This window comes from Pan paniscus, chromosome 1, assembly GCF_029289425.2.
Source record: "Pan paniscus chromosome 1, NHGRI_mPanPan1-v2.0_pri, whole genome shotgun sequence".
Classification (NCBI taxonomy): Eukaryota; Metazoa; Chordata; class Mammalia; order Primates; family Hominidae; genus Pan; species Pan paniscus.
The window spans coordinates 50,287,320-50,431,498 of NC_073249.2; the positions used below are offsets into that span (position 1 = coordinate 50,287,320).

Genomic DNA, 144,179 nt, shown 5'->3' on the forward strand with positions numbered 1-144,179 from the left:
TTTTGATCTTTTTCCTTATGTTAATCAAATAACACCTGTCACTGCAGGCTTCATGAGAGTCGGTCTGTTTCTACAAATTATTTTTTATATCTTTTCAATATGTACTTCTTTGTTTTCCCACCATGATAGCACACTGCTGATGTTAAAATTATCACTGAGAACCAATTGATAAATATCAGAGCATTACCTCCCCGCAAAAGGGTAATTCAGAGTTTGTAAACGATGACATTAATGGAAAATGCCACTTCAATTACAATTTTTTCTTTTCTGCTTTTTTTTTTGGAGGGACTTGTTAAGAAAAATTATTCTAAGTTTTAATATTTCAAATTATATAGGATATTACATAGTTTAATCAAATTACATCTTTGCACATCTTGATTGATTCATTCATTTTGAAATATTACTTTAAAATCATGAAAATACAATAATAATTCTCATTCCAGTTTCTTTGATATTTTATCAAAATCAATATCCGTCATCAGTTTGTGGCAATATTTGATTTTTTTATCATGATTTAGTTCTTCTATTTTTAAGAATACATTTATTCTATCATCACATCACATTGTCAGAAGTCTCATAAGAAACATTGTTGAGAACTGTGTGACCAAGTACTTCTTTTAGGATGTAATTCTTTCAAAGCAAGCTCTAGATTTTAACATAGTTGAATTAGTAGTATTTTTTGGCACTTTAATATGGAGGTATAAGATATTTGCACAAACTTACATATTTCTTAGAGGCTCCCTTCAACGAATGTTTTGAAACCAAACACGTGTATAACATCACCTAAACCAAGAAAGAGGATGTGGCCAGTATGTTGGAAAACCCCACTTATGCCAACTCCAGTTACTATTCTCCACCCCACAGCTGACACCCACTTCTAAAACCAGAGATGTTGCATATCTCTCACCTTTATCAAAATAAAATTTATCATTGACTAATTTTATTAATTTTAATTGATTTCATTAAAACAAAATGATACTGTATCTATTTAGTTGTGTGTGACTTCTTGTTCAACATCATGCTTGGCAAATTTAGAACTGTTTTTGCACACAGTTGTAATCAGTTCCTTCTTACTGACATATGGTATTTCACTAGAATTATGAACATACCAGTACAGGAGTTTTGGTAAACATGTGTATGCATTTCTGTTGGGTATATCCTTAGAATTTGAATTGCTAGGCTGTAAGGTATGCATACATTTAGCTTTAGAGGACACTGCCAAAGAGCTTTCTATGAGGTTGTACTAACTATACTAAACTATGTCTCACACCAACAGTATATGAAACTTGCAGTTGCTACAGATCCTCACCAAAACCTGGTATTGTCTGTCTGTCTTCTCATGTTAACAATTCCAGTGAGGAAGTAGAGGTATCACATTGTGGTTTTAACTTGCATTTTGTCAATGAGTAATAAATATGAGTAACTTTTTCTATATTTATTGACCATTTTAATGTATTTTATGTGAATTGTTTAAGTATTTTGTGCATTTTACCATTCGATTTTCTATCCTTTCCTTATTAGTTTGCAGCTGTTCTTTACAGAGTCTAGATATGATTTTTTGTGTGGGGGGTAAATTTTTTGTAGATATACTCCTCTTTTATTTATTTAATGTTATCATTTGATGAACAGAGCTATTGATTTATCTTTTCGCTTTAGTTTAAAACTATTTGTGTTCTGTTTCTGAAATCTTGGACTACTCTAAAATCATGAAGATGATTGCCCATGTTTTCATCTAAAGCCATTATTGTTTTACCTTAACCACATAGACCACAGTCAATTTTAATTGATTTTTGTGACTTGGGTGAGCAGAGATTAAGGTACTTATTTTTCTCAAATAAGTAATTCACTGATGCAGCACCTTTATTGAAAAAACTACATGTTGCCCACTGCACAGCAGTGTTGCTTTTGTGATAAATTAGGTTGGCGTATATATGGGTAAAACTATTTCTTAGTGAGTATATCAAGCACATATAGAAAATTAAAGAGAATAGTATAATAATCCCATACTATCCATCACACGGCTTCAATAATTATCAGTTCATGGACACTTTTCATATACTAGCACTCACTTCTTTCCGCAATTCCAAAGATTATATTATTTATCCATTAGTATTTCAGTAAATCTTTCTGAAAGATAAGGTCTTTTTTTATAACATTCTGAAATATTATATTATCACACCTAAAAACTAACGTTCACTTAATATCACCAAATGTCCACTTATTGTTCAATTTCTGATTGTCCCATACATTTTTAAGGAGGTGTTCATCCAAATTACATTTTTAAGGAGGTGTTCATCTAAATTAGAATTAAAAAATGTTTATGACCCTGAGCAACATAGTGAGAGACCCCATCTCTTAAAAAAAAAAAAATTGGCCGGTCATGGTGGCATGCGCCTGTGTTCCCTGCTACTCCAGGAGCTGAGGCAGGAGGATCTCTGGAGCCCAGGATTTTGAGGCTGCAGTGAGGTACGATTACATCACTGCACCCCAGCCTGGGTTGTTGACAGAGTGAGATCCCAGCTCTTAAAAAGAAAATGTTTATACATTGTAATTGGTTGATAGGTCTCTTCAGTCTCTTCTAAAAACTACATTTTTTCCTCTCTCTCTTGTGTGTGTATGTGTGTGTGTGTTCTTTGCGATGAATTTTTAAGAAGCTGGTTCAATAGTTCAGTAGAGTGGTCCACATTTTGGATTTTGTTATCTTAGTCAATGATTAGTTCCTATTGGAACAAGACTTTTTTTTAAAAAAGTATTGATTTCTAGGTACTGAAACAAAGCAACAGTTACTTCAATATCACCACAGTGGAGTACCAGCTGAAGTTCGTGCTAATACCTAATGCTTATGTAAGAAATACACCTATTTTTATAACAGGTTTCAATATGCACTGTCCAAGGGCATCTTAACTGTAGCACTATTGACATTTTGTTTGGGCTGGTGAATTCTTTGTTGTAAGGGGATGTCCTACACTTTGTAGGATGTTTAACAGTATCACTGGCCTCTTTACTTTAGATGCCAGTAGCAGGCCCCAGTTGTGAACATATAAAACACTTATTGTCATTCACCCACTGCTTGCCATTTTTCATCCCTATTCTTTATATTTTCTCACCTTGATCTGTTATAAGTTCCTTGAGAATAGGAGCAATGTCTTAATGAATGAATTGGGGTTATTGATCATTTTTATGCCCTCGTGATATTGCTTCTGAGGACCAAATGAGATAATCCACAAAAGACTCCCTTCGAACACTTTGCAGGGCCCTGGTAAAAGTGTTGGACATTTTTAGATCCTGTTACTGGTTTTGCCTCACCATTTCCTGCTGCATTGTACTCAGTCCACTGCGATTGACTCCTCCATTTCAAACCAAGCATTTTTGTGTAGTCAGCAATGTTTTTCCATTAATTCTTCTTTCCTTCTTCACACAAATCAACCAACTTTTTCCTCTTGACTTAATTCCCACAGTTTCAAGTTACAGCTTTCCCAGCCTCGTCTCTCAGCTTCTCATACACTAATCTTTCTGTGTTTCCCACAGTCAACCTCCCTATTTCTACTCCATTTACCTACACTCCCACCATTCTCTCCCCGAATACACTCCCACGCCATTTCTTCTAATTTATGTCTTCCTCTTCTTCTCTATCTTAATAACATTTTCTCTGCTAATTCCTAAAAATCTGTTGATGTATTCCCCTTTGTATTTCCTAACCTTCTACAATAATTTTTTACTACATTATTATTTTTAAAATTATTGAGTGTCAAACCACAACAAATAAGTTTTAAAAAGTTAAATAAGGCATAGGTCCTGCTCCAGAGGATCTTGGAGAAGAGATAACAGATAAAATAATTTCTGTGCCAAGAGGTCCTGTTATAATGATGCCTCTAATGGTGTTGTGAGACTCACAGATGAAGCAAAAAATTTTGCTTTGAAGAAGGTAAATTATATTTAAAAAGTGGCACTTCTATTTTGTCTTAAAGGGTGTTAACTGAGAAAGAAGTAGGGAAAAGGATTCCAGGCCCAGAAAAGATCACAATTCTTTCTTGGTATGAAGAGTATTCCTTAAGATGGATGCATAGAGTCTCTGAAGTTGAGTGCCTAGAATTTTGTTCTATGTGTGCTACTTCATTGGTCTATTTTAGTCAAAAATCTTATACACTCTTCCATTTGGATTGAAATCTCCAAGGGAGGTTGGAATATAAATGGCATCAAATACCAGACTAATCCACTCACTGATGTTTTGAATAAGCATGGCACTGATAACATGCCTCAAGTTCTGAAAGTCATACAGGGCAGCACATCACCCTTTTCAGTTGTCTCTAGACAAAAACAATCATCATGCTCTCTTGGGCAACTGATTTTAATTTCAAAATAAAAGATAACGGCCGAGCATGGTGGTACACACCTGTAATCCTCCTTTGGGAGGCCAAGGTGGGTGGATCACAAGGTCAGGAGATCAAGGCCATCCTGGCCAACATGGTGAAACCCTGTCTCTACTAAAATACAAAAAAAATAGCCAGGGGTGGTGGCACGTGCCTATAATCCCAGCTACTCTGGAGGCTGAGGCAGGGAATCGCTTGAACCCAGGAGGCAGAGGTTGCAGTCAACCAAGATCACGCCACTGCACTACAGCCTGGTGACAGAGCGAGACTGCATCTCAAAATAAATAAATAAATAAATAAATAAATAAATAAATAAATAAATAAATAAAAAACTGCATAGAATTCTCTTTCATACTGACCATTTTCAATGAAGAAGAGATTTCAATTCAATGAAGATATAAGATAGTCTAATTGCCTTTTCCTCCATGGTTGTGGTCAGCACAAGAGAGAAAATGTCTCAATTTCCTCTATTTCTTACTACTCTTTCCCTTTCTCTCCCACTCCTACTCTTCTTCCTCTCTGTTCTTTCTTCTTTTCTTCCTCTCTTTTTCTTTCTTCTTTCCTTCTTCAATTTTCCTTTCAAATCAGAGATACTATCTAGATGACAGTTGAGATCCTCCTGGCTGGATTGGGTTTGTGTGTGTGTTGGATTTGACTTCTGTGTGAGTGTGTTGGATTTGATTTCTGTGTGTGTGTGTGTGTGTGTGTGTGTGTGTGTGTGTTGCCTACCATGGTTTGGGAGGAAATGCTGAGAAAACATACTCGAGCTTGTCAGAAAGGCCTGAGTATGCCCTAAGTCTTCTAATTTTTCCATTAATTTTATAATAAACAGTAGACAGCCTTTTATTTATAAGCTAATATGCAAAGGGAGGCACAGTTCATTCCCATCCATTTGCTCTTCTCTGTGCAGTTAGTAGGGTTGATGTGCCTATTCCCACTGCAGAGATGCTTGCTCGATAGCTCCTGAGTGGCTTGACTGATTTTCAGGAGTTTCAGTGATACTCTTATTCTACCACGAATTTATATTGCTAGTTAATCTGAGAAACATGTATCACGTTTAAGGGGAGAATAAAACTTTCTCTTTTGTCAAGTTATAAAAGCAGCAAATCCTTACTAGCTGTACTGTTCTTTAGGGAGCCAATGCCAGGAAAACTTATTCTATTAGTTGTGGTAAGTAAATCTATGCAGTGAAATGTCCCCAGGAAGATCCCCCCATATTGCACATATTGTTTTATTGTCTTCTTTGTCATTCTTTCTTGTTCCCACTTCTCACCTTCATCTTAGCATTAAGGTTTTCTAGCTAATGTCTCTCTGACTTGGTGATGAGGTTCATTGCTAACAGAGGGTCATGATCCCCATCCCAAATTTGTTTATCACCATAAGACTTGAAAAAAAACACCACTGATAAATGTACTCACAGCATTATATTCCTTTACAAAATACTCACCATAAAAGTATTTAAACGTTGGATAAAATGTTGAAAGATCATTTCGTGTGCTTTCACTAGCTGACTGAGAGACAAAAGTCACTGAAGGAGGAAATTCCAAGTCTTGCTAAAGATCACTCTGTAAATAATAAATCTTTTCTTCAGTCAGAATACAGCATTCTATCCTTCATGAAAAACTCTTACCAAGTTAAAATTTGAAATTCATTTTGTGTGTAGCTTGACCTTCCTTGTTAATGTCATGACAGGCATCTATTACACTAAATTGATAGCTTGAAAAGTTCTGGATCAACATCAGGCAAACAAGAACAGGAATAGACTTTATGTAAGGGCTTGAAGGAGAGACCATCACAGTCTGGCCTACCCTTTCTCTCCCCAGCAGTTTTAATCACATAGTATAAATACATGACCACAGAATCTAAATACATGACCTGGTAGGAGCATTTCTGTGTAAAGTCTGTGGTCACAGGGACAGATGGCAAAGCTTCCAATTGCATCAGCTGTCTCCCTACTACTCAAGAAAAGGCGCATGTTTCTTGTAAAACAACATGCTTTCATCCTGCTGGGGCAGGGACTGAGGAATGAGTGGAAATCACTTTCCCTAGTTGTCACAGAGCCCCAAGAGTGATATAGGTAGACTTTTCACCCTCTTGTGCTTATTCTTAGCACCCCACAAGAATCAAAGTTTGACAACTTGGCAGCTTTGAAAAATGTCATAAGTTGCTTTTCAACTATATTTTCTTTTTCTATGTCTGAAGTGGAAGGAAAGTAGCTGGAAGTAAAATACTGCATTAAAATTTTTTATACCTTAGTAAATTAATATATTCTACTTATATGGACATTTTAAAAATGAAATGATTACTAGGGAAAATATATGCTGAATCATCTTCAAAACATTTGCACTTGTATTTTTTCACATAGATACAAAACTGAAATAATTTAATATGGATTTTTTTAATACAATCTAAGAGCTGATGTGTTCCGAGATAACACTTGAAACAATGTCAAGGTTAGAGGACATAATCCAGATGTATGTCATCATTTACAAAACCAAAGCCAAAATTATCTTGAAAATTACAAATTCGGTGGGTTATTTTTAGTGTCAGCCAAGAGGAAAACCCAGGGTTTGTACCATAACAGCAGTGCTTAGTTTTCATGAGTCTGGAATGTAGTCATCAACCCAGCTGAAAATAGGCAACAGCATCAGTGTGTGCTAGAACAGAGACTGCATTGCAGTCGGTGTGTGTGGACAAAGACTAATTCTTAGTATTGTTGGAAAGAGTGACTGCCACATCACAAACTGCTACTGTTCAAACTTCTCAGAAGCTGCATGCAAAATAAAATAAATAAAACAACTATCCAGCACAAACTTTACACAATACCACTTCAATTTCAATGGCATCCCATCATTTGACCAGGATAAATAGGTTTCATATTTGTAAGTATCCATATTTTTAGATTCAATCTATGAAACCAAATATTCTTTAACTAATGGGATAAGATGATGTCTTCTTAGAGAGGGAAAAAAAAAACACTTGAGCTCTTCTTCTTACCTGAAAGAGAGCTTTGGAAACTCTGGGACTAAACAAATGAAGACAGTACATTGATTTGTTTCTCGTGAAAGAAAAAGCCAGGGGAACTGCACAGCCACAGCATGGCTCATGAAAACCTTTAATCTATTATGGAACTAAGATGTGGTCATGTTTTCTCCTCAAGCAGCTACAGTCAGTGAAGCTGGGACTCTATTTGCTAAGACAGGAGGAGATAATCTTGAGGGACTGAGTTGGCAATGATCAGAATTCTGTAGGACTCAAGGCCAGGTGTGAACAGTGGAAACTGAAAATGCCTTTGACCATGATGCCACGTATACATTGAAGACCTCCTTACATTCTCCTTTCCCCTGGGAAGAGGGGAGGTCAGCCACACTCAGCTCTAACAAAGTCCTTTTGAAGCAGTTGGAGCTGAGGCTGTGGCCACTGACCAGCCCTGGCTATGATGATCAAGCCTGTTTTAAATACGCTAGTCTCTTGGAATTCCTGGTTGTTGGAGGTAAAACAATGATGTCATAGACATATAAAGAAATATGATAAATATAAAACAGGAAATGATTTGATTCTGTTTTGTATAAGTAAAAAAATAAATTTAAATTATGCATAGCAAAAGAGAATATTCTAATTAAGAAAAAATAAAAGAAAATGAGAAAAGAAGAAACTCAGAAACTATAGATTGGCTTGCAATATACATATCCAAGTTTCTGCTTAGTGCTTTTCAGTACATTATGTCATTTAGCCTCTTAATTGTTGTCATACCTTTAATCTAATTACTAAGCTGATTTTCAGCAAATAAAAAACTCAGAAAGGTTAAAAAAATTGCCCAAAGTAATAGACACATAGATAAATATCATATGAGAAACATAAAACAAAAGCTATGAGTATCAGAAATGAAAGAGGAAAGTTGACTTCAAATGTCAAAAAAAAAGAGATACTAGAATTATTATGAATCAAAGATACTCCCAAGACATAGGGTAAGGAAAGAGTGACTATGTAAATTTACAAAGAGAGATTGAATTTAAAATTGGAAAACAGTTGGCAGAATGAATGTTGAGGGAAAAACATGAAAATTCAAGATATGACTTTCTAGAACACATAAACAAGGACTTTTCAGAAAACATAACTATTGGTGTCATCCTCAGAAAAGCACCAGTCCTCAGGCCCAAGACATAGATGCTACATATGGTATCCCTTAAAATGAGAGAATCCTAAAAGTGGTAGTTATCTCCTAGTTAAATTCTCCAGTGCTTTTATTGAAGATCTACCTGAAATCTTACCCATTTAACAACATTGCTATATTATTATCTCTTAATACTTATTTGTAAATGGAAATTGAAACATTTAGTCCTGAGTTTTGTCAAGTGTGGTGAAACTGGGAGTCTTATTACTTGTAAACATTTTAAAAATAGCTTGGGAATGGGTTTGAAATTGTTAGGTATGCTTTGCTGACTCTTTTCTGGTTATTCCTCCTACTAATTTGGTGCCACTAATTGCTGTAGGCTTCTATTATTAAAATGTGGTTAGTGAAAAGGGTTATGAGTTACGTCCACATTTTGCCTTTGAGATTGTAGACAGTGAATCTCAGTAGATTATAAAGGGTAGTTTTAGTCATCTGGCGGCTGTCATAGTGAAGCTGTTTCTCATGACTTGCCTACACACGTGGATAGACTTTTTTAAAGAATAAACTAAAATCCTGAAACAAAGTCATTTTCAAGGGTTTCAGAAAGGTTGGTAAAATGACAAGAGGGATAAGAATTTGGTAGCTAAACTCTTTCTCTGGTCTGAATTTTACTACTTTTTTACTACTACTAACAAATTCTCCCTTACTTCCTGGTTCTTTATTTTTATTTGTCCATTATCTTATTTTCTAACTAGTCTGAAACCATTTAAAATGTTTTGTGGGCTGCATCATGCTTTCTACATAAGTATGTCATCAAATATGAGAAAAAGAATTCTGGAGATTAACAATAGAGTGGCAATGGCTTATTCTCTGAATCTATTTAAAAGGGAATGTTATGATCTATTTCAATGTACAAAATAACAAACAAAAATTGGAGCTTGTTTCAAAATCAGATTATAAAATTTAAAGATTGTGGAAGAAATGTCAAATGCATACAAGTTTTAAAATTCACAGCAAATTTATAGCTTCATTTTGAAAAGTGCAATGAATTGAGAATCTATACATGTTAAAATAATGAACAAATAACTTTTTCCAGGAGATGTCTAGAAAAATGTCCACTAAGTACAAGCTCAAAGTAACTACGTGAAAAAAAAAAAGGAAAAGAAATACAATATAGTAGTTGGAAGAAATGAAAACCACCAATACTTTGGATGCCTTGGGTTCACTTCCTTTTCATATATTTGTTTTAAAATCAATCTGAGAGTATGGAAAAGTGTGCAAAGGCTTGATTTGGTGTGCAGAAGACAAAATCTCAGTGACATCAGAGACTACCACACACTTAGAGTGAGAATGATGAAGGGGCAGGAGGGAAAAATTCGGCTGCAATCAAAATGAACCAGCCACAGAGGCTGTACGTGTTTCTCAGATTTCAAGTAGTTCTAATCCTGAGGAGTAATACAAGTAGATGCCTAGACTAGTTGTATTGGTAAGTTCAGAATCACTCTACATTTATCATCCACACACCTGTACTTGCACAAGAAGAGTTCAAAGCTAAAAATTCTAGAGAACAGAAAATAATGAATGTTATGAAGAGGCAGGAAAATACCATGTTTTCTGCCACTATGTAAAGAATGGCTTAATTAATAACAGAAATTATCTTTAATTAATCATCTATTTCCTGTATTGCAGATTTCAGTTCTGTTTAAGTCTTCATGATATAGTGGCTGAGGTTAATGCAAGAAGGTTGCTTATGCTCAACTCCTTTCTTGCAGTAAAGTGATGAAAGGAGACGTGAGTCAATCACTGAGAATTTTTAAATGTTGATAAAATGGTTATTTGCATGTGATATTGAAATGCAGCAGTTTAACCATAAACTGAATATTCAAAACAAGGAGTCAATTGATCTGAGAACTCAGCAACATGCGTTGGTTATTTTCAGATTTCTACAATGTAATAGGGAAAATGTGTGACTGGTGTTAAAGACAGAATGATGAGGCCTCTGAGCATACAAATAATTGAAATGAGCAAGAGTCTTGTATCAAAAAATAGATGGAAATTTGACAGGTAAACCCTAATGAAAATCTGGTTTATATGAAGACAATGTATTTGAGTTCTGCTGATTTGGCAAATGAGAAAGGTTAAATGGGGATACTTTTAGTTTTAGGCCATCTGATCCAGATAATGATCATTTTAAAAATCACAATGATCAACATTCCATAAACAAAAGGCAGCACTAGATCACTAGGTATATTAAAAAATGTAGAATTAGTTCAACTCAATATCACTACCTAAAAGGTAATCAAATAAAGTTAGAACTAATTTTTTACATTTAAATGAATATGTTATGAGCTAAGAGTGATAGAAAATTGAATAAGAAATAATTTTAAAACTATAAAATGGAATGAATTGTGTAATATTTAAAAGAGGGAGTGGCTTAAGCTGAAATTTAAGTGAGAAGGAGTGAGCTTCATTTTATTAGCAAATATTTTTAAAAGGCTATTACATGTGCTCAAGAAAATTAGTGATACCAAATGTTCAGTATCCCTAAGCATGTTTTTAGGTGAGAAGTCAATCTTTCAAAAACACTAATGATACTGATTTGCTTGTTAGCTTGCAGGAAGAAGATGAATAATATTCTTTTATCATTGTATTCCTAAGGGCTCATCCTCTTCATTGAGAAAATTAATTACCAGCACTCATAATATCCTGATAAAAAACCCATTTTCTTCTTGAATTTCTCCTTTTCTTTTCTTTTTTTTTTTTGTAATAAAATGCAATGGTATTCTTCCAAATTGGGAAGTTGAAATGGGATGGTCATATGTTGAAATCACATTGAAAAATGAGGTGCCAGTAAACCCTACAGATGTCTGATGTCACAAAAATATCATGTTGGAAAGTGGAAATCAAAAGACAAAAGCATAGGTTTTATATGACGCCTTGTCCAATAATAGTAATAATGCTGGCACATGACACTTTCAACAGCACTGCTACCCCTCTTGAGAAAATCTAGGAGAAACAATTTTCTGAACATTTTCATTTCCTGAAACTATAATAAAAGTTGAAAAGAAAAGATCCTGTATTTCTAATACTAGTAAGAAATTTAGACAGAGCAGAGTAATATGTTGATAGGGTCACAGAAATTGACTCAATCTATAAAAGTGGAAAGAAACTTTCTGAATATATTAGAACATCTTAAAAGTGAAGTTTATTCAGATGTAATTCATATGCATCAAAATTTATCTTTTAAAAAATATGCAGTTCAATTAGCTTTGACCAATGTTTATCACAATCAAGATACAGAATATTTCTATTATCCCAAACATTGTATTATCCAATAAATACCCTGTTCTACCCTCACTATGGACAACCGATCTGTTTTCTGTTTGTAGAGTTTCCTACCAATTAGATTTTTCCAGAAGATCATATAAATGAAAGCACACTGCATGTAGCTTTTTATGTTTTTTTTTCTTAGCATAATGCTTTTGAGACACACCCGTGTTGTAACATGTATTAATAGGTTTATATCTCATTGCTGATTAGTATTCCCTTGTGTGGATATGCCAAAATTTGTTTATTTATACCCACGGACAAAACTTGGGGTTACTGTGAGTACAGTTGCTGTGAAGAATTGCTTATAGATCTTTGTCCAGACGCATAGATGTATTTCTCTTTGGTAAATATGTAAGAGTGGAATTGTTGTGGTAAATATCTAGGAGTGAAATTTGTGTGTGTGTTTTTCAGTTTGGGATTATTATGAAAGATGTTGGTCTGAAAATTTGCTTAAATATTTTCGACTGGACATATATTTTTATTTCTATTTGGTAAATATTTAGGATTGGAAATATCTAGATAAGTAAAAGTTTTAATTTATAAGAAACTGTTAAAAAGTTTGCAAAGTGTAGTTGTTCTGTGTTCCCGCCAGCACTTTTTTGTTTTTGTTATTCTAGTAATTGTTCAGCATTTAATACTACGCATTTCCCCAATTTAGCTTTGTCCTAAGAATTGTGATAGGTTGTATTTTCATATTTATTCAGTTCAAAACATTTTCTGATTTCCCTTGTGATTTTTTTGACCAATAAGTTACTTACAAATTTGTTGTTTAATTTCCAAATATGATACCCAAAGAGCATACTTTGTATAATTTCAAATCTTTTAAATTTATTGATGTTTGCTTTATGGTTCAGAATAGGATCTATATTGGTGTTTGATCAACATGTACCTCAAAGAATGTGTGTTCTGCTGTTATTGGGTAGAGTGTTCAACAAATTTCATTCATGTCCAGTTGGTAATAGTGGTATATATCTTTAACTTTACTGCCTTTTCCCCCCATCTTATATCAATTATTCAGAAAAGAGTGTGCCCTACAACCATAATTGTGGATTTGTCTATTTCTCCTTTCAGTTTTTATTTTGTATGTCTTTAAGTTAACAGTTACATACACATTTAGGGTAGTTATATCTGTTTGATGGATTGATGTTTTTATCAGTATGTAATATGCCTGATTGCCATTGGTAGTATGTTTTGCTCTGAAATCTACTTTGTTGGATATTAAAATAGGAATTCCATCTTTCTTGTATTTGGTATTAGCATTGCATAGCTTTTTCGATCCATTTAACCTTTCTATATGTTTATATTAAAATGAATTTCCAACAGGAGATGTGTGTGTATATATATATAATATATAAATATATATACTATATTATATATAATAAATAAATAAATAAATATATGATATATATGAATATATATAATATATACATACATATATATATTACATAATATATATATATTTTTTGAGACGGAGTTTAGCTCTGTCGCCAGGCTGGAGTTCAGTGGCACGATCTTGGCTGACTGCAACCTCCACCTCCCAGGTTCAAGCAATTCTTCTGCCTCAGCCTCCCGAGTAGCTGGGATTACAGGCACGCGCCGCCACGCCCACCTAATTTTTGTATTTTTAGTAGAGACAGGATTTCACCTTGTTGACCAGGATTGTCTCAATCCTGTGATCTGCCCACCTCAGCCTCCCAAAGTGCTGGGATTACAGGTGTGAACCACTGCACCAGGCCTAGATTTTTTAATCCACTATGACAATATCTGTCTTTCAACTGAATGTAAATGCATCTAATGTAATTATTAAAATGTTTGAGTTTAAATCTCTTATCTTCCTGGTTGGTTTCCATTTGTCCCATCTCTCTCTCTCTCTTTTTTTTTTTTTTTTTTTTTTTTGGGTCTCTTGAAGAGAACAATTTGAAATAATTTAATAGTTTTTTTATTATTCAATTTTGTCTCCACTATTTATTTGTCTTACATCATATTTTTGTAATTGCTCTAAGATTTACTCTCTACATCTTTAACTTATCACAGTCTACAATCAAATAATAATACTCTACTTCACATACATTCTAGGAATCTTACAACAGTCTTTTGCTACTCCTTTTCTCCATATTGTAAACTCCTCAATACATTGTTACTAGTTTTGATTTAAAAAGTCAATTATTACTTAAGGTTTTCAAAAATAAGAAAAATAAACTTCTTTTATACTTACCTACCTTTTTATAATATCAAATGTCCTCAATTCCTTTGTGGAAATCCACATTTCCAATTGATACCATATTCCTTCATTTAACCATTTATTGTAGTTTTAATTTGCTACCAACAAAGTCTCTCAGTTTTTTAATATAAAAATATCTTTTGTTTTGTTTTGTTTTGGTGCTCAGTTTTGAAAGATTTTTATTTTGCTGAGTACAAAACTCCATGTTGATAGAAGTGGAGGGAGAAAGATGACCAGAGAAGCCTGCCAGTAATCAACACTGTGGAGAAACAGAAAGGGTGAACAAAGATAACAGGATTTGTCAATTAAAACATCATTCATGCTCCACAGGATATTGGCTCTGTATTCTTCAGAATTAAGGAGAAAATATAGATAGTAGCTGTAGCTTATTTTTGCAAGAAGATTGGTATTAAAATTAGGAGGCAGAATAATAGACTGATAGGATAGGACAGGATAGGATAGGATAGGATAGAATTTAAACATGCACACACAAAACAAGCGCTAGTTGATAGAGAAAGTTTCAGAATCAAGTAGAGAGAATTGAATTTTGCAGTATTAGTTTTTTTTTTGCTGTGGAACAAATTCTCACAGATGTAGCAAGTAAAAAAATCATTCCCCATTTATTAGCACCTTTCTATAGGTCAGAAGTCTGGAATAATGTGGTGGGGCTCCTTGCTCAAAGTATCACAAAGCTGAAATCAAGATTTCAGCTGGACTGACTTCTTATCTTCAGGGTCTTGGGCACAAACAGCCTCCAAGCCCATTCCTGTTCTTGGCTGAATTCAGTTCCTTCCGGGTGATGTCCTCATTTCCTCGTTGGTTATTAGCCAGGGCCTGGTTCAGTTTCCAAGAGGCCACTGCACTTCTGGCCATGTGTCCTCCTCCATCTTTAAGCAAGCAATGGTGCTTTGAATCTCTGAAATGCTCTTTTGCAACTATCTGGAGGAACTTCTCTGCTTTTAAAGTAGCTATGTGATGAGGTCAGGCCCACAAGGATAATCTTAATGTCAATTGATTAAAATCTAAGACTTTTAATTATATCAGCAAAACCCCTTCACAGAGATACCTAGATTAGTGTTTGATTGAATAACTGAGAGAAAATGTGTGTACACCAGGGACCAGGAATCTTGGGATTTCAGGGGATGGTGTATTAGAACTCGGCCTACTACACAGTACAAAAGGACCTGACCTAGTTAAAAATAGAGAAAGGGAGAAAGGTATTTCTTTCTCTACCTTGTATGAGATAAGATATGTGATATTTTATTGCATAAAGAATAATGAAACATTAGGGATACTTTATGAAGAAAAGGAGGAAAGTTGATAAATTTAAACCATATGGAAAAATTAGCTGAATATTAGAAAGACAGGTAAAATTAATACTTTGAGGACTATACAATAGAGTAGGTAATTAACATAAGTTAGCATAGGAGTCCAGACTTCTCTGAAGACCTTTTGGAACCTGACAAGGATGTAGCTATGAAGAAATTAGAGATTTACAATAGAGAACATTCAAGCAATTAAGGGATCCTTAGCTGTTAGAGAAGTTACAGTGAATGGCTGAATATGTAGTTTAGAGTGATACGTTGATCAACAGAAGACAGAAAAGCTCTGAAGTACAGGAAATTGTAGTGTTAAAAATAGGAAATATTATACATCATAATGAAGAGAAAATAGTAAGTTCAGATATTAGAAATTAATACATGACAAAAAGCTAGAATGCTGATCTTGAATTTAGATCTAGAATCAAAACATTAAAAATACATTTATTTTCATCAGATGATACAAGTTGATTGTAATGACAAAACATGACTATATGATGATGTGTGGCTAGAGATAAAGAACATTATAATATAATAATGGACATAATACATAATATAACATAATAATGTACATGACTGAGGAATTCTGAAGCCAGATGTATTAGTCAGGGTTCTCTGGAGGGACAGAACTAATATATCTCCTATTATATATATATAGGAGGAGCTGAGAAGCAAGGACAGCCAGTCTGAGTCCCAAAACTGAAGAACTTGGAGTCCGATGTTTGAAGGCAGGAAACATCCAGCATGGGAGAAAGATGTAGGCTTGTTTTTCTGCCTGTTTTATATTCTAGCTGCACTGGCAGCTAAGTAGATGGTGCCCACCCAGATTAAGGGTGGGTCTGCCTTTCCCAGCCCACTGACTCAAATGTTAATCTCTTTTGGAAATACCCTTACAGACACACCCAGGATCAATACATTGCATCCTTCAATCCAATCAAGTTGACACTCAGTATTAACCATCACACTAGGATAATAGCTTTTATTTTTTATATTTTTAATGTGGTTTTGTTTTAATCTTTATATATGTACTTGCAAAGCTAGAAGAGTCAAGTAGTTTTTTATTCTAACAAAATAGAGAATTCATTGTGCCCTCTCTCTCTAATTTGCCTGTCTATAGAGGCAACTATTTTCAACTTTTTAGCTGATTTTTTTTTGGCATTTACCTCCATACTTCAAATATCAGAATTATATTGTTATGTCTTGACTTTTTGTTCAATTCTTAGGTATTCTCTACTTATTTTCTCCTATAAAGAAATGAGGTTTAGCACTGTTTTACTCTCATACACTCAGCTCTTACCACAAATGTATACCTCTTTTCTTTTTCTCTCTGCATCTCTCTTTCTCTTTTTCTCTCTCTTTCACACACACACACACACACTCACACTCAATCTTCCCCATGTTATCGATATAGTTATAAGTTTGATTACATCCGTGTTTACACAATTATGTGTATGTAAATGCTATTCTAAGCTATTTTGCATACTAAAACTATTTCTCCTTTCTTAATCAAATTTTTCACCCTCTGGAGTTAAAAATTACCTGATTTTTGCATACTTTTTTAATGATGTACTTAACACTAAGTCAAATCTAAGCTCTTCACCGATTGTCTAAATCTCGTTTTAAAATGCAACATTTAATTGATAAAATATATCTTTTGAAGACATCTCTTCTGAGGACTTCTAACCTGCCCCATTCTGGACTGATTTTCCTTTATGCCTGCTATACATCTATCTTTGTGGAATTTTCATGTTGCCGTGACCCAAAAGATGCTCTTTACTTTTTCCTATATTTTCTATAGTCCATGCTTCCATCTTTGTTGGTACATAACCTTATTTTAATGAAGCTCATTTAGGGTAGTTTCTTGATAAAATTACCTAGTAGATTATTTTTACAAACATTGAACATCTCTACCATAGTACTGATTTATGATTTGGCTGAGTATCAAACCCTAGGTTTTAAATAATTTTCCCTTAAAATCTTGTAGACAATGCTTCATTGTCTGTAGTTTCCAGTGTTGTTCATAAACAGCCTGAAGCCTTTCTAACTCCTGAGACTTTTCATGTGATTCATTTTTGTTCCCTCCCTGGAAGTCATAAAATCTTATCTTTGCCCTCAGGGTTCTACAGTTTCATGTTGATGTACCTTGATATGGGTCCATTTTGCTGAGTCTATTTTGCTGAGCGCAGAGTGGGGCTTTTACTCTCACAACCCAAGTCCTTCAATTGTAAGAAATATTCTCAGTTATTTAGTTGATAGTTTTCTCTCTTCAGTTTTTATTATTCTCTCTCTTTCTGGCACTTCTGTTACCTGGATGTTATACTTCCTTTAGTTTTTCTTTCATTTTCTTATATTCCTTTCACTTAATTTTCCTTTCTTCTGTTTTAATTTTATATTTCTGTGCTTTGAAGGAGATTTTCTCACCTTTATATTTGGATATTGCAATAGAATTTTTTAAAATTGTGCTGAATCCTTTTTTAATAAAAATGTCTTATTTCTCTAAGCATATCAATAAAATTCTTTTTTCATGCATAGTCCCAATTTACAAAATTTCTTATTTTTTCTCTGTATATTTTGATCCTTTTTTTTTTTTAACTTGGAAGTTCACAGATGGCTGGTGATCCTTGGGTGTCTGCTAATATTTAAAAGTAGGGTATTTAAAAGTTACCTTGGAATATCGAGTCCCCAAATGAAGCGTGTAACTGTAATCTTCGCTATAGGTTAAGCCACTGTCTTAAAAAAAGTGTATTCATGTTTTTTCGGTTGGCTAAGTAGATTCTCCATATAATGATCTTTCAATAGCCTAGAGGTTATAATCTTGGCTGCTGTCATTCTGGAAGACATGTTGGGGAGAGAGCTAGGGGATCAATATTCAGTATTATAAATGTTAATTTAATTATCCTATGTTCAACAGAATCCTCTACCTTCAAATGTCTCCCAGAGTAGAAACCTTCTATCTTGCCCACCTCCGGTCTTTTTTTGGTACAAAATAAAATAAATCCTTTGGAGGTATGCAATGATTGAGAAGACCTGAGGTTCTAATTGTTTCTTTGTTCTTTTTTAAATTGCTTTTTTACTCATTGATTTTATTGAGGAATAACAGGCATGCAATAAATCCCTTCTATTGAAAGTATACAACCCAATAAATTTTGATAGTATATTTGCTCATGACCACACAACCACAATCAATATACAGAATATATCCATCACCCGCAAAATATTCCTCACATCCCTTGAAGTCAATTCTTACTTTAGTCCTTACCCCAGGCAACTACTATAGACAATTTTGCAATTTATATAAATGTAATACAGCTTGTAATCTTTTGTGTCTTGCTTCTTTCACAATAATGATTTTGAGACTTATCCACGTTGTTGTGTTTACAATGATTTGCTTCTTTTATTACTGAGTATTATTCCATGGTATAAATGTACGTCCTTTATTTTATTCATTTAACTATAAATGGACTCTTGAGGTGTTTCTAATTTTTGACCATTTCAAATGAAGCTGTTGTGAACATTTGTTTATAAATATTTATGTGGACATATGCTTTTGTTTCCATTCCATAAATACTAGATGTGTAAGATTACATTTCTAAGAAACTATCAGTTTTTCAAAGTGATTGGACCATTTTATAGGTACTCCACATCCTTGTCAACACCTGTTATTATCCATGTTTATAATTTTAGCCATCCTAATGGGTGTATGGTTTTAACTGTTGCTTAAAGTTTCCAACTACTCATCCTTGTTTTAATCCACCTTGCCCTCATTTCCATCAGAAAACTGGCACTACAAATTTTTAATTTTTTAACAGTATTCTGTAGTATAGATAAGCTTGTTTCTTGGATTTTTGCCGTGAGTTAAGAGTTCAGTCTTTCCCAGATTGCTAAATCAGTTACTATCTGTTCATATGCTTTCTGTCTTCCAAAGTACAGTTGTGATGGTGTCTACTCTACTTATCTTTGTCCTATATGTGTTCACATTCAAAAATCCCCTTATTTTTATCTTAGTGGGATTCTTGATGGGAATATAAAAACAGGTTGTATTTAATTCATCATCTTCATCCCTCTGGTATTTAACAGGTATATTTAACATTTAAAATTGTTGTCAGAGCACAGACAAGGTTAGAGATAAAACAATTAATTAGATGTTAAGATAAATACTATGCAAATAATTAAAGAAATGATGATGTAATGCAAATAATGAAATGATGGTGTAAGATACATAAGTGTATATTCAAAAAGGTGTACATATTAAAAGGGAGTCCTTTTTAAAAATTATTATTATGTTGGCATGATCGTTTGACAGGGCCTTGAGGAAAAATAAGGGGTTAATATGTCCTATTTTTCAGAGATCTGGGGGAAGTAGTAGGAGAATAAATTTGTTGGAGAGAGATATAGAAAATATAAGGTACCTCACTAAAGTAGGAGAAGGACTACACTTACATTGAGGCATTTTGATTTTGTTTTAAACATTGAGTGCGTTGTTGCAATAACAGCTCCTCAAGGTGTCATATTTGATATGAAATATACATTCAGATATTTCTGGGGGTCTCATTCAAAGTTTTCATGGAATAGAAAAATAAAATTTAAATGATTTGGATGATCTTGTTCACCATTCTATGCTTTCAATGTATTATCTTGAATGAGTGACTTCAAAGATATACATTTTGTTTTCACATTATTCTTTGATGTGTCACATTATTTGTCAGTGTATTGCCACACTGGAATTTAAGTGTTATAGGAACGATGTTTTCTTATACAGTAGAATTATTAATGAAAAAATTCAATTACTTTAACATATGGTTCAATAGGAATATTAATGAGAAAATTCAATTACTTTAACATACTGTTCAATTAAAGGAAGAGTTATATTCCATTGCTAAAGGAAAATAACAAATAATACATTTTTTCTACAACATAATCTCCTCTAAAGCGTTTTGAAACATAATTCTGAACTATCATTTATCTGGAGAAGTATAACCAGAATGAAGATATCCTAGAAAAAAAAATGTAATAGAGAAAAGTTTAAAAGAATCAGAATTGTTGAACCTTGAATAAATATTTAGGATGAGCGTAATAAATCTATTAGATTACTTTACTCCAAAGGTTCTTATGTGAAAGCTGAGATAGATATATTCAGTGTACATACAGATAATAAATAATCTTTTTATAGGATGTAATATTCTGAATTGGGAGGGATGCTGATTATTGGAGCTCTTTCTAACTCTTGAAGAGCTTACTGGTTAAGCTCATAGCATTATAGTCACATTCAGAACAAAGTATCTAGTCTGCAAGCTTAATCATACAGCATAAATGCTGGCCTTTGAAAGGTCAGTTAAGCTACCTGCGTTTGAGAATGGCTCTTTGAAGAAATGTATCAATAAATCAAGGAAGCAGAAATGTAAAATGTATGTTACAATTTTCTGATAGTTAAACTTGCTAGCTGTCAAAGTTTAGTCCTTCATATATTTTTAAATATCTGTGATTAGAAATTAAGCTAAACAAGGCTAAATTACTCATTATATTTTACATTTGATATGTGGAAAAACCCATCACAGTTTTGAAGTAACATTATATAGAAAGGGTTAAATTCTAAGCTATTTATGTACAAGGCTAATTCTTACCAGGTATTTACTGATGTAAAGCTAGAATGATATAGCTTAATCTTACATTCAGTTAAACCATATCACAAACTAGAAAGATTAAAGTGCATTGGGTAGCCACTTCTTATAATGGTCTCCAAAGAAACTACTATAGATAAACAAAGCTAAGATTTTAAAATACGCACTTGATAAACAACCTAGCATTCACTTTTATCTGCTTTATCAAAGTTGCTGTTTTTAAAAAGGGGGGGGAAAACCCTAGTTTCTTTTTTTTAACAAATGTCCAAATGCAACTGAAGAAGTTGGTAGGAACATTTTAAAGTTAATTTTTTTAACCTTTTACAGAAAGTTCTGAGTGGCAAGATGCAGTCAATATATCCAACTAAGGATTTTTAACTACTGTTAAATAATACAGTTTTTGCTTCTGTGTTCTTAATGGCTTTAAATTTATTTTCCAGTGTTTAGGCAATAAATCTATAATTTAAATGATAATTGTATTTCTGTAAAACTAGATAGCAAAAATAAGAGTGGTGAGAAATACAATAAATCAAGCCATCAAATTGACATGGTATAATGTGAAGAGTTGCGTGAGACAAAGCAATATCTTCTTTGGGAGAAATTTTGAATGGAGCAGTTAAGACATGTGGTCTTACCTAGACAATAGGTCAAATAAACTAGCTACAGTCTTCCTTGTTTGTAAAAATAATGACATACATCAGCAGTAGACCAGCAGTAAGAGTTTCCTGTTTTCCTTTCAAACTGTTGACTGTTAAAAACACACCTGTAATATAGCTTGCTATTTCTGCATTCACTTGTTGTCCATTGAACTTAATATATTAAAATTTCCCAGTTATGATTAAAGATAAAACACTCTAACATTTTATTTCAGAAAATGATTCAGGGATTAATACGTATATTTCATTGTTGGTTCTGCCCTTAGTCTATGCAGCTATCAGATTTATGTTGCTTCCATAACGGAGACCATTCTGCAACCCGAAGATCATTTACTTGATAAAATTCACATTGCTACTCACCAAATACTATAACTAGATAAGCATGCACTAAGCCACCCAGCACCAAGATGAATTAAATTTATGTTGCACTATTTGTAAAAATTAAATCACAGCTTTTTAGTAATCTGTGAAATTCTACATTTGAGAGCATTTCTGAAATGCTATACCAAGGCTTGAAATATTTACATACTAAAGAATCTATTTCAAACCCAGAACAAAATGATTAACATGTTACATGGAAATAAAGAGGTAGCAATGGAACTTTATAATACAGACAGTGCCTGAAAATTTATTCCTTTTTAGACCAAATTAAGTGGTGAGTACCTATATAATTTTTTTTCTTGATTGACTGTAAGGCAAAAAAAATCTATCTCAATTTAAAGCTACTTGTTTATAGCAAGTAGCATATCTATTAAAGTACTATTCTGAGTTTCATATAGACCTGTTATCTGTATCCTGTAACATGACAACTCAGTATAAACATACCTTCAAAATGCAGTCCAAGTGTACAAAGATTATTCACCTGATCATGGCTGAAGTAGAGGTGGTTAGGTAATGATTTGGCTGCAAAAGTAGCCAAAAGCATTTTTAAGAACGCAACTAGTCAAATGCTCCTGTAAACTTTTAGAAAGACAAGAATGTTGAAATTATTAATTAAAATGAAAATGTCAAGCTTATGTGTTTATATAAATGTTTGAAATAATTTTATTTTCTTAATAGTTTATGCATCTGTAATGAATTGACTTTCATTTTGTTTAAAATGTTTTTGTTTTATTGAACAAATGTTCAGGGATTTTTTTTTTTAGTTAATGAAACATATAATCTTTTTGGAAATTAATTTTGAGAAATACCCTATGTGTTAACCAGTTTTATGATCTTGAAGCAATCATTTCACCTTAGGATTTGAGGGAAGCTTACTTTTCCCATCCACTAACTGAGGAGATTGGACAGATGATTTCTAAGTCTTTCCAAATATTACATAAGCTTGGATTTGCAAAGTGCATATAACATTTAATTTCAAAAGGTAGCGTTTGTTAGGAAAAACTAGAAACTGAATGATGATTAAGTTTCATTTTATCAAGGACTATTCAAGGAGGCAGAAACATCGAAAAGAGTGGAATGGAGGAGACGCTGATTAAAAAATAAAGACATTACCTCATCACTTTTTCAAAACTGAAACCCTTCACCACCAAAAATATCATGAAGACTGAAATTGAAAATCTAAACATAAACTGAAACAATAGCATAGCAACAGAAGATAATATGCTTTCTATTTCAGAAAAAAATGATTATTTAAAGAAAAATCAAAATACTCTCCAGAATAGATGTATAAATAATTTACCATTCTAAATATAATGGATTATAGTCTCTAGAGTGTTTGTAAATACAGCTATCACTCATTATAAATGAACATAAGCTACAGAAAATTGAAACTTAAAAAACTAAAAAAAGGAACTAATGTGTTTTAAATCATGTGAAATCATGAAATTAAGAAATTTTAAAGATGTAGTACATTATATGCTAGAGCATAGTAGTCCTTAGTGAAATAGTCAAATAGAGAGAGAGAGAGAGCACGAGAGAGAAAACTTCTTAAGATCAAGGAGTATCCAGTGATGGATGGCATGCCTGTGATCCCATGGATGGAAAAGAGACATTTGAAATGCCAGTGTTAGAAAAGATGGTACGTGTTTTCAGAAATGCTTTTAAGTGTGGCAATTTTAGCAAAGAAAAAAATGAGTTATTATTGTAGGATCTACACACAGTAGGATGAGAATTATTATTATCATAAAATATTTAACTTTTTCATTATAGTTTTCAAATAGGCTTTGAGAAAATTATTTTTTCCTGTGTTTGGGTAGTTAGCCTTCTCCATAAAAATAATTATAGCTTTAACAAGTTCGTTGGACTAAACACACAAAAACACTGCAAAATCTGCCCAAAAATAGTCTAAGTCAAATTTCTCTTAGAAATAAATTGGTTGTTTCCATGTGGAGAATTCCAGACAGTGTGCAGCATATGGTGAACAGATTCTAAAATTTGGATTGAAAGACCTTCAGTACAATACATATTAAAAGATCATAGAATTGTAATATGTTCAATTTCATCAGAGTCCTTAATTTTGGTTGATTCTCACCCTCTATACCTCTCTCTCCTACTACTACTGATCACCCAACCAATGGTGGCTATTAGGAGGCCATGACAAGTGATGTAATTTAAAACAGGCCCAAGTGTTTCAGTGTGACCTAACTAAAGCCATTTGCTGATAAACTACTTGGTATTTGGGAAAAGTGACTTGTGAATTACTGTTCAGGGGAAGACTTTCTGTTCACATACATTTAACATAGCCCACTACTATGTTAGCTTTTGCACTATTGTCTCCAAAATATGACAAAAGCATATTTAGAGGACTCCCCATCTTCAACCAATTTTCAGCGTAGCCTCCATTTTCCAAGCTTACATTGACATTACCTATTAAAATAACTTCAAGCACACATATATCTTAAAAAGCCATTTTCCCTGAGGCTGTACTATGATGATCAACAGCAATTGCCTTGTTAGGAAAGACAATTTTATCAGTGTATTTTGAGTCATTCTGCCTAAAGTGAAAATTACATTGAGCAAAAAATCCACTAAAATTGTATATTTTACATTGTTATGACAGGAACTTAAAATATTTCACCTAAAATCTTAGTGAAGTGCTTCAAAACAAATGTCATTAGATATTTTTCTCACTTTCAGTTTTAAATAGACAGATGATTTTCTATGTAATGTTTTAATATTTAAGCTATGGTGTTTACATAGATCACTAATAAAATACCCGTCAAGTACTTACTGGTTCTTTGAAGAGAGAGAGAAAAAAAAAAAGAGGACTTAGTGTTCTTTCTTTTAAGTAGTAAAGTTAAATATAGCCCCAACAGAAAGTCTAGGAACACCTAACATAAGCTAAGGTTTTTATTTACACCCCTTTCCAAAGAACAGCAATATATCAGTCTTTTACAAATAATCTATTTATTCATTTAAAAATATATTCTGAGTACCCGCTATGTGCCAGGGATTTTTTTTCTTATTTCAATTTCAAGCTTCTCATCAACTATTTTAATATTCGTGCCTATTTTACCAGGATTTAAAATTCTACTATCTTAAATATTTTCGTTATTATACTGTTTATAACAAGTATACTTTTATAAGCTAAATGTGTTATCAAAAGAATCAGAAGACTATGCTGTTAAAATTTAATCATTTTTCTTGTTAATCTGTAATATCTCTCATAAAAGATACTTCTTCTGTTCTGAAATCCTCACTACATACAATTCTTATTTTCATTGTAAGAAAAAAAATTCTCAGCTTTTATCTCCAATTAACTGTTAACTTACTACAATCTTACTTTCCCACTTTTCCACTGAAACTCCTCTTAATGTCATCAATAGCTACCATTTTGCCAAATGCTAAGGACTTTACTCTGTCTTTATCTTTAAAGTTTCAGCAGCCTTTAACAAAGGAGATCCCATGTCTTTTCTGAAATACTTCTCTCTGTTGGCTTCCATGATGCCAATATCTTCTGTTTCTTTCTTTCGTCACTAGCTACTCCTGCTCCTCACTTTTGCCTCTCTTCTTCTACCCACAACCTACATGTTAGAGTAACTTAGAGCCAAGTGCCAGGCCCCCTCCTCCTTTCTGGCTATGCCATTTCCTGGATGATCTCATCTAGTTGGCTGGCTAAAATAATACTTATATCAGTGGATCTCATTCCTATTGGATCTAAGGCCTTCTGTTATATAAAATATTTTATTACACTGCCATCTTTACTATCCCCACATAAAATTTACAAATACTGTAAATTACTTAGAGACATGATTAGAAAAAAAGTCAATATAGCAGCCTAACTCAAAGAAAAAATAAAAGGAAATTAATTTACAATAAAATAATATGATTTAACATGTAAATTTTTAGAAATGTCTTTATTAGTAGACATACCCATAGGTAATGTTTGTACCTATTTATAATGAATTTATAAGTGAGACAATCAAAAGCCATTATATACAAGAAGCAAACAAATATAAAAAAAGGTGCAGAGAGGTAGAAATGGGCTTGAGAATAAAATCTAGTTTAGAATGTTATAATAAATACAATTCAATTGTATATGGGAAGAAAATAACTATAATGGGAATAAGAAAAGTGGCCAAGATAAATTTCAGACTGTTGAAGTGGAACCAATAAGAAAGTTTGATATTCTATTAAGGAACTTTTTTCTTAGTACCAAAATAATTCCTATGTTATTACATGGTATGAAGTAGTGATAAAGTATCTCAAAATTTCAAACATACTTTCTCTCTTAAAATTCTACCACAAATGGAAGTCTACATTTAGTCTCTGGTACTTAAGGAGACACAGGACTCTACTTCAATGGGCAACAGGGACTAGAGTATAGATAGAAAGAGAAGCAGAAATATAAGAGGATATAGAGAAGTTGTGTTACACCTCTGGGGACAGAACGTCTGAGAAACAATAGGCAGCCCCAAAACAAATATAACATTTCCATGTTATTTTCACTTTAGTCATTTCTTATCTTGGCAGTGATATATCTTTTTAAAGTTTTATTAATGACATTCCTTAATACATCTGCACTATTTTAATTAACATTTGGTTCTGAGTCTGTTGCAAGGGGTTTCATCTGTTACATCAGGGCTACATTACAGCACTAAAACTACTGATTTTTAATAGCTGCATTACAGCACTGAAATGTGTTACCACTAAATATATGGTTGGAAATGCAAGAATACATCAAGAACGAGACAGATAAACAGAGTAGACAAATTTATTTCATGATTTTAAGACAATATATTTGCTTTCCTTCTCCTTAACTATCTTTTTTATAAGTTATTGGGCTTCTTATGTAACTGCTTGCTGAATAAAAAAGAATTATCATGCAATTAACTACTACCAATTTATCTTTACAAGGTATTCAGTTGGAGAGAACATTGAAATATCGTGTAGGACATGGGCCGATACTTTGTTTTTCCAAATTTTTGTACACCACGGCTGGTCATCTAGCATTCTCAGCCACTGACAGCCAAATGTCAATAGAACCCCCCAAATCATTGTGACGTCTAAGTAATGCCCACATACAATTTCCAGACATTCCAGGATGGCAATGCAATGTTCACTATGAACCACAGATCTCTATGTGGACAACCTTGTGCCCAAACCAGACTCATGTCCAACTGCCTACTTGACAAATACCTAGTTGTTTTATTTGATAATTTCCTTTCCATACCCCCAACATCTAATCTGCAACACATCCTATTCAGTTTATTTCCAACAGATATTTAAAATACATTCAATTCTTTCTATTTCCACTATCACTTCTCTAGTCCAAGTCTTGACTAGTTCTCCCTTCGACCGATGTGGTAGTCTACTAATTGTTTTTTAGTAGTCCATTGTTTATCCTTATTTCAAATACAACCACCAGTATAAACATTTTAAGACATACATCAGATCATACTACTCCTTCATGTAAAATCCTTCAATGAATGCCTAATGTGCTAGATTAAATCTTAAGTTTTCCTATGGTTTGTAAGGTTTTTGATGACTCCATTCTATTTCCTTGATTTCACTACATGAATTCTTCCTTTGCTCATTCTGTTTCAGGTACACTGGCCCACTTTGTGTTTTTTCATGCAAACTGTTTTTGTACCAGGGTATCATTTTTCTTTTCCAAGAATGCCCATTACCACAGTTTCTATTTGGTGTGCTCATTTTAATTCTACTGGTCTCAGTCCAAATGTTACCTTCTCTAACATGTTTTCCCTAATCATACCATCTAATTGGATTCTCTTGATTATTTGATATCTTTCTTTCCAAGTGTTCATTATATTGTCATTATTTGTGTACTCTTGTGTTTCCATGCTTTTTATCTTTCTTTCATACCAGAAAACATGTTCCACAAAAGCAGGAAACTTGTCTCTCTTGTGCTTCACCATATCCCCAGATTTTAGCAAATGGCAGAGCACCAATAAAAATGTGTTAAATTAATAAAACATTTAAAAACTCCATCTATAAATCATATAGCAAAAAGTATTCTAAATTCTCCAAAATATGGTGTCTTTTAAATTTGTTTGATTAAAGCTTTAAAAGAGAAAACCATTTCTTTCTTCTAATATTGATACTGAGAAGAAAACTAAAGTTGGCAAATACTTTTTCGATTGACATTATGATCTTTTAGTGATGTATAAATCAGGCAGTAAGTTGGCTCAGAGATAACTCAAGGGTTCTACCTGTACATTGTCTCCTAATAATATAACTTCCATTTTGCCTACTGGGAATTATAATTCTATAAAAGACTGATTGATAATTTATCAAACAAGGCCTTGAAATGGGGAAAGAAGAATGGAAGTAAGTACTTTCCAATGAAATCCAGTACCTTTCCTAACTTGAACCACAGACTACAACTCTACATATGCCTCAGGCATCATGAAGTAGATGAGAGAAGAACAGTGTAAGAAATGTATAGGGGGAGTGTGGCAAATCAGAAAGGAAAGGCAATGATATGTGAATTTATACACTGAGCAGACATGGGGGAAAAGATTTAATATAACCAACAAATTTAAAACACTTAAAAATGACTTCAATCATATTGTCAACACTTTTTAAAAATTTTATTTTATTTTAATTTTTAAATGGATTTTATTTTTCAAAACAGTTTTAGAATTACAGCAAACTTTTGCAGAAAATGCACAGTTCCTGTATACCCTCAGCACATATGCACGGCCCCTCCCACTATTAACATCTTGCACCAGAGCAGTATATTTGTTACCATCAATGAGCCTACATTCACACATCATTATTACCCAATGTCATTATGTTAGGGTTCACTGTCGGTATTGTACATTCTATTGGTTTTAACATATATATATATAACAGTATGTATGCATCCACCATTATAGTATTATACGGAATAGTTTCACTGACCTAAAAATCCTTTGTACTCCACCTATTCATCCTTCCCTCTACCCTAATTTCTGACTACTGTTGATCTTTTCACTGTTTACATAACTTTGCCTTTTTCAGAATGTCATATAGCTGGAATTATATAGTACACAGCCTTTTCAGATTAGCTTCTTTATCTTGGTAATATGCATTTAATGTTCCTCTGTGTCTTTTTCGATGGCTTCATATGTCATTTCATTTTAGCACTGAACAATATTCCACTGTCTGAATCATAGGATATGTATCCATTGACCTCCTGAAGGGCATCTTGCTTCCTTCCAACTTTTGGCAATTATGAATAAAGCTGCTATAAGCATCCATATACAGGTTTTTATGTGGACATACATTTTCAGTTCATTTGGGTAAATACCAAGGAGCATGATTGCTGGGTCATATGGTAAGAGTGTGTTGAGTTTTGTAAGAAACTCCCAAACTGTCTTCTAAAGTGACTGTACCATTTTGCACTCTCACCAGAAATCAATGCCTGTTGCTTCATGTCCTCACCAATATTTGGTGTTATCAGTGTTTAGGATTTTTGCCATTCCAGTTCTATTAGATGTGTATAATATCTCATTGTTGTTTTAATTTGAAAATTACTGATGATATATGATGTTGAGCATCTTTTCATATGCTTATTTTCCATGTGTATATTTTCTTTGGTGAGGTGTCTGTTCAGGTTTTTTTTGCCCATTTTTTAATCTAGCTGTTCATTTTTGATTGTTGCATTTTGAGATTTATTTGTATATTTTAGATAACCATCTTTTATTAGGAAAAAAAGTCAATGTTTCTTTTGGATATGTCTTTTGCAAATATTTTCTCCCAAACTGTAAGAAATCTTCTCATTCTCTTGACAGTGTCTTCTGGAGAACAGAAAATTTTAATTTCAGTGGAGTCCAACTTATCAATTATTTCTTTCATGGATTCTGCTTTTGATATTGTATCTGTAAAGTCATTGCTATACCCAACATCATGTAGATTTTCTCCTGTTATATTCTAAAAGCTTCATAGTTTTGAATTTTACATTTAGGTGTATGATCCACTTTGAGTTAATTTTTATGAAGGGTGTAAGGTCTGTGTCTAGATTTAATCATTTCTGTGTAGATGTCCAATTGTTGGACACCATTTGTTGAACAGGTTATTTTTTCTCCATTATGTTGCTTTTGCTCCTTTGTTGAAGGTCAGTTGACTATATAAATATGAGTCTGTTTCTGGGCTTTTTATTCTGTTCCATTGATCTATTTGTCTATTTTTCCATCAATATCACACTGCTTTGATTATAATGGCTTTATAGTAAGTCTTGGAGTTGGGTAGTGTCAGTCCTCCAACTTTGTTCTTCTCCTTCAATATTGTGTTGGCTGTTCTGGGTCTTTTCTGTCTCCATATCAACTTTAGTAACCAATGTTTTATTTTAAAACTACACCTTCAGATCTCGTAACACTAGATGTATGTATGTCAACATACATTACATATGTATATGATAGACATACTCTCAAAATTACTGTGAAATAGGTTTTAATCAATGGTATTTATTTTAAACATCAAGACAAATGACTTCTGAGTGGAAGTGCTCAATAAATACAAAACTATCATAATCATTGCCATCATCATTATTATTAAGAGCAACAATCTTTTCCACAGAGGTTGGAAACTCTGGTTAGGTGACTTGCCCAGTATCAGAGCTGGCAAGTGTTTAAGAGGATTCAAATCCAAGTCGATTGACTTCAAGCTTAGTGTTATTTCCACTCCTGCGTGCTATGAATGTTGAGGCAGTAAATGCACTCTTAAATCATTTTTCCCATTTTTTTAACCAGATAAAACTTCTATGACACCATGTAGAAAACAGTAGAAAATAGACTTTGCAATTAACTGAAACCTAGCTCCTAAGGGTGATATTATGTAGCCCTATCCTTTCCCAAGTGTATAGACCTTTTTATCCTGCAGAAAAGTTAAAGAGAGTATGGCCTAAATAATATTATCATCTAGTTGGGATATTATTTCCATGGGATTTTCTCAACATTTGGGGGTTTTCAATAGAGAGTTAGACTGACGTACTAGAGGAAAGGATCATAGATTTTGGTTCCAGACTTTTTTTTTTTTTTTTGAAATTCACTTGGTTATTCTGAGACTCCAGTAAAATACTGGAGGTGAAAGTTCTCTCAAAACTGTAAAGTACAAGTGTACAAGTATACTACGTTATAATTATCAACGTGTCATTTTCTAAATTATAACTGTATAATACTTGAAACCAAATAGCCTATCAATAGTTGATTAATGAATGAATGTGATAAATTCTTAATAATTCATAACTTTTTACATAGTTATTATTTTTAATGTTATGTAAATAGATGAGCCATTTAAACTGTTAAAGTACAAAGTGATAAAATGGTTTTTCTGTAGGGAAATTAATAACTAATTTGTAATTGTTTTATATTAAGTAAACTATAAATTTATTTTATATTATGTAATAGAAGCTATTTTCATTTCATTGATTATATTAATAAAAGGTTACTATTTTAAGTATTTATAATATGCTTAATGTGTATATCTAATGCATTAATTTTTGTAGTAAGATAATTTCAGAGTAACAGGATAATAAAACAATGCAATAGAATTTATCTAAGAGAGATGTTTAGGTTTTTAGTGGAGTATCAAGTTTTAACAGTCTTTCTTAACTTCAACTGTAGGAAAACACTTGTATAAATGAACACTACTTAATATAATCCTTTTCTTCTATATTGAATTATGTTTCAGTTAAAACTTAAAAGTTGGTATAACTGAAAGAAGAAAAAGGAAATAAATACATTTCAAACTAATTTAAAAAATTATTTGAATCATTTTTGATATTAAAATATCTTATTATTTTTATAGACCAAATTATAATACGTGGGAGATCTGGAAATCTATCGGGAAAAATAATACATGTTAAAATAAAGCATAAGATAAAATTCCTGCACATGAACCGTACCATTTTAGAATAAAGCTATGCAATTTACAAGGTACCCTTTATAAAGGCAGATGTATATTAAGTAAATGTTCAGTTGATTTGTTTGCAGGTGACATTCTACCTAATTGTCTTCTAGCTGTCCAGATGCCTAGAAAACTTTCAATACAACCTGTACTTTTTTCCCATAGGTTATTGGGGTACAGGTGGTGTCTGGTTACACGAGTAAGTTCTTTAGTGGTGATTTGTGAGATTTTGGTGCACCCATCACCCAAGCAGTACACACTGCACCCTATTTGTAGTCTTTTATCCCTCGACCCCTCCCACCATTCCCCCCAAGTCTTCAGAGTCCATTGTATTATTCTTATGCCCTTGCGTCCTCATAGCTTAGTACTTCTCAAAGTCCCACTATCACCATGTCCTGATCAAAGAAAAGATGAGATCACTGAGCCATAAACAAACAAACAAACAAAAACCTTCACTGTTGGCTTTGCTTGTCTTGGAGATTTCAAGGGCCTACAGAAGGCAGCGGTGAGAAATTTTGGCTGTTACTCTAACCCGTGAGAATGCCTCCAGAAGACACAATTTTCCTTCCATGGGAAAAAAAAAAAGAAAAAAGAATTCAAAGAGAAATGTTAGAAGTTGGGGGAGGGTTTGCACTAGAATGGAAGGGAATAAAGAACTGTTTTTGAGTGGGAGTTGATGCTCCTACTCCAGCTGCTGGTTTCTAATCTGGAAAATACCCAGTATGCTTTTACTCCTTAAGTAACCCAAGAAGTATGCAGCTCTTGGGAGGAAACACATGTATTCACATGCAGATACTCATATTTATGATTAATTATATTTACATTTATAATTAAATATAAATACATTACTTTAAGTTATTTTTCCCTCACTATTAGCCTGTGGAAAAATTCCTTCCAATAATTTCTATAACTCTAATTTCCATCTCCTTCCTAAAGACTCAGGACCAATGTTTACTTCGCTGGGAAAGAGAAAAATCAGTTATTGTCTGACAATAGACAGTTTGTAGATATTTTTCTAGTTACTCTTTCCTCTCCTTTTTCTTTCTAAGTTTGGTAGTGACAAATAAATATTAACAAAATAAACTCCTTAACAGCATGAAGATTTAGTAGTTATTATAAAAGCAGAGTTCTACCTGGGAGTGTTGCCAATTGCAGCAGAGAATGTGCTCACCAGTGTTTCTCTTCTTCCTGGGCACACTGCGAGACTCATTTCTCAGAGTCTTTGCAGGTAAGTGAGCCAATGGAGTATGAGTAGAAATGATGTTCCCCATTTCCAGACCTGACTTTTAGACCCACTCATGCTGTGTTTCATACTCTCTTTCTTTGATCATTTACTCAGCCAGGTGCAGAGGATTCCACTGAGAACTTTGAGGCTTTAGGAGAGAGACATATGAAAGAAGCCTGGGCTAGCAGTGCACAGAGAGCCTTTTACCCCAGTTACCTTCACTGGACTCTGAGAGGAGCAAGAAATAGATCTTTATTGTGTTAAATCAAGATGCTTAACTAGTACAGAAATTCAGAAAGAACTAATGGTTGTCATGATCCTGGTAGTTTGGGTCTCTGCCCCGCCTTAGCAAAAGAACATTCTGATATATAAGAAATTGAGATTTCCACATAAAGCACAGCCTTTCTCCCTATAGCATGCAGACAAGGACTGCAAAAGATGTATGCAGCTCTCTTCAGGCTCTTTTGAAGTCCAAGTCATTTATTACCATCAGTTCCAGAACAATCATTTTCCAAATCTAGAAATCAGGACACATAATTAGATAACTCACAATTTAAAGAATGTGTCTATTCCTTCGGTCAAACTTCTTGTTTTATCACTTATTCATTTACACTTTTTAAATGCCTTTTGAGTCATGTGCTAGATACTGTACTAAGTGGTAGAGGATGCAATGCAGCACAGGCTCTAGCACCCAGCACAGTATTCTACAGATTGTAGGCACTCAACAAATAATTTCATGGTGTGAAACAAAAAACTAACAGGAAGTTAATTCAGTAAGACATGAGAAACACAGGGGTTGCTCCCCACCCCCCTTGATGTAGAAAGGACACCTTGACACAAGAAATGCAGAAAAAACTTCCTGCAGTCAGTATTCTCTATGTAAATGCTTTCTTATGATGTGAGACACTTTCTGGGATTGAGTGACACCAGAGATATGCAACCAGTCAATGTGTAGCTAACCTGATCTTGCCATCTCTGATTAACCACTGGATACACACACGCGCACGTGCACACGCACACACACATACACACACACACTCCTATATGATTAATTGTAAATTGGTTAATTGAAGCTCTCTGGGGTGTTTTCCTTCCTGATATTAACAACATAGTCAACTTGTCCATCCTAATCATTTTGTCTTTGAAAGAAAAATTGATTTTTAAAGCTCTAAAAGTAACAAAATTATTAGGTTATAAACTTTAATTTTATTATTACAAAGTATTTTTTATTACAAATCATACAAGACTTAAATTCCTTGATGATGTTTCTAATATTAGATGATGAGATGTCTAAACAATATTTCATTGAATTTTAATATGTAGGAGGCAACAAGTAACCAAGCTTGTGACAAAGATAGAGAATGCATTCTAAGCAAAGCTCAAAAATAAGATGCTACTGCATTTTTTTAACAGGAGCATTTAAATTCCTAATTTTCATCCTTTAAAAAAAGAGTTAATTATTTGTGTAAGCATTTTGCACAATACAACTATAGAATATTTATAAAGTCTTTGAAGAAATCTAGCTAAAATATACATATTTGGGCATTTTCCCGTTGACATATATATGTACATATATTTAATATTATATATACACATATATTTACATATATGTACATATATGCACATGTATTTAATGTTATATATACATATATTTGCATATATGTACATATATGCACATATATTTATTGGTGTAAATATTGCAGAAACTACACTATGAAATTTGAATACAGTGTTTAAAATTTATTTGTATGTGCATTTTTGATATCCCCAAAAAAATCAAACCACTTAATAATACACTCTAAATATAATAAGTTTTTACAATACATTTTTCTGCATAGATAAAGATAATTTTGGCAAATATTAACTTAGGCATATGTATGCAAAGGCCAACCTAACTTTTTCACATTATCTCATTCCTCCACAAATATACAAATGCTCAGTAGTGTTTATAGTTACTGCCATGAAGTATTTTTGTATCTTCAAGAGTGCCTTTGGGTTTTTGTCTGTAGGAAGGCTTTGATTGCCAAAAGTAGTTTCGTCAACAGTGGAAATTAAAAGTAACCTTCAAGATCCTTTTAGACATGAGTAGGCTTTCTGGGGACAACTCTGTAGGAAAACTGACTGAAAAAGATAGGCTATTCACCAGACACTGAGCTGAATAATTTAAGTGTGGTGAGCTCAATCTCCTTTTATACTGTTTTCTCATTGAACATTGATTGAAATGTCATTAAAAATAATGAATGGCTAAATATATGTTACCCAAATTATTTCAATGCCTATTATCTAAAATGATCAAATGATTTTCATAATGGATGCCATTATGAAAGACTCAGTTTTTTGCTCTTGCCTGTTCTTGCTGTTCCTGTTGTGATAACTCAAGGCACATTCATCAGACTCCACGTGAACTGGCTGGAGTGACAGTTGGTGAATCAGCAGTTGGCCAAATGATGAACTAGAGCGTAGTCTGTCATTCACATGTTTCTCTAGTGAGGACTAATCTTATCCTAGGAATGATGCAAACTTTTCTAATGTTATTATCAAGGGTTGAATTGAGCATTCAGGAAATGCTCCACATGCTATAATTTGGTCTTCTGAAAATTAGGTTCCAATCTTTGTGTAATTCATCTTTAAATATTTGGGCAACAAACAAAATGTCTTTTTCAAATCCTTTTCTTTTTCTCCTCTGAAAATCATTTATCGGCCTATATAAACCAGAAATACTGGCATGATTTGGTCCAAGCATACTATTTCAGTGCTTGTCTCTATGGTGGCATATTTCAATGATGTCAGTAGATTTCCAGGACTTTACATTAGTGTTCACTTCATCCCTGCAGATGATCCATCAATTTTATTTTCTAATGACGTACCTGCAATGGCACTCTTTCTTACAGTATATGTCTCTAAGTACAGAATTCCTTGTAGCTCAGTGCTCTCATCTTATGTTACCAAAAATGTAATTTTGAATGCTTTGGCTAACAAATGAAAATTGAATTTAGTATGGCAATCTATTTAGAGAAAACTCATTATGTATTTCTTTTTGCCCCTGTAGCTTAACAAACTGGAAAATTTGAAGTAGCATCATGATCATCATCACCAAAAGCAATAACAGCAGCATAACCACAATTTACATTAAAATGCCTAAGAGATATTTATGATTTATACTGGACCTCATCAGTTAGAATCATATCTGTTGACTTATTGATAGAAATCTACTTACAGTGTATTTATTTGTGTATTCTGGGATGTAGTAGACTCAAAATTAGTTACTACAGTCTCAGACCACATGGTGTATCTCCTCTCAAAAGCAAAATTATATTTTCTATCTCTACCAGTAGATAAAGATTTATTCATATCTCACTGGAACCTAAAAGGTTATTTACAATAAATGGAAACATTATGAACAAATGCTGTACAATGTTTGGAATAGAAAGGGTCTTATTTGAAATGACATTTTAATTTAAAATACCTTTTTTACAAATGTTAACAATTTATGGAATTAATATGCTAAAATTACGTGAAGAGTTTGCCCCATTCAAAATGTAACTCAATCATGGAATAGCATGCAAACCCTAACTAAATGTAAAAGAGAGACAGATTTAGGACTTTAATAATATAACATTGCAAAAATAAAAGTTTTTAATAAATGTTAGTAAGACAAGTGAGTTAAAAGAAACAAATGTGTATACTTATGCTACTATATGCTGCTATAAAAATGTGTTTTTACTTATAGTGGCAATTGTTTATTGATCTTTTAGAACTACCAGATAAATTGCATAGATGTTCTTATTTAACTGGAGATATAAATATATTTGACTGGGTCTTGCTCTGTCACCCAGGCTGGAGTACAGCAGTGTGATCATAACACACTGCAGATCAAACTCCTGGGCTCAAAGGATCCTGTCACCTCATCTTCCTGAGTACCTAGGACTACAGGTGCCTAATACCACACTGGGCTAATTAATTTTTTTTTTTTTTTTTTTTTTTGTAGAAATGAGGTCTTACTATGTTGCCCATACTGGTCTCAGACTCCTGCCCTCAAGTGATCCTCCCACCTCAGCCTCCCAAAGTGCTAGGATTACAGGCATAAACTACTGTGCTGGCCTTATTTTATGTATTTTAATTATTATTATTATTATTTAGAGACAGGGTCTCACTCTGATGTCTAGGCTGGAATGCAATGGTGCAATCATAGCTTACTGTAACCTCAAACTCTTCAGCTGAGGCAATCCTCCTGCCTCAGCCTCCTACGTAGCTGGGACCACAGGCATGTGCCACCATGCTCAGCTAATCAGCCAAAATATTTTATATTTAGTACTTTAACTTCATTTTCAAAACTTAAAAGACAGATCTTCAGTGATGTTCATAAAGTTCTCTAACTTCTGAGAGGTGATAAGTGGCTGAGTTTGGATACCAACTACAGTTTTCTGGGTAGGTAAAGACTGTACCTTCTACTAAGCTGCTCTGCTGCATAAGTTAAAATCAATCAACTCAAATAATAGGAATCTTATGCAGTGTTTTTTGTTTGTTTGTTTGTTTTTGTTTTTGTTTTCTTGAGATTGCTGTGCCGCCCAGGCTGGAGTGCAGTGGCGCGATCTCAGTTCACTGTAACCTCCACCTCCCGAGTTCAAGCAATTCTCTGTCTCAGCCTCCCAAAATGCTGGGATTACAGGCGCCTGCCAACACACATGGCTAATTTTTTGTATTTTTAGTAGAGACGGGGTTTCACCATCTTGGCCAGGCTCGTCTTCAACTTCTGAGCTCGTGATTCACCTGCCTCAGCCCCCCAAAATGCTGGGATTACAGGCGTGAGCCACCATGCCTGGCATTTTGTTTGATTTAAAATCAACTTTCCTATTAAATACTTGTAAAATAACCATGGGTTGGCAGGGAAACAGAGATCAATATTTTCTTCAAATGAGAGCAAATAGGTAGGATAGTCCATTTGCAAATTATTTTCTAGAATTAGATTATAATAAATAAAAATTGAAAATAAAAACTTAGTCAAAACTTAAAATTTTAGTCCAGTGGACAAGTTTCAAGACTAGTTCAGCCTCAACTTTAGAAAGGAAGTGACTATTTCAGATAATCTCTTCATTATCATCATTGTCATTCAGATTCCAAGAAAAGAGCCAATTGATCAAATAAATGGAATGGAAAAGTTAATTTATATACTTTTACACATCTCAAGTATTAAACACTTAAAATACTTTTCACAGAGAATAAGGTGTTCATAGGGCAAGCTAAAGAAGCGATTTAAAAACAATTTGATATATCTCTTTTGATAAGTATTCTGGGTGTTCTTTTGAATGTGATGTTTGTTTAATCCTAATAGTTGTTATATGGTAATCCAGAGTTCTGAAATGTTATGTACTTGTTTTTTTTTCTCTCTCTCTTTTTTAACAATTTCAACTTTTATTTTAGATTAAATACGCATATGCAGATTTGTTACATGGGTATACTGCACCCAGGTAGTGAGCATAACACCTGATAGGTAGCTTTTCCTCCCATGCCCCCTCCCTACTTCTCCCCCTAGTAGTCTGCAGTGTCAGTTGTTCCCATGTGTATGTTCCTGTGGGCTTAATGTTTAGCTCCCACTAACAATGTGAGAACATTGATTTTCTGTTCCTGCATTAATTCACTTAGGATTATGGCTTGCAGGTCCACCCATGTTGCTGCAAAGGGCATGATTTCTTTCCTTTTTATTGCTGTGCAATATTCCATAGTGTGTATGTATATTTTTTAATCCAGTCCACTATTGATGGGCACCTAGTTTGAGTTTGTTGTCTTTGCTATTGTGAATAGTGCCATGATGATGATCTTTTGGGTTTAATGATCTATATACCCAGAGATGGTATTGCTGGGTCAGAGTGTTCCCTTTTCTCCACAGCCTTGTCAGTATATGTTGTTTTTTGACTTTCTGATAATAGCCATTCTAACTGGTGTGAGTTGATATTTATTTAATTGTGATTTTGATTTGTATTTCTCTGATGATCATGAGCATTTTTTCCTATTTGTTGGCCACTTGTATGTGTTTTTTTTGAGAAGTGTCTGTTCATGATCTTTTCCCATTTTAAAAATCAGGTCGTTTTTGGCTTGTTGATGTGTTTAAGTTCCTTATAGATTCTGGATATTAGACCTTTGTTGGATGCACAGTTTGTAGATATTTTCCCCCATTCTTTTTTTTTTTAATTTTCCCCCATTCTGTAGGTTGTCTGTTTACTCTGTTGATGGTTTCTTTGCTGTAGAGAAGCTATTTCATTTAATTATGTTCACTTGTCAATTTTTGTCTTAGTTGCAATTGCTTTTGGGGACTTAGCCAAAAATCCTTTGCCAAGGCTGATGTTGAAAAGGGTATTTCCTAGGTTTTCTTCTAGGGGTTTTATAGTTTGAGGTCTTATACTTAAATCTTTATTTCATCTTGCATTAATTTTGGTATATGGTGAAAGGTAAAGGTAGAGTTTCATTGTTGTGCATATGGCTAGCCAGTTATCCAAGCACCATTTATTGAACAGGAAGTCCTTTCTCCATTGCTTGTTTTTGTCAGCCTTTATAATGGTTGTAGGTGCGCGGCTTTATTTATTATTAATGAGTTTTCTATTCTGTTCTGTGGTCTGTGTGTATATTTTTGTACCACTACCATGCTGTTTTGGTTACTGTATCCTTGAAAGTATAGTTTTAAGTCAGAGAATGATGCTGCTGGGTTTGTTCTTTTTTGATAAGGATTACTTTGGCTAATTGGGATTTTTTTTTTTTTAGTTCCATACAAATTTCAGAATAGTTTCCTATAATTCTGTGAATAACGACATTGGTAGTTTTATATCAATAGTGTTGAATCTATAAATTGTTTTGGGCAGTATGGCTATTTTAACAATTGATTTTCCCTTTCGATGAGCATGGGATGTTTTCCATTTATTTGTGTTGTCTCTGATTTCTTTCAGCAATGTTTTGTAGTCTCCTTGTAGACATCTTTCACCTCCTTAGTTATCTGTATTCCTGAGTATTTTATATTTTTTCTTGTGGCTATTATAAATGGAATTGGGTTCTTGATTTGACTAACAGCCTGGACATTATTGGTGTATAGAAATGCTACTGACATTTATACACTGCTTTTGCATCTTGAACCTTTCTAAAATCATTTATTGCCCTAGTAGCCTTTTGATGGAGTCTTTAGAGTTTTTGAAATATGGAATAATATTGTCAGCAAAGAGATAGTTTGATTTCCTGTCTTTCTATTTGGATGCCTTTTATTTCTTTCTCTTGCCTGATTACTCTGTCTAGGAATTCCAGTAGTATGTTGAATAGGAGAGGTGAGAGTGGTCCTCTTGTGTTGTTCAGGTTCTCAAGGATAATGGTCCTAGCTTTTGCCCGTTCAGTATTTATACTGGCTGTGGGTTTGTCACTGGTGGCTCTTATTATTTTGAAGTATGTTGCTTTGATGCCTAGTCTCTTAAAGGGATGTTGGATTTTATCAAAAACTTTTTCTGTATCTATTGAGATGATCATATGGTTTTTTTCTCTTAGTTGTCTTTATGTGGTGAATCACACTTACTGATTTGCATATGTTGAACCAACCTTGCATCCCAGGAATAAAGCTTACTTAATTGGGGTGAATTATCTTTTTGATGTGCTGCTAGATTTGGTTTGCTAGTATTTTGATGAGGATATTTGCATCTATGTTCATCAGGGATATTGGCCTGATTTTTTTTTTTTTTGGTCATGTCTCTGCCAGATTTTGGTGTTAGGGTAATGCTGTCTTCCTAGAATAAATTAGGAAGAAATGCCTCCTCCTCAATTTTTTGGAATAGTTTCAGTAGGATCAGTACCAGTTCTTCTTTATATGTCTAGTAGAATTCGGCTGTGAATCCTTCTGGTCTAGGGCTTTTTTTGGTTGCTGGGTTTTTATTACTGATTCATTTTTAGAGCTTGTTATTGGTTTATTCATATTTTCAATATCTTCCTGATTCAATCTTGGAAGATTGTGTTTTTTCTAGGAATTTATCCATCTCCTCTAGATTTTCTAATTTGTGCGCATAGAGTTGTTTATACTATTGTCTAGGGAATCTTTTGTATTTCTTTAGGAACAATTGTAATGTCATCTTTGTCATTTCTGATTTTACTTATTTGAATCCTCCTTTTTTCTCTCTGTTAATCTGGCTAGCAGTCTATTAATCTTGTTTATTTGCTTTGAAGAACCAGTTCTTGGTTTCATTGATCTTCTGCATTAATATTTGTACTTAATTTTGTTAAGTTCTTCTCTAATTGTAGTTATTTCTTTTCTTCTGCTAGCTTTAGGATTGGTTTTATTTTTTTTTTCCAGATCCATTAGGTTCAACATTTGATTGTTAATTTGAGATCTTTCTAACTTCTTTATGAAGATGTTTAGGGCAATAAATGCTCCTCTTAATACTGCATTAACTGCATTCCAGAGATTTTGGTAAATTGTGTCCCTGTTTTCTTTAATTTCAAAGATTTTAAAAATTTCTGCTTTAACTTTGATGTTCACCCAGAAGTTATTCAGGAGCATGTTGTTTAATCTCTATATATTTGTGTTGTTTTGAGAGATCTTGATATTGATTTCTATTTATATTGCACTGTGGTCTGAGGGTTTGCTTGGTGTGACTTCATTTTTTTAAATTTATTGAGACTTGCTCAATATGATGAAGCATGTTGTCAATCTTAGAATACATTCTGTGTGCAGATGAGAATAATGTATATTCTGTGGTTGTTGGGTGACATGTTCTGTAGATGCCTATTTTGTCCAGTTGGTCAAGTGTCATGTTTAAATCCATAGTTTCTTTGTTAGTTTTCTACCTTGATTATGTAATGCTGTCAGTGGGTTATTGAATTCTCCTACTATTATTATGTGGTTGTCTAAGTCTTTTCACAGGACAAGAACTTATTTTATGAGTCTGGGTCCTCCAGTGTTGGGTGCATATATATTTAGAATTGTTAAGTCTTCTTGTTGAATTATACCCTTTATCATTGTGTAATGTCCTTCATGGTCCTTCTACATTTTTATTGGCTTAAAGTCTATTTTTTCTTGTATAAAAATGGTGACTTCTCTTTTTTCTTTTCTGTTTGCATGGTAGATCTTTCTCAACCCTTTGAGCCAATGAGTGTCATTATATATGACATGGGTCTCTTGAAGACAACAGACGGTTGGGTCTTGTCTTTCCATTCAGTTTGCCACTTTATGTCTTTTAAATGGAGTGTTTGACCCCACTTAATTCAAGGTTAGCATTGATATGTGTGATTTTTGATCCTGTTAGCTGGTTGTGCAGTTGCTTTAAAGTGCCTGTGGGCTATCTGCTTAGGTGTGTTTTGTGGTAGCAGGTGTTTTTTTCATTCCATGTTTAGCACTCTCTAAGGACCTGTTGTAAGTCTGGTTTCTTTGAAACTAATTCCCTCAGTGTTTGCTTATCTGAAAAGGATTTTATTTCTCCTTCACTTATGAAGCTTGGTTTGGTAGGATATGAAATTTTTGATTGGAATTTTTTTTTCTAACAATGCTGAAAATAGGCCCTCAATCTCTTCTGGTTTATAAGGTTTCTGCTGAGAAGTTTGCTGCTAACCTCATAAAGTTCCCTCTGGATGTGATTTGACCTTCTCTCTGGTTGACTTTAAGATTTTTTCATTTGTGTTGATCTTGATGAATCTAATGACTATGTTCCTTGGGGATGGTAGTCTTACATTGTATCTAGCTGGGGTTTTCTATATTTATTTGCATGCCAACCTCTCTAGTGAGATTAGGAAACTTTTAATGGACTATATCCTCAAATATATTTCCCAAATTGCTTATTCTCTCTCAGGAATAGAAAGGAGTCATAGATTTTGTCTCTTTATATAATCCCATATTTCTTGGAGGTTTTGTTCATTCCTTAAAACTTCTTCTTCGGTCTGAGTTGATTTAAAGAACCAGCCTTCAAGCTCTGAGATTCTTTCCTCAGCTTAGTCTTTTCTGTTCTTAATACATCTAATTGTATTATGAAATTCTTGTAGTGAATTTTTCTAGAATTTCAGTTTTGTTTTGTTTTTTTTCTTAGAATGACTGTTGCTCTGGGATTATTTTACTGGATTCCTTGAATTCACTGGATTGGATTTCAGTATTCTCCTGAAACTTGATGAGTGTCCTTGCCATCCAGATTCTGAATTCTATGTCTGTCATTTCAGACTGGTTAAGAACCATTGTTGGGGAGCTAGTGGACTCGTTTGGAGGTAAGCGGACATACTGGCCTTATGAATTAGCAGAATTCTTGTGCTGATTCTTTCTCATTTTGGAGGGTTGGTGTTCATTTAACTATGATATAAGTTGAGTATAGTCACTTGGCTTCATTTCTGGATGCTTTCTGAGGGTCAGGGCTCTGCATAGGATCTTTATGTATGGGTGAATTGTTGTGCTTGTTTTCACAGGCATATATGTTATTAGCAGGATAATTTTTGTTGTTGTAGTTTGGGCTGTGATGCAGTAGATGGTGCTTAAGAGTAATGGCTTATAGGTAGGCTAATACCAAACTGTACCACTTTATGTACTTCACTCAGTTTGCAGACATGCTCTGTGGTTGAGGGGAGATACACTACTCCCTCACCAGGTCTGCTTATGGCCCACTGGGGAGCCCCTTTCAATCACTGGCACCATGTCCACATTTCTTTTGTTAGGTGCTCTGGGCCATGGGGCTCCCTTAAGGAAAGGCTACAGCAGGGAGATATGCCACAGCCTTTCTGGAATGGTCCTTCAGAAGGAAGCTCACCCCACTTCCACCCTGGCCCAAGAACCTGTGCATCTCACCTGTTGCAGTGCTTTTAAGATGGGGGCTCCTTCCCTGCTCAGGTGCAGGCTACAGAGCTTGGCTCATTCTCCCCAGCTGTGTGCTGCATCCCTGGGGGTATCCCATGGCTCAGGGTTGGGTTCTAGTTGTGCTGAGGGATCTGATGTGCTCTTGGGTTACCAGGAAAGTATTCATGTGGAACAATGCACTCAGACTGGACTGCAGAGGCCTCACTGTGCACTTTTTTCTGCAGAACAGTTAGGCATGGACCCTATGGGGGCCAGTGGGCAGGAGAGGCCAGTGGGCAGGAGGGCTTATGGAATACATGTGCTCTAGTCCCACAGGGAAACCAGCCCTGCTCTCTCTTAGCTCAGAGGTCAGCTAAGGCCAGTGCCTCCCGGAGGTGCATAGAGATCCCTGGGGCGTGGCCATCTATGGCTGCTCTCTGCTGGAGCTGCCCAGTGAACAAACGCTCCCAGGCTCCATGCTGTCTGAAGGCTTGTCTCTGCCTGCTCCCTAGGAAGATCCTCCAGACAATTCATAAGTCCATGGGGGATGTGGGGTCCCCTGTAGAAAGGATCCCAGAGGTTCATGACAAGTGTGAGTCATCCTTCATTCACTTCTTTCCCAGGAACCATTCAGGATCAGGAGCTAGCCCTAGCATTCAGGTACCCTGCATGGGGTTCCCAGCTTCCTCCCTGTTCAGTCTCAGCTTCAGCATCACCTCTTCATTGAGTTCGGCATTTTCTTTCTGAAGACATTCCCGAATTATGGTGGTTTACTTGATAATTTGGTCTCTCTGAGTGGGAGCAGTGCCTCCTGGCTGCATCTAATCAGCCATCTTGTTCCCCCTTCCCCATGTCCTGCACTTTTAAAGATGTCTACAATGATCAACATTATCCAATAAACTGACTGAGCAATAATGCAATATAAGTATTTTGTAAAAGTAAAAGTGGAGAAAAGTGTAGAATGCATTATACATTAACTTGAGTAATACAATAATATCAGGTTCAATTTGTAGAAAATTATTTTGGTCATATTTAATATGACCAAAGATAAGGGAAATAGCAGCAATGATGATACTTTATTATTTCTTAGTATAATAATATTTTAGACTTGTGGTTTGTTATTTCCTCTCTTTTATATATATGGATATATAGATAGATACTGATATTTTATTTTGTGCTGCCAAAATAATCAGTCTGCTTAACTTATTTTTTCCCAATATTCTTACATTTTGCCTAACAGACTTGCACTTCTTTAAATTTGCATTTCCTTCTTATTCTTTTTTAGTCTTTCTCCAATTTGCTCTTCTATTTTTAACATATTTGATTTCTTTTTTAAATTCTAGAACTTATTTTTTAAAAAATCTGAATAAAATTCTCTTTGTCCTCTGCTATTTTCCCCTATTCAGTCTGTAAGAACTACTCATTTCCACCATATTAGAGCTTAACTACTCCAATGTCACTATTCTCAACCTGTTGTTTATAAAGCCAGTGAAAAATAGCAAATTCAAAACGTCTTTCCAGAACACACATCGGGACCAAGAATGTATGTCTTAAAATGTATAGTACAAAAATTGTGACGTATAGGTATGAATAGAGTAAGTATCGAAGGTGATCAGCGATCAGAAGATTTTGTGTGTATGTGTTATGTATGAGTGTGTGTGCGTGTACATAAATGTGCATGTATGCCATTTTAATTTTAATTTAACAAGAAATCAACTAAAATTGGTGGGTGGAGGCTAGTTATTTATTCAAAGTGTATCAAGATAGAGATAAGTAAATAATATAGTGAAAGATAAAACATCTATCTATGTAGATGTAGGAATGCAAAGAAACAGTATGAAAACACAAATGGCAAATCAACTTCCTTAACTTCCTTAATGCTTATAGCCTACATCATTCTGCTTGTGTGTTTTAAATTTCATCATGGATTTAATGAAAGGTATAGAAGAAACTGCAAGGCAGGGTTAGAAAGCAGAGCACACTGGGGATTCAGAAACTATGAACTATGAACTATCTGAACCAAGTTAGGAGATTTGGTTGAAGAGATTTTATCTACAAGGGGAAGATTAAAGATGCTTAACGAATTTGAAATATATGACCAAAGGCTCTTTGCCAGCTCTTCTCCAGCTTGCTCTAGACCAGACAAAGAACTTCATTTAAAGTACAGCATGAGAAATGATTCTGATGAAAGGATTTGTTAAATGCTGTTACAGAAGTCAAGTACAAGGTCCTCAAAGTCATTAATCATAGAATTTAGATTTACTCATTCATGGTTGTGTCTTAGTCCTCCTTGTAACTTAGATTTATTCCATTTTAGTGATTTTATGTGGTTTACTTTAGAAAAAAATGCCTTAATGATCCAACTGGACCAAAATAATATGATCATCTTTAAAAGCCATTAAAATGACATTCAAAATCTAAAAGTGAGTGAATCAGTGATCATGAGGACATTCAAATATTGCATCTCAGGCCTCATAAAATCCATTGATACCATATTTTTCTCTAAACCAGAAATATTTAGGCCAAAATGGTTCAAGCTATTTTGATCATTTATTTTTTTTATCTGGTCTGGGACCCTGGGCCTAATGTCTTACTGAGTAAAAATCAATTGCTAGTAATTATACTAAAATAAGTACACAATATTGGAAATCAGAAAACAACCTGATCCTTGAGCCAATCTTCAATACGTTTATGGTGCTGAGTCTTACTTTCCTTAGCTATAAAATAAGAGGATTGGACTAGATTCCTACAAGTGGTTGCTCCCATTTTAATTGCTTTAATCCTAGGAATCTACTATATTTAAAAATCCAAAAGAGCTGTATTAAAGGACAGTGTGACAATGTGAATATGGACGTTGTAGAGAGTTTCAGACAAGTCTTAAATGTTTACAATATAGCCATCCTGCTACATAAAAGTTTGTCTCCCAGAGGATATATCTAAATCATTCTTTGGCCTGCCTTAGCTCTGGGAGAGACTAAACAAGCATCATGCATGAATTGTGCATGCTTGTAAAGCACACAGAAATATGTTATTAGAAAGTAGTATTTAACCTAAATAGAAAATCAGTAAAGTAGCATTTTAAATTATCTTGTAGCCTGATGAAAATTCAATTAGAACATGACACCCAAACATTTAGGAAATGAAGAAGTTTTCTAAGTACTTTAAAAAAGGAAAGAGAGATTGACTCTTCATATGTTCAAGAAGTAATTGGGAGAGTTATGTGAACTGGAAGAGGCCTCAGATGTGAAATGAACTAGGCTTCATGTAAATGAAAGGTATAATGATGGCTAAAACACGTACAAATCAGACAGCACCTGCCTGAAGTACTTAGACCGGGGAAAGAAGGAGAAGAAAGAAGATAGTGTTCAAAATGTTTGCTTAGATATTGATTAGAAGGTGAAATGTCAACTGGGCTTTCTTGCTAGACTGGGTACCTAGCAAACGCGATCCCATGAAACAGGCAAAAAGAAGTAAAGAATATGCACATCAACTATTTGTATGTGACATGGTCTCAAGTTAGCGATTGATATACTAAGAGTGTTTGCCTTTGAGATGTTTTTCCCCAGTAATAGTATCTAGATTGCTTGAAGAAATTACCAACACACTTAAAATCTTATAAATTCACTAGATAAATAGAATAGAATGAAAGACCAATGAATTATGCTTTTAATGAATTTATTGCAACTTTGTTGTCATTTTCTACTTCACACTTCTTTTTACCACGTATATTTTATAGCAAAAACACACAATTTTTCCGTGTGGGTGAGAATTTGAGTTATAGCCACAATATTATTGTTGAAGTATGTTTTTCAAAGTGTTTACAATAAAATGACTCTGGTAGTATGTTACAATATTGTGAAAGAATAATAATAATGATCACTAAAAACAAAGTAATGAACAAAACCAGAAGCCACAAAGAAACCTTTCCAAGAGAGCATTTCCAACATTTTATATAAGGATGAATATATTCTTATATTTCCTTATATGGAGAATAATATATATGACATGCTGGAAGAAGAATAAAATAACTTAAAAAAAGAGAGAACGAACCAAACACAGAATGTACTTATTTTTGTTACTGTTCAAATTATTATGATGGGAGTTGCACAATAATGTTTAACAAGCACAAGCTTCAGACTCCATCACATCTGAGTTCAAAGCCTGAGCCCTAGGAGCTTGGTCAAAAGCCTCAATCTTTGTGAGTCTGTTTGCTCATCTATAATATGTGGATGGCAGTTCTGAGCTTATAGAATTTTCATTATAATTAAGTGAAATCACAAAACCAAATCAGTTCCTCTTAAGTGAGAAAAAGTGGCAAACTTTGTTGTTACTATTTTAATATTTATTATGAATATTTATACTTACTACCTTTTTCAATATCTATAATTAGACAATAAAAATATTTCCATGTTAAGGCATTCAATAATAGCTCTGTTAGCTTATAAAATGCTTCCTTGAGTTTCTTTTGGTTTGGTAAACATTTTTTTTTAAACCTTCATTGAGATTGCTCTGGTTTTCAATATGATACAGTGTAGGTCTCTATTTTAAACATCTTTTCTGAGAAGATAAGTAGCTATGTGATTTGCAAAATGCACAGCTTGTAAGTCTTGTAACTTTAAAATATTTCCCTTCTACTCTCTGCCTGCAGCCCTTCATCTCTCCGTTTCTTGGTCACCAGTTGAGTACAAACTCTCTGGTTTTAAAATGTTATCTATGTAAATTCTTCTGCCACAGCTGGACAAGATGCATTCAAGAGTTTTTCTGTTTCCTGTGTGGTGAAGCAGCTTTCCCCTAACGACTATTTCCCATCAGTACCACAAAGACCTACCTTCTTAACCACTGTTTCAACGGTTTCTTACCACTTCCACCTTTCTGTAGAACATTTCATTTGGAAGGAGAGTCACAAATACTTGTTCACTGGGCTGTTCAGACTGATAACATCTCTTGGGACTTGAACATTGATGCACAATTCTCATCTGGAAAAAAATTCAACTGTCAAACATTGGCAAATAATACCAGAAATGAAAACAAACTCTTTTCTGTCTTAGTGTCACCATAAGATAATTTGTTTTGCTCTCTTAGAGAATAAAATTCTTTACCTTTTTTCTAAAAATCAAAGTAAAAACATTTCATTATTTGTCTATTTTGCTTACTTTAGCAAAAATTTTAATACATTTGGATTCTAAGCATGTGTTTTACTGATAAATGCATTAAATTGTTATTAGAAACTTTAGACCTAAGAATAGAAAATCAAATGAGATTGACAAACATGGTAACATAGGCTTAATTTTTTAATAAGGAATGAGAGAATTCTAGTACTTTATTCTAATACAATAAATAATGTCAAGACTTTTCTTTACATGTTCAAGATTTTTCATCTAAAAAAAGACCCATGTTAATTATTAACTGCAGAAACAAATTATAAGTATTATGTCTACATTTCTTATAAAGAAATAATATCTTAATATAGCCTTTAAAAATCATAATTATTTTACCTGCTCATTTGTAAAATACTAAATGTATTTGAATTATTTTTCATAAATTAAGGAATTATAAAAGTTTAACTGTCATTTGTATTATATCTTGATCTTTTCATTCATTTTTATTTTCTGGATTTATGGTCTTTGTTCTTATGGTTTTCATTCTGTTATATGTCTCCAAGATATTTTCAAATAGAGTTTTAACTGAGTGATGCTAGATTAGAACATTTTCTAGTTCAAAATATTTGATGATTCAATAACATAAATTATGTTATGGCTCAAAATTACCCCTCCCCTCAATAAGCACACACTGATAAGCAATGACATGTGTGGAATAAAAATGACAAGAAAGTATGGCTCTGTCTCAACAAAAGGCAGAACTGACAGCTAATGTTTATCACTGCTCTAAGCACCAGAAAGTGTGTACTAAAGAATACTAGGTTTTTAGACTGTGAATAGGTGTTCCACATACAACTACAGACATGCCAATATCTACTGGAATAAATTGGATAATTTCTTGCTGAAATAAAGTTAAGTTGGTATCTTTACACAGGTGTTCTCATAGACTCTGATGTGTTAACACTGTGAACATTCCAGAGGAGGATATGGCACAGATCTCTTGAAGCACCTCCTAAAACTATGAAAACACCCGTCGGCTCTATTAATATGTAAAACAAATATTGGCAAATTGTTGATTAAGAATCTGCTTATGCTGTTTTTCTGTACATTTAAGTAACCACAAATTGTGTTTTTTCTTTCACAATATGTCACTTCCTTTCCATTCTCAATGTCCCCACCCTAGTTTGGGCTTTTGCCTCTCTCTGCCCACCTCTAGTTTCTCTTCTTGTTCCATCCTATGAATTTCATCATATTAATATTCTTAATGCAGCTCTAATAAGATCACAAATTTCTTTGAATATTTGCCACAGTTTCCTTTATGAAGAGCAAAAATCTTTCAAAATGTAATCTGATATGCAGGGGTATCTATAATGCAATCCCAACCAACTTTCTAACGTTTTTTTTTTCAAATGGCATTATTTCTTGACCCACCTGTTTGATGAATTGACCTGGTCACCAGTCATGTCAGAGATTTATTTTCTCTGATCTTTTGATCACATTAGTCCTTTGTCTGGAATATGCTCAACCAGCTTGTTCCTATTGAGATCCAGTGTAGTCCATTCCTTGGTTCAAATTGAAATGAAATTTCCATCATGGAACTCTCAGATTCTTCCAACAGGACAAAGCCTTCCCCTCATCTGAAACTCCATAAAAGTTTCTTACAAAACTTTTGAGGTATATATCACATCTGTGTGTAGTTGCCTCAGTTGCCTGTCTAAACTGTGAAATGGTTTGGGATAGGAGATAGAACATCGGGGAGAGATTTCTGCTAGGAAGTCCATAGCTTTAGGCAGTGGTCAGTTATATATGAAGTGGGTGCAGGGGCATTCATCTGATGAGTTTATTATTCTGATAAAGTAAATGCTAAAACATTTCAGAATCACTTCTTTAAGAGAAGAGCTATAAGATACTCATATTACCTTCGGCAAAACAGCTTTTATTATTTTATCCTTTTTATACTTTATTGAATACACCAAATTTAGAGTGTGTTTTCCAAATATTTTATATGCCTTCATATTTGCTTTTATTCTTTGAACAGAAGATAGAAAAAAAATTCCTCTGTCCAAAAGAGTACATCTTCTTTTCCTCCTTTTACTAGTGCTATTGCAGTCCTTCAAGACCCTAAACCATGCTAGCCCCAGATAGGTATGTTAACCTTAAAGACAGCGCCTAGGAAATTCTTGAGTGCATCACATCTAAAAATCTCTATTTATGAACATTAGACATTATTGTGATTTTAAAATTGCCCTAAGACAAAAGTAAACTAAAATATTCTAAGTAGAAAATAAATAAATACATATAAATAATTTTACATTAAAGCAATTAAAAAAATTTCTCCCTAAGACAGCTGTAATTTCAGGGCAACTGTGGAGCCCTACCAGGACTGAAAGATCATCTTACATCTAGGATAATCTGGTCATTAGAGTTGTGGAGGGGAACTCACAAACATGAATCAATATTTCTAATACATAATACTTTATGCTGTAGACCACATCTTTAAAAGAATTCTGTTCTCTTCCAAAGAGCAGTAGGGACGCAGACCCCGAGTTATACTTGAGGAACCTTCAGCAAGAGCATTACGATAGATTCCCAACAACTAGAATCCTTTCTTGGAATGCATAATGGAAAGAAAATACCCGCTTTTAAACCTTCCTCTCAGCTTTTACCTTAGGTTCACAACAGACTTGATTTTAATGTAACTAATGTGTCCGTATCCAAGGTTCTTCTCCCATCCTTAATTCAAAGCAATTTTGATAAAAGTAAAGGTGAGTTAGCTATATGGATTTGAGCTCATATAAGTGAAGGTAGACTTCAGAGCTACAATTTACATGTGGTAAGGCTTTATTACTTCTGGGCTATCTACTGTCATGTAACTGACAGGTGGTAGGTTAATGTATATAGAACACACACGTATATATTTGATATACTTCCTGCTAATGTGCATGCAGATTATTTAGACATCTGGAATCAATTTAACAATTGTGTGAACTTTACGTAAATAGCCATTATCCGACTTAATGATTTTAGTGATTGCAGTTGCCAGGGTTGTCAGCGGTCCTGGCATAGGAAATTTGAATTGAAGAAGATTACTTCCCTTTGGGCTCTTTCACTAGAAGATCAGTTTGAATCAAAGAGAAAAATACCTGCTCAAACTCATTATCAAAACTGGATAATGGTAAATGGCAGCCTGTGGGAAATCTAAAGACAATTTAATTTATTTCTCTAATGAAGGGACCAGCATTATTATTTAAAATTAGTCCCTTATCTTACTTATACCTATTCTCTAGGCAAATATTTTAGAATGGATTGGAAGTCATTTCTGTTTAAATTTATACTATTTATCACTCACTATTGCTGCCCTGAGTGATTTGTACAATATAAATGATTTGGAGGTAAAACCAAGGAATTATGTGGTTTAGGCAGGCTTCTAATTTAATAAAAATAATCCTTTGATGTCTAAAAAAAATTTTATACTATGCTGACCAAATAGAGTGCGGGAAAATATTGCCTCTTTGTTTATTTAGCCCTAATCAATTATAGAAAGGTATCAAACAGGCTTGACTATTTCATTTTTGGACAATTAAATGTCACTTAGTCTCTGTTTTTTAAAGATAGCCAAGAAGAAAAAGAATAGTGCTAAAAATAAGTGAGTTAAAATTCTGATGGAATTTTGATTTTAAATAATGAATAAACATTAATTTTAAAATTTAGAAAGTCCAAATAATTTAGAGGGAAGATAACAGTGAGTCTCAACAAATGACATTTTATTCAGCCAGCAAGAGCAACTATAAATGTAGAAATTGTAAATATCATTAGACTTCTGCAAGGATAATCATTAAGCAGAAATCTACCGATTACTAAACAATTTATTCCACTTGGGTCCTACAAAAATTTATCCAAATTGTGGATTTAAAAAAAAATTCAGATCCAGTTATACTACCCTATTATATAACACATTTCTTGCTTAAAGGTAAAGATAACACCAAGAAAAGATCTCTAACTTTACAAATTATTTAAATATTATTATTTAATGACCTTCTTTTTCATGCAAAATTATTTTCTTAATTATATCTTTAGATAATATTCTCCCAGAATGAACTCCTAGTATTGTTTATGCCATCTTTCAAAATAGAAATCCAAATTATAGCCTTCTTTTGCAATTTCTCAAATACAGCTATCAGCTTTCAAACAAATTGTTGCCCAGGATTCTCATTCTACCAAACTATGAGATAAATGGGGCCGGGAATGGTGGATCACAGTTGTAATTCAGGTAGTTTGGGAGGCAGAGGTAGGAAAATCACTTGAGCCCAAAGTTCGAGACCAGCCTGGGCAACATAGTCAGATTCCTGTCTGTACAAAAAGCTTAAAAAATTAATTGCATATGGTGGTGTGCACCTGTAGTCCCAGCTCCTAAGGAGGCTGAAGCAGAATGATTGCTTGAGTCCAGGAGTTCAAGGTTGCAGTGAGCTGTGATCACACCACTACACTCCAACCTGGGCAACAGAGTGAGATCCCATCTCTATTTTAAAGAGACAGAGAGAGAGAATTTTATGCATATATAAACTATTGAAACCTAATGGAGAAAAGGAATAAGCAAGGAATTTTTTAAGTCCTTAGTAATCTCTCACTAAATGTATTAGCTCATAGTTTGGAACTGCCTTTGATACAAATCATCCATTTAATTTTAGATCCCAGGTCATTAATATTTTCCTAAAGCATATGCCACAACATACTACCAAAATTAGAGTGCATAACAACAGTTAAGAACAAATAAATTTCAATTTAAAAGAGTGTAAAGTAATATATTATCCTAGGTCTTATTTTAATTCCAATTTATTCGATGTAGCTATTGTATTAGATGAAATGGACTAAAAGAATATAAAGTGAAATATTCATCTATACACCGATAGCATAGATTCATTTTCAGACTCTAGCAAGTAGCTTAACAAAGCTACTGCTTTTGTTGCAATAATTAATATTTTAAAATGAGGAGAAAGTCTTTGCTGCTTAAGTTGACATATACTTCATACCTAACATGCAAGTAACATGCAGCATTGCTCAGAATCAGCCTTTCCACATATAAAGTAAAAATAACGACCGATATTAGTGAATGTTACCTATGTGGCAGTCAATTTATATACTTGATAATTTATCATTTAGAGAAAAGCTGAGGCTAGAAGGAATTAGTTTGAATATAGGTCAGACTTTTTACATTAGACTCAACCCTGCTTGCTCCATGCATTTAGATGACAAATTGAGAAAAAGGAGGAGGCTTCTGTCAGATAAAGGTGGTAGCCAAGGGGCTCTTGCCACCCACAGCGCTGAGAAGATCAATACATGGCACTCATAGACCCATTTGCAGTGAACCAGCAGGGAATGTGGCCTACAGTACATTAATCTCTATTCTTCAACACAGTAGTCACATTTTAGACATTTGTCAGAGAGTTCAACCATAAAATGACCCACTTGAGATATCTAACACTTCAAAGGTGCAGTCTAAAAATGGACCTATTCCTCATTTTGAAATTATCAAAGCTTTAGTCCTGTTTTAAGATTGAGCTTTCATTCATTTAATTTCTTTTCAGGCCCACTCTGAAGCACAGTGCTGAACCTAAGAACACTTTCAATCTAGATATGTAATGGGCATTCCTTCAACCCATTAATCCTGGATTTATTTATAGTGCTTCTGCTATGTGCCAGGCATGGCTTTAAAGTTATAGAAGAAAACAAAGCAAGTCCCTGACCTCAGGAAGCTACATTCCAGTGAGAGACACCTGTTTCTCTTTCCACGTAGGCATTTGATTTTCTCTAATAAACCAATAAGCATGATGAAGCACACATAACAGAACAATATTACAAAATATTAAGCAGGCTTCGCTACCCACCCATCCTATCTACCCCTGCAACACACACACACATTGTCTTTCAACCCATTGATGCTCCCCTTCCTCACTCCTTTGCTACTACAGGGCTTGAGGCTCCCATTGCCTCAAAGGAGAGGTATTATGACAGAGCCAGAAAATCATGATGTCAGAAAACTATTGGCTTTATGAAAATATGACTGTCCAAGGATTAAGAGAGAAGAGCTGGAAAAGTGCAAAGCATTTTCCTCTGCTCTAAATGGAGATGAGATTAAAATTTTAAAAAGGATAAAGGAAAAACCACCTCTGAAAACTTGGAGAGAAAGAGAATGGGAAAAGAAAGCAAGAAAGTCAGACTCAGGTGAGGGTCTCTTGAAAGAGCTGAGGCATCAGCTCCAGGAGATGAATGGTAGAATACCAGGAGAGAGCTAAGGAATTCGAAGCAGAAAAGACCTTGCCATTTTATGAAAGGGAAGAGAGAAAAGTTTTAGATAATCCTGAACCATGGTAATAGTTGATATGAAATATCAGCATACTGAATCCAGACGAAACCTGATCCAGCTCCCTGGTCTCTCATTTTGCAGAGTGCGCATTTTGCAGAGCATCTCAAAATGACTTCTGCCTTTTAAAGGTGTGAGAAAGTAGGGAGAGAGAAATTAGGCTGAGAAAACAGAGAATGTGTGGACTGATGGCAACTTGGACAACTCCGTGGAGGCAGAAAGGGCCATCAGAGAGTGATACACCCTGTGGACACCAACAGACATTTGGTGACCGAGGACTCAGTGTTCTCTCACCCATCTCTCAACAACTTTAGGACTCACTATCCCTAAATTAGACGCATTCAAGGGAGAAGAGGTTTAAGGAAAATCTGAAATGACTGAGTTTAAACCTTTATTTCCTAAACTTACTCAAAATTGATGACTATTACATCTTCTGATATGAATCACATAGGGTCTTTAAAGAGAGATTTGGTTGAATTATATAAAAATTTAAAAATTATATTTTTATACCTAAATGCTCCATTAGATATATTGTCCATGTTACAAATATAAAGTAGTGGACAGTGCATATAATATTATCATTAAAGTTGAAGTTTAGATGACAGAGTCAAAAGGCATTCATCAATATTTATACTTTGCTTTTCAAATGAACTCAACTATCCTCTTATTTCACTGATGAAAATCAGTGTGAGTTATTAGTCTTATTTCAACATGATAACATTAAAAATATTGGCTTCCTGCGTGGTTCATAATAATACTTTCAATTTCAATTTCAATACTTCACTTAGGAAAGGTGGATAAAAACTTTTCTTATGTCAACTCATTAGTCTTTGAAAGTTTTAACTAATAAAATATTTCCAACTAATATTTTTATAAAAGACCTAAAATGATTCTCCTTGTGAACAAAAGACACTTAAAGAAAATAAGATAAAATTCCCACTTTATTTTTAGTGTCTTTTTTGAGCTACTTACTGACATCATGTATAAATAATATATTACTTATTAATAAAATAAATTATGCTTTGAAATAAAATTATTTAACAGATTTAACACAGGCCTGTGACTATAATGGGGTAACTCTTAAATCTATAGACACCCAGGCAGGGTTAACTGAGAAACATTCAAACATTCACCACAGATTGCTTATACAGCCAAACAGTAGAAAGAATAAAAGTGCTTCTGGGGGTCATATCTTTTGGCTCAATGGGTAACATATTTAGGTACTAAACAAAGAAATGCAACTCTTTGTGGTTTTTGAAAAAAAAGGCACTGGATCATTTTAGATTAACAACAGCAAAGAGGATTAATGCTGTTTTTAATCAGAAAGAAAATTCAGCTTTACAAGACTCTGTTTATTACAGAAAATTCAGACCACTTCAGACAGAACTGAACATGATTACAAATAAATCACTCTTTTTCTTCATGGCTGTTTACTAATGTGTTGTATCAAACAAATAAACAAACACACACATAAATAAAATGCTTACTCCCTCTAGGTGAAAAAATCTCAATGTCAGTTTTAACACATATTCTATTTCTGTCATGATTTCCAGATTTTCACTCAGGTGGTCCTATGACTAATGTTCTTTAGTTTGTTAAGGTGCTGCCCAGCACTGGATAGGCCATTAAAGAAGTGCTCTGATCATTGCAGAACAAAATGCAACAAAAGCCTGTCTCAATCCGAATGCCTCCTGTTCACTGATGCAATTTAAGACTGAATTAGTATTTTATGAAGTCAAATCACATTTTAGAGACATATTATTGCCAAAAAACCAATGTCTCTTTCACATGTCTGCCTTGTCCATCCTGCACTAATACAAACAATTTATGTTTGTTTGTTTTGGACTAGATATAGGACTCCACATTGATAAGCATAGTTTTTATTATCTATTCAGAATTCAGCAAATTAAAAATCAATTTGGAGGCATAATATGGAGGCTATCTGAGGATAGTATTGAGTGAGAATAACCAAGGCATAGTCACATAACACTGGAAAAACGAGACAGAATTCAATCGTAACACTGTTACAAGCAAGCTGAGTGGCCCTAAGTCAATCATTTCACCTCTCTGGGAATTAGTTTCCTCATCTATACAATCAGCAGTTTGAAACTGCATGATCTTAGCTGCAGTATAATTCTAAGATTGTGTTCTTCTCTAAGTTTCATTTTATTAATTTTGTACTATGACCAATGATATGGTTTGGCTCTGTGTCCCCACCCAGATCTCATCTTGAATTGTACTCCCATAATTCCCACATGTTATGGGAGGGACCCAGTGAGAGATAATTTGAATCATGCGGGCGATTTCCCCCATACTGTTCTCTTTGTAGTGAATAAGTCTTATGAGATCTGATGGTTTTATCAGGGGTTTCCTCTCTTGCATCATCCTCATTTCCTCTTGCTACCACCATGTTAGAAATGCCTTTCACCTCCCACCATGATTCGGAGGCCTCCCCAGTCATGTGGGACTGTAAATCCATTTAAACCTCTTTTCCTTCCCAGTCTCGGGTGTGTATTTATCAGCAGCATGAAAACAGACTAATACAGTAAGTTGGTACCAGTCATGGGGTGTTGCTGAAAAGATACCCCAAAATGTGGAAGCAACTTTGGAACTGGGTAACAGGCAGAGGTTGGAACAGTTTGGAGGGCTCAGAAGAAGACAGAAAAATGTGGGAAAGTTTGGAACTTCCTGGAGACTTGTTGAATGGCTTTGACCAAAAGCCTGATAGCAATATGGACAATCAGGTCCAGGCTGAGGTGGTCTCAGATGGAGATGAGGAACTTGTTGGGAACTGGAGCAAAGGTGACTTTTGTTATGTTTTAGCAAAAAGACTGGCAGCATTTTGCCCCTGCCCTAGGGATTTCTGGAAATTTGAACTTAAGAGAGATGATTTAGGGTATCTGGCAGAAGAAATTTCTAAGCAACAAAGCATTCCAGAGATGACTTGGGTGCTGCTAAAGGCGTTCAGTTTTAAAAGGGAAGCAGAGCATAAAAGTTCAGAAAATTTACAGCCTGACAATGCGATAGAAAAGAAAATCCCATTTTCTGAGGAGAAATTCAAGCTGGCTGCAGGAATTTGCATAAGTAACAAGGAGTCAAATGTTAATCCCCAAGGCAATGGGGAAAATATCTCCAGAGTATGTCAGAGACTTTGTGGCAGCCTCTCCCATCACAGACCTGGAGGCCGAGGAGGAAAGTGGTTTCATGGGAAGGGCCTAGGGTCCCTGTGCTGTGTGCAGTTTAGGGACTTGGTGCTCTGAATACCAGCCACTCCTTCCATGACTGAAAGGGGCTAAACATAGAGTTTGGGCCATGGCTTGAGGGTGCAAGCCCCAAGCCTTAGCAGCTTCCATATGGTGTTGAGCCTGCAGGTACACAGAAGTCAAGAATTGGGGTTTGGGAACTTCTGCCTAGATTTCAGAAGATGTATGGAAATGCCTGGATGCCCAGGTAGAAGTTTGCTGCAGGGGCGGGGCACTTATGGAGAACCTCTGCTAGGACAGTGCAGACGGGAAATGTGGGGTTGAAGCCCCCACACAGAGTCCCTACTGGGGCACCACCTAATGAAGCTGTGAGAAGAGGACCAACATCCTCCAGACCCCAGAATGGTAGATCCACTGGCAGTTTACAATGTGCACCTGGAAAAGCCACAGACACTCAACACCAGCACATGAAAGAAGCTGGGAGGGGGGCTGTACCCCACAAAGCCACAGGGGCAGAACTGCCCAAGACCATAGTAACCCACCTCTTGCATCAGTGTGACGTGGGTGTGAGATCTGAAGTCAAAGGATATCATTTTGGAGCTTTAAAATTTGACTGCCCCACTGGATTTCTGGACTTGCATGGACCCTGTAACCCCTTTGTTTTGGCCAGTTTCTTCTATTTGGAATGGCCGTATTTAGCAAATACCTATACCCCCATTGTATCTAGGAAGAAATTAGCTTGCTTTTGATTTTACAGGCTCATAGGTGGAAGGGACTTGCCTTGTCTCAGATGAGACTTTGGACTGTGGACTTCTGGGTTAATGCTGAAATGAATGAAGACTTTGGGGGACTGTTGGGAAGGCATGATTGGTTTTGAAATGTGAGGACATGAGATTTGAAGGGGCCAAGGGTGGAATGATATGGTTTAGCTCTGTGTCCCCACCCAAATTTCATCTTAAATTGTACTCCCATAATTCCCATGTGTTGTGGGAGGGACCCAGTGGGAGATAATTTGAATCATGGGGGCAGTTTTCCGCATGCTGTTGTTGTGGTAGTAAATAAGTCTCATGAGATCTGATGGTTTTATCAGGGGTTTCCACTCTTGCATCTTCCTCATTTTCTCTTGCTGCCCCATGTAAGAGGTACATTTCACCTCCTGCCATGATTCTGAGGCCTCCTCAGCCATGTGAAACTGTAAGTCCAATTAAACCTCTTTTTCTTCCAAGTCTTGGGTATGTCTTTATCCGCAGTGTGAAAATGGACTAATACAACTTTACTCTATTTTTAAATCTTAGCATTTTTCATCCGACTTTGCTTTTATAAGTGTACCTTTATTTTTATCCAAGCCATTGATTAAAATGTTGAATAAGACAGTATCCAATGCATGTCACAAGAAACCTAACTCAAGGCTGACAGTGATTTGAAGCTTGGTATTCTTTGGGTGTGGTTATTCATAACTGGAATAATAACTTTATTATTATTCTTTCAACATTCACTCATTTTATCTGCAGGAATATCTTGGAAAACTGATTAAATGCCTTTTAGAAATCAAGATATATCCTGACAGCTCATGTCAGTGTGCATGTTCAGATCTCTGAAAATTAACCTTGAAGGAAGCTGAGAAAGTTACACTTTATCTCAGTGTTAGATTATAGTAAATGGGTGAGTCAGAAGGTGCTCTATAGAAGGAAAAAATATATTTGAGATACAGATCTTTTCCCACCACGATCCTCCCCTTCTTCACAGACATACACACACACATACACATAGACACACACACACACACACACACACACTTCTGTTTATTCTTACTCCTGATGTAGTTACAGGCAGAATACTATCAGTGAGTCAGTTGTTGAGGAGATGAAGCGACTGAGAGCCAGTGAAACTGTGTCATACACAGTGGAATCTGAGACTGGTCACACTCAAACAACACACCATGTGTTTGTTTGTTTCTACTAACCTATGTTAGTAGAAACACATCATGTTAGTAAGGAATCTAAGAGTAGAGAAACTCCCAAGGACGATGCCAGATCAGCTCTCCTCAGTAGGTAAGAAGAGGCTGCAGTGGCTAGAATAGTGTAGGCACTCTGAAGTTATTTCCAGGTGGGCAAGACGCATTTTTGCAGCTGAGGTCCAGAGGATCTGGATAATGTTAACTACTCAAGAGATGAAGACACAAATGAGATCATATATTTCCAAATGTGTTCATCATACCTGTGATATTCTCCTGCTACACAGTCTAGCTCAATCTGTACAAGCCACGAAAACCACAGAGGGATGAACAGGAATTTAAGGGCAGTTGCCTCAATAAAGAGTCACAATTTCTTTCCTACTGCAGAACTTGTAGCAGTTTTCAGTCCAGGAACCCACTGATGGGAGGAGATGCCAACTCCTCAGGGGAAGGACCCAACATTACCATGAAAAGTATTTAGGTAACAATTCTCCAGTCCTTCCCCAAAAGGTCTGTGGCCATTTGCTTAGGTAATTGTTCATGGGGAAAGGGAACACTGAAATAGTTCAAGTACTGTTTCATGTAGGACTCGAGTTGACCTAGATAAACAGGGGCTGAAAGAAACACCATTGCTGCTATATTAGATTAGGTGTGAATGAGGGCTGAATAATAAGTGCAGGTTCTGGAACAGGTCCAGCTCACCGTGGGTCTACTAGGGCCATGGATGATCATTTTCTTGGTCCTTGGTATATAATTAAAGTAAGCACACCTTATTATTGGAAACAATCCCACTCTGGTTCCTTGGCCTGTGAGGTAGGGGATATTGTAAAAAGAAATGCCAAATGGAAGCCTCTGAAATTACCCTTGTACTCTACAGTCAAGAGAGTAAATCCAAAATAATATCTTTTTCTGGAAAAATAGCCACAGTTAGTGCCATTATTAAAGACCTAAGGATCCATGGGAGGTAGTCCCGATGATATCGCCATTTATTCACCAACATAAAAAAGTCAGATGGATCTTTGAGCATGAAAGTGAGCTACCGTAACTCAAGTAAATTTATGCCTTAATTGTAGATGCTGTGTCATATATGATATCTTTTCTGGGGCAGTGGATTAGTTCCTTCTCGCATTGCTTTAAAGAAATACCTGACACTGGGTAATTTATGAGAAAAGAAGTTTAACTGGTTCACAGTTCTGCAGGCTCTACAGGAAGCATAGCGACATCTGCTTCTGGAGAGGCCGCAGGAAGCTTCCAATCATGGCAGAAGGCAAAGGGAGAGAAGCCTGTCACATGTAAGCAAGAGCAGGAGAATGAGTGGGGAAGTACTGCACACTTTCAAATGACCAGATCTCACGAGAACTCACTCACTAGTAGGATTTGATCAGCTGACTATGGGAGTGTTACAGAAAATAGATACCATGAGCAGAGATTCTGGCAGCAGCTGGGCCACATTCTCTTTTTTATCAACTCCTATTCCAAGCTATTTGACTCTATTAATGCAGGAGACTTTGGAACCCATGGAAAACTGGTATAATTGGGATATGATGTCTGTTAAAATCACAACAGAAAGAACTGTGGCAGGGCAAGCTACTAGAGTAAAGCATTATTGCCTGGGAAAAAGGAGAATAAAGAAGTAGATTGTAGGAAGACTCTAGCTTTCACAGATTTGTGGAAGGAAGGAAGAAGCTTTATATCTTCTGGACCTATCCTATGATTCTTTCATTTTTTTTCATAATTGCTGTCTTATATTTTGGGAAACCATAAGAAGAAGGGTGACATTCTTCTGAATGAATATATAAGGTGCCTCTGGCCCCTAGAAGATTGAGAGGGGCAGTGATGAATGAGTTCTCCTGTCCCTAGAGGCTGAAAGGGTTCAAGGGAGCTAGAGATTGAAGAGAATTCCTCCAGGTGCTTTGGCAAGAAACAGGCAACCCTCTAAACTGTGGGTGTCAGAACTATTCTGCTTTTCTTAGCAATGGGATTCTAACCTCTTAGGAAGCTCCAACCTCTAGATCTGAGCTGCATGAGACAAGAAGTCAGAAATAACAACCTATCTAAAATTTCCCACCAGTCAGAAAGGATGATCAGGCAGAATAATCAGGGCATATTTGCAGTGAAGTAAAACTGCTTGTGGGGAGAGAGAAAAATACAAAATATAACATTCAGTACACTTGAGTTTCAAAAGTCTGTCTTGTGCTAAAACAATAGCAAAGCAAAATAAAATAAAAAATCATTATTTTAGGCTAAGCAATATAATAGTTGAACTGAAAGAGAATGGCCAATATAAAAATCATATGAAGTAACTTAAGAGGTCAAGTACAAGTAACATTTCTAATGACAAAGCAAAACTATAGAGAGATGGCTATCATGAGGGAAAAGATAAAAGGACTGAAGACTAGATTCATGACAGACAACATAAATGATAGAATTTTCAGAAGAAAAAAACAGAAATAGGAGAGACAGTAATTGAATAAATTATTTAAGAAAATTCCCCTGACATGAAGAAAAAACTAAAGTCTGTGCAGCAAAAGGACTTTAAGAGTTCTAAACTAAATTGATGAATAAAGAAACAAATCTAACATTTTATCCTGGTGAAATTCCTAAAGTCAAAAGTTTTTTAAATATAGACACCTCCAAATAGAAATAAAAGTTGTCTGCAAGGTTTGTGGAGAAAGTATGTTTGGCATGGTATTTCTTATTAGTAATAGTTGACACTAAAAAGGGGGAAAGGATTTATAACTCGAGAATTCTGTAGCAACCTGAGATATTATTTACTTTAAAAAACACAAGAATTTAGAATATGTACCACACAAATACTTTGCATGAAAAAATTACTTGAAAAAAGACTCACACCAATCAAAAGGGAATTTAAGAAATAAGAGGAAGAAGGAAGGTGGTGATCTATTTACCTATCCACCTATCCATTCATTTGTTCACCTATTAATTTACTCATTATCTTTTTTCAATCTATTTTTTCTATCTTAATAAATAAAATCTAGTAGGTTATTTAATGCTAAATTTAAAAATCTTGAGGCCGGCCAGGTGCAGTGGCTCACGCCTATAATCCCAACACTTTGGGAGGCCGAGGCAGGTGGATCACGAGGTCAAGAGATCGAGACCATCTTGGCCAACATGGTGAAACCCCGTCTCTACTAAAAATACAAAAATTAGCCGGGTGTGGTGGTGCATGCCTATAGTCCCAGCTACTCGGGAGGCTGAGGCAGGAGAATCACCTGAACCTGGGAGGTGGAGGTTGCAGTGAGCCAAGATCACCACCACTGCACTCCAGCCTGGTGACAGAGTGAGACTCTGTTTCAAAAAAAAAAAAAAAAAAAAATCTTGAGGCAGCCAGATGTAGTGACTCATGTCTGTAATGCCAATACTGTGGGAGGCCAAGGTGGAAGAATTACCTGAGCCTAGCAGTTCAAGGATGCAGTGAGCTGTGATCGTGCTACTGCATTCCAGCCTGGGTGATAGAACAAGACTCTGTCTTAAAAAAAAAAAAAATCTTAAAATTGAAATGGCATCTTGCAAATAGTAGAGAGACCTAATGTAATTTTTTCTAGGTTTTCATCTTCCTTTGTTATTGTTTTGAGGAATGAGAAAGATATCAAAGAAAACTGAGTGTTGGCTGAGTAAGACAGTCTATCTCAACTGAGAGCATAGTTTATCTTCTTAAAATAATAGTAGAGTCATAGATATCTAATAAGAAGAGCAAGAAAAGGGGAAAGCATTAACAGAATGGAAAACTATAACTTAAACAAAAACAAAAGATAACATAAATAGTAATTTGTTCAAATAAAACAATAAAAGAAAAAAGTAATAAGAAATTTAAGCCAGTAGTAAACATGAGATATACTGATCTCTACTCTGAGAATGGAATGAATTTTGCCATTAAAGGTAGACTCTCACATTGAGTAAACATAACACCAATGTACTTAATGTTTACACAGTCATGCTTAAAACAATTGGTAAGGAGAATTAGAGAGTCAAGGAGTGAACAAAAAGATAAGAAAAAATGCAAACAAATAAAGTAGAAGACTCAATGTTAATACCAAAAAAGGTGGCATTTAAGGCTAAAAGAAATATAAGAAACATGAATGGCCATGATATAATGGTAAAAGCTACTATAAATTACAAAGTTTCAACAGTAATGAAATAGTGAGCATTAAATTCTGTACTAGCATGAACAAAGTCATAGCTGAAATTATAAAGAAATATTACAGAGCAGGTCTCAAGCATGGGCAAACTCCCTGTCTTGATGGAGTGGAAACTCCAACTGACTTGATGAAATGTTTAAGGCAGCAAAGTCAGTTATTTTAACTAGTGTACTCAGTGTCTACATACAAACATGGAGTGAAAATATGTTAAAACAAATCTTATTTACACATGTCTAGTTGAAGCATGCCCAAAGAGAATGTGTCATGAAAACCTAAGAAGAAAGACCATTCATTTATGTTAAAGGCCAGACAAATAATAGATCTCGCAAATATATACTTTTTTGTCACTTCTCCCTCCTCTACTTCAGTGCTTCTATGCTCCACCCAGATGCCCAGTAAACCACCTACCTACTCAAAGAGCCAGCCTGAAGCTTTCTGAATGTTTTTTTCTGAAAATAATCTTGTCTTCATTCTATTTACTAGAAAGGGAAATGGAAGAGGGTTGACCGACTCCATTTAGAGCACTAATTTATCTTAATTCTTACAAATAATCAGATAATATAATTGCAATTGCCTTTTTGCCTACACATAAAGCTAACCAACTCAAACTGAAGAGGCAACATTGAATCTCTTTTCCTGCTTAAGAGTTAGGCTAAAATAAAACTATCTTAATCCATTCAGTTAATTGTTTAATGTATAACATGTAATATGCTTATTGACTTTTGTTCTTAGGGAAGAAAACTCTGAAGATTAAAAATGGGGAAGAAAACCAAAATGATTTATTTGGAACACACAGTTGACTAAGGGATAAACATATATATACAGAGATAGATTAAACAGCTTCTATTATAGCTAATCTATGAGACAGTGTGTTTATGTCAAATAAACTTATTTACCTTCATGTTAACTTTTAAAATCATACTTAAAGTCTATCCCCAGTTTCCATGTGCCTAAGGGGAATAATGGGAAGAAAATATTACTTGCTATATTAACCATAAATTATAAATTTTACTTAAATTTACAAATTATAAATTATAAACTTAATTATAAATTTTACTTAAAAATTTTGAAGTGATATAAAAAAACAACATGAAAACAATGCATGTCATTATGTATGTTTCTGAGATACTCATTTATTATTTGTTAAAACTTTTAAGTGGAAGAGAAAAATGTAACAGATTTTCAAGGGGGAGGAAAAAGATGAATTCTTATATGGGTCAGAATATACGCAAACTGAAAGTAAAAATTAATCCAGATTCCCATTATCTTCACTTACATTATAATTCTTCATAGTTATATTTTCTAGAGAAAATAAAGGAAAAATAGTTGAACAAAATGCTCAAGATGTATACCTTTTCCATTATTGCAAGATGCCAATGTTCAAGGGCAAGGGTGTTGTTACGAGTGGCAGGAGATGTGAATTGCATTCCCTTTTCCATTGCCAACTTGCCAAGTGGTCTTGGGTCAGCAAATTTATCTAACTAAGCCTCAGTTTCTTCAACTGTTAAATGATAGGTTAGACTAGAGAAAAACTATAGTTCATTTCAGTCCTAAAATAATTATGGTTATGGTGTCATAGCTAAGTAGAGACATTGGGGCAGCCTTTAATTATTGGTGGTGTTACTACTGCTCAAGCCATATGGAACTTCTTTAACCTTGGCTATATCCATAATAGAACAATAGCTTGCCACTTAAAAGAAAAACTCTCCAAAATATTTCTTATGCTTGCTATTCAAGTTTATTTCCAAAGTGGACCAAAGGCCATTTTCCATAATTTTATTGCTAACAAACTATACATTTTCTTTAAAGAATAGTAATAAAGGTGATGCAGAATGAGAAAGAGATCCCCAAAGGGAAGATTCTTCCCAAATATTACCATAAGAATTGGATCATAAAATGGTTAGAAGTGGAAATTATACATATATAGTTTGAGCTTCTTCTGAAAATTGAAGTCTGACAGTGTTTTTATTTTAATTTGGTGAAAAATAATAGTATAAACTTAATGAGATATGTAGTCCTCCTCTTTGATTAAAATAATGCCAGATGTTAGAACCACAAGCACAAATCCTTCCATTCATGTTTCACTTTCTTGTTTTCTAAGAAGAGAATGCAAACAATATGGATTTTTTTCCCCCGGTCCTTCTCTTCTGCAGTACACGTAAGAATCTGGTGCTATCTAGCTATTCCCTCAGCTTAAGCAATAATAATAATGAACATTTGTTGAGTGCTTATAATGTAAGTTCTAGCCTAAGTACCACACAAGTGTTATTTAATTTATTCCTTATAACAATCTAGAAGGTAGATATCATTATAACCTTCCATTTGTAGATGAGGAAACCAAAGGTCAGAGAGGGCCCAGTGTTGCACGGAGAGGAAGCAGTGTGGCAGGCCACCTGGCTTCCGAGCATGCATGCTTAGCCACCACAGGATACTTCCTCTCCACCCTATAGTACACATGGAAATAAAGACATAAAAAACTTAAATGGATTTCACTTGAATTATATAGATCCTTATTGGTAAGTTCTGAATAAAATTCTGGTGGCAAGCTCCTTAAAGTTCCAATTCCAAGCACAGAGATGTTCATGGAAGGTTTTACATAACACGTGTAGAACCTGTCCATGGCTGGGTTTTCTTTCGTTCAGTTTTGGGTCTCAGCACCTGGAAGACTACCTGGCATATGGTGAGTAATCTCTGTGTATTTATTCTATAAATTAATATTTTAACATAGCATTGGAATGAAAGTTTTAATCTGAATAAATCTATATTTTAGAACTCAGTTTTGTATACTCGTTTAACTTGACACTTTTGAAGCATCTCACTGTAATTCAAATGGTATGAACTGAATTAACACTGTTTTTTGAACTTTGTGAGAAGAAACAAAATTATTAGATATTGTTAACAACAATTATAACAAATTTAGTTTGTTCATCATTTGATCTTCTTTTCAATACAGCTTTTCATGTTTTATTTGAGGAGAAAAGAAGAATGCCAAAACTCATGTGGGTTCCCTCTTAAGTCTAACATGTACTTTTCTAAAATAACAAATGTAACTGAGAAGCTTGCCTGGCTGGTATAAAAGAGTCAGTTAATTGGTAGTCAGCCTTTCTTTTTATAGTTGACTATAAGTCTAAATGTTGATTTAGGAGAAAGATACGTTTTTACTAAAGAAAGCCCTATATGCTATATTAAAAGTGGGATGACTTTGCTTTTTTAAAGAATCCATAAGCCCCACCCATCTCCTCTGAAAAGTTCAGACTGCCATGTGGCTTTCTAGTGTACAAAACTTTTGCTTTCCTGCTATATCTCTTTCCTAAGTCAACATTCGCATATTGACCCAAACAGATTGGTCTAGCTTGTACATCAGTGACAGCAACCTGTCATTTTCTGTCTTAGAATATTGTAACTTCATTCATTCTTATAAATTTTCTTCCCTTAACTCCAGAAGTTTTTCTAAAAGCCCATATTTTTAGATTTTTCAATTTAAAAGCCAAGTTTTAAAACGAAGATTTAGGGACTATATTTCCAATAATGTTGCAAAACAGAAGGCCCTTATAGCAGCATAAATTTAAAAAGGTGAGATAATTAATTTTTCTGGAGGATAAAAACTCCATATTTATAAAAATATCAATTCTCACATATTAGTTATATTTTAAAACATTTAAAAAGTAATATTTGCCTTTCATTAAATAACATTTATCATCAGCCCACTAGTCATTTACTTTTTAAAAATATGTTGATTTTCAGTACTCTATAGAGTAATAGAAGTAATGGAGCATTTGAATCACATGCTTTCATAAAAACAGACAATGTAAGATGAAATCTATAATAGTAAAATTAAGGTGATTATGAAGTAAGTACTTTTGAAACTTTATACTCTTATGTATTGTTTTACATTTGCAATAAAATACGGACACATTTTATGGAGAAAAATTACTAACAATTATGTTGAGAAAATTACATTTAAATTCATATATAACCTTTAATGTTTCTTTTATCATTCAAAACTTTTTTTTCATGTTATTTTATGTTTTAAATTATTCATAAATGACATAAAACATTAGCCTCAGAAATATAATGTATTGTATTGAAGATGAGACTCTTTCTTTCCATATATATATACACATATATGTGTACATATGTATACACACACATATATACAACATTTAAATAGCTAACAATTTTTGACTTCTGTGTATCAATCAACAAGTTAAATATTGAATACATAGTATCTCATTATTATTCAAAAATCCTCATGAAATAGGTATGACAATTTTATTTCTACCGATGAGGAAATAGGCTTAGAGAGTTTGAGTAATTGCCTAAAGTCACATAGCAAATGAGAGAAAAAGCCAAAATTTAAGAGTTAGGAGGTAAGCTACAGCAAGCCCTCTGTATCTTACTGTTCCACTCATCCCTTCAAAACATCTACTAAAGGCCAGGCACTAGGTTTATGCCGCTTACTTTTGGTTGGGTGTGGCTGACATCAAACCAAAATAAATATATATACACCTACATACACAAAGGATGACAGCTCAGATGGAAATTAAGCAGGGGTGATGTTATGGGCAATGCTTGGAAGATGGCAGCTACTTTTGGGTTGGTGACCTACAAAGACTTCTCTGAGATGATGACATTTAAGCTAAGATTTGCGTGTCAAGAAGGAAATAAGCATAGGAAGATAAAGGGGGAGCAGCTGTGACCATAATGCAGAGGTAAATCTTCAGATATTCAAGGACATTCAAGGGCCAGAATGTTACCTGTATAGCTATCACACCCTGAACTAAGAAAGTTCAGGGTGTAATATGATAGGAACTAAGGAAGAATGATAGGCATTGACATTAGAGAGGCTGAGGCAGGGACCAATCAAGTAGGGTGTTGAGCAGCCAAGTAATTTGGTTTATCCTAAGTGTTATGGAGAGATATTGGAGTGTTTTAAGTAGCAGAATGGCATAATCTGGGTTTCATTTTAAATGGATTACTCTAGCTGTTCTGCAGGAAAGTGGATATAGGTAGGGAAAGGAGATGAAATCTATATTCATAAGAATTACATGTGGATACTTATATGTGCAGATTCACAGAAAATTATAGGCATATTGAATTTAAGACATTTAAATTTTAAAGAATGTACTCATTATAATGATAATGTTGAAATTATCACCTTGCAGAGAAGCACAAAATCAGAGTATATGCTTTAAAAATCTCCCATTCCATGAAAAGCTATTTAAAGTAAATTTGTAGATTTTTTAAAGTATTTTAGCAAACAGCATTATGAAAAGTATATTTACAATAATGCAGAATTTAATGTGTTCCTTTAAATAACGTATGTTATGACTTTTTTGACAATAGCACTTCACAGGCTTTATGACTCATGCTTTAAAGTAATATTCCAAAATGACAACACAAATTGTAGTGAGTGAATATGTTTTGGATGTAGACTGATTCAATAGCAGTTTCTGAATGCTAAATGGAATGTTTTATACTTAAAGGAAGCATATTAGAGAGTAAAGCATTAATTTATTGGGAAGCTTTTATTCCTTCTTTTATTTTTCATATTTTTGAAATAGACTACCATTTTTAAATCTCTTATCACAAAAGATCATTTTCATCTTACTCTTAGCAATTTAGAGGTGTTTATCAAACACATTTGGTGTGATACTGGTTCTACCAGGGTTATATAGTACAGATCTAAAAATGTTATTTTTAAAAACCATAGTTCTATAGATAAATAATATTTGAATAAATGAAAATTTAGAAAAGTGTCCTGAGTCTCCGTTACATCTAAGCAGTTTTCAGAACAATCTTATATCTTTGATACACTGGCACTTACTGCTATTAGGAAGTGAGCTAATTAGTATAGAATAAGGATATAATAATCATGACTTCTCAATATAGCCAGAAAACTAGTACAGGAAGACATGTTCCTAGGAGAAAACATGTATAAATCTGCTTATATTTTAATGGTATTACCATATGTAATATTAAACATTATTCCAATTCTCTTTACTATTCAGCAATTCTTATAAAAGTACAGCTACCTTTCACATACAACATGGATGCTCCACAAAGCATAAGCTCAGTCCTAGACTATCTTCCTGTTAACAGAAGATTGCTTTCATTTCACTTACTATTTTTATAGACTTTTTTGAAAAACTAAAAAAGGTTAGATTTTTATTTTATGCCCTTATGTAAGTTAATCAAAATCATTCTCCCAATGCAGATAACAGTTATGAGTATAGCAGATAGAATGTTCATTATCAGTAGAAGACAAATATTGTAGACAATGGAGAAATAAAGTTAAACTGCTTTCCTTTTATTTTAATAGTAAGGCCCTTGTAAAACCTTTAGAAAACTATTATTTTTTACATAAAAATTAATTTCTAATTTTTTCTAATACTATGTATTTATATCATTCCTTTAGAAAAAACTTCTTATATTTCACAATGCAAAGGAGTTTGAGCAGGTTCTGAAAAAATAAATAATTAGAAGTATGAGTCTATTTCTCTGCAGTATTTACTAGTGTGATACATTGCCCACTAAGCTTGTCATTGTATAAAACAGAAAGTTAGCATATATTTTAATCTTCCTAGCACCGAAATATTTAGGCTCAAATATTTTCTAAAATGTTATTTAGTTAAAGTATTTATTGAGCTATTAACATATTCAAAGCAACGTGTTGGATCCCTTGTTTTTAAAGATGAATCAAATAAAATTCCACGTTTTAGAGGGTTATGGTCTGAAAGAGAAGATAAGCACCCATAATAAAAATGTAAAAGAAGTATGTTCATAGAAGCAGATCTAGTAAGGTGATGTTGGAGTTGAGAGATGGGATAGATTGCTTCCCAAGACATGAGGATACTTCTTGGAGTAATTGGCATTGAGTTATAATGTATGGTAGAGTTAAAATATGTGATCATATAGAGAAAGACTTTTCAGACATAATGCAAAAGCAAAAGGTGAGTAGTAGTTTTCTATTGCAGAATAAGAAATTATCACTAATTTTCAGTTTAATATAACACACATTTATTACCTTAAAATTTCTGTGTATCTGGAATCTGGGAAGGGCTTAGCTGAGTCCTCTGTTTGGGGTGAACAAGATTGCAAAAAGGATTTGCCTGGAAGTACAGTCTCATCTGAAACTCAACTGGAGAAAGATTGATTTTCGTTGGCAAAATTTAGTTCCTTGCAGTTAAAGGACAGAGAATTTCAGTGTCTTGTTGATGTTCAACTGGAGACCATCCTCAGCTCCTAGGGGCCACCCTAAGTTCGTTGTCACAATGGTCACCCAACATGCAGCCTACAACATGGCAGTGTAGTTCTTTAAATCCAGCCAGGAAAAAATAAACTTTAACAAGATGATCACACCATCTTCTCTAAGTAATCATAAATATGTAATCACATTCCCCCTGTCTTGTTTGCTGTATCCTATTGGTTAGAAGCAAGTCACAGGTCATGGTCATACTCAGGGGAAACTACTATTCAAGGCCATAAATGTCAGGAGATGAGGATGATGGGGGGCCACCACAGAGCCTATCCACCACAGGGTGGAAGGTGAAAGTTTTGGTTTAGCTGAAGGGTGTGACACATGTACGTGGGACAATCAGGTTGGAAAAGAAGTTTGGGTTCAGGTTGTGGAAAGAATTGAATGCCCTACACTGGAGTTGAACGTTATATTTTATATACAAGAGGAAACCATTGTTACATTTTTGAATAGTAGGGGAAACTTAATGGAACTAGGCTTCAGAAAGTTTAATCTGGAAATGAGTTATAAAATGAATAAGGAAAAAATAATTGGTTTAGGAATAAAAGTTAATATATTAACTTGTTGAAAGAATGAAATAATGAATATTGTAGAAAATATGACTATAGAATTGGAATTTAAAATGAAGCTTGTTTCTTAAACTGAATTACAAAAAGGAAGGGTGATCAGCAACTCACCCATTCCTTACCAGGTCAAAATTACAGGCTTCCCTTTATACACGCATGTAATGTACAATGTTCTTTGGGAATGTCTCTATAAGAAGGAGAGGTAGGTCTGTGAGACACTCAGGTGTGGAAAATGAGACCTCATGATACTCATCAAGGGGAAGAAAGGTGAACCTTGTAAACATAAGATACCATCTTTAAAAGACCATATATTAAAAAAGAGTAACAGTAGTATGTCTAGGAAAATACTGGATATTGGATGTGCATTATTTTGTGTAATTAAAAAAATTTCACTCTATTGGAAGCACCATCAAATTAAAGAAAAGCTGATTTTTCATGAGCATCATATAAGGTTAGTGGAAATCAGGATAAAGGAATAGGATAGGTGGAAATAAATAGAACTTGACAATAAAGAAACATCAGAGAGAGATAATAGTAATAATTGACATTTCTAATGTAGGCAATTAGGAGGTTAGTAATAACCAGAAGGATATGTTGGAAAAAGAGTAGGTTTTAGGGCTACAAGAAAAGTATTGGCTTATATATACTAAATTTAAATGGTTTTCAGAACTGTTGCTGAAGATGTACAATGCACACTAGAACCCACAAGCAGTCAGGAGGAGACAGGTGGATTCTTGGAAGTCACTAGGTAAAGGTGGCAATTGAGAGTATAAGATTGAGCAAAATTACCAAGGAAGTGAGTGTGGTTAGAGAAAAAACAAAGACTATGAGCAAATCTTTATAAAGTATCTATATCTCAAAGATGGGATGAGGAAGCAGAGTTGGAAGAACTTGAGAGAGAAGAAAAAGAAAGAGTGATCCTAAAGGTAGTTAAAAACAACAAAGAGAGTAGAGTAGTAGCTCAAAGGAGAGAATCATCTAACTAAGAGATGCAAAGTTGAATCTTTAGAGTGGTCAAGCAAATATTGCAGCAAGCCAAGTCTAAAGTAATAAGAAGGCATGGGACAAAGGCAAAGTGAAATGCATGTGACTCATATAAAGTAACTGACTTCAAAAGAAATATATTTTTTAAAAACAATGTCCTTACAGAAAATACATTGCTATCTTGATTTGGTCCACAGGGTGCCTGTTGGTGATCTCTAGTCTGTAGTAATGTATAATCCAGAGAAGAGAAGTAGAATGAAATTGAAGAAAACCATTGTTTCACAAGTAAGAGTTTCTTAATCATCTCTTCCTGAGAGATGTTTTATTAAATGGTGGAAGCAGAAACTGAAGCGTAAGATTTAAGGAGAAAGTGAGTGATCAGGAAACAAAAACCTTGTCTGATTTTATAGTAATGTAAAACTTGAAAAAACTCTGTCATGTAGTCGTGAAAACAGCCATGAGAAGGTTATGGCTGGTCACAGACAACAGGGGAATGACGAGGCTAAATACTGTGTCCCCATTGGAGACAACAAAGAGCTTCATGAGGCGAATGCAACAGTCAGAGCTGGGAGTGGGAATCAGCAGCAGTAGCCAAGGAGCAGAAGTCCAGCCAAACCTATTGGATGGTATCTTGCTGGTGTGTAGGCTACTTCAAAATCGCTATCCATTCCACCTCACCAGCTTCCCCACAGATTTCAAATGCCACCCAGATTTTCAGTGAATAATTTACCTTGGGAAGGCAATGAGAAGTTATTAAAGGGGCAGTGGCTTGATCAGCTCCTTGGGTGCTGCAGGTTTGATTTTTTATTCTTAGAAGACATGAGTCCTGCACAGTTGTGGAATGGATGGGGACAGCCATGGTAAGGAGTTGTATGCCAGAAACAAGAGGGCAGCTTGGTGGAATCAGGCCCTGGAGCAGGACCATGGGGACTGTATCCCAGGCATAGGTGGAGTTGTGAGCTTTTGAGATAGAAAATGACACTTCTTTCTCTAAGTCTGTAGAAGAAGGAAAGTGAATACCTGGAGTTAGAGATACATTTGAAGTGGAGTAGAGATATATCAGATAAGCTCCCACTGGAAAGTTCTGGCCTCTTTAACATCAGCCTAATGACGGGAAACACTGGGAAGAGCCATGACACAGGTGACCTGGGCATGCCTGTGTTAGGTGTTCAGTTTTATCCTGATGAAAAAGGTGTGGTTTTCATGCTGCTAAAGAACAGTGGCTCATGTTTCACAGTCTGCCCAACTAACTTCATGCTCTTTGCTTGGGTTCAGTCACTCAACAAATGTTTACAGAGGTTCAATAATATGCTATATTGCAAAGTGTTTAAAAAACTTTATTGTTTATTTTTCTGACTAGAAAAGGAATATTTTTTCTTTGTAAAAACCTATACAGAAGAAAAATGAATAGAATATCATTTATTCAGTATTTCTTGAACATGTACCATGGGTTGAACCTCATATTAGCAGTTAGACACGCAATAGAAAACAAAACTGACATGACCTTGCTGTATAAAACTTATAACCTAGTGGAAGAAACTAAATTCTGCCCAGACTCTCCCATCACACCCTCTCCAGGTAAACACTATTTCGTTTTGTGTATATTCTGCCAAATATTTTTTATATTTAATATACTTCAAATAGTTTTCATCACATTCTATGAGTTATATTTTTTCCTTTTTGCTGTGTAGAGATTAGGGTAGCTTCATGCTACATTCAGATACTAATTTTGAAGTTTTAGACAGGATGACCCAAAAAGGATGGCAAAGAAGGAGCTTAGAGCTGAAAGGGATTTCAAACGTGATCTCTCTCTTTACAATCCCTCTTTGAAATCTTCTTATTCAAAGCTGTATAATCAAATAGGTGCATTTACATGAAGTAAAACACATTAATTAATTAATTTAATACATTTTGAGTGTCTACTTTGAGCAAGATAATATTCTAAATATGGTTTACTCACTAAAGCAAATTTCCAAGAAAACCTAATTTTTCGGAAACAAACAAAACCTGTGGAGAAGAGCTAATAATAAGTACTTTTGCAAAATTCGTATGCTCCAGTTTAAAAAAAGAAAATTAGAAATCAAAAAGGGAAAAGGAAGACAGAAAATTTCAAGCTAATCTGGAGTATGGAGAGGCAGATTTCTTGATTTTTCTGGCTGCAGTCATATACCAACATTTTAGTTTTATTCTTCTCTTGTATTGGAATAGTGGCTGTTTTAAAGATACATAAGCATTTATATTCTCTGTCAGCTATCTATGTAGGGAAAAAAGAATTTACACACCAGAGCACATGGGAAAATGCATGCATGATGATAGAATTTTACAAATTTATTTATTGGGTTGTTATAGCCCTTCTACCCTTTATTCTCATTCAAACTCCCATTTTTTAAAAAACATCCCATCTACAGGGAACTGCACAGAAAATGTGAAATTGGTAATTCTGCTTACTCTGCTGCAGAAGAATGTAAGAAATAGCTACAGTGTGTGTCACTATAATTTATGACAGGGCAGTGACAATAACTTAAAGACACAGAATAGAACCCAACTACCCACCATTAAATAGTGGATGAGCTTGGAGTATATCATTTTGTTGATATTTCTATCTCCAACACTCAACAAATTATTGCCCCTGCAATTCCCTACATTTTTCACTTCCTAGAAATGTCATGTATAATCCAACATAAAATGGAGACCATTTGTGCACTTTTCACTCAGTTTATTACTGTAAGAAAGATGTTTTAAGGTAAGAGCTAAAATATTCAATCCAATTCAATACAACATTTATTGAATACCCAATATTATGGCTGCACTATAAGAAGGTACAGTAAATGCTATAAGCGAGGTCTTAAATACAAAAAAAAAAAAAAAAAAAAAGGAAAATGACTACCTCTTTATGGGGAAGAGCTGGTTGGTATTGAACAATTTCTTTCCATAGGGCTCACAAGTGTCTTGGCTCTCTAGCATCCTTAGGAAGGAAACCTAAGAGCAATAAACTAAAACTAAAATAACAAAGGAAAGTGTGATTTAGGAAATTTTACCCATAAGGTCCGACCTGCTGTAAAACAGTAAATATATCTAAAGGTTTGGTTTTGTTTGCTGCCAGTAAAGAGGGTCATTAGAGTTGGAGATGTTATCCTAAAGTGTTTTCAGATAGGATCTCGGTGGCATTTCAGTTTAATCCTCCCAATTCTTTAGGGGACCACTCTGAATTTATCTTACAAGGGGGCAGTAAGCATAGAGAAAAGATTACTTCTCTTGGCTTTTCTCTAACCAGATTTTTGGTTATTCTCAGACAAAAGGAAAAATGTATCCGCCTTCAGAAGTCTGTCTACAAAATATTCTCTCCTATTTGTGTTTAAAGAGTCATCTCTCAGAAACAGCAGCTCTCTATGTTACAGCAATTCCTTTATTTATTCATTTTAGTTACAACCAGCGCTTACTAACTGTGCATGAGGCCTGCAGGAGAAGCCATCAAAGTATACAGGGAAATAGTATAGAGAATATTAGGAGGTTGAACACATAAACTAGGAATGCTCAGCCTAGACTTGAGCCACCAAGGAAGGAAAAGCATGCTGAGACTGGAAGTACAAAGAATCATGTGAAGTGTGTGTGTGTGTGTGTGTGTGTGTGTGTGTGTGTGTTTTCCCAGAAAGTTTCAAGCAAGTTGACAGAATGTTCAGTTTAAGAGACAAGTGAGATTCCTTTAGAAAACATCTAGGAGCTTACAACCTTGTGTTATGTCACAATTTGAACACTATGTGTGGCAGGTTTTACATAAGCTCTCTGTACATGTGTCTAAAGAGTGAGTGCACAAGTTGAGAAAAAAAAATCTTTGCTACATAAACACAGGCTAACTTGCTTGATGTGGACAGAATGTGGGGAAACTTGGATCCCTGAACATCGTTGCCTTTAGATTTCATCCAGCCTACTGAGATACTGCATAGTAGAAGTTAACAGATGGCTCTGGTTCTGACCCTGGCTTTTCCTGTGCAACTTCCTGTGTTATTATCTGTGTGACACTTAGAAAGTTAGTTCACCATTGGAGCCTCAGCCTCGTCATCTGTAAGTTGGGAATAATAGTAGTACCTATCTTAAAGGGTGGTTGTAGTCAATGAATTAATACATGTAAAAAACTTAAGACATTGCCTGATGTGTCTCCTTGTAAATGTTCTTTTTCTTTCTTTATCTTTTCTTTCTTTTTTTTTTCTCACTCTGTCACCCAGGCTGGAGTGCAATGAGGCAATCTTGGCTCACTGCAACATCTGCCTCCTGGGTTCAAGTGATTCTCCTGTCTCACCCTCTTGAGTAGCTTGGACTACAGGAGGGTGCCATCATACCCAGCTAATTTTTGTATTTTTAGTAGAGATGGGGTTTTACCATGTTGACCAGGCTGGTCTTAGACTCCTGACCTCAGGTGATCCACCCACCTTGGCCTCCCAGACTGCTGGGATTACAGGCGTGAGCCATAGTGCCCAGCCATAAATGTTAATTTTAATTATCATTCTATATTACATTTGTTGTACAAGTGTGAAAAATAAAATTAACCCACTGACTTTGAGGGATGTATATTCTGATTATCCCTTACAGTGTGGAAAATAAGTTGTCTTTAATGAAAAATAAAATACTTCAACAAGTTCCTTCTTAGTAACACCAAACTAATGGCAACATAATGGACAGAGTTTGCTTTAACTTCCTGAGATAAATTAAATCACTACATTTTAAAATAACTAAAATGGATCTCTCTCTGTCTTTTAAATAATATTTGGGTTTAGGCCCTAAACCCAAAGGCCTAATTCTGCTTGAGAGCTGTTTTAAAATATGACCTATTTCTTTCAAGTTTCTCATTTTATTATTTATCCTCTTGGAGCTCTCAACTTTCAAATAAAAGTGAATGTATTTCTTTTAAATAAGAGGAGGTCTGTGCAGTGCACACATCTAGATTCTGATAGTGCCAAGAGAATTTTTTTTTCAAAGCAGCAGTTCATGTTCAGCCAGCGCCAAACGGAACTTAAAGCTCAAAGGGTTTGACTAAATTTAGAAACCACGATGTTCAAGTGGTTCTAAATTTGACAAAGCAAACCAGAAGCTAACCAAAATCGCACATAAAATGATCTTTTCTATTATGACAACGGATTGGACAAGATATTATTATGCTAAATTTAGGAAAATCAGACCAATAACTAAAAATGAGCTACTTAAGGCTGAAAATAAATGTGTTCCTATTCCAGAAGAAGGAATTCTAATATCTTCATGAATATTTTGAATGATGTTTCTGATGTTATGAAGTTGAAAATATCAAAATTACTAATCAAATTTAAAAGAAGAAAAGAAAACTGTTCCTATCAAGTATGTGATCTCTCTGGCAATGCTTCCAATCTGAGTTTCCATATTCTCAAGAGCAGCTCATGTTTGACAATACTTCATAAAATAAACCTGAGTTGTCTACCTGGTTTTCCATACCAAGCCTACATATTTCATACATAATATTACACAATGATATGTTAAACAAAGTTGATTTAGTCCTTTTTCTGTGTCTTATAATTTTAATTGTGTGTAACATTTCTAATTTGTGTTTTATTCCTAGTACACATATTTGCTTCATTCTGAGCCTACCATCTAGTACACTGATAAAAACCTGCTAAATTGTTTTTCCAGGGCAGAAATTTTAGGTTGAACCAGGAAAGGCAAGATTAACTGCTAACATACTACAGTTATACTTTAACATTATGTGAAACTATTATTTTAAGAAATAGTGAAAATTAAATGCATATGATGAAATTTTCTATTTTATTGCGAAATAAAATATAGAATACGGTATTTATTAAGTTTTTGCAATAGTGCTTTAAAAATAATAGTAGTGCAGGATTTTACTAATGTCAAAGCTGTAACTGCAAGTTAACTTTGAGTCAAGTTAAAGGTGAAAATTATGTATTTTCTGAGAAAAATAAAATTGCAATTTTTAGAAACCAATTTACAGTCTAAATCAAACTTTAAGAGAACTACTTCAGTTTCACTGTGTGTTCCCTAGCCCTTCTACTGGCCTTTTGTGTAACTACCTAGCTTACCTAAGGTTCTCTATTGAAGTAAGAGCATTTTCATTTCAGAATTCCTGTGATCCAGTACACAGAAAAATATCAAGAGAAGTTAAATTTTAAAATGATGGACCTTTTCTAATTAGATTACTTCTGATCAATACAATGTCTGATTTTTATAAGATGTCAACTAAAATTCAAATTCAGATGTCAAAAAGGTTTAAATAACCCTCCCTCCGATCTCTGTAAGTATACATTAGATGTGGGAACCAATAAAGTTTTAGACAAGGAAGATTATTCCATGTAACGGGAAAGCTGAAACCCTAACGCTTCTATTGTGTACCTGCCTTACTTCTGAAAATAATTTCTTGCAATGTTCCATGAACATTAATGCATCAGTAAATTACTTTGGATCATGAATTTGTACTGGAAACGATACCAAAACTCTGGGTTTTCTGTTGGTTATTTATCTCTAAGTTCATTACACAGTATTTGAACAAGGCACAAAGAGCCAAATTAAATCATACTGAGTAATTGCAGGTAATTGCAGGTCATTCTTTACTGTCTACAGGTGGATAAAAAACAATTTATTTGGGGATTAAGAAAAGTATGTTGATGGTTTTCTTATCACAAAATATATTTTTATTGTAAGGACTTAGAATATGCAGATAAGCAATATAATGACAATATATCCAAAGATAACTAACATTAATATAATCTGGGGGGTATAATAATTTTATACATGTTTATAATTTGATTTATATTTATTCAATGAATCAGTTAGGATCCAATCAAGAGAGTAAAAACACATGGTAATTTGAACAAAGAAGTTTATGAGAATTTTTTTTAACTGTAACAGAGGTTTGAAGTAATGAGGGATTTGCAAGCAGCAGTAAAATAATGTTAAGAAATATGGGAATACAGATATATGGACTAGCCACTATCCCTAGGGTTGAGCTAGAGATGGGCCAAGGGGCCAAGTGAGCACGCCATGACCACAGGCACTCTGCTATTGCCCAAGGGAGAGAGCAACAGGGAAGTGGCTCGCTTCCATGAACTGCAGGAGCCATGTGCAACAGAAACCACAGGCTCCCAAGAGTGAGGTTGGATGAGTGAGTAAATGAATGAGTCTCATTTTACTTACCTGATATTTTCTATCAACCTCTAATTGATGATTTTCCTTTCCTCTTATTGTTGTCTTCAAGGTCTTCTTCCCACTCTATACTCTCTCTGGGGATCTCTTTACATCCCACAGCCATTGAATCTTAAAAATAATACAAGAAATAATTGAATGAAATTTCCAAGAACTTCAGAATATAGATCGCTTTTTTCCCTAACATCTAGAACAGTATCTAGCGTATTGACAATATCCAATAATATTTGCTAAATAAATAAAGAAAAATGCACACTGAAGAGTCAACATAATAAATGAATAAAAACATATTCAAAAGTATATCATTCTGAAATTGTACAATGCGTACAAATATTTGATGCTAAAAACTTCTACAAAGATAAAGAAGATCACATATGGGAGTTACAACATTTAGACTTCTGAAAGAAAATTAATTCCAACCTAGACTTCTATGCTCCATTTAAAAAATTAATCAGAAGACACAGATTAAGTAAAGCAACTTACAGATAGGTTAGATCTAAAAATATGTATTTGTGATACACCCTTCTGTAGGAAGATATACATCACCAAAATAATGGAATAAATAAACAAGACATAGGATTAATGAAAAATGATTACAACACAGGATAGGTTGAAAAGAATTCCTGGAATAATGTTGAAGGGAAATCCTGAGACATCAGCCATTCTTCAAGTCTAGAAACCCCAAGGCTATTGAGAGCATGAAGACTAAGGAATGAATGTCTCCAGGAAACAAAAAAGGAACCAATGAATTCATGACACATTACCTGGTGAGACTGACCATAAGCAAACAAACAAAACAATTTCCATAGGTATTTTATTGTTTGGAATGTAGCAATTTATGAAAAAGAAGAGACGAGTATTAACTCCAGGACAAACAAAGAGTTATTTGGGTAAGGGTGCAAATCTTAGTAAATGACTTGGTTCAGAAGTAAACAATATAACACAACTTTTAAAAAGTTGAGGGGTGAAGACTGAAGTGGTAATTTAAATACAAAATTCTGATACAATTTTATTGAGAGGAGGGAGAGAGGAGTGGAGAGAATTTGGTATCATGGTAAAAAAGTGCTAATTTTAATGTTGCATAAAAATAAGTCATTGGTATCAGTGATACATATTATTTCGTAATATGAAGACTGAAGAAAGAGAAAGGAATCTTTTTCTATTTTATTTTGGTAAAAATTTTTATTTCTATTTTCTCCCTCCTTTCAATAAAATTATATCAAAATTTGTGTTTAAATTACAGTTCAGTGTCCCCTCTCCCTCTTTTGTCCCTGGGGGCCAGAGTTTTTATTATTATTTTGAGTTATTGAATTTTTAAAAACTAACACATATTAGTTTTTGAGATTTTTTTCTTGTTGTTCTTGGGTTATTGACAGCAAAGGGGTGGAGGAGGAGAGAGAAGATAAAATGAGCAAATACAAAAAAATGGTAAAGTACACAATTACTGGTTTCTAGGACTCTTTTGTCACTAAACTGAGCTATTGCAATAAGGTTCCTGCTGATTTTTCTATCACCAATCTCTCCCTTTAATTCCATCTTTCACAGAGCTTCCAAAATTATCTCCTAATAACAGATCTGGTCATTCACTTTCTTGTTCAAAAGCCCAAAACAACTACTGATTGATCACGTTAAACTCCTCTGTGTGACATTTAAGGCCCTGTCTAGTCTAACTCCAACCTAACTAGAGTTTATTTCATTATTCATCAATGTTATAAATCTACATCCTGGCAATTAAAGATTATTTTCTCATCTCTAAATAAGACAATCCCTTTACACTTCCATCTGTTTCTCTTTTTTTAATTTCAATAGGTTTTTGGGGAACAGGTGGTGTGTGGTTAAATGGATAAGTTATTTAGTGGTGATTTCTGAGACTTTGGTATACCCGTCACCCAAGCAGGGTACACTCTACCCAATGTGTAGTCTTTTTTTGTTTGTTTGTTTGTCTTTTGAGATGGAGTCTTGCTCTGTCGCCCAGGCTAGAGTGCAGTGGCGTGATCTTGGCTCACTGCAACCTCCGCCTCCCGGGTTCAAGCGATTCTCCTGCCTCAGCCTCCCTAGTAGAGTAGCTGGGATTACAGGTGTCCGCCACCGCGCCCGGCTAATTTTTGTATTTTTTAGTAGAGACAGGGTTTCACCATTTTGGCCAGGCTGGTCTCGAACTCCTGACCTCATGATCCACCTGCCTCAGCCTCCCAAAGTGCTAGGATTACAGGCGTGAGCCACTGCACCCAGCCTCCAATGTGTAGTCTTTTATCCCTCAACCCCCTCCCACCCTTTCCCCCAAGTCCCCAAAGTCCATTTCTTGGCCCAGAGTTCCTATCATTTGCTCTTCCCTCTTTGACCTAACTTATTTCCTATTTTTTTCATACACAAAACGCTAAAGGCCCAGGAAAACTTCTCCAATCACCTGCATTGACATATCATTTTTCCTCTTGTGTTGCCACTGTGCACTGTGTTTTTATTATAACACTAGCAACATTTTGTTTTGGGTCACAGTATGTACCTTACACCTATCTGGTCCACAAAACAAAATTCCCTTTTTCCTTGAGAGGAGAATCTGTGTCTTACTCAGAGGCATACTTCTGTGAATGTTTATCACAATGCATACAAAGAGTAAGTATGCAAGAATTGCTTGTTGAATTTTAAACAAAATATTTTAAAATTGCATAAATGTGTATGCCTATTTACTGTTAATATTCATAATGAGTCTATCAAAGATAGTGACCAAAATGTTCTAACTATAAAATGTTTTCATGATTTGCCATTTATAAGGAGAAATTCAAGACTCGGCAACCAATTGTTTTAAGGCTTCCAATGACTCATAAAATTATTCCAAAAGTTATAGAAAACTTATGTTTGAAATTATTTATTCAAAAATTGTTAGCAAAGCCCTAACTAGTATCTCCCAAATATGTTGAAATTAAATACAATATGAAAATCCAAGGTCTCATAGGTGTTATTAATAGTGGCATTTTTATTAGCAAGATAATCTATTCAGTTCTATGGAGAATACAAAACTGAGAAAGTCTTAATAATTGTAAGCCAGAGACCTATAGATTTTAACGCTTGACTTTTTTTAACTTAATGCTCCTTCTTTATTTATTTTCTTTTTAGTTCTTTTAAAATTTCTATATAGTTCACGAGAGATAGCAATCTACAAATAAGGACACTTTGCTAGGTATCCCCCCCTTCCACCCATTCTCTTTCTCCTCTAATAATTTATGAGTTGGTCGAATACATCAACTTTCAGATTTGATCATGAGTACTTTTTTGGAATAGTTCAATTAGCCTTGTTCTGCTAAATATGTCAATAAGAGGAAACCGAGTGTATTTTACAGTATGTTTTTCAAGCATCTCTCCACCGCAGCTGTGTCAAGTATACTCACAGCAGATGTGAACAATGCATGCAGTGCTGTTTCCTAAAGCTCTATCTGCAAATCAAAAATACTTATTATTAGAGACATAACAATTTTTACTCCACGTATTTTGATATGTTTTATAAACTTAATGAAACAACAACAATTGTTACAGGTCAATGTTGAAAGAAGAAATTAAGTGTGCAATGAGTGTTGCCCTTAAAACTTAGAAGCTTCCAGATTATATGTAACTCAACATTTCTTGAATGATTTTTACCACCCTGGTAAGTATGAATAAATTGGGGCAACACTTTCATAAATGCCAGGTTGTGAAACTATTTGAGATTTAAAAATATTTGAATTCCAGAAATTAAAAAGTGAGTAACAAATAATATCAATATAAATTCTTTATCAATAGTCATTTTAAATGTCTCTGCAATCATTTTCCTATTTTATAAGCATCTATACTGCATACCATCTGCTGATGCTTATTTTAATTCATAAAAAGACTATGTTTAAATGAAAACGTAAGTGACAGAATCAGAACAAAAGGGAAAGGGCAGGAGAATAAACTGAATAAATTCCAAATATGACTTCTAAAGGCAGACAATATAAAAGCTGTAATCTTAGTTTAAGCCTTACACTCCTTAAACACAGTAATTACAAGACATCTGCTAGGAACACAGCTTTGCTATTGGATAACCTTAATTGCCCTGTAATATTTCCTGACACTCCCCAAAATATGCCCCATTGCTAATAATTCATTCACATTTCAGCACCATTATTAGCTACTAATTCAAACAATCAAGACAAAGACAATAAATGGATGACCTTGAACAATTACCCACTCAGTGAACAGAATTTATTTTGTGCTTTTCAAAGACGTAACTGCTTTCCTGCGACTGTGAATAGCACTCCAAAATCAGGCAAATGCAGACAAGAGAAAAAAATCGTGGCAAAAATGTAATGTTCCTTCTGATACTCTTAGAGGACTAGTGTTAAAACTTATCCACATATTATGCTTTGTCTAAGAAAAATAAAAGGAAGTATGAAGTTCAAGCAAGAAACAAATTCTCTTTGTAATAAATAGAGATAATTTAGTCATGAATAGTCAAGTATACATTCAGTTATTTCTTTTTTGTTTCAACCTGTGAGAACATTTAAGAATCACATAAATTCAGAGCCAGGAAAAACATTCACTACTCACAGCAAAATGGTGGGAGTTTAATGGACAGCTCCTCAGGGGGCTCCTCTTGCAAAATATTTTAAACACAGTCTGCCAAGTTAACACTCCCTCCCCCTCACCTCCTCCTTGTTTCTCAAGAAATTCGAATTTTTAAAGAAATGTTGTACTCTTGGCCTTTTCTAATATGGAATGCATTAAGAGAAAACCCATAAATAAATGCTTACATATGCTTGTGAGAAATAAAGCAGACACCTCAAATTGATCTATTTGCCAACAAAGGGGAGGGGGAGCAGGCACAACCGAAAACTAAGGCCAACGAAGTAAGAAAGATATGGGTGAACCTATGTTATCACTATATTTCTTGGATGTATTGTGGGGCATATTCTGGTTTGGTGTGATCCAGTTATAAATGCAAGAAGAAAGGATGTAGAAAAATGGGTTAAGCAGAGGCATTCCAGTAGGGAAAGAGTTTTTGCATTTTTTTATGGTCTGAAAAATCCCAGCAAAAATATTGAGTTTTTAAATATACAATCAAACGAAGAAAAAGCAGGTTTTGAATTCTCTTGACAATATGTGATCCTATAAAACAATTCTCGTAACATTACAGAAATTTGTAATATATATATCTTAAACAGCTTTTGTATATGAAATCCTCTAATTCCTTCTCTGCCTTTTCCTCCTCCTCTTTTTCTTTCTTCTTCTCTTTTAAAATTTTATTCTTATGGATTTCATTATACCTAAAATTCATAATATTATAATTTTTCCCACTGTTTAGAGAAAAAGTCTTGGAAGACAATTATTTCTAATTGTGTCATATTCCCCCTCCACCCCAGTGAATGTTTGCCAAGGCATTTGAAAAGTTCTATCATAATTTTTCACATAGAAAAAAAACCAGAAATATTACTTATGTAAGCATTTTTATATACATTCAGTTCAAAATTTTTATTTTAATTATTTCAGCCTAATAAAAAATAAAATAGAATTTATCCATACAAACCTTACACAGTCATTTGTTTGTTTTGGAAATTTCTGTGTTCAAGAATTTTTTTATACAACATTAGAGACACTTATGTTAGACCACATATAATACAGAAAAAAAATTATTTGATTGTATAAAAGCAAAAAGAAACTCTACCAAAATGATAAAGAAACAGGTTAGAAAGCTGAGGGTGAGAGGTTGAGGAAGAACCTGAAACATTTATTCCTCAACAATTGATCAGAGGTGTACAAAATACACAATAAAAAATCAAGCTTAAGAAAGCCAAAGATGATAACATATCACTGGGAGAATCACCTAAGTCCAGAGGTGGTTCTAGGTTCACTAATTATGCAAAGCACAGAGGGGGAAAATAATAATCGATTATCTACATGTTGGGCTATGTACTAGAGGCTTCTCATAAAATAGGTTTCCATTTGAAGACATTATAATGTAGTTAGAATGACAAAATTAATACCCAATATAACCCAAGTTTCTTTTACAAGCCTCAAAGTAGGTATTAATAGGGTCACTATTGAATGTGTACACATGTATGTGCATTTACAAAAAGGATTTCAGCTTGCTTCCCTCAAGGTTTCAACTTACTATTTCTAGAAAACCCAGAGGAGAGTCTTCTGTGTACTTCACACTAATGTATTTTCATTCCTTCCCTTCTTCCTCCACATTTCCCTTTTGGTACTTAAAGTCCCTGGAAGGTGCAATCTTCCTATGATCAACAACAGCCTCTGTCTCGGTAAGAAAAGCCAATGCCCACACCAAGGGCATGATTACCCTCTGCCCGGCCTTGAGATTCCCAAAAGTTTCTGGGCTTCTTATTGCCCTCCCTGTTTTAAAGCAATGAGGAAATTCTTCTGTCCTCCAAGTCATGCTACGTATTGCCCTACATAAAACTGAGTGAGCCCTGTGTTTTCACAGACTGCCTCCTGGAACTGGTGTTTTCCTTTAGGATCTAGACATGAGTTCATTCTGCAGCTCAGAGAAAATAGACCACAAGCTATTTTCTCCATGTTTCTTTCTCGCCTGGTGGCTCCATGCAAACATTTTTACTTCATGGAAATGTCCTCATGTAAATAGTATTGCATGCTTATCATTTTGAGGTTCTTTACCTATTGTCTCTCCTTTGATCCACAAATAAAGGTGATGATGTAGTTGCTCCCATTATCCCCATTTTGCAGATGGTAAATTATAGTTTATCAAAGTTGAATGACTTGGCCAAAAGCACCAGGTAGTAAGTAGTTGTGCATGGTCTCAAGTCATGCAGATTCCATATTCTAGGCCTAGAATTGTCTAGATTCCTAAAATGGGCACAATTTGGGGTACATTGGAATGTCTGCTACACATTTGAAATTGTGGGAAGTAATGTAAGAGATTGTGCTGATTATACGCACCCACATGAGAAGGTGTCGATGCAAGGAAAAGGCAGCTCCAGAAAAGGCTCGTGAGTCCTGAATTTATTAAATCCTTGCTACTTGTTTTCTTTGGAATTACTAACCACTTTTCAGCATGCCTCAGGTCAAATGAACACCTCCATGCTGCTGAGTAGACTCTATGAGGCTCCTATTGTAATCCCTTCACTAAAGAAGCAAATTTGGGCATCATTAACCTAATCTAAGAATTAGATTAGTGTAACTTGCTCATGACCATATAGATGTTAAGTGGCAAAGCTGAGCTTCAAACCCAGGCAGTGGGGCTTTCCCAAAAGAAGTGCCCATGCAGCTAACTTCATGACATTGCACAACAATTTATTAAGAAAAAAGACATAAGCCAAATTTACTGTGTGTCGTATATAGTTTTTCAATGTGTTATTTCCCAAAAGAGTAACATCCTAAAATCTCTACAATAAGCTTCAGATTATTTCCAAACAAGGGCCGTGGTCAGAATAATTGAGTAGAAAAACTTCTTTGATTCTTCTATAAGAAAGCAGCGCACCAGTATGGCACATGTATACATATGTAACTAACTTGCACATTGTGCACATGTACCCTAAAATTTAAAGTATAATAATAATAATAATAATAATAATAATAAAAGAGATTAAAAAAAGAAATCATGTTAAGAATATTAAATGCTTAGCATACAAATATTATTTAAACTAAACAAATGCATATCTGAAATGGACCTTTAAATGGATATTAATAGTTTTCTCAAGCACTTCTTTTGGGAAAACCTCGCTGCCTGGGTTTGAAACTCAGCTCTGCCACTTAACAGCTAGATGGACGTGAGCAAGTTACTTAACACTTCCTCCTCTGTAAAATGGGTTATATAATGTGACCTTCGTCATCTACTTGGTAGGAAACTTAAACAAGTTCACATGTGTAAAGTATTTAGAGCAATATCTAGGCCATGACAAAGTCTCTTTAAGTTGATTTTTTTAAATTAATGTATGAAAAATGACCTGGAGCTGCTCATTTGAATCAGACCACCCGCTGTCCCTGATTTTTCTGGAGTCTAATCCAGCCCTGCCCTCAATAAGTATCTAGAGTGAAACTTCTGGCATAATATATAGAGAATAAGCAGTAGGAACGAATTTCAGACCACAACCGTAATTTATTTATAGCTTTGGAACTCACTTACTGACATATTCTTGATATTTGATTTCCATTTAATTTTGGCAAAATGCGCATTTCCCCATACAAAGAGAAAGGTCCAGCATAGATAACTGGCTATCAAATATCCAACTCTTGCTAAATAGCATTTTGATGAGAGGAAAGTAAATTAATCAAACTCACTGTGATTAAATCTCTTTAAAATTGCATGCACACACACACACACACACACACACACACACACACACACAGGGAAAAGTGAACAAGGGCTTTGTAGAAATCCATTTCAGCAAAATCCTAAATATCATTCCACAAGCTCATGGAATGTCTTGGACTTGCTTAAAATGGATGCATTGTTGAGCTACACAATTCTTTTCCACTTTAGAGACACTCAAATACATTTATATATAAATTGCTTTTTCTGTAATTTTATTAAAAGAAGAAACCCTAGGTGAGTTTCTTTTTATATTTGTATAACAAAAATATTAATATCCTCTTAAAGGTCAATTTAGATATGCATTTGTCTACTTTAAATATTTGTATGCCAAGCATTTAATATTCCCAGCATAATTTCTTATAAAAGAATCAAAGAAGTTTCTCTACTAACTTATTCTGACCATGTCCCTTGTTTGGAAATAATCTGAAGTTTATTGTATAGATTTTAAGATGTTACTATTTTGAGAAATAACACATTGGAAAATTATATACCACAGTCCATGAGGCTAATTTTTTTCTTAAAAAAATTTTGTGCAATGTTATGAAGTTAGCTTCATGGGTATAAAGATAAGGGGCATCTCTCTTCTAGGATAAATAAAATCTCTGGAAAGATACTCACTTGTCTTTTTTAATTTGTTTTCTTCTTCATCATCTTTATTTTTTTAAATAACTATTTGTTTAAAGTGACATTATGTAGATTAAATAATTTTTTGCTTACTTGCAACTTTGACATTTCCTTTTCAGAAAACCCCAAAGTTTTCAGCTAAAGTTTAGGTTCTAGTTTTAACTGCATACTTTTGTTTTTCTCATATTTTATTTCAGATACTTAGCCAACTTCAAATTAGATTCATGTTTTCTGTGCTTTTTTGAAAAAAATTCTGCAATTTCTATACAGATATGGATTATGTATGTTCAGAAAGATTTAGTGAGACTAAAAAGATGTGCTGTACAATAAGAACCTCATAATTTATCCTACAAATTTCTCTTTAAATTGTTGCCATTTTTAAAAAGTAAAGTAAAAATAAAATGCATCAAGCCTAGCATGAGGATAAGTGAATTTATTTAAATAACAAGGACTCTAAAGAAAACATGACTTCAAGCAAAATTACCATTTTGGATGACAGATCTCATTATTGCTGCATATTCAACATGTTTGACCAACGTTCAGTAGTGCAAAATGCAAAGAAAGTCTTGTGCAATCACTTTATGAAATATTTATTTAGGAAATGAAAGCCCAGTTCCATTTATTAATTACATTTTTTAAGAAAATCATTTGGAAACATCCAAATGTTATTATTTTATCCAACAAGTAGTGTTGTTCTTTGATCTCACATCTTAAACTCTGCCTACATGAAATACAGAATGCTTTGGATACTACAGTCTCACGAGGCTCATTCTCAAAGTATGCTCTGCATGGATCTTAGAGACACCAGATTTCCGTTTCTCACATTGGAACCTAATGTTGCCAGATATCAAATGAGTAAGCTCAGGCAATACCACACATAGGAGCTCGTCAATACTCCAGAAAACTGTAGAACGATCAAATGGGTCAGTTGGAAAAACAACTAATAGAAGGAAGGCTGTGAAGTGAAAAAGGCAAGATCTAGGTTCCAATTCCAGCCCTACCACTTATTGCCCTTACCCATGTTACAGAGTATTAAGAATTATTGTCATTTTAGGTCTGTGTACTAGAGTGAAACTTTTTTTAAAAAGCTGAACAAAGAGTCAATCTATAATGTCTACGTGTGAGAAGGTAAGGCCGAGTGAGGCCACCTGGGTCTGACGACAGGGCTTAGGAGCACTTTGGTCTGGATGCCATGCAGAAGATGAGAAGTGAATGCACTGATCCTAACCAAATGACAGGGTCCAGAGAATGAGGTAAATGGCAGCTAATGAGAATGTAGCGAAAGCTTGTCTCGAAATAGAAACCCATCAAGTTCTGACAAAGTCTACAAAGAAGACAGATAGATATAAACGTCTTTGCGAAGAAAGCATCTAAAAGATAGCAATAATTAGTTCTAGTTTCTAAAATAATGTAAGAATTCTCACCTAATTAAATTAAATGTTGGCAGGGATAAATCTTATAAGCTATCATTGATGCAAACATTTAAAAGTGGATTATAGAACACATTTTTTTCCTGTGCATTAGGGCAAGTCATGCTCACTTCAGAGTGCCAAAATTTGCAAATAAACATATATATATAATATATACATATATTACATATGTGTACATACATATATGTAATATATACATATATTTTATATGTGTACATACATATTATATATGTAATATATATGTACATACATATTATATAAGTAATATATAATATGTAAGATATATGTTTATTTGCAAATATATATATAATGTGTGTGCATGTGGTTTTATTTTATTTTTCTAAAGTTACTATTGTTTTAGTGTTGCACATACTTGTGTCTCTGTTTACTGTAATACATGACTATTCAGTAGATACTGTATGCTGGGCACTGGGTTAAATATTAGGAATGCCAAAACGTGTCTGCTCTTGAGGAGCTCTCAAAATGTTTACCAGAGACATCGTAAACATACATAAACTTACACTATCATGTAGTAGGTATTCTAATAGATTTATGTACAAAGTACTATGGGAACACAAGTGGGGAAATAATTCTGATTGGGAAAGAGGAGGGCCCATTTTTAAAGATACACAGAGAAGATCTGTGATTGGGGCATTGAGGAATAGAGAATATTTTATGCATTCTAGAATTTAAAAAATACTATTAAAAAGATGAGCAATTATTTATTTCAGTTGCTTAATTTTAAACATGAATAAAATGAGAGTTGGAGCTGTTAAGTAAGGTGTTGAAAGGCACCAAAAATAAAAGGTAAAGAGAAATAAAGTACAAGGATTTCCTTGGTTTTCAGGTCACCGGACTTTCTATTTCACACAGGGACTCTATCACTGTTCAGTGGCCCTGCCTTCACAAATCCTACCCCTAGGTCCAGTTGAGGCCAGTTAATATAAGTACAAATAAGACCAATTCATATAGATCCATTACTGAATGGGAAAACACTTAAACTCAAATCTCTATTTAAAGAAGACAATGATTCAAACAACCTAGAAGTACTATTTTTAGTTGTTGTTTCAAGATGTTCCCATTTACTTACTTCACTTGCTAGGAAGTATGATGTTTATCTATATACTATTTACTTTGGCATAAAAGAAGTATAATATGATTTCTTTTTTATTAGAATGCCAGAAATCCTTAAATGACAAGTGTTATTTATTATTTAGAATATCCCTTGAAACCCATAACCATCTGAAAACTACTTGCTAGGATCTGGCAACTTTGAATTGGGCTTTTTGCCATTTTGACAGATGGTCAGAAATATAAGAAGCCAAAATACCATATATGTGCACTGATTGTGAAAGTTTTGGGTGTGATTCTCAGCTTAATCACCCACATGGCTTTCAATGCTGATTTACATGACCATGATTAAAAAGAAGAGCACGGAAAACACACACACACACACACACACACACACACACACACACACACACACACACACACACAGCTCTTCATTTGGTAGCTAGATATAGATGCTCAAGTTCTTCTGCTGCCTTGTAGTTCTCTTGATAGATAGTCCATGTTCATTTTCAAAGCTACAGAAAAGTGCATTTTGAGTATTTGTAGGCTTCTGTATATTTCAAGCATATGCTTTTATTTGGATGTACTTTAATCCCAGAGCAGCCAGACAACAAATTTGGCACTCAAGTATGGAATGTAGCCATATTATGCTCTCAGATGGTATGAGCAGAACATTTATATGATTTAGATTTAATTTATAAGAAATATATTTTATTGCAAGTTTGAATATTGGTTACATGGTTACTCCAATTTGTATTTAAGGTTTTAATAGAATAACAAATAGCTCTTTATGTTATTTTGGTCACTTGGAATAACTAAATTAGTTTGGCCATATGGTGACCAAATGGCAATTATTAACTGCTCATTGATTAGCTATTACAATAATGCAAATATAACCATATTTGGGTCAATTTAGTTAAGTTACAGAAAATCTACCTCTGAATTTTACCACCTATATAATCTTTTTTTATGAAGCCAGTGATTGAATTCAATTAACTATCACTTTCAATATAACTAAGATGAATACAGTTATTCTGTTAACTAAATGCTGATATGTTTATTAGTATCAGTAGAAACCTTTTACTGCATGTTGACTATATATTGCATATTAATATAATTTTAATACATGCTAAAATGTACGCAGTATTTATATCATGAAAATTATCTAATTCTACAAATTCTTTTGATTTCCATTAAGTGTGGTCTTCATTTTTTTTCTTCCAATCATTACATTTAAAAAGGCTTAACATTTCAACAATTATTCTGACATAGAGCAAAACAAAAATACCTATTTTTGCCTTTAATTTTAGCACACCGATTATGATTCAGTGTTAATGTTAACATTTGAAATATTAAAGGGTTAGATGACAAAATATAGTATCTTATTTTCTTATTGTTTATTTTTATTAAATGAGAAATTCTATAGTTTTATGGGATATAGTACTGTGGAATCTTATGGGATAATATGTGGTACACATTTAAATAAATGAAAAGAATCAATACTTTCTGTAAAATTACTGTACACCAAATAAGATAATCATACTAACTGATCTTTCCCTTTCAGGAAATGAAATAGGAAAGATGATTGGCATGGCTATGTCCTTGTCTTCATCAAAATGCCAGGAGTATAATAACCACTCGACTCCTCCATTCTTTCCCAATTTGAAAAATTATATGTAGGGGAAAATCTGGCACATCATGTGAAATATAAACTTTATACTTACTACTCTTTCTTCCCATCCACTTGCCCTTCAAAATGAGACATTACTTGATTGGTTATTTGAGGATAGCGGTAATTCAAATGCAAATAGAGACCCTCTTTTGCACTTGAACTCACCATGAGGCACCTCAGAGCTCTTAATAAATAGGCCACAATGTAAATTCTTTAGAACTAAACAAAGAAAAGCATAGACAATCTAGATTTTCGTACATGAATCACATTTTTACAAGTATATAAAAATTAAATCTCCTACTAGTTGGGTGGGATGTAGAATTAGAGAAAGGCAGTTTAATTTTTTCAGTCTTTTCACCTTTGGCTCAGTAATGGCTAAACTGGAAGGAAAACTGGAAGGGAGCAATTCTTCAATTTGTTTTTCTAGTAGATTTATTTTCTTAACCTAATCCCTACATATAGTGTGTATAATAACACAACACATCATATCAAAAGAGTTTCAAAGATTAACTGGGTTATTTTGAGAGGAAGTAAGTGCTTTCTCACTATATATATATATATATATATATATATATATATATATATATATGAAATGTTTATAACATGAATCTCTATATTAATGTTAATGATATGTAATGTTAATTTATAAGTATATATTCTTCGTAGTTTGGTAATTCTACTTTGGCATATAATAGCATAAAGCATGTAGAAGTATTGATAAAGTTTTAAATCTGATCAAGAAAACGTAGATGATTTTTCCTAATAAATGTTGGGGCAGAATTAATGATATATCCTTGTGGGGAAGTTAATACATATAAATAAAATCATAGAAACACAGAAGGTACTATCGTAGTAGATTATTATAATACTGTACATTATGTTATGATAGTTTTCAAGCAGATAAACATCATCTAGTTTCTTTACAGACAAAAGAGAAAGTGAAAACCTTATATTAGATACTGAATGTAACAGAAAAGAGGAAAATTGTTAATATGAAAATCTTCTATTTATTTCCAGATGATCTCTTGTGTGCTAAAATTCATTCTTTATCTTACAGAGAAAAAGAATAAAGATCAGGATTTTCAAGGGCCATGGCTTATAACAGCCCAATACAGCTATAAAACCTACATACAGAGTTAGGATCTATGTGATGTTACATCAGAGTAAAAGAAGAAAATGTATTCAATATTGTTTTTTAGAAAGTCATTCTATTGTAATTTATGATTCTCACATCCATTAGTATTACAGAAATGTCACTCTCAATAATTTTATGTTTTAATCACAAAAATGTTAAGCTTAGAATAAGATTTTTTTTTCTAACTGGTGGATTGTTTTCTATTTCCACATGCTAGAGAAAATGTTAGATTGCTAATGTTAATACATAAGATAGGATTGATATTACGATGAATTCCTAAAACAGCTGATCTTTGATTTAAAATGCTTATGGTGTTTCTATAATTTAGTCCTAAGAGGAAAAAAATACACACACTCTCTCTCTCTCGTTTTACCAATTCTTCTACTTGAATGTAAGTAGAAAGGCAACTGGAAGGGGACTGCAAAATATTAAAAGCAAAACCACGCCCTGTTCTCTGATGTCATCCTATGCATCTTCATTCCTTGGCTACTCACGTTTTATACCTGAGCCAGGCAGATCTTCCTTTGCTGTCTCAATAAAAGAAAAAGAAGAGGTACCTAGTTTTAAAATAATGAATAAATCTAAGACTTTTAACAAAAAAACTAGTATATTAATTAATATCCTATTGTATTTCCCTGAAGTCAAGAGATAAGTCATTTTTCCTGTGGTGTTAGGTCTTATCTGATAATCAAAGTGATACAATGTATGGGCCATTTCACTGAAGATTCATTCAGCATGTTCTTGCTTATAACCCCCTGTATCAGTGTATAATCTTGTGTCAGGTCATACAGTTCCCACATTGTACTATGGTATTTTCAATTTTCTATTGATTGGCTAGGGCTTACTATTACACATGAGGATTGTTAGTCTTCTGGTAATTGACATTTCACTGGGGCTGGCTGAGCCCACAAATGGGCATTAAACTTTAGATGTCATGAATTTTGCTCTTTGAAAATAATGATTTGCATTAGTTTTTTTTTTCTTGCTTAGGTTGAGTTTATCCTGAGTACCAGTATTCCTTTCCTCTATGTGTTTTAATATGTCACTTTGGGTGAAGTATATTTGTTGATGTGAATTAGCTTTTGAACATCCTCAGCAATGAATTTTGTTGCATTGTTTGTATTTTCTTCAATTCTTTGCCAAAATGTGATTCAATTTGTACTCTTGAGTTTACTAATTATTCACTACACTGCCAAATGGGCCTATCATTCCAAATTTTATTATATATTTATAGAGTAATAAAGCTCTATATAGACAACTAAGGCACCATAGTGCAAAGAAATTATCAATTCAGTTGCTGATTTCCCTGTTTCCCAAATTTATTATGTATCAAGAAAATGTGTAAAAATAGTTACTTATTCCTTTTAATTGTTCCTTAAAAAGCCCACTTAGCACCATGGGTGCAGGATGAATTTTATTTCTTCTTTCACTTGTTACTGTGTCCTGTGTTACAAGTGCTTATGCCATAAGCAAAATTTCTTCAAGGTAGCTTTAAAGGGGTAGTGATATTTTAAAAGTTTAGATTCAGGAAAGCCCTGATGTCCTTGGAAGTGTGTAGCTGTAAGAATTGGCAAACATAACTTACCTGTGTAATTCATTTTTAATAAATGCATTTTGAAAATAAATATGAGTTAATTAACTTTTTACTAGTCTACTGTGCTTCTCATGCACTAGACATTTCTACTTTAATGAGATCGTTTGAATTGAACTCCAAACATTAAACTATGTTTGCTTCTTTTATTATTACCATGCTATTTATTGGATGATGTGATGGCAAATAGACACGTTCTTTCAGAAGCTGGTAGAATTTTTGTGTGAATTTATAGGATTAATAAATTAAGATGAGTCTTTAACTTTTGCATAGCATTTCAGAGGTATTTCTATAGTTTTAAGCTCTCTCTTCTAGAGAGTTGGTTTCAAAATTATGTTGAGAATTAGCCAAACTACTCTGTCACCTCCTCTTTTCCAGCTCTGCGTGTAACCACAGACTTGGGACACTTGGTTCTTTCTCATTGTCCTTGAGGGACATGGATGCACCCGTGTTCGGTATGAGGGTTCAGCAGCTTACATGAAAAGCATGCAATATAACACATGTGTAGGAACACATTTGGCATTAATATTTATGTACATATAAAGACATACACTTGTAATTTAACCTTCATTAGCACAGTTTTCAAATGTGAAAAAAAATTCTGTAAAATTGAATTTAAAGCTGACATGGTTTCACTTGTATTAATACTTCTTTTTCCATCAGTGGGAGGAAGAACCCACATATCAGAGAATTAAACTGTAGACAGGGTTCATATCAATACTGAATTTAATCTTTTCTCAAAAGGTGTAGTGAGAGTGAAGGGTGTTCATAGAAGCGGAGGAATTATCATGACAGGTCACGAGGCACCTAAAGGGCTCGGCAGGCCTTCTAGAAACACTTTGCTTTACTCTTTCTTAAAAAGCAAGGGATGATATTTAAATTTTCTTGGTTTAAACACTTTTTTCTATAAACATTAAAATACTTGTGCAATACCTATAACCACGATTTCTTGAGCACCCATCATGTAATCCTTATCACCACTATGCAAGGGAAGCTTTGTTATCCCTATTTTACAGATGAGAAAATATCAAGTTTGGAGTTTTTTTTATTATTTGAACATGAAATATATTAAATAAAACACATATTTAGGAACCAAAGCCAGCTTAACTGATTTCAGAGTAATGTTTGATTCTTTTCTTCATAATGGCTGTTTAATAACTGTTTTGTTTAAACTTGCGTGGCCAACCTCATCCATGGTGATTTTCCCAATCACCTATTTTTTGTTGTTGTTGTTTAGAATCTCTTAAGTCACTCATTTATTCACTGGACATATAATTATTGATCACCTGGTGTATGCCAGCCACTGTGCTTGACCTGTTCTTCTGGCCTGAAAAATATCTTCCATATTTAAGTATCACACAAGTGATGATATGGTTTGGCTGTGTCCCCACCCAAATCTCATCTTGAATGATAGTTCCCACAATTCCCACGTATTGTGTTGTGGGAAGGACCTGGTGGGAGGTAATTGAATCATGGGGGCAGTTTTTCCCATGCTGCTATTCTCATAATAGTGAGTGAGTTCTCATGAGATATGATGACTTTATAACGGGCTTTTCCCCCTTTTGCTTGGCATTTCTCCTCGCTGCCGCCATGTGAAGCAGGCCATGTTTTCTTCCCCTTCCACCATGATTCTAAGTTTCCTGAGGCCTCCTCAGCCCTGTTGAACTCTCAGTCAATTAAACCTCTTTCCTCTATAAATTACCCAGTCTCAAGTATGTTTTTATTAACAGTGTGAGAATGGACTAATACTAGAGAATACTAAACTTAAATTTTGAGGGCGACAAACTCCTGTTCTTTCATTATTTTTTTGATATAGAGCAATAAAATATAATAGATATGAGCTCAGAACTCTCTGAATATTTATCACAAAATCTGAAAAGAGTACATTTTGCATTTCTAGGTTGTTCAATTGTTACACCATAAATCAAATTACATCAAATACTTTAGCCATAAAAAGGGATATATTTGTGTCTTTAAGAAGGTATATTGTTTCTTCTAATAGAATGATTCTGACAATTTTATTATGAGTGCAGTTACATAAATGAATCTTCTTTTCCTTTTTCTATTAATAAAGTGCTTTTAGAAATAAATTACTTCAATTTGTGTGTAATGGATAGGGACATTAAGCATAAGAGTGTGAACTGTTCATCATAACTGCCAGTCACTTATTTTTTACCCAGGAATTATCTCATAAATTTTTAAATTGGGTACTGGTTACTAAGTTTGTCTGTATTTCTCAATGTAAACCCATAGTAAATTGATGTATCATACTAAATTAAATAATGAAAAATTCATGATTCGAAGGATCCTCTCTATCGACAATTTTATAGTGTTTAATTCCAGCTGATACTCTGCTTATCCCCAGAGTTAAATCAGGCTGTGGGTTTTGTTTTAATAAAGGAAGTAAAAATATCTCTCAGTATTTTTGTGCAGACAAGGATTTAGGAAACTATCGGTTTTTATAAAAGTTCTTGCAAAACCGCAGCAAATACTGGAACAATGGGCTCTATGATGGCCTTTCTAGAATGATTGACAGAACACTGTGGCACTCATTTGCCAGGTGAACTACTACTTTCTAACACAGGCAGGAAGATGGAGAATCAGGAGTTGAAACTGCAACTATTGAATGTGAGAATATATTAACTTGGCTGTGATGCAGGGATCAGGAAGCCAGAATCAGGCTCCCTCCCCAAGAGAAGCTTATACCCTGGAAACAGAGTCTGGTCACAGCTAAAATGCAATTAACATCCAAGAGAGTACAGACTAGACTTTGGTATGCCAGGACTTGTGACCATCATCAAGGTCTCTCAACTTCCACAAGGCTAACTCTGGCATCTCCATGACTTGACAACAGAAAATAGCCAATAATGGTAAGTTGTTTTCAGTCTTTTGGTGCATCTAACTGAAAGAACTGAATTTGCATTGCCTATCATGGTTACAAGGGAAATTGAGAAGTATAGTTTTTAATTTTCCATACCCTGCAGAAGAGACAGGTACACAAAAAGGTAGATTAGTAATTAACCACAGCTAGCAGAGGTTCTGTAGTGAATAAAATCATTTTTCAAAAACAATAATTTGAATACAGTAAGAAACAGAGAAATAGTGTTAGAAGGTATCAGGCAACTGAGTGACCTAGACTCTGAAAAGTAGCCAAAAGTTTTCAAACTGTATATAGACAGTCTCCCACTTTTCATAGTGGTTTGACTTTTGATTTTTTGACTTTAGGAATGGTTTGAAAACAGTGTGCATTCAGTAAAAACTACACTTCTATTTTTCACTTTCAGTACAGTATTCAATAAATTATGTGAGACATTCAACCCCTTGTTATAAAATAGGCTTTCTGCTAAAATGTTTTTGTCCAGCTATAGACTAATGTAAATGTTCTCAGCATGTTTAAGGTAGGCTGGTCTAAGCTATGATATTTGGTAGGTGAATTAAATGCGTTTTTCTGTTACAATATTTTCAATTTATGATGAGTTAATCAGGATGTAACCCCAATCTAGGCCGAGGGGCATCTGTATGTGATTTGGAGAATGCATACTTTCATACATCATTAAGCTATACCAGCAAGCTGGAGTTTATTTAAAACCATTATAGTTTATTTTAAGATTTTTTTTCTATGAGACATGAATACTAGAATGGAACTTTAAAAATTTTTCTTTGGAAACACGGAGTTTGCTACTATCTTGCTACCAGGTTTTCTTCTGTCTCTACATTTCTTTCCCCAGGTTCCATACCCCTTGCTTTAAATAACAGTATTTTAACTCTAAAATGAACTTACTTTAAATAACAGTATTTTAACTCTAAAATGAATATATCCAGATCCCAGATCTCTCCTTTGCATGCCAAACTTGCAGTCCCAAATTCATATTCAGCCTCTCATCTTAAATGCCTCTTGAATATGCCTTGGAAATAGAGATCTGATAATTCCACCAATTTAGAGTAAGAACGAATCTGTTTCTTTCTTATTTCCCATCTCAGTAAATCATGCCACCACTCATCCAATTACAAAAGATAGAAACTTGAATTTCCCTTTTGAACATTACATTACATCACCAAGGCACTAGCCCAATCTGGTTGAAAGGATACCCTTGATTTACTCTCTCAAGCACACTTCTTCCCCAATTTTCCTCATCCCAATAGATATAGATGCCTTTACCATCTACCAGTTGCTCAGGCTAAAAGTTTTGGAGTCTCTCCTGATGCTTCCCTTTTCCTTATACCATACATCTAATCTATCAGCAAGTCCTGAATGTTCATTCCTCAGAACATACTTTGAATTCACCTGCTCTTCTGCATCCTCAATGCTATTCCTTCATTCAAACAATCATCATCTCCTCCCTGCTTTACAGAGATGGACTCCAAATTTGTTTTCTGCCTTCTACTTTTCGCTCATCTAATCTATTATCCATACAGCCAATATAAAACCCTTGCTACTGCATGAAGGTTAAATGCAAAACCCGTTCAATGGCTGAAAAGCCTGTTATAATTAATTCCTGCCTACCTCTCACACCTCTTCTCATTCAACTGTTCCCCTCTTTCACTACACCACAGTCATATTGGATTTAGACAGTCCCTTACAATAAAATTTCCTCTTTTCTAACTCAAAGCCTTCATTCCTACTGTTCCCTGATTCATGGCATCTAATCTTTTAGAAGAGCCATAACACCAGTTCTTTGAGAGATTTTTGCCCATCATGTCTAAATGAGCTTCCTCGTTAAACTCTTTTATTTCCTTCTGCTTTTTTCCTTCTTCTGAACTGTTTACCATCTGTCTTCCTCATTTGACTTTATGAGTGCATATGGGAAGCTGTGTAATATTATTGTTTTAGTATGTATCCTCATTTACTATGTAAATGATTAATGATTATTAATTAGTAAATGATTAATTATTTATTACAGCATTTTTTCAAAGTGAAATGATAACATCTCAAAGTGTAAGTAGGATATCTGCTGATTTTCATATATATATACAATGTATTTGTGGATTAATATCTTATATATACACATATTAATTTAAAAAGTTAGATGGGCATTAAGCATTCTAAATATTTGTGTTGACTTTATTTATCACAGTCTGACAGATAACTCCATGCCTTCTGTGGTCAGTGACATACTTCAAGGCAAAATGAGTGAGCATTTCACAATGGAAGATAACCACAATGGTTTTCTCACGTATTAGTTCATTTAAGCACATTGTGACATGATTTTTGTGTGCCTAGTGGTATGGATTTATGAGTTATATTTTCAAATTTTAAAAGCATAAATGCTCCAAAAATTGACAAGTGATCAAAAAAAATCTTGCAATCAAATATGGATTAAAGATACTACAAAATAGATGTGAAATAAATGAGAAAGTGGCAGAGCTAACACCTTTTCTCTTTAGAGCTACTCATTGGTCACGTTAAGAAGCAAAAGTAATGACACTCTAGTAAATTCTAAAAGGAGGCCAGTCAAACATTTGAAATGATCATGAAGACAATTTTCTTACAATATGACAAAACTGAGTTTGAGCATTTTGAATATGCATTACCCACCTTTGAGCCTTATAACATTGCATGCAGTTCTTTAAGGCTTCTTGATTAAAAGTCTGTTTTAATATATAATAATGTTTCTTCATATAAAATAAATGCATTTTACCAGAAAATATAAAATATTGATAAACAAACAGAATAACTGAAAATCATCTGCAATCGTGCCATCTAGAGATTACTTATATTTATCATTACCGTCTTCATACATACAGTTAAATCTGTTTAACTGAAATGGGATGACTTCAAATTGATCAATAAATGTTCATGAACACCTGGCAGATTTGTCAAAAATAAAAAAGCAAGAAAAACAAAATCACAAATAAAATATATTCATTTTAAATAATCGATATTTATTAAGATAGATAACTTTTTTAAATGTTTATTGTAAGCAGGCTTGTGCTAAAATGTCAATAAACATTTTCCCATTTAATTCTTAAAATTAATCCACGAAGCTCCTGTTTTTGGTATTCTTATTTTGCAAGTGAAGAAACTGAGGCTAGGAGTACTAAATAAGCTTGATGAAATCATTGGGAAGCTTAAAAATGTCAATCTTCCTTCATAAATGTGACTTTTGACTATTCTCAACTAGAATTATTTAAAATACATGTGATCCCCAGTTGCACTTTCTGAAATGATAGGGATTTTAACTGTCAAGAGTCTCAGATGCTTCTCACAAAATTTCTTTAGAAGTTAAAGGTATTTTTAGCCTTCTGTGCTTCAAGTCTCTCATCTGTAAAATAGCATAACAGTGTTTATATTTATAATGTTATTGTAAAACTGAGATAATGCATATGAGAGCATCTAGGAATAAATGTAAAAGTCATAAAATATAGGTTTTTATGATAAGAAAAGGAAAAGGAAAAAAGCATTCATGTGTGCCTGTGATACAAAAAGTTGTCTTGGGTGCCATGCTTATTCTTTGATTTTCAAAACAAGGGTATTTGATATCATTTAGTTGCTTTGTTTTATAAATGAGGAAATCAAGACTTAGAAATAGAGACTGTACATAGTCAAATGCCAGAAAACAAAATGAAACAACAACAAAACAGAACCAGATTCAACCCAGGCCCAGTTGACTTCAAGCTGAAGGAATGCATGAAGTTGATGTGTTGTCTCAACCTGAAATTGTTTATTTCCATAAAAAAACTGTTGAAGATCTGTTTTTCTCTGGGGATTAAAAAATCATAATTAACCAAATAAAAAAACAAAATAACCAAATAAAAACCAAATAACTAACATTAATATGCACACTTAAACCATGCATATGTTGACATGTACACACATCAGCTCTGCTGAGCTCTGTTTATGTATGTAAACTACATTTTTTTCAGTATACATATATTTAAAACTCGAGCTACCTCATAAGTTTTACATTATTAAATGTTTAAGTTTTACATTTTAAAAAGTTTTTTTAAATGCGTCAGTATAGACTTATTCTACTACAGGAAACAAAAGCAAAAACCTTATTTTATTTGAAGTTTCACAGCGTTGTGCTTCTCATAAGTGCTGTGATGTGCCACATGTACATGTGGTTTGAAACCTTCCTAGAGAGTAACATTACCTCGTTGTAAGTATTTCGAAACACTGCTTATAAAACAAACACAAATACTATGAACTGGAGTGCAAAATTAGATACTAAAAGATTTTTAAGAACTTACAGGCTTCGGCCGGGCGCGGTGGCTCGCGCCTGTAATCCCAGCACTTTGGGAGGCCGAGGTGGGCGGATCATGAGGTCAAGAGATCAAGACCATCCTGGCCAACATGGTGAAACCCCGTCTCTACTAAAAATACAAAAAATTACCTGGGCGTGGCGTGTGCCTGTAGTCCCAGCTACTCCGGAGGCTGAGGCAGGAGAATCGCTTGAAACCGGAAGGCAGAGTTTGCAGTGAGCCAGGCTCGCGCCACTGCAGTCCAGCTTGGGCAACAAGAGCGAAACTCCGTCTCGAAAAAAAAAAAAAAAAGAACTTACAGACTTCTGATGATCCAGTTTAAGTTATGACCTTTTGGAGAGGGATACACATTTACACATTACTTGCTTTTGTGGTTAAGGGATTGTATGAGTCAGATTTTCTTGAGGTCATGCTACATTACAAATAAGCTAAAAATACTGAGTGTTTACAACAACTATTTATTATTCACATAAATAAATTGTTTACAGATACCATCAGCTACAGGTCAGCTGCTGTCTTTGCTTCTGGTTGTGTATCAGGTTAGGATTTGCTTCCCCTCACTTTTTATTCTGAGAATTAGGCTGCAGGAATAGCCATTGGCTGGGACACGGTAGAGGGGACATGAAGAAGAACACGGGCACAGACTTCCTACGTTTTACAAGTTCTGCCATTAGTTACCTATGTATGAGGAGTGTATCACATACACTCCCATTTCATCGGCCAAAATAAGTCACCAATGCCAATGGGAAAGGGATATGTAATCCTCGTGTGGAAAGAAGGGAGTAACAAGTTGAGAAAAATAATTCAATCTGTCACAGACACTTTGTAGGAAAGTTCTTGGAAATAGTAGTATAACATACATCCTTTTATATTCATGGGGAGCCAGTGATACTCAGCTTATTGGTTCCTACTTAACGAATCATGGAACTGAGTCTCAAGTATGTTAAGTGGCCTGCTAAACATCAGTCTCCTACTTCATATCTCCCATCTCCATAAGAATGTTCTTTCATTACTTCTCTGACGTTTGGCCCAGATCAAGCGAAGAATCCTCTTTCTGTTACCACCACAGAGTAGGTAGGATACTCATTTTTGCGTTTCTTTAATGTGTAACACAGTTGATTGCTTATGGTATTGATTGATTCGATTTGATGAAATATAGTTCATTCATTCATTTATTCATCAAATATTTATTGACCATTTATCTTGAGTCAGGTACTACATTAGATGCTGCGGATAAATCTATGAATAAGACAGAAACACTCTGCTTTTATTGAATTTACATGAAGTGGGGAATACTCCATTTTTTAAATACAAGATTTGATCACTTTTTTTCTCATGACTTAAAATATGCTTATGAATTTATGTTAACATAAGTCTATTTACAAATGAAAATGACTAGAAAAGTTATATGCCATTTCATCATAGAGAATGATAAAATAGGGTAAGAGCAGAATAGAGAATATAAAAAGAGTATAATGTTCTGGGATCCTTGGGGCCTCATCCTGCAAATCATTTTTTTTTAATGTATAGTTTTTCCCCTGTCATTCTAGCCCCTTCTGTGTGAACCTTTAAAGTTTTAATATTTCCAGGAAAAGGTGATTAGTATTTACTTTCGGATCCTTACACTTAAAATGGAAGATTAATGATCAATAAAGTAGTCAAATGTGAGCTGTGGTTTTCCTAGAAATATTTTCGTGTCCTGGGGGAGGCAGCCTGAATCAATGGCTAAAAGCAAAGTAGAAACTCAGGTACTAATCATTGGCTTGTCACTAAGGTGCCTCAGGGTCACTAGCTTCATTGTGAAATCTTTAAATTGTGAGGTAACATTAATCTTTAAATTGCATGGAGCATTTATTAAAAGTTCCTAAATACTATTCTAAGGATTAGACATAAAACAAAAATTGCATTTGTGTATTTCTATCATTTTTGCTGTTTCTTTGTACCACATACTTACTGTTCACATTTATGCACTTCATTTTACAATACACTTGACTCCACACTTTTTGCATATATTACTTTGCATCGTCTTTTTGTCTAGCTTAAAAAGCTGTCAAGACACTGTTTCCTATCTTGGGAGAAGATGCTGCTTCCTATCTCAGGAATGGAGCAAATATTTTTTGATCATCAATAACAGCTAGACAAACAGAAAACACAGGTCAGCCATAATAGACACTGCTCGCCTCATACTCTGATTTGATGTGCTTTGTCTCTGTGCTGCTTTACAATTTTCCCTATGACAAAATTTATATATATATGTTAATTGTTAACTAATCAATATATTTGTGTATATATTACTTATATATATATAAATATTATTAAAACTACATTTGATTCTGATAGTCATTAGTTAAACTAATCATTTTCAAAAAATTTAGTAGGAATATTTGTAATAAATGTTCAAACGAAAGTAAAGTGACTAAAAAAAAATTACCTTTCAAAGTTGGAGAGATGAAATCACAGTATTATATCTAAAAATCAGAATTTTAGGCAAACTTGAACTTGGCTAGTGGGGATTTGGAAAAGAGGAAAGGGCAATAAGAAAGCCTGAAATTGCATTGCCCAAGTGTGCCCTATGTCATCAGCATGTATCTGCATCCACTCTCATCCTTCTCTCCTTTCCTTTTTTTTCTTTTCTTGTCTTAGTGGCAGCATTTTCTCTTCCTATATGCAAGGTTAATCCCTCTGGTGTTCATGCCATACTAGCAACTCCATGTGGACAATGCATCATTAATACTTTCTCTTTGCACAGGCCATTCTCTTTAAATGAATATTAATATGACTAAACTGTTATCATTCACACACACACACACACACACACACACACGAAAAGGAAATCTCAATTCTGTCTACACATCGTTCTCATTATATTCCCTTTACAGCTGGTCCTCTCCATCACCTTCAGTCTGGCCTCTTGCCTTGCACTCCTCTGCAACAGTCTTACTAATGCCAGCAATTATTTCCCAATCCAGGGCCCTCCCCCTTTCTCATAGAAGTATATAAAGGAAGACGTGAATGGTCAAATACTCTTGGATTGGAAGAGAGTACCTGGAGCTATCTTGCTGTAAGACTGAAGGTTTTTATGGTATATATTTTACCTGAGAAATAAATGGAATATTTTCCTCACACATATGCATATATTATATCTAAATTTACCTAGATATAAAGATGATTCATATCTGTCTTTTTGGCTAATGAAAAAATGCTGTTTGAATGTATTCACCATATCTAAAAATATATTTTGAGGGCCTACTCAGAGCACTCGACTGGGCTTAAATAAAAAACAGAAACCAACTGGGTTTTTGACTTCATGAATCTTGTGTTCAATAGAGGACATCAAAATTAATTAACCATACAAATGTAAAATTAAAGCTTTCTTAAGTACATGAAGGTAAAGCATTGTAGATCAAATTTTTAATGTCCTTGATGAGAGATTATGTGCACAAAAATGAACTACTTGATACTATTTTTTAAAATATATAATTTGATGTTATTCCTTGTATTTTTAAGGTCAGTTTTCCAATTTTATTTTATTTATAAGTCTAGCTAATTTTGAGAGTAACATTAAATATAGCCCAGATTAATGTTTGGCTTCACCTATAAATTTAATTAATTAAACTCACCTAAATATTTTAAGCTCCATATATAAGTTTATTATATTCTACTTTCTTTTAGAATATTTCAGTTGTATAATAAACAAAACCACAAGAAAAATCTATAAGCATTTTAATAATATTTAAGAATAAGACAGAGCGCTTATAACAAATGAACCTTATGTTTTCTTAAATGTTTGAATTTTAAATATGTACTTAATACAATTTAAACTTAAAATCATGAGTCTAAATTAATATTCAAGAATACTTTAAAAATTGGTGCCCCGAGTCTAACCTATTACACTAATAGGGTAAACATTCTAAAATATTTTAAGTACATAAAAATAAACCTGCAATCCATCACTTTGAGAGGCTGAGGCAGGTGAATCACTTGAGCCCAGGAATTTGAGACCAGCCTGGCCAACATGGCAACACCCTTTCTCTACAAAAAAAAAATACAAAAATTAGCCAGGCACAGCGGCATGTGCCTGTAGTACTAGCTACTCAGGGTGCTGAGGTGGGAGGATAGCTTGTGCCCGGGAAGCGAAGGTTACAGTGGGCCAAGATCGCACCATTGCACCACCACACTTCAGCCTGGGCAACACGGTGAGATCCTGTCTCAAAAAAAAAAAAAAAAAAAAAAAAAGTCTATATGTTCTTGTTTTAATAGCATAGAATACTTTATTGCCAAAAATTAATAAAATAGTTATAATTAATATCATTGTAACTATATTGATCTATAGTTATGGCAATTACAGGGGAAAATTGCATATAGTTGAATCCTTTTATATGACAGAACTAACAATATAACTGCTATGCCTCATCATTCCTTCAGGTCTCTGGCTCTTTGCCTACTTTGTAACAAACATACCAGAAACCTCATCTATCCATATTTCCTTTTTTTACTGTATGATGTCTATATTTGCATATTTGAATTTTCTGTTCCTTTCTTAACCTTTTCTGCTCAAAACTTTATAATTGTACTGGCAGTAATCGCCTTTATTCTTCTATCTGTACTTTGCAGAGTATTGAGGCAATATATCAACAGAAAAAAGAATGAGGTTGTTAAAATGGATGGAGACTGCAGGGCAAGATACCAAATGGAAGACAGTGGTTCACAGAAAGTGATCCAGAAATCTGCCTAGGGGTCCCCTACTTTTTTTGTTCAGATATTAACTGTGCATGAACAGGAGGAGTTAAGATGAGATCTGGCAAAAGATAACTAGTAAGGGGTCTACGAGCTGAACAAAGATCCTTGTGTTGGCCGATGTAAGATTCCCAAAGACCCAGAGTAGAGAGAACACACTGAACAACCCAGATATTTAAGTGAGTCCTCAGAATGGTCACATGTTAGAAACAAGGTAGTCTTAAAACTAAAAGTCCACTCTAGAAAACAACTGAAAACAAGCCTCCAAAAGATCCAACTCATCTGCCAGTACAAAACTGCCTTTCAGAACTAAATTAAACATTCCTGTTATCTTGAAATGAAGACAATAATAGACTCCTTATAATATATCCATGATACCAGAAAACAGTTAAAAATTATTAGGCATGAGAAGAAATAGTAAAATTTGAGCCTCTAGCAGGCAAAGGCATTAAAACATTTGTTAAAATTTGTTTAAAATATAAAGAAAAAGATGAACTTAAGTGAAAAGATGAGGAATCTAAATCTAGTCATGAAGACTATTAAAATGAACCAAATGCAGATTCTAGAACAAAAAATACAATAAGTGAAATAAAAACTTCACTAGGTATGCCTAACAGATTGACAGTGCAGAAGAAGAGATCACAATAGTGATTGTGTAGCACAGTGGTAATTATTCAAATTGAAACTCAGTGAGAAAAAGGAGCTAAAATAATGAGTAGACCCTCAATAACCCGTGGGACAATGACAAGCAGTATAACACATATATAAATGAGAAGAAAGAGAAAGTGGGGGAGAAAATATTTGAAATATGCTACATTTGGAATAGAAGTTGCAATAAAAGTCACTTGCCAGCTTCTCTTTTGTATCCATTCCCTCCCAGAATGTAATCACTCCTTCCCTCTAGCAAAAAGCTTTATTTCTAGTTATTTTGGGTTAAAAAGGAATCAGACAATGGAGTAGATTGCTTCTCTCTTTCCCTTTTTCATTTGTTTCTTATGACCTAGGTCCTCACCTCTGGCTCATTTGATAATCCTTACTCGATTCCTGTTTTAATTCATTTAAGACCAACATTTAGAATAGCAACTGCAATTGCAGTCACTATCTGATTAAACTGAAAATAATCCATAATCTGCTGCCATTCTCTGAAACTCATCTGTCTCTTGCACTGGTTAAACTGCAATGTTTAATGGCGATGTAATAGGAATCCCCACCAGAGAGTTTTTTAAGTCTTTGATGATGGCATTAATCTCTGTGTTATCCCTAGGTACATAGAATTGAACTTGGTTTAATGTTTTGGTAATGACTAGGAGTTTCAGGTGCTTCCCCTTAGTCTTGTCTGACATAATAGCCTTTAATCTATCAGCCAGAGAACCAATATGAGGATTCTGCCAGTTGCTGAAAATTATGTATTTCAACTACACACTCAGGAATTCAGTATGAAGTCATGAAATGAGTCGTAGAACTCAATGAGCTTACTATGATGTGAGCTCAAATCAAAAGCCCATCATTAAATAATGCTCAGAAGTACTGCCCTCTGGCCGGCGCAGTGGGTCACACCTATAATCCCAGCACTTCGGGAGGCCAAGGCGGGCGGATCACGAGGTCAGGAGATCGAGACCACAGTGAAACCTCGTCTCTACTAAAAATACAAAACAAAACAAACAAAAAAAATATTAGCCAGGCGCGGTGGCGGGTGCCTGTAGTCCCAGCTACTCTGGAGGCTGAGGCGGGAGAATGGCGTGAACCCGGGAGGCGGAGCTTGCAGTGAGCCGAGATCACGCCATGGCACTCCAGTCTGGGCGACAGAGCGAGACTCCGACTCAAAAAAAAAAGAAAAGAAGTACTGCCCTCTGACTGAGAGCCTGTGGAGGCATTCTGGATTCTTAGGAATTAATACTACCTCAATCCAAGGCCCAGTAATATCTGAAAAATTGAGGCGTTTTCTTTCTCTCAATGGAGAATTCCCTGGTAAATTAGGACCAGTCAGGGGGGCGTTTGTTGGAAAATCTACAATATGCTCTTTGAATATGATTGCAGGGCCTTTCTTCAAGGTGTTTGATTCAAGTAGCTCTGCCCTGCGTATTGGCTAGCTGCAAATTGAGAGAGGGGGGAACAATTCTCTACTTTGATGCATTATCTCAGGCCTCTTTTTACCAGGTGAATTTTCTCTTAATAAAACAAAGAAGATTTTTGTGGATTGCCCATCTCTTTTGACTCTGCAGACTCTGTAACCAATTTTTGTATGTTAATCAGGCCAATCTGTGGAGTAGGCTTATACTGCAGCCTATCATAATTACTTATCTCACCTGGAATTAACATTTTATCACTACTTGGCATGACCAACATCTCTCATTCTTAAAATCAACTGTGGAGTCCACTGCCAGCATGCTTAGTCTATAAAATGTTTCCACAAAATTACTCTTCAAAAAAGGCAATATATCCCTCACCAATTACTTTTTCTTAAGGCTTGGATGAAGGGAAAGATATTTATGTTTTTAACAGTGCACAACCTCTAAAGTCTTTGGATTCCTTCTCTATATTATAACAATAACTATCCGCTATCTAAACTGTATTGAGTGTGGGTCACTTTTGAATCAAACCAAACTAGCAAATAATTCAAACTACTCATAACTGTTTGTGGCTAGATTCCCCGGTAAGTGCATCAGAGCTGATAAATTCAGCTTGATTTAAAATTATTTCTCCTTCTTTGTTCTATCACCTCAGAATTAATTCTCACATGTATTCTCCAGAGATTTGTCTATATAAATCAGCGAATTTCTTGCATTTCTTTTCTAGTAAGAGCTGCAGATCTGACACTTACTATTATGTTTAGTAACCACACAATTTCTCTTCTTTGTCTTAAAGTCACAATGTGTCAAAACACTCAGATTTATACAAATACGTCGCTGTAAATGGCAACCATGTTCTTTTCACAGTTTTACCTGCTTTATCTGGATACCCAAGGAACCATGCTGTAATCATTGCCAAATAGCTGGTCCGGTGCAATGTTTATAGCTTCATCTTTATAATTATTAATTAAATGTCATTGTAAAGCATTTGTAGGAAGCATTATTTCTAATTATGTAAACAATATAATCACCGTTTGTATTTTTTTTTCCTGTTCTTGTTTCCCCAAGAGTAAGAAACAAGTTAATACTGAATTAAATTGTTCCAACATTTTCTTGATTTTTTTAAGACGGAGTTTCGCTCTTGTTGCCCAGGCTGAAGTGCAGTAGTACGATCTCAGCTCACCGCAACCTCCACCTCCCAGGTTCAAGCGATTCTCCTGCATCAGCCTCCAAAGTAGCTGAATTACAGGCATGTGCCACCATGCCCGGCTAATTTTTGTATTTTTAGTAGATATGGGATTTCACCATGTTGGCCAAGCTGGTCTCAAACTCCTGACCTCAGGTGATCTGCCTGCCTTGGCCTCCCCAAATTCTGGGAATACAGGCGTGAGCCACAGTGCCCAGCCAGAGCAAGCTTTCAAAGTAATTAGTTCTCCCCTGATTCTCAGTTTTTAGTGTTTCTCCATTTCTTTTCTTAAATTATAAAGTCCAAGATTGTTTTCAAGACACATGAGGCTAGTTATTCAGAGAAGGTTGCCCTTCTCCAAATCAGTATCACCTCACTTTCTTACTCTGTACTCCCATATATAGAGATGCCTGCTGTTTCAAAAAAGGATCATGCCACTTCCTGCTTCCTCTCTCACCTTTACCCATGCTGCTTCAACCTTTTAGGGACAGTGGACACTTGTCCACTTTTAATGGCCTCACTTCATGAGATCCATTGACTGGGCAGGCAGCATTAAGCACTCACTCCTCTGTGTAATGCCATGCTATGTTTGAATAATTTTGTTTGTATCTTTGTCCACTCCCAGGTTAGTGGTTAAGAGTTTCTCAAAATACAGGTAGGTAATGGCTTAAATGAGGTGGGAAAATAAGGATTAAGTACAATTAAATAGAAAAATGAAGCTTAAATTCCTTGATATTATAACATTATTATAATAAAATGCTTCTTTTTCAGAATTCAAGTTGAGTTTACTAAAACTTCTGCTTACTTTCAAATCTTGAGATGTGTTTCAGTCTTGCTTCTGGGGTATAATTCAGTGAGACACAGGTACATTACTAAGGTCTTATTATTATGTTATTCTGCTTATTCTGTTTGCCGTATCTCCAGAATCAAACTCCTTCCTTATCTGTCCCCTTCAGGGCCTCAGGAAGTCAACCTTCATGGATTGCATTGACTTCCCTTGTTGACTTATTCTAGTGGGATTTGGCTAATGGGATTCACTGGTGGCGGATTTGGGGTCCACTGGTGAAAGACTGCAGAGGAAAGAAGGAAGAGATCGGATCAGAGCATCTCCTGACCTCTTTCTTCCACTGTAAGCCACATTTCCAGCAATAGCTGAATCCTCCAGGACTGTAACTCCTGTCTGTTAGTTATTTTCCACACTAGAGTTCCCTGGGCTTCATTAACACATCGTCTCCTTAACCCTTTAGGCCAAGAGGTGATAAAGCCTTCTCATGTTTGCTAATCTCTGGCTGCTTCAACACACTATTTTTTTTAAACTCTCTTCAAACCTTTCATTAGAGTCTCTTGAACCATCTTAGTGTGTTCTGTTTCCAGCATAGTCCCTGATTATATAGAATGTTTCTGGTCTGCTTTCTGGTTTGTGGTTCATCTTATGCTAATATAAGCCTTTATGTATACCTCTTTAACACTAAAATGTATTATTAATTTATCTTCTTGCTGCTATTATGGGAGCAAATTTTAATGCAGTTAATTTATTTATGATCTGCAGAGATATGATAATAATTTATAGCTTTCCCAAAAAATTATGACATCTTTCTTGGGATGGGTGAAAATATAGATGAGTCTTTTTTCTCCAAAATAATAAATTATAACTTCAGCATATATCTTCCAAGCTTAAATTATGCATCATAGATTACTTTTTTCAGTGGTGAATTACAATATATTATATGTGACCAGTGAAAACTCCATATGCTTTATTATTCCCACAATGTTGATCAGTAGCAGGGTCAATTAATGGTCATATTGAAAATCTTGCAGCAGTGATTGTCTTTAATTTTAGTCTATTAAAAAGTTCCAAGGCATATCAAAACTGTAGGCTTTTTTATTACATAAACATGATTAGAGGTAATTTAGAAACCACGTAGTACCTGTTTCCTGGTAAAATGTATTGAACTTGATTGTTGTTCACTCAGATAAAGTAAAGAAGTTAGTACAAGCAGTCCTTGCTTTTCATGGTAGTGTAGGACTTTTAAAAGATGTGAAAGCTGGCAGTACAAAGTGATCTCCTTATCAATGAGAAAATTACAATTGTTCTATGATTTTTAAAGTTTTTATTTTTTGGAACATTAAGGCCTCTCCTGATATTATCTGTTATAAATGTAGGGGAAATGAAAACAAATAATACAATTTATATTCTTAGAACACTGTAATTTAAATCATTTAGAAACATTGAGAATTTGTGTTTTATTTCACTGTAAAAATCTCGTTGAGAGTGGTTTGAATGGTGTTTGCCTCCTTCTTGTCATATAATTTCAAAGAATAAATGTCTTTCCTATGCCTTAACAAACCAACATACTCTTCCCAAGGTTAGATGAGCTTTTAACATTTCATCTTTTGAATTTTTGAAGGCATGAGGTATTGTTGAGAATCCCCTTAATATAATTTTTTTTTTTTTGGCTGGCATCACTTCCTCTGGGACATCATCATCATTTTATCCTTATCCTTTTCATTATATTGATAAGCTCACCGTCATTAAGTTCCTCTTGACTACATACATGCAGTAGTCAACATTCCTTCTCTTAGTCAACCATGCCTTCTATACCCCCATCTATTCAAATTTCACTTCCAGTATCATCACTTTTCATTTCTTTGCTGAAATTTCATCTTCCTTATCCAGTTCCTCCTTTTGATTATTTGTTTTATAAAATGTTGCATGGATTTGTGACTAGGACACACGAAGACAACACAATGACTTGCTTAGCTATCTCTGTGTGAACGGAGCAACAGATGCATTGTGACAAAACACCCACCTTTCTGAAAGAAATGATGTGATTGGCCGCTGAACATGAGTTGCATCTGTTATTTACATAGTAATCTGTGGCCTGAAGAGCTAGCAGCAAATTTTATATCTTGTGTGATTATTCACGGTTAATATGCCGTGGTAACTAAAATTTGAACAATGTTGTTTAAGTACTGATATTATAGACTTAAAGTGTGGTAACGAAAATCAGTACATATAAAACTGTGTACAATGAGGGCTACTTGGATTACTGTCAGAATTTTAACATGATATGACTCTTTTTCATTATTTAATGTTGTCTAAGTCCCTGTTATATATCAGACCTATCCTGGCATGTGCAAAAGTCATGATGATTTGTGACTTTAAACAAAATTTATATTAAAATGAAAATAATTAGTATATTTTTTCTTCTCCAGACCACAGATTTTAGCAGAGTTTACAACTTTTCAGCAAATATTATCAACACCAAAGCAAAACACTGGCCTCATTTCCTAAATCATTTCTTTTGGACATTAAAATAAATGTGTAAAAACTAGGCTTAAAAACTGATAACAGAGTTTGGGATCTGTTGTTCAGACACAGCTTGTTTTGCTTTTTAGCAATAATCTCAGACTAAAGTTAGGATTATCCAGTAACTTGCTAGAATAAAGAGAACAAATAGGTTTTCTAAGTTTTAGATGGAATAGAGAAATTTAGTAAATTGTAAAATTAAAATCATATTTTATCTGATGTAAACTAATTAAATAGTCTTCATGGTTTGGTTGATCAAGAAGTATACAAAATTAGAATCCAATATCTAGATCAATTAAGGTAAAAATTTATTAACTATACTCAGGAATATAATTTAAAATCTACAAATCTATTTTAAAATCTAGAACAGTACCAAAAAAGGCTCTAAATCAACTATCCAAAAACACATTGAAATCCAAGAACAGATGTTGTAATAACATTTTACTTACTGGCGTATGACTATTAACAACTCTTTGTAATTTCACATGGTGTAGAAAGATGTTGATAGCCTGAACCCTACTATTGTTACTGATGGCTTATGTTCATGTACTAAAAAGCCAGATGCTAATGAGAGGTTTTCTCATTTGTTTATGTATTTATGTACTTGTTCAGTCATTAATTCATTCATTTATCCCTGTGTTTATTCATTTCTTTAGTAAATATTGCTAATGTTAATATCCCATATGCCAAATACCATGAGTCTAATAATGAATCAAAAAGCCATAATTTTTGCCCTTGTGGAGTTTATAGTCTAATGAACGAGCAGATACTTAGCTAGTAAATATGTATTAGCAAATATATAATCACTAACTTATGTGGGAAAAAATAATGAAATGAGCTGAGGGACAAAAAGAAGGAAACTATTTTAAATAAGGTGTTCTGAAAGTTCCATTCAATAAGGTGACACTTATACTGAAACTTGAAGGAACAGATGCACCTGCCTAAAGAGTAAAGTGCCTTTGGTCAGGGGCAGTGGCTCACTCCTGTAATCCCGGCGCTTTGGGAGACCAAGGCAGGCAGATCACCTGAGGTCAGGAGTTCGGGACCAGCTTGGCCATCATGGTGAAACCCCGTCTCTATTAAAAATACAAAAATTAGCTGGGTGTGGTGGTGGGCACCTGTAATTTCAGCTAGTCGGGAGGCTGAGGCAGGAGAATCACTTGAACCTGGAAGGCGGAGGCTGCAGTGAGCTGAGATCACGCCACTGTGCTCCAACCAGGTCGACAGAGCATGACTCTGTCTCAAAATAAATAAATAAATAAATAGCCTTCTGTGCAAGAAGTAAGTAAAATTACGAAGGTGAGATTTTATTGCCTCTAAGAATATGAAAGTCTAGTTGGCCAGAGAGTAATAAGAGAGAGTGGTATGAGGAGGAAAATGGGGTCAAAGGCCTGAACATTAAGAGCCCTTGAAGCCATAGATTTTATTTTAAGTGCAAATGGAAGCCCTTGGAAGGGTTTTATAAAAAGAATGATATGAACTGATTTACATTTAAGTTATTAATTTGGACTATTGGTAGACTGGAACAAGAAGCCTATCGTTAATGAAGAAAGAGGAGACAATAGAGTAGACAGGGATGTGATATTCACTGAGGCAAATGTAGAATTTAACATGCTAGTGTGATGTCAGTAGGGAGAGCAATACTAGCTTACTTCCTATCTAGAGAAGAAGCTTACTCAAGGATTGACTCCTCCTATGTATCTGCAGCTGTACGAGTCATCAAATTTAACATTGCTTACTGTGCTCTACCAATTACAACCTATTATTGACTTCTGTTACACAACCCTGACCCTCATTTGTTGACCCGTCCTTATATTTGTGCAAGGATGTGTGTGCCTACTAGACTAAATTTATTAGTTACCACAGCTGCATCAGTGTCTTCCAGTGCCAACCCCATCCAGCTTGGCCATATTTCATTCCACGCTTAGTTCCCTTAACTCTTCAATCTGTTCAGTCTTGCCAAGCAGTGTCCTAAATATTAGAATTGACTTGTTCTAGATCCATTCAGAAATATCTGGCTAAGAGGCTCAGTTCTTGTTAATAAATTATGTGGGTAAATTTTATGTCCTACTCTATGATTAAACTCCTATAGGAGAAATGTATGTTAATGTTATTTCTATCTTTTTATAAGTCAATATCCATTTTTATCTTTTTCTAAACTCTCCTAGATAATTCTATTTTTCATTGCTTTAAATACCTTGTAAATATAGACATTTCTCCATTTTTTCTTCCAGCCAAGCTAATTCTTCTAAGTGCCAGACTCATGTATCTCACTTGACATATCCTCATAAATGCCTCATAAGCATCTAAAAATTCACATGTTCATATTTGATCCTGTTCTCCCTCCAGCCCCCCACTAAAAAAAGCAGCAACTTGTTCCTTTCTGAATTTTCCATTTCAGAAAAGGACAGTAGCTTCAGTTTAGCTGTTGAGCAGTCAATTCTGACTCCTTTGCCTTCAAGACCCACATAGAAAAAAAATAGAAAATTCTTTGGACAGTATCTTCAGAAATTATCTAGAATGTATCCACTTTTCTTTTCACATTGCTTTCCCCCATAATCCTTCATTGCTTCTTACTTTGCTCCTACTCTAACTTACTAATGGATTTAGCTGATTACACCTTTGCTCCTCTCCATTCATGCCAAAGATGAGCATATCCATGGTGCCTTATCTCCAGAGACACAAGCAATCAAAACAGCAGGATTTCTATTTACACATAGCACTTTCCTCTAGCTGGTTCAAAATTTATTCAGTGCTACAATTAACTCAAGGAAGAAGTTGCCACAATAAACCAACCTTGAAATTTCAACTAAGTAGAAAGCATCCTGCATTACTGTGAACATGAAAATATGTTTATTTTTATTAGTTTTTTTGTGTGTGTTTATCTTTTTTGTTTTGTTTAAAATTTTCTTTTAAGTTCAGATATACAAAGGCAGGTTTGTTACATAGGTAAATTTGTGTCATGGGAGTTTGTTGTACACATTATTTCATCACCTGGGTATTAAGTCTAGTATGCATTAGTTATATTTTTTGATTCTCCCTCCTGCCACTCTTCACCCTCTAATAGACCCCAGTGTGTGTTATTCCCCTCTACGTGTATAGAAAAACCATGCAGCATTTGGTTTTCTGTTCCTGTGTTAGTTTACTAAGGCTAATGGCCTCCAGCTACATCCGTGTTCCTGTAAAGGACGTGACCTTGTTCTTTTTTATGGCTGCATAGCATTCCATGGTGTATATATACCACATTTTCTTTATCCAGTCAATAATTGATGGGAAGTTAGGTTGATTTCATGTCTTTACTATTGTGAATACTGCTGCAATGAAAATATACATGCATTTTTTTCTTTTTTTGAGACTATCCAGTACTACCTCAAACAAATTCAACCCCTAAAATAAAAATGTTCTTATAATTACTGCATTTCAATTCTTACATTTATTACATTTTAGTGTGTTTTGGGAGAAATCAGCAAGATTATTTTCAAAGTTCCTAGCTTTTGTGAAGAAATAACAATCTTTATACAAATAGCCAGTAGTCTGATTTAAAATGATTTTATCTTAGGGCATCCTTTGCAAAGATCTAAAAACTCAAGTATGTATTCCTTATCTGCTAAATCATAATCTAAATGTAATACATTTAAAATCTTGTCATCAAAGCTAAATACAATTTTAAAGGACAAATTGTATTTGGTTTAAAAATTAAATAAAAGGAAGTGTTTATGGAGATAGAGGGAACAAGCGTGAGTTGAATAACTTAGAAATCATCTTCCTCATCTGACGCCACATGGGAAATTTTGTGGTGGGGGCACAGAAATTGTTTTTGTTATTATTTTAAAACATAAGTGACAGTGCACAACTTATGCTTAAACTCCACTGTTATAGCCCATTACATTTACAAATAGCTCAAATAATTGGACAATCTATCCCTTTTTTGGCCTAACACTTTGGCCCATGGTCTGCTCTTTGAAACTCTACTCCAATCTAATTTCTCTTTCTTCAAATTTTTGAAGACATTTAAGGAAAGCTCTTTGTGTCTTACCAGACAACTTTTCTACTTTAACCTAAGTTATGGTTCTTTTCCATCTTTCTTCATGTGATTCTTTGTCACTGTTCAGTAGTTTTCGGCATTCATTCTGGGCTATTATTCTGAATTCATATCCAATTTTCAGTCTATATTTTTTCAGAATCTTTCTGTTATTTACCCTTCATAAACTTCTGTAGAATTTTGTTTCATAATTTATGTGGAAACATTTCTACTGTCTCTAAATTTTCTAAGTTTATGGAGTCATGCTTAAAAGTTATATCAGTGTTTTGATATATAATGATTTTGATCATAAAAATTTGAATTCATTTAAAAGAAGAAGAAATTTCTTTCTTGTCATAATACAATGCGAGTTCCAATTTTCTTATAATGACATTCAACAGCCATTTCCTGATTAAAGATAAGCCTAGATGGATGAGAATCTGAAAACACACAAAAAACTAAAACAAACAAAACAAAGCCCCTTTTTTCAGAATCGCTGTCAAAGTTCCTTTTGCTCAGTTGAAATTAAAAATATCCAGATGATTCTTTTTTCTATTATTTTATAAGATGCTTGCTAATTTATCCTGCATGAAAATTACATGAGAATATTGGAGCTCTCCAAGTAAAGCTCATCGTATTACATACATAGTTTTCTCTCCAGAAACAAATGGTCTGATTTCACAAAATGCATAGCCAGATTTTCAAGTAGTTTAAATCAATCCATATTTACATGCTCTCAACTGTATAGCACTAATAGAAAAAAAAGAGATATGAAATACATATTAATCTGTAATTTGTGACCCTTTCCCATATCCCACGTAGTAAAAACCTGAGTTTTATTTTCTCACATGCTTGTAAGAGGTAAAGGAATTAGCACCCCAGCAATGCAGGCTCACAGTGAATGTTTCATATCACTGGTTAGTAATGCTACATATTAAATTCAACCACCTCCTCTTCTTGGTACAGTTACTGTGTGATAGAGTTTCAACAGCTTTTTTTTTTCTTCCCCTCCTCATTATGAAACAGATATTACAGGGGCTAAAAGGGGTCATACATTAACTGGATGAGATCCAATTATGGGAAAAACCAGAGCAGTACTCTTGGGCAAACTGAAAGCTGTACTAAAGTGATCACATGACTACACATTAAGAAGCATGAAAATGTTCATTTTTTCCAAGATAATTTAATATATGTATGTCAGTAAAATTATGATTAAAGGATCCACTCAGTCAGATATAGATACAAAGTGACTAGGATTCCTAGAAAAAGAAATAATTTCTTCCATTTAAAAAGCCATTTCATATTTGATATTTGTTAGTATGATGCTTATTTAAATTGTTATGGAAGTATGCATTTGGGAAATGCACAATTGAATAATTTATTTGAAAGTAACTGAAGAATTCTTTTTGGCTTTCCACCTGTATTTAAAATATTTTTCAATTGAAGTTACTATTACAGTATTACAAGAAAACCATGGCCTCATACAAATTGTTAAACAACTTGAATTCATAGGTTTGAATATAAAAATCATGTTTTTGTAGGAAATTATCATTATCTGAGTGGCAAATGATATACTCAAAAATATATTGATGCAAATGCATATCTACTTTTAGCAGAAACCAAGCATTTTTTATGTTTCGCTTTTGAAGATAATATATGTGGAAGCTTAGCTGCCACTTTCACTTTGAACATCAGTAACAGCCTAAACATATAAATACATAAATCCAAGAGTTAATAAGGTTAATGGACTACTTTGTACCTGTCCAGGAGGACACAAAACAAATAGACTTGGTAAGTATTTCCTTGTGTCTGAAATTCTCAACTCTGGTGAAGTGGCATTAGGATCATGGCGGATGGGAGGGAGGACTAGATTGTCACCCTGGACAGAGCAGCAAGCGGAGGCTTGCATTGTGAATTTTAGCTCCAGATCAACAGCAAGAACAAACCTGCAATCCCGAGAGGACCCACAGACCCTCTGAAGGAAGCGGACTGGTACTGCAAAACCTGGGAGACACCCCAAATACTCTGGGAGGCGGATAGCCTTAGGCAAGTTTTCAAGCTCATCTCACCCTCCACCTGGTGGAAACAGACTCCAGGCTGTTGGTGGTGGCACGGAGGAAGTGAAACTGGCCCTTCAGTTTGGGTGGGAGCTGGGTGAGGCCTGTGACTGCTGGCTTTCCACTTCCCTGCCATAATCCTTGTAGGTACACAACTCCAGTGACCTGGGAATCTCACCCCATCCCCCACAGCAGCCACAGCAAGACCTGCCCAAGGAGAGTCTGAGCTCAGACATGCCTAGCTCTACCTCCACCTGATAGTCCTTCCCTACCCATCCTGGTAGTGGAAGACAAAGGGTGTATAAATTTGGGAGTTCTAGGGCCCTGCCCAACACCTGTCCCTCTCCACAATACTACAGCTGATGCTTTCTGGAAAGCGCCACCTTCCACCAGGGAAATAGAGTATTCAACCACCAAAGCTAAGGACCCTCATGGAGTCCATTGCACTCCTCTACCACCTCTACTGGAACAGCCGCTGGTATTTGTGACTGAGAGACCCATAGACAGTTCATATCACAGGACTCTATGCAGACAACCCCAGTACCAGCCTGGAGCCTGGTAGACTAGCTGGGTGGCTAGGCCCAGAAGAGAGACAATAGTCATTACAGTTCAGCTCAGAGGAAGCCACATTCATAGGAAAAGGGGGAGAGTACTATATCAAGGGATCACCCCGTGAGACAAAAGAATCTGAACAACAGCCTTCAGCCCTAGACCTTCCCTCTGACAGAGCCTACCCAAATGAGAAGGAACTGGAAAACCAACCCTGGTAATATGACAAAACAAGCCTCTTCAACACCCCCAAAAATCACATTAGTTCACCAGCGGTGGATCCAAACCAAAAAGAAGTCCCTGATTTACCTGAAAAGGAATTCAGGATGTTAGTTACTAAGCTAAACTTAATTAGCTTGTTATTAAGCTAACCCAGGGAGGGGTCAGAGAAAGGTGAAGCTCAATGCAAGGAAATCCAAAAATAAAATGATACAAGAAGTGAAGGGAGAAATATTCATGGAAATAGATAGCTTAAAGAAAAAACAATAAAAAATTCAGGAAACTTTGGACACACTTTTAGAAATCTGAAATGCTCTGGAAAGTTTCAGCAATAGAATTGAACAAGTAGGAGAAAGAAATTCAGAGCTTGAAGACAAGGTCTTCGAATTAATCCAATCCAACAAAGACAAAGAAAAAGAATAAGAAAATATGAACAAAGCCTCCAAGAAGTCTGAGATTATGTTAAATGACCAAACCTAAGAATAATCAGTGTTCCTGAGGAAGAAGAGAATTCTAAAAGCCTGGGAGACTTATTTGGGGGAATAATCGAGGGAATTTACCCTGGCCTTGTGAGAGACTTAGCCAAATACAAGAAGCACAAAGAACACCTGGGAAATTCATCACAAAAAAAACCTTCACCTAGGCACATTGTCATCAAGTTATCCAAAGTTAAGACAAAGGAAAGAATCTTAAGAGCTGTGAGAGAGAAGCACCAGGTAACCTATAAAGGAAAACCTACCAGATTAACAGCAGATTTCTCAGCAGAAACCCTACAAGCTTCAAGGGATTGGGAACCTATCTTCAGGCTGCTCAAACAAAACAATTATCAGCTAAGAATTTTGTATCCAGCAAAACTAAGCATTATATATGAAGGAAAGATACAGTCGTTTTCAGACAAACAAATGCTGAGAGAATTCGCCATTACCAAACCAGCACTACAAGAACTGCGAAAAGGAGCTCTAAATCTTGAAACAAATCATGGAAACACATCAGAACAGAACCTCTTTAAAGCATAAATCACAGGATCTATAAAACAAAAATACAAGTTAAAAGGCTAAAACAAAAAACCAAAGTACACAGGCAACAAAGAGCATGATGAAAGCAATGATACCTCACATTTCAATACTAACATTGAATGTAAATGGCCTAAATGCTCCACTTAAAAGATACAGAACTGCAGAATCAATAAGAACTCAGCAACGAACTATCTGCTGCCTTCAGGAGACTCACCTAACACATAAGGACTCATATAAACTTAAAGGGGTGGAAAAAAAGTATTTCATGCAAAAGGACACCAATAGCAGCAGGGGTAGCTATTCTTATATCAGACAAAACAAACTTTAAAGCAACAGCAGTTAAAAGAGACAAAGAGGGACAGTATATAATAGTAAAAGACGTCATCCAGCAGGAAAATATTACAATCCTAAACATATGTGCATTTAACACTGGAGCACCCAAATTTGTAAAATAATTACTAATAGATCTAAAACATGAGATAGACAGCAACACGATAATAGTGGGGGATTTCAGTACTCCACTGACAGCACTAGACAGGTCATCTTGACAGAAAGTCAGCAAAGAAACAACGGATTTAAAGTATACCTTGGAACAAAGGGGCTTAACAGATATATGCAGAACATTTCATCCAACAACCTCACAATACACATTCTATTCAACAGCCCATGGAAATTTCTCCAAGATAGACCATATGATAGGCCTTAAAATGAGCCTCAATAAATTTAAGAAAATTGAAATTATATCAAGCACTCTCTCAGACCACAGTGAAATAAAACTGGAAATAAACTCCAAAAGGAACCTTCAAAACCATGCAAATACATGGAAATTAAATAATCTGCTCCTGAATGAGCATTGGATCAAAAAAATCAATATGGAAATTAAAAAATTATTTGAACTGAATGACAATAATGACACAACCTATCAAAACCTCTGGGATACAGCAAAGGCAGAGCTGACAGGAAAGTTCCTGCCCTAAATTCCCACATCAAAAAGTCTGAAAGAGCACAAACAGACAATCTAAAGTCACACCTCAAGGAACTAGAGAAAGAAGAACAAACCAAACCCAAACCCAGCAGAAGAAGGGAAATAGCCAAGATCAGAGCAGAACTAAATGAAATTGAAACAAACAAACAAATAAAAAAATACAAAAGATAGATGAAAAGAAAGCTAGCCCTTTGAAAAGATAAATAAAATTGAGAGACCATTAGCAAGATTAACCAAGAAAAGAAGAGAGAAAATCCAAGTAAGCTCAGGAAGAAATGAAATAGAAGATATACAACTGACACCACTGAAATACAAAAGAACATCCAAGGCTACTATGAACATCTTTACACACATAAACTAGAAAACCTTGAAGAGATGGATAAATTCCTGGAAAAATACAACCTCCTAGCTTAAATCATGAAGAACTAGATACCCTGAACAGATCAGTAACAAGCAGTGAAATTGAAATGGTAATTTTAAAAATTACCAACAAAAAAAAGTCCAGGACCAGATGGATTCACAGCAGAATTCTACCAGACATACAAAAAAGAATTGGTATCAATCCTTTTGACACTATTCCACAAGAAAGAGAAAGAAGCAACCCTACCTAATTCATTCTATGAAGCCAGCATCACCCTAATACCAAAACCAGGAAAGGACATAACCAAAAAAGAAAACTACAGACTGATGTCCTTGATGACCATAGATGCTAAAATCCCTAACAAAATGCTAGCTAACTGAACCCAACAACAAATCAAAAAGATGATCCACCATGATCAAGTGGGTTTCAAGTCAATAAATGTGACACACTACGTAAACAGAATTAAAAACAAAAATCACATGATCATCTCAATACTTACAGAAAAAGTTGTCAACAAAATCCAGCATCCTTTTTGATTAAAACTCTCAGCAAAATTGGCATACAAGGGACATACCTTAATGTAACAAAAGTCATCTATGACAAACCCACAGCCAACATAATACTTAATGGGGAAAAGTTGAAAGCATTCCCTCTGAGAACTGGAACAAGACAAGGATGCTTACTCTCACCACTCCTCTTCAACATAGTACTGGAAGTCCTAGCCAGAGCAATCAGACAAAAGAAAGAAAAAAAGAGCATCCAAATTGGTAAAGAAGAAGCCGGGCTGTTACTGTTTGCTGATGATATGAAAACCCTAAGGACTCCTCTAGAAAGCTCCTGGAACTGATAAAAGAATTCAGCAAAGTTTCTGGATACAAGATTAATGTACACAGATCGGTAGCTCTTCTATATACCAACAGCGACCGAGCAGAGAATCAAATGAATAACTCAACCCCTTTTACAATAGCTGCTAAAAAATAAATAAATAAATAAATAAAATAGTTAGGAATACACCTAACAAAGGAGTCGAAAGAGCTCTACAAGGAAAACTACAAAACACTGCTAGAAGAAATCATAGATGACACAAACAAATGGAAACACATCACATGCTCATGGATGGGTAGAATCAATATTGTGAAAATGACCATACTGCCAAAAACAATCCACAAATTCCATGCAATCCCCATCAGAATACCACCATCATTCTTCACATAATTAGAAAAAACAATTTTAAAATTCATATGGAACCAAAAAAGAGCCCCCATAGCCAAAGCAAGACTAACCAAAAAGAACAAATCTGGAGGCATCACATTACCTGATTTCAAACTATACTATAAGGCCATAGTCACCAAAACAGCATGGCACTGGTATAAAAAATAGGCACATAGGCTAATGGAACAGAATAGAGAACCCAGAAAAAAACTCAAAAACTTACAGCCAGCTGACCTTTGACAAAACAAACAAAAACATAAAGTGGGGAAAGGACACCCTTTTCAACACATGGTGCTGGAATAATTGGCTAGCCACATGTAGGAGAATGAAACTGGATTCTCATCTCTCACCTTATACAAAAATCAACTCAAGATGAATGAAGGACTTAAACCTAAGACCTGAAACTATAAAAATTTTAAAAGATAATATTGGAAAAACTCTTCTAGACATTGGCTTAGGCAAGGAGTTCATGACCAAGAACCCAAAAGCAAATGCAATGAAAACAAAGATAAATAAATAGCTGGGACCTAATTAAACTAAAGAGTTTTTCCACGGCAAAAAGAACAGTCAGCAGAGTAAACAGACAACCCACAGAGCAGGAGAAAATCTTCACAATCTATATATCTGACAAGGACTAATATCCAGAATCTACAACAAACTCAAACAAATAAGTTAAGAAAAACTCAAACAGGCTGGGCGCGGTGGCTCATGCCTGTAATCCCAGCACTTTGGGAGGCCGAGGTGGGCAAATCATGAGGTCAGGAGATGGAGACCATCCTGGCTAAGATGGTGAAACCCCGTATCTACTAAAAATACAAAAAAGTTAGCTGGGTATGGTGGTGGGTGCCTGTAGTCCCAGCTACTCATAAGGCTAAGGCAGGAGAATGGCATGAACCCGGGAGGCAGAGGTTGCAGTGAGCCGAGATCACACCACTGCACTCCATCCTGGGTGACAGAGCAAGACTCCATCTCAAAAAAAAAAAAAAAAAAAAAAAAAAATCAAGCAATCCCATCAAAAAGTGGGCTAAGGGCATGAATAGACAATTCTCAAAAGAAGATACACAAATGGCCAACAAACGTATGAAAAAATGCTCAACATCACTAATGATCAGGGAAATGCAAATCAAAACCGCAGTGTGACACCACCTTACTCCTACAAGAATGGACATAATCAAAAAATCAAAAAACAATAGATGTTGGTGTGGATGCGGTGAACAGGGAACACTTCTACACTGCTGGTTGGAATGTAAACTAGTACAGCCACTGTGGAAAACAGTTGGAGATTCCTTAAATAACTAAAAGTAGAACTACCATTTGATCCAGCAATCCCACTACTGGGTATCTACCCAGAGGAAAAGAAGTCATTATTCGAAAAAGATACTTGCACACACGTTTATAGCAGCACAATTAACAACAGCAAAATTGTGGAACCAACCCAAATACCCATCAATCAATGAGTGTATAAAGAAACTGTGAGATATATATATATACATAGATAGATATTATCTATATACATGTATATACACATATGTATCTATATATATATGATGGAATACTCCACAGCCATAAAAAGAAATGAATTAATAGCAATTGCAGTGACCTGAATAAGATTGGAGACTATTATTGTAAGTGGTGTAATGTAATTCAGGAATGGAAAACCAAACATCATATGTTCTCACTGATATGTGGGAGCTAAGATATGGGGATTCAAAGACATAAAAATGATATAATTTGGGGGAGTTTGGGGACTTGGGGGGAAGAGTGGGAGGGGGCAAGGAATAAAAGACTACAAATAGTGTGCAGTGTATACTGCTCAGGTGATGGGTGCACCAAAATCTCACAAATCACCACCAAATAACTTACTCATGTAACTAAATACTACCTGTACCCCAATAACTTATGGAAAAATAAAATTAAAATTAAAAACTAAATAATAAAAACGATTACTTTCATTTGCAAAAAAAATTTATGTGGAACGTATTATTTCAAGTATAAACTTTCTGTACTAAAATGTTACCTTTAAAAATCTCAACAAGAGGTAATTTGTGCTTTACAAAACCCTATTGGAATCCTTTTATTGTCCTTCACAATTCAGAATTGTTTTCAGAATTTTGAATTCAAATGCATAAAACAGTTATAAGTAGATACTGGCAGATTTTTAAAAAAACTTTATTTTCAGTACTGATTTTGTTATCTATCAGAGTACAAGCACATCTTGTTTTATTACTCTTCATTCATTTTATTGCACTTTGCAGATATTGCATTTTTAACAAAGTGAACATTAGTGACAACCCTGCTTTCAGCAAGCCTATCAGTGTAATTTTTCCAATAGCATGTACTCACTTCATGTCTCTGTGTCACGTTTTTGTCATTCTCTCAATACTTCTAAATTTCTCATTATTATTTGATGTGTTATGGTGATAAGTGATCAATGATCTTTGATATTACTATTGTAATTCTTGTGAGGAACCATAAACCACACCCATATAAGATGGCAGCTGAATCCATAAATGTTGTATGTTTTCTGACTGCTCTGCCAACCAGCCATTTCCCATCTCTCTTTCTGTCATTGGGCCTGCCCATTTCCTGAGACACAAAAATATGGAAATTAGATCAGTTAATCCCACAATGGCCTCTAAGTGTTCAAGTGAAAAAAAGAGTAGTTACACAGCTTTCACTTTAAATCAGAATTTAGAAGTGATTAAGCTAAGTGAGGAAAACATGTCAAAAGCAAAGATAGACAAAAACCTAGGCCTCTATGCCAAACAGTTAGCCAACTTGTGAATGCAAAGGAATAGTTCTTGAAAGAAATTAAAAGTGCTACCTCAGTGAACATACGAATGTTAAGAAAGCGAAGTAGCCTTGTTGTTGATTGGGAGAAAGTTTTAGTGGTCTGGATAGAAGATCAAATGAGCCACAACATTACTTTGAGCCAAAGCCTAATCCAGAGCAAAGCCAAAACTCTCTTCAATTCTACAAAGGCTAAGATAGATGAAGAAGTTGCAGAAGAAAAAAATTGAACCCAGCAGAGGTTGATTCATGAAATAAGGAAAGAAACCACCTCTATAATACAAAAGTGCAAGGTGAAGTAGCAAGTGCTGATATAGGAGCTGTAGTAAGTTCTCCAGAAGATCTAGTTAAGATAATTGATGAAGGTGGCTACATTAAAACCACAGACTTTCAATGAAGACATAACAGCTTCCTGTTGGAAGGAGATGCGATCTATGACTTTCATAGCGAGAGAGAAGAAGTCAATGCCTGACTTTAAAGCTTCAAAGAATAGGCTGACTCTTGCTAGAGGCTAAGGCACCTGGTGACTTTAATTTGAAGCCAATACTCATTTACCATTCTGAAAATCCTAACACCCTTAAGAATTATGCTAAATCCACACTGCCTGTGCTCTATAAATGGAACAACAAAGCCTAGATGACAGCATATCTGTTTACAGCATTGTTTATGGATCTTAAGCCCCCTATTGAGAACTATTGCTTATAAAAATAAATTCCTTTCAAAATATTATTGCTCATTGACCATGTACCTAGTCACCCAAGAGCTCTGATGCAAGAAGATCAATGTTGTTTTCATGCCTGCTAACAAAACATCTATTCTGCAGTCCATGAATCAAGGAGTAATTTCAACTTTAAAGTCTCATTATTTAAGAAATACATTTCAAAAGGCTATCATTGCCATCAATAATGATTTCTTCTGCTGGATCTTGGTAAAATAAATTGAAAACCTTCTGGAAAAGAGTCATCATTTTAGATGCCATAAATAACATTCAAGAATCACAGGAGGAGGTCAAATATCAACATTAACAAGAGTTTGGAAGAAGTTCATTACAACCCTTATGGATGACTTTGAGGGGGGTCAGGACTTCAGTGGAAAAAATAACTGCTGATGTTGTGGAAATGGCAGAAGAACTAGAATTAGAAGTGGAGGTTGAAGATGTGATTGAACTGCTGCAATCTTACAATAAAACTTTAGTGAATGGGGAGTTGCTTCTAGTGAAGAAGCACAGAAAGTGGATTCTTGAGATGGAATCTACTTCTGGTGAAGATGCTGTGAATATTGTTGAAGTGACAACAAAGGACTTTGAATATTATATCAATTTAGCTGAGGAAGCAGCTGCAGAGTTTGAGAGGATTGACTTCAATCCTCTTTACAGAAAGAAGCTCTACAGTAAGTAAAATGCTATCAAGCAGCCTTTTTAAGTAGAGTGTTGAAAGCTCCTGTAGACCCACTCCATCTGCTTGGGACATGAATCCTCCCTTTGTTCAGCATATCCATGCTGTCCACTACCAGCCTGCTAGTCACCTAGTAGCCATCTGGGATATTAGATCAACTGTTGTGGTATTGCAGACCTTGTGTTCAAGTCACCCTTACTTTACTTAATGGCCCCAAAGAGCAAAAGTAGTGATACTCGCATGTTGTTAAAATTTTCCTGTTTTATTATCCATTACTGTTATGAATCTTTTACTATGATTAATTCATAAATTAAACTTTATCCTAGATATGTATGTATAGAAAAAAACATAGTATATACAGGGGTTGGTACTACGCAAGATTTTGGACATCTGCTGGAGGTATATATCCCCTGTGAATAAAGGGGAACTACTATATTACCAAGAAGTATTATCAAACTTCTCTCCAAATTATTTCATTATAACCAGCTTTGAAATAAAATCAGAGAGTATTAGGTTGCATTTTAAAATTTATTGGAAATACTTGAGGTAATAAGTGAATAACCATAGCCAGATTCACCAAAGCACTTGAATAGAGCATCCTCTTAGAATAGATGCACAGTGCACAGTGAAATAACAAGTAGGATTTTCAGGTAACATCGAGGAAATTGAAAACTAAATGTGGGTCTAGTAGACTTAGTAACCACAAATCTATCCAACAATAGTTGGAGAAGATAAATATATTTGCTTACAAATGCAAATAAAGTTGGTTTAATCATAATTGTGTACACAGTATTCTACTAGATATACTGGGGGATTCATACAGATTTGAAACCCAGTTTAGATTCTGCTAATAAACCTCAATAACTGTGTGAAGAAGGTTTTTCTGGGTATGAAAACTTTGCTGTACTCTTCAGTGGAACTTGCCTAGGGTTTGGGGTTATGCAGAACAGTGACAGAAAAAGAGGCACCTGCTTAGCCATTCAGTTTTAGCCAAATCAGCCCTGACAATCTACAGCCAGATTGCCCCCACAGCTGTCATTTTGGCTAAAATTAAATATGAATAACTGGAAAACATTACAATATGTTCTCCCCTGGCCCCAGCTTACTTAAGATATAATTAACAAAAAATGATATATATTTAAAGTGTACAACGTGACATGTTTATATATGCATACATTGTGAAGTTATCACCACAATCAAGCTAATGATTGTATCAATCACCTCACACTGTGTGTGTGTGTGTGTGTGGTGATGTGTGTGATGAGAATATCATACATCTATACTCTTAGCAAAGTATACAATACATTGTTATTACCTATAGTTACCTTGTTATACATTGTCTCCATAATTTATTCATCTTCTAACTGAAAGTTTATACCCTTTGACCATCATCTCATTTCTTCCAACACTGGACCCCTACTAACTACCCTTCTACTCTCTTTTTCCATGAGTTCAACTTTTTTAGATGCCACATGTAAGTGAGATCATGGAATAGTTCTCCTTCTGTCTTTGCCTTATTTTACTTAGCATAATGTCCTCTAGCTTTATCTATATCATTGCAAGTGGCAGAACTTCCTTCTTTTTAAGGCTGACTAATATTCCATTGTAAATATATATATATATATTATAGTATAGTATATTGAAAATATGCTATTGTGAATACTGCTTCAATGAACATGGGAGTGCAGATATCTCTTCAAGATAATGATTTCATTTCCTTTGGGTATACAGGCTGAGCATCCCTAATATGAAAATCCAAAATTCAAAATACTCCAAAATCAGAAATTTGTTGAGTGTTGACATGGTGTCACAAATGGAAAATTTGACAGCTAACTTAAATGACAGTTCACAGTCAAAAATTTGTTTCATGCATAAAATTATTTAAAATAGTATATAAATTACCTTTATGCTGTGTGTATAAGGTGCATATGAAACATAAATGAATTTCATATTTAGACTTCGGTCCCATCTGCAAGATATTTCATAATGTATATGCAAATATTCCAGAATCCAAAATAGTTCAAAATCTGAAACACTTTTGGTCCCAAGCATTTTGGGTAAAGGATACTCAACCTGTATATCCAGAAGTAGGATAACTAGATGATATCATAGTTTTATTTTTAATTTTTTGAGGAGCTTCCATACTGTTTTACAAAGTGGCTATACCAATTTACATTTCCACCAGCAATGTACAAGAGTTTCTTTTTCTCCACATCCTTGCCAACTCCTGTTATCTTTGACTTTTAGATAATAGTCATCCTAACAAGTGTGAAGTGATAGCACATTGTGGTTTTGATTTGCATTTCCCTAATGATTAGTGATGTTGAGCATCTTTGGAAAAGTATCTATTGAGGTCGTTTGCTAATTTTGTAATCAGGTTGTTTATATTTTCTATTGAGTTATGTGAGTCCCTTATAAATTTTGAATATTAACCCCTTATCAGATACATGGTGTGCAAATACTTTCTACCATTCCATAGGTTGTCTTTTCATTTTTTTATTGTTTCCTTTGTTGTTCAGAAACATATTAGTTTGATATAGTCTCATTGTTTATTTTTGCTTTTGTTGCCCATTCCTTTGTTTTCATATACAAAAAAAAAAAAAAAAAATCATTGCCAAGACTGATGTCAGGGAGAGTTTACCCTATGTTTTCTTCTAGAAGTTTTAGGATTTCAGGTCTTACATTTAAGTCTTCAATTCATTTTGAATTCATATTTGCGTACAGTGTAATATAAGGATCCAGTTTTATTCTTTTCCATAAAAGATATGTTTTTTCCAACACTATTTACTGAACAGACTATTCTTTCCCCATTGTGTCCTCTTAGTGCCCTTGTCAAAAATTAGTGGACCCTATATATGTAGGTTTATTTCTGGGATTTTTATTATGTTCCATTGCTCTATGTGTCTGTTTTTATGCAGTACCATACTGTTTTGATTATGATAGTTTTGTAATATAATTTGAAATAAGGAAGTGTGATACCTCCAGCTTGTTCTTCTTGCTCAAGATTACTTTAGCTATTCAGTTTTGTGTCTGTGGTAGTTTCATACAAATTTTAAATTGTTTTTTAATTTCTGTGAATAATGAACAATGTTATTGAATTTAGGTAAGGATTTCATTGACTCTGTAGATCACTTTGGGTAGTATAGGATTTTAACAATATTGATTCTTCCAATTCATGAATAGAAAGTATATTTCCTTTTATTTGTTTCTTCTTCAATTTCCTTCATTTATGTTTCATAGTTTTCATCCTACAAATCTTTGATCTCCTTCATTGAATTTATTCCTAAGTATGTTATTCCTTTTGATGCTATTTTAAATGAGATTAATGTTTTAATTTCCTTTTCAGATAGTTCATTGCTAGTATAAAGAAATCCAACCGATTTTTGTATGGTGATTTTGTATCCTGCAGCTTTACTCAATATATTTAATAGTTCAAAAGTTTTTGTTGAAGATTTTAGATTTTCTCATATGTAAGATTATGTCAACTGCAAGAAGATATTAGTTACCAATTGCTGCTATAGTAAATTTTCACAAACTTGGTGGCTTAAAACAGCATATTGTCTTATATATCTGAAGGTTATAAATCCAAAATCAGTATTATGGGCAAAAATCGAGGTGTTTTAAGAGCTGTCTTCCCTCCAGGGACTCTCAGAGGCCTTCTTGCCTCTTCCAGCCTCTGCCGATTGCTAACATTCCTTGGCTGTGACCACCTGATTCCAGTCTCTTCCATCTTCACATTGCCTTCTCTTCTTTCTGTGTCAAATCTCTCTTTGCCTCTCTTTCATTAGGACACTTGTGATTACATTGGACTCACTTGGATAATCCAGGATAACGGCTTCATCTCAAGATGCTTAGTCACATGTTTTACAACTCCATATCAGTCTGCTATATCACTTATAACCTTAAAAAGAAAACCAAACTAAATATTTGTAAAATCTATCCTAAGAGAACCTAGATATTTTTCAGATAATAAAATAAAGCTATCCAGTATTGCTAAGCAACACCTGGGAGTACCTGAAATAGCAATACAAAATATCTATCTTTTTAATATTGATGTAATATTTTGGTTATTTTTGAATTTCTGTTTATGAATCTGTCATTTTAAAGTTGCATATGTACAAAATCCCTGTCCTTTCATTTTATAACTATAATACTAGTACACTACCCTGTTTGGTTTCAGAGTTGGGCTATTAATTCATGTAACAAATATTTTTCAATATCCTCTAAGTGCTAGGCAATTTTTTAGTTTTTAACATGAAAATTTTATGACAGATATTACCAATTAGGTATTTTTTCATAAATTCCTGTGTCAATGAATCAAACTGATTTGTGAAAATTCCTTATAATCATGATCTGAATTAACACATTACACTGAAAATGTTTTTATGAATGCTAGGTATGTTCTCAACATTCTACCATCTTCTTTGAAAAATAACAAAGCATAAACTCTTGTCAAGGAATTTTAGAGCTTTAAGGAAACAGACAGAGGGGATCTAGTTCAAAAAGACACAGACCCCTAGTCAGCACAGCAGTTTAAACAAGGCACGTACTCATTTGCTTCTTATTCTCATACTCCTGCCAGTGTTTCATGTTTACTCCCTCATTAAATAGATGGAATTTATCATTCAATGGAGGAATTACCCACATGAAATAGGAAGTTTTGTAGGGCGAGTGGGCATGAGATTTTTGGACCCAGATAAACGTGGGTTGGTTTCTTGACTCTGGCACATGTGTGAGAGTGGATAAATTATTTACTTTGCTGCATTCATTTATATCAAGTGACTAGACATAGTAAGTCTCTCAGTATATAATAATAGCTATTCTGAATAAAAATATAAATAAGAAAATGTAAATAAGACCAATGTTATGTGGTTAGAGACAGTGTGTGCTCTGTATGCAGGATTTTTCTTAAAGATGACAATCAATTATTTTTTAGGGACTAAGAGAAAACTTTAGAGAGGAGGTATTTAGCCTTTAAAGGTTAAAGAAAGAGAATGAGGAAGGAAAGAGAGCATTTTACATATATAGTACACACACATGTACACAAACAAGAAGGAGGAGGAAGAAGAGAAGGAGCAAGAAAATAGTTACAGTGGGGCGAGACTGGCATGACATGTTTATATGATCTGATTGCACCAGGCGGAATCTTAGATAATACTAGAAAATAAGGTTTTATAGTTAGAGTAGGGCCCAGGTACTATAGATCTTGAAAATCAGGCACAAATGGTTACATGTGATATGACACAAGATAGGGAACCATTGAAGGTCTTTGAGTAGAAGAAGAGTGACATGATGGAAATAGTTGATAATTTGCATATATAGTGAAAGAGTTTAAAGAATACTGATCAAATGAAATTGGGAACTGAGAAAGATATATCTTCTGAAACAGACAATTTAATGGAAAATTGTGACACTATCCAAGTAAATAACATAACAAGAAAAAGACTTTGCAGAATATTGATTTAATGCATCACTTAAGCAAGAGAATATCTCAAACCTGCATTATCTATGCTCTATTTCCTTGTACCTTGGACAGCTTATCTATTTACCTCCCTCGAAAGAACAGGCACAGTTTTCTACATGAATTGTTTGTTTATGATGTATAGTATTTAACAGACGATAAACTGCATCTCAAAGAGAATTCAGCACTTTTAGAAGTTGTGTATTCTTTAATATGCCATGGGTTATAATATCATGAATAAAAATGACTGAAATTAAATTCAGACCAGCGGAAGATAACTGCCATCATCATCATCTGTTGAAAACATATCACTGCCAAAGAAATCACTTTCAATATGCACAAAAGTTTGTAAATTGCAATTTGACCCCATTGTATAAATTTCAATAGTCATCTGAAACATCGAAAGAACCCATTTAAAATAATTATGTTGATTCTAAATTGTGCATTCAAATGATATGTTCTGTTCACAGTTAGTGGATATGACAAGAATATATGCCATAAAACTAAGATGAAAAGTTGAAGTTAGTTATCAAGCCTATTGTTAATTTTAAAAATGTAGGTAAGAAAAATGTACCTCTTGAAAATGACTAAAATTTTTTTAAGGTAGAAATTGTTTGGTTATATCTATATATTTATCATATTAGAGATAAAAATTAGCCTTTATTACGGTGAAAGCTCTGTGGAATTCTCTTGGCATAGGAAAATAAATGTCACTCTCCATTAAAATGAAGCGAATGCCTTATTTGGTCAAATCAGCATGCATAATTTAATTAGATGCCCTAATATTCTGCAAAATAGCATGAAAGGGCAGCTCAAATATGTTTAGTAGTTCTGAATATTAGAAGCATTATAGTGAAATGGTATGTGTCCTTACAGAACACTTCATGGTAACATCATTCTGCTCATGACTACAGAGAGGTCTTAGCAAGTTTCTAGTCTTCTCAGTCTGCAAAGCACAACAGTCACAGGGACAACTGGATGTGAAAGTTGTGAGGCAGAGAGCTTGATGAATTTTATAACATGGATCTGAAGAGATCAAGGTTTGCGGGAATCTGGAACTGGTAGGAGCTGCAAAGGATGTGGCTTTGGGGAATGGAGGGTAGAGAGAAAATAGTTCTTGTAATTGAAATTCATGTGGGGGATGAGAAGTTTGATCTCACTTTTGCTTTCATGAATGTAAGCAAATAGGAAAAGTGATATCTTGTAATTTATAAAACCCCGGCTATTTGGACAAACCCCGAATTTAGGGTTGGAAGTCAGAGTCAGATGAAACACATCAGTGTCATTTGAGTTTCTCTTGCTCCTCTGGGAGTTGACTTGACCCTAGCTCAACAAGAGCATCAGTGGATGTGAAATGATGTAGATGAACTAAAGACATTGACAAAAAGCTAACATAGAGAGCTTAATGAAAGTCAGACCATTTAAGGCAGCAAAGAACAGAAAAAATGAAAGAGAAATAGTCATAAGAGATATTTGGAGAGCAATGCTCTTGACAGCTTTGGTGTTAGTGATAACTGGATTTTTATTTTTTTAATGTAAAAGATTGTTTCCTTGTGTATGGCTCTCCTACATATCATATACTACATAGTATAATATATATTACTCATATATTACAATATATAATCCACTATATTTAAAGAAGCCGAAGAACCAATAGTACGTTTGTCATTTTTAGTTGCATTTCAATAGTTCCATAGAGGGTTTAGTATGGTAGGTTTAGCCATACCTTATTATCTCTTCTTGCCAGGTAAGAAAAGAGCATTATTGTCACTTTTATTTTCCCATCTGATAATGTTGGTAAATAGTACATTCTCAATAAATATTTGTTGACTGACTCTTTCAACCTCACAATACATATTATAAGTGAAAAAATGATTTAAGCCTTTCATGGTGCTGGAGAAAAACATTAGGACAACGTATCAATTGTTACAGGAAGATGGGAGTGACTCTAAGGAAAGGAATTGTACCCTTTTTTATTAAAATGCAATGTATTGAATAAGTCAGAGGGACAGTGAGGCCTAGTTATATATGGTATGATGATAATGATTAAAAGTTGCATCAAAACCGGATGTTTGTCTCTGTGATGAGCCCATATCAGATCTCAGTCCATGGGTCCTTTGTCTTTGGTCATTGAAGAAGAGATGTCAAGAAACCCAAGGGCCAGAACATAACTCGGCATTAAGATTGAAATCTATGACATTGTAGAAAACTCTACAAGTATACCATTCACATCTCTAGGCTCTGCGTCACTCCTCATTCTTGCTGATGATTGACTTTCATGACTCTCTAGTGGATATTCTTGTTTAAAATGGGCTATTTTTCCCTTCTTAGTCTATAGGCTGAAGCTAAATCTTAGTCACAATTTTAAAGTCCTAAGAAAAAGACTTGATTAACTGAACTTAGATCAAGTCCCAAACCGGGACTGATACATTGTGGGCTGGGTAATAGGAACAGGATTACCTCAGTTGCAAACATGTGAATGGAAGGCTACAGTGGAATTTCCGAGAAAAGAGGTGTGGGAATCCTATGCAATAGGCATTCACTGTATTTTTCTATCTTGAGCTGCTGGCAGGAGTTGTGCTCTAAACAAAAAGAAGTAAATACCTTCCAGTATGACTGGATTTTCCTCCCTCCCATGCCCCCATATCATTCCAGATTCCCTTGTCTACACTGAGCCAGTGGATTTGTATTTCATCTGCAAGTTTTCAATCTACAGATGAGTTCTACAATCATTTGAGTATTCAAGTTTGAGTTTAATCCATTTCTGCTTTTTCTCCTTCTACCCAGACCTGAAGCTCAGGTTCCAGCATGCTTCATTGATGACTGTGCCCACTGTACAGTTGTTTTCAATCTCCACTAGCTAAGAGGCATATTGTTGTCATTTGCTTTTCATTCCTTGAAATCATCCCTAATGCCAAAGCTGAAACTGGACTTTTTTTTTTCTTTTTTCTGGCTTAATTCACTTTATTTTTCTTGTATAAAAACCCTATGTTGTAGCCACAGCTGGAGCCTGGGTCCTCTGCACCGAGACTCTGGTGTGGGTCTTGAGGAGATGGTCAGTGAATTCCTGATAGGGAGACTTGGTGAATACAGTCTTCTTCCAGAGTCGGGGGTCAGGTAGCTGTAGGTCTTAGAAACAGCATCAAAGGTGGCCTTGGCAAAGTTGCCCAGGGTGGCAGTGCAGCTCCTGGCTGAGGTGTAGCAGTCATCGATACCAACCATCATGAGCAGATTCCTGGGCACAGGCGCCGAGACGATGCCAGTGCCCCTGGAAGCGGGGATGAGGCGCACAAGCACAAAGAGGCAGCGGCCTGTCGCCTTGCAAGGGACGGTGAGGGGATTGCAGATCTTGTTCCCCCAGTAGCCTCTGCGCACGGGGACAATGGAAAGCTTGGCCAGGATGATGGCCCTGCGGATGGCAGTGGCCACCTCCTTGGAGCACTTAACACCCAGACCGACGTGGCCATTGTAGTCCCTGATGGCAACAAACGCCTTGAACCTAGTGCACTGGCTGGCGCGGATCTGCTTCTGCTCCGGCATAATCTTCAAAACCTTGTCCTTGAGACAGACCCCCAGGAAAAAGTCAATGATCTCAGATTCCTTGATGGTCAGGGAGAAGAAACAGATTTCCTCCAGGGACTTGATCGAGCTCCGCGGCCTCCGCCCAGGCCCTTGCCCTGAATGTCACTGCCCTTGCCCTGAATGTCACTGCCAAAACCTCCAGGGAAGCCACCGCGGTTCCCCATCCCAGGGCCCCAGGGGGCCTCTGCCCCGCCCCGCCTTCCCGCTGCATCTGCGTCATCCGCCATTTGGTGTTTTCTCAGAAAATACTCTAAATTGGAAATTGTTAACATAACGATCATCTGTTAAAGCAGCCAACTGATGTTACTATTCCCCTCCCCAGCCCCCAAACCCCTATTCCTTTTAAGCAAAAATTGTCTCCGATTTGTAAAAGTGGAGAAAACAGTTTGTCCAGGTGACAGGTATAATTTTATTTATTTGCCAATCTTTCTTCCAATGATTTTATTGACCTCTTTAGATATAGTACATTAGTCTAAGGCAAGTTCCTATGAAGGACTTTTTTTCTCTGCTTTTAATGTCTTTTAAGACAATCATTAAAATTGCACATCCAGCAACACATTTTCTATCTGATATTTTCTCTGCTTATTCTAAAACTTCAAAATTTTAAGCTTTCCTTGTAGAACTTTCTACTTAAATTATTAATCCAATTTAATTTAAATTTTCATAAGTTATTGAAGAAGATTGCATGTGAGTAGCCAATTTTCAGATTTGGCAAGTTCTAATTCAAGACAGTGCTAATGTGCAGCCTTTGGGTATTAACTTTCCTTAAGTAAAACATGAAATAATTTCTTTCATCCAAGATAAAATGTGGATGGCAGATACTTTTCAAAAGGTTTAATTAATTATCTCAATTTTAGACCACCCAAGAGTTGGAAGTAGAGTTGGAATTGAATATATAGATACAACTCAAAAGTAATATGATGTCTGGTAGGCCTAACAATTTTCATAATTGAAGTCATTAATAGATAATTTGGTGTGTCTTTGAAAGCCATGTATTCACCTACATTAGGAAGCTAGAGTTATGAAATAAACTGTTATTTATTGTGACTTTGCCTCTATTTTATTTTTCCAGGGTCAATGGGATAATTTCGTAAAATTAATTGACCATTAGATACTTTCTTTCATTAAATAAAGTATCAAAGTAGTCATTATCATGGCCTGAGGAATATTTTTGAAAAGAAATAACAGAAAATAAACCTTTGTAAAAAGAAAACCCAAGGAACACCAACAGAAGGTTCAGCAGAAGTTTCCATAAATACATACACTCCCCAAATAGTGTTAAATGCACTTCAGCCTTGAATTCCACTGTGTCACAACCACATACATACTCAGTTAATATAAACGAGGCTAAAACGGCTTAATTGAATCATGTGTGCTATCAGATGAAACATAAATACTAACACAAAAATGAAGTAGATAGGCATTCAGTGGTGTTATTTGAGGGTCATATAAGAATCTCACCTTTTATCAAACATTTCTTCACCAAGTAGTCACATTGCCTAAAATTTTTACGACTGGTTAGTTGAATAGGAAAACATTCACCACTGGATACCCAAATGGGTAAATATACTTATTCATACTGGTGCTGTCCAGTAGAACCACATTACAAAACCAGTCTAGCAGAGCACTGAGCAAACATTTCAGAAAAGCAGGAGCTTATTTTGAAATTTATTTTAGTATAAAAACATAGCAAAAAACAAACAAACAAAAACAAAGCCAAAGTTGGCTATTATGTTTTTGAGCTCTTGATCATTCAAGAGCTAAGTGAAAGCATACCAGAAATAAAGTTGTGGATGAAAGACAAATGTAACACCTTGGATAGATAAATGAGATAGCAGAAAGTAGAACTTTCGTTAGGAGTTATGGAGTGGTTCAATTAGATTTTTATAAATTCTATTTTGCTAGTATGTGTCTGATGATGACATAAGAATAGCTGTGGCCTGAAGTTGTCATGTATGGTCAAGTGATAGCAAGGTATGATAAAGTTGGAGGGTGAGGACAAGAATTGACACAGAGGATAAAAAGAAAAAGGGAAAGAGTGTGGTGGGAGAAACTCTCTTGTTGGAGATCGTTATTAAGTTACCTTTAAGTAGTTAGCCTCTGATATTATGCCCTAAGATTTCTAAATGGTTCCTAGTGCCTTGCTAATGAGTGTACTCAGCAAAGCAGCAGATTCAGCATCTCCCAGGAGATTGTTAGATATGCAGAATTGAAGACAGTGCTTCAGACCTACAGAATCAGAATCTGTATTTTAACAAGGTTCCAAGTACTTCATGTGCATGTTAATTTTGGAGAAGCATTCCTGTTTGGTTATCTAGACGTAAATGCTCAAATGGTGTATTGATAAGTGAAATTTAAACTCTAATAAAAACATTGTTCTTTTATATAATTTTGTGGTTTTAATCTGAGACTAGGCAATAATGACACTTTGTTTTGCTCAATTTAATTCTAAAATATAGAGTATCTATTCACAGGCTGCATTCTGTCTATATAACTGTTTCCCTGTGATTAGAAGACAACGAAAATATACTTTGAGATTTGTCAGCCAAGGCATTGGAAATTGGGAGATTGCCTATCTTCTGTTTTCCACATGATGTCAAAGCAGCCACATGAAAAATGGAAAACCATGCCAAGTGCAGTGACATGCACCTGTTGTCTCAGCTACTCAAGAGGCTGAGCCAGGATCACTTGAATTCAGGAGTTTGAGACCAGCCTGGGCAACGTAGAAAGACCCAATCTTAAAAAAAAAGGAAAAGAAAAAACCAAAATAATGAGTTTTCAAATTTGTTCTACATGAATGATATATGTATTTGAGAAATTCACTGTGTCTGAAGGCTTTTATGTACTCATAAGAAATCTGGCCATCACTCTTAAGAAAGGATAATAGACCAAGAAAAATCAAACACCTTACAGCCACTTAAAGATAAAAAATCTAAGTTCACAGAAAATGTTATCTCTTACAGAGTTCAATGCAAAATAAGAGGCAGCCTTTTTTAGCTTGTTTACTTCAACTCCCTATGATCTGACCACATATTCCAATATGTACTCATTGTAAATTCGGAACGGTTAAGAAACGTCCTGCTCAGATAACTCTCATTTCATCAGATCCCGATTTTCCCACCCAAGGCCCAGACCACCCAAAAAACTGGGCAAAATTACTAGCAAGAACTATATAACTAAAAGTTTTATGCATACCTGTGAAAAGTAGCTATTTCTACAATCATTCTCCCCTTTAGTATGCAAGTTTGAGGTCAAATTAGAAATCTTAACATAATCCAATAATTTATTTGCATGTCCAAGATACAGAACAATTTCATAGTCATCATGAGACATGGTGCTGTTCCTATGCTGCATTGTGACTTACCAACAATCATATTATTTTCCAGATCTCAGTTTCTCTCTTTATATTAAGGAGATAAAAATACTAGTACCACATTCCTCATAGTGTTATTGTGAATATAGGTAACAATGGGAGTTAAAGAGCTTTGAGATGTATCAAGCGCTATATTAATATAAAAGATTATTATTGGTAAGATATTTTCTTTTATTTTTATTATTATTATTATTATTATTATTATTATTATTATTTAGAGATGGAGTCTCACTCTGTCACCCAGACTGGAGTGTAGTGGCATGATCTCAGCTCACTGCAACCTCTGCCTCCCAGGTTCAAGCAATTCCCCTCCCTCAGCCTCCCGAGTATCTGGGACTACAGGTGCATGCCACCATGCCTGGCTAATTTTTGTGTTTTTAGTAGAGACGGGGTTTCGTCATGTTGGCCAGGCTAGTCTCGAACTCCTGACCTCGGGTGATCCACCCGCCTCGGCCTCCCAAAGTGCTGGGATTACAGGCATGAACTATTGTGCCCAGCTGGTAAGTATGTTTTCTTAAATACACTGTAGGATTTATAAAGTGGTATGTATTTGGGTTTATTTAATAACATGTAGTTTAGGATGTCCAATTCTGCCATCAATAACATTCATTTTTCAATAGATTTTTCTTCAGAAAGTTGAACATAGAAATTGACCATTTTAATGTAGAAAGAAATATTTTTACAGGGCAACAACATAGATATACTTTTCTTCACTCTATTTGGCCTTGAACAATTATTCAAGAGCACATAGATACAATTTTGAAAGAGTGAGGGAAACATACTCATAAATTAAATTGTTGGTATTATTTTTATTTTCATGACTACTACATTTTGAGTACTTTACTCAATTTCATTTTCTCAATCAATTTATTTATAACTGAATATACTTAATGGCCATTATAAAGTGTATTTAGAATTTTTGAGCTCAGGGCCGGGCACGGTGGCTCACACCTGTAATCCCAGCACTTTGGGAGGCCGAGGCGGGCGGATCATGAGGTCAGGAGACTGAGACCATCCTGGCCAACATGGTGAAACCCCATCTCTATTAAAAATACAAAAAAGTAGCCGGGTGAGGTGGCAGGCGCCTGAAGTCCCAGCTACTCGGGAGGCTGAGGCAGGAGAATGGCTTGAACCCGGGAGGTGGAGCTTGCAGTGAGCTGAGATCATGCCACTGCACTCCAGCCTGGGCAACAGAGCAAGACTCCATCTAAAAAAAAAAAAAGAAAAAAAGAATTGTTGAGCTCAATTCTTTTACTGCAAACAAAAAAAATTTTAGTCAAAATTAGAATGTTAGATAGTTCTCTGAACATTCAACATCAATATATTTTTGGTCAACTTGTATATTGGGTTTTAGCCTTCAGTGATAATGCAATAGTGTTTCTTTATTTTTTAATATGTAGAACTACATTAATAATTTTTATTGTGACAGGTGATTTTTCCCCTCAAATATACTACTTGAATTATCTTATAATTTTTATAATTATTTAAGCATTCATTCATTCATTTAACAAAGACCTGATTGCTTATTATATGCAATGGAATGTTCTAAGCACTTGAGAAAAAATAATGATGACCAGTATTCTCTCGTAAGACTCATATTTAGATGGGGAAGGAGAGATAGTAGACAAGTAAATGAACTACTAAGACATTTTCTGATAATAATTGCTATGCAAAACAAAACAAGATAAAAAGTTAGATAGGTAGATGGGTAGGGATCATTCCAAAAAAAAAAAAATCATTTCTCTGAGCAGTGACATTTGAAGAAAAATACAGATGATGAGGAGGAGCCAGCAGATGAAGATCAAGGGGAAGGACATTGACAGCAGAGAGAACAGCTAATCAAACAGCTTGCAGAATGTCTGAAACTAAGGCCAGTGTGATTGCAATGCAATGAGAGAGGGGTGGGCAAAAGATGAGATCAGAGTGTGAGGTATGGATTATGACAGGATGATGTTGTGTCTTATAGGTCATAGCAATGAATCGGGTGATTAATGTAGATGTAGTGGGAAGCAACTGGAGAATTCTAAGCAAGAAAAGGACATAATATATTTTATGTTTTAAAAGCTAGCTGCTGTTGGAGAACATATTGTGGTGGGAGTGAGTGCATGTGTGGAAGAAGAGACCAGATGAAGATGATTG

The 144,179-nt window shown here is 34.6% G+C and overlaps 2 long non-coding RNA genes and 1 pseudogene across 2 annotated transcripts; 1 reads left to right on the plus strand and 2 right to left on the minus strand.

Moving 5' to 3' along the window:
* Positions 1-13,276: 13,276 nt before the first annotated feature.
* On the minus strand, positions 13,277-72,057 carry LOC130541328 (uncharacterized). The gene is made up of 3 exons (XR_008955371.2): positions 71,725-72,057; positions 48,780-48,896; positions 13,277-14,294 (listed from the first exon to the last, which is right to left on the minus strand). It is a non-coding gene; the product is annotated as an uncharacterized LOC130541328 (long non-coding RNA).
* Positions 69,227-95,256, plus strand: LOC130541329 (uncharacterized). Its single transcript, XR_008955372.2, has 3 exons — positions 69,227-69,409; positions 79,610-79,782; positions 94,847-95,256. It is a non-coding gene; the product is annotated as an uncharacterized LOC130541329 (long non-coding RNA).
* Positions 95,257-137,593: 42,337 nt separating this feature from the next.
* LOC100988939 (small ribosomal subunit protein uS5-like) lies at positions 137,594-138,928 on the minus strand (annotated as a pseudogene).
* Between the last annotated feature and the right edge of the window lie 5,251 nt (positions 138,929-144,179).